The following is a 142,913-nucleotide window of genomic DNA, read 5'->3' as shown; positions in this document are numbered from 1 at the left end:
GTTCTAGTTGAGAATTGTCTCTAATCGAAATCTGGTTATTGTAGCATAGCAGTGCATTTTGGGAGTGCAGATAATACTTGTATATGTATTGTGGATATTGGGTATATGTACATGTACTTTGGTCAGATCTGTTGACGTACAGGTTGTGCTGAAGTACCACTGTAGTAGTCATAGAAGATACTACTATGTTACAGGTTGCATACATAAATTATCTATTACAGTTTTTTTATTATTGTAGGAAAACATGTCTCGTGATGGAATCAATCAGATTGTCAATGAGAAGCTAGATAAGAACAACTTCTATGCCTCGAAGTTTAGAATGACCAATCTCCTTATGGTGGGTAAAGGATTTTGGGACTGCCAAAAGGAGATAATGAGGAACCTCCTGATTTGTCCGAAGAGAATGCCACTCCAATAGACATAAAGGCATTCAAGGATCAGAACTAGGGTTCAAGAAAATTCATGTATTGGCTTTCCATTAGTGTCACAGACACGATGATAGGACACATACATGATGGACAACACTCTAGTAGGTGTGTGGTAGAATTTGGTGTAAATATTCTAGACCCCAACACAAAGGCAAGGAAATTGTAGCTAAAGGAAGAGATACATACTGTGGAAAAGAAAAGCATGTCAATCAATGAGTATGCTTTAAAGATCAAGGGAATTGTTGAATCTCTTCGGTCTATCAATGTATCGGTGGAAGATGATGACTTGGTAAGTGTCTATTTGAATGGGCTTAGCAAAGAGTACAAGCCACTCAAGACTTCCATATTCCCAACTTTCAGGTCTTGGTTTCTATGTAAATTATAGAAGAAAAGTCTTTAGGTGAGGACTTTTCTTCACAAAGCAAGGGAATTGTTGAATCTCTTCGGTCTATCAATGTATCGGTGGAAGATGATGACTTGGTAAGTGTCTATTTGAATGGGCTTAGCAAAGAGTACAAGCCACTCAAGACTTCCATATTCCCAACTTTCAGGTCTTGGTTTCTATGTAAATTATAGAAGAAAAGTCTTTAGGTGAGGACTTTTCTTCACAAAGCAAGAACACATTTGAACATGTCTTTTACTCCAATTTAAGTAGAGGTCGTGGTCGGGGCCAAGGTGGTGGATGAAAAGGAAATTATAATTCTAGACAATAGTCTAATGATTCACAATAGCAATCATACACAGGTGAAAGAGGCTAGTCTAGAGGCAAGACAAGCTAAAGAGGCCAAAGAAATCACGATGCAAATAGCATAGAGTGCTATTATTGTGGAAAACCAGGGCACATGGCAAAGGACTACTATAAAAAGAAGAATTAAATTAAAAGTGGAAAGTTGCAATAAGGCAACTATGTATCATCTAGTACACAGGGAGGTGATGATAGAAGTGAGCAATGTTTTGTGATGCAGCACATGCTCAGTTCCATAACAGGATATGTGTCAAGATCTCAAGATACATGGTATGTGGATTCTAGTACCTCTAACCACATGACCAGTTATGATGAGTGGTTTAGAGACATGTAGAAAATGGAAAAACGAAGTTATGTAGAAACAGGTGATGATATTGTGCATCCTATTGTGCATGTTGGTAAAGTTCCATTGTCTATGCAGGATGCAGGATGAAAAAATGAATTACCAGGTAGATGTACTTCATGTTCTAAGTATTACAAAGATCTTGATTTCTGTTACAAAGATTGTTAAGCAAGGTCTGCAAGTCAGGTTTAATCCTCAAGGATGTTTTGTGGAAGACTTTAAAAATTAGTGTCGTTTGGTTACAAAGGGTAACAAAAATGGTAGGATGTTTACTTTGGATGTGAACATGCTTGAAGTAAAGGCAGCCATGTTTGCACATGGAACATGTGTCATTATTTAGAGATATTGACATATAGCACAAGCGCATTGGTCATGTGAATGTACAACGAAGTCTTTGCAGGCCGAAAATATTATTATAAGTTTGCCAAAGTTTAAGGTTGATGGTATACACAAAATATGTGAAGCATGCCAGCTTGGTAAGCAGGTCAAACATGCTTTCCCACATGAAAAGCATGTGATTTTGCCAATGAGTGATTAATCAGCACTAATCATTATATTTTGGTGCAATTGAGGGTTCAAATTTGCTATTGGGTATCTGATATAAATCCCTATAACTTCAGATTACAATTCAGAGACTGTTTGATACTCCAACCATTCAGTACATATTTGTTACCCTTGGCTTTTTGTAATTTTTGGTGAATTTATGCTGATAAATCTGTTGTAATCATTACCTAAACACCAGATTGAGTTGTAAAAGGGTAGACACTACCCTTGAATCTTGAAATTGGATCAAGAGGTAAGACCCCCTTCACATCATCATGAGCACGGTACAAGAGATAGCCAAATTTAACGGGGAGTAGTTTTATACATGGGGAGCAGTTTTATACATGGGGAGCAGTTTTATACATGGCACAAGAGATAGCCAAATTTAATGGGGAGCAGTTTTATACATGGCAAACAAAAACCATGTATTTGCTCATGAGGAAAAATCTATGGGGGCTAGTTGAGGGAAGAGATGAATGTCCAAAGGTGAGTGGGAAAAATGAGTGGAAGAGCAGGAATGAGAAAGCATTAGGACTCATCGCACTCAGTTTAAATGGTGAAATCATTCATCACATCATAGGGATACAATGGGCAAAAGATGCATGGGATGAACTCAATAAATTATGGCACTCAAGCAAAAATTTCAAAGATAAATATGTTAATGCAATTCTATAAACTTGATATGAAGGAAAGTGAACCTTTAATCACACACTTGAACAAATACAAAAGCATTAAGCAACAACTGGCAGCCATTGGTAAGAAGGTAGAGGATGATGAGGCGCTTCTGAAGAGTGTGGACAAAGGTGAATATGAAAACATTATAGCAACCTTAAATAATGTACCTGAATTGAAGTTGCATGAGATAGAAGGAGCTCTAAAGAGACCAACGTCAAAGAGAAGAAATGGCTGGACTCAACAACTAGAGAGGAAAAAGCATTCTTCCCCCGAGGAGGATTCTCACGAGGATGAGGACGAGGACAAGGAAGAGGCAGAGTAGGAGGAAGGACCTTCACTTGCCACAACTATGGGAAGCCAGGACACATGGCAAGAGACTGCTACAGCAAACCCAGTGGAGAAGGAACGACAACGGCAAACTTCATGGAGACTCCTAAGGAAGTGGAGTCAGATCATCTTTTCTAAGAGAGAGAGATTGAGAGAGAGAGAGAGAGAAAGAAACCCCACAACCCATTGTAACTTGCCCCAACAAAGTAAAACCACCTCTGAGCCACTGATGATGTAGGCCATGTGGTAGATGTATGTGTGAGCACTTTAGTCAAGGTCACGGGCACTTTGTAGTAGCCTTGGACACATAGAGAGAGAGAGTGTCAAGGACTATGAGTTTAGGGACTTGAGGCACTCGTCGCGGGGACTACCAAGTAAGAGGGAAACTTGGTATAGGGTCCAGGTGTGCTAAGATTATTCACTTGATGGGGAGGTGTTGAATAGGGTGTGTGCGGGAACAAGTCCTTAGTAAGTGGCTATAAAAGAGAATCTATAAATGAGTGAGAAGTAGTGAAAAGGTGAGAGGTATCTACTGCGAGAGAATAAAGGGTAGCATGAGAAGATTTAGGATGTGTGGAGATATTCTGGGAAAAGTGAAGAGGTGGAGAGACTCAAGAAAAAGAGGTGGAGTGAATCAAGGAGAGATCAGTGGTATTAGATGCTTGGATGTAAACTCTTTAAATTGAGGCATTGGCCTAATGAGAATTTGCTAGTTTTTGATTATCCATGCCTACATTAAGCTATCAGTTAATTGCTCACTAATCTCATCTTAATCATTATCTAATCTCTTTGTTAATGATGTTGATTCTTGCATTTGATGCACCATAGCTCGTCACATTGCTGAAAATTTAACAAGCTTGGCATTCCATCTGTGGTTACTCCTAGTGTAAGGAGAACGAGGACTATTTTGAGGACATCTGGTAGTGATCTAGATGTACGCAGCTCTACAAGGGTTAGGTACCCTATTGATAGATTGAGGTATGATGGATATATAGCTTATCATTATGCTTACATGGTTAAAGCCAAATAGGAATTGGAGCCGACTTGTTTTGAGAAGGCACTTGGAAATAAGAAATGGGAAGATGCCATGAGTATAGCTTAAAGGAGGCACCCAGAGCATGGTCAAACAAGATCGGAGAGTATCTTGTTACCATTGGATTTTGGATATCCAATGCAAATTTTTTATTTTATGTGAAAAAGACAGATAGAGGGATCATGCTATTAGTCATCTATGCGGATGACCTGATTATCACTAGTGATGGTGATGTTGACATACATGATGTCAGGAGCATTTTGAAGTAAAAGTTTGAGATCAAGGATTTGGGTGAGCTGCAGTATTACTTGGACATAGGGGTGGTGAGATCACCTCATGGCATTTTGTTATTGTAGAGACAATATGGCTTGGACATGTCCAAGTATGGTATGATAGGTTGTAAGCCTATTTCAATGCCATTGGAGTAGAACACAAAGTTTTCCATAGATACAGGTGAGATTTTGGAGGACCCCATTACATACAGGCGCATAGTGGGGGTAGCTATTACTACATGACCATTACTAGGCTAGACGAGAGTTATGCTGTTGGACTTGTGAGTCAGTTTATGCAGGTCCCTAGGAATCCACACTTGGATGCGGCTAGACGAATTCTCAGGTATATAAATTCCATAGTTGATTATGGACTTTTCTATGAGGCTGGTATAGAGATATAGCTACATGGGTACACAAATGCTGAGTGGGCTGGTATTGTTGCTGATAGGAGATCTACCAGTGGTTTTATGTTCACATTTGGGAGTGTTGTTGTGAGTTGGAGCCTAAGAAGGAGCCAACAATTTTCTTGTTAAGTGCAAAGGCAGAGTATGGGGGTGCTGCTATGGCATCTTGTGAGGTAGCTTGGTTTCAGAAGCTACTTAGTGATATGGGTGAGCCCGTGGATAGGGAAGTTGTCATTTATTGTGACAACATGAGTAGCATATAGTTGGCCAGTAACCCAGTATACCATGCTAGAATGAAGTACATTGAGGTGGTGTATGTCAACATAGAGGATCAGGCGGCTGACATCTTCACGAAGGCATTGGGCACAAAGAGGCTCCATAAGTTTAGGAGTTTACTTGGAGTGCAGTTTGTGGAGTTGAGCTTGAGGGGGAGTGTTGAGATATCGAGCTCAACTAGTGCTACGGCAGACATTGATGACCCGCCTGGTGATAGCTTCCACACTTATGTCACTAGCATGGTTGGTGAGATTATGGTTGATATGCCGCCAGAGGATGACAGGCTATGTGCTAAGCCACTTTGGAGTACTAGAGTTATGGCATAGTTATAGCGCTAGCACATATAGTCGGGTTCACACTATAGACCGACCACTTTGTATGTTGTAGGAGAGTTATGGCATAGTTATAGTGCCAGCTCATATAGTCGAGTTCACACTATAGACCAACCACTTTGTATGTCGTAGGAAAGTACTTTCCATTTATGTATATACTCTTATCTTTTAGTTATGTTGTTGTAGAGAAGAGAAGAAGATAGAAGAAAATTCAGCTATCCATCTCTCTTGTGTCTTGCACTCTTTTGTGTGTGTGTGTGTGTGGTTGCTTGTTGCAAGGAACTAAAGCTCTCTCTCTCCCCCACATTCTCTTTTAGAGAAGAGAAGAAGATAGAAGAAAATTCAGCTATCCATCTCTCTTGTGTCTTGCACTCTTTTCTGTGTGTGTGTGTGTGTGTGTGTGTGTGTGGTTGCTTGTTGCAAGGAACTAAAGCTCTCTCTCTCCCCCACATTCTCTTTGGCATAGAGGACCAAGATTAGGAGCATTTAACCACATCACACTTGGAAATTATCCCACATGACCCCATATGCAAAAGGGGTGCCTCCCTCATATAAAAGGGCTCATTTTCAAGAAATGCGAATAAGCTACTCTCAAGTCTTTCTATGAGGACAAGTTGCTGTCTTGTAACCTAACTGAACTTCATTCAAGATTAATTAGTTTAACTAGTTCATCATTGTGTTTGTAATTAGGCTTCATTATTCATAAGATTAAATTAAATTAATCATGAATTAATCAATGTGATTAGGGTACAATGAATTTAATCAATATCAACATCATCATTATAATGGAAGGCATTGATGACCGGTCGATGGCCATCAGACAATAGATCATCATTTTCATCATCATCATAAGCATCATGGTGGGCATTGTTGACCTCTTCACAGTAGTATTCATTAGCCACAACAGAAGACCTAGTGCCACATTGTAGACCAACACAATGGCAAGCATTAAAGTTAGCACATCATTTAATATACAACATTATATAAATATTATTCATTCAAGAACTGTCTGACAGGAGGTAGAGCACATCAACTAGATCCTCTAGCATATATATATATATAAGCATGAAGTCATAAATCATTCATTCATATCATTATTTCATAGAAGCTAGAAATCTAGAAGTCAGTAGAAAGCATGTAGAAGACCATATCTCCTCTATCTTAATCATGTTTATTTAACATATCATTTTTTACCAAGATTAGGGTTTTGGATGAGTATGACAAGGCGTCCATGCATACAACACTTAGTTGTGTTAAGCTGGCTTATATCAGCTCTTTTTATCCAAAGCACTATAAGTTTTCAATGAGATATTGTGTGAATACTTTTTTAATAGTTGTCAAATAAGATTTATTTACAAAAGTGACATATCTTTATGCATACACTATATATGTACACTCGAGCATTGACAATATGGGTGAGATTTCATATTTGTTTTTGTTTATATTAGGTGTGATTAAGTTGATATTGTAAAGTTTTGTGAGTAGATTTACATGGAATCAAGATCAACCTTTTTTTTGTGAAGTTTGAAAAACAACATGGACTTTCCATTGATGTAAATTTTTAATCTTGAATCATAGGTGTTTATGCATGCTTTTATCCCTACATAGTGAGAATATTAAGGTTACAAATTTTTACATTATTCATATACTTGAACACTTTTTTATAAAAATATAATACAAGTGGTAACACTCAAAATAAAGTGTCACTAGAAAATATTTCATGCTCTTTGCAAAAATATTAAATATTAAGATTAGGATTTTTTTGTTTTAAGAAATTTAAAATTGTTAGATTAGTGATTTTATTATTATTTTAATCATGACTAGATCATAAAATAACATGTCTTATTTATTTATGATGTCTCTAGCATGCCTAATGGTGTGCATAGATATCAATAGTATGTAGACAAAAAAGACTCCAAACAATGTCTTCTTCACGATGTTGCTCGGTAGGTAAACCTAAGGCAATAACACTTATCTTTGATTCAATAAAAATACATAGTATATTAATTTATTTCATTTTTTTATTTTTCTTCCATATCTCTAAATTTGTACTCATCCACTAGAAATAAACTATGTATTAGTTTTAAAAAAATTTAGTTTATCTTTGTATTTATATAAAATTCAATCTCATTGATGCTTAAATTTATTTATGTAAGTAAATGTGTTCTCATTTGGATATTTAAGGCTTATATTTTTAAGGATAATTTTTTGTGAATATCATATTTGAAATGATTCTAAAATTTTGACCAATTTAAAGATCATGTTGCTATATGGATTTTCGTTATCACATTATGTAGTATTTTCACGTTTAAATACTATAAACATCTTACATGAATGACATTAGCTCATTTCTTTGAACTCAATAATTATAAGTTTAAATTTTAAGTATGTTATTATGCCTTATGGTTTGGTGAAAATGGCCATCTATATTTCACAAAATTTCACCAACTTTAAAATGGAATGTAAACCTTAGCTTATGCTTAATTAATATTCTCTAGTGAAAGTAATTAGAAAAGTACTAGCTACTCTACAATGAGTTTAATATTATGTATTAAATGCTATATAACATTTTTTACCAATTATTTTAAAGAAGTTCTTGAGTTCTGTGTGTAGATAAAACCCCTAGAGCGAGAAGTCATCACACACATGTTTTTGTTTTCTTTAAGATTACTAGAGAGAACAGATGACTATTTGTTAGAAAGTAATTGATCAAGTGTAATTATAAATGAGGGGGTGTATGCACCTTAGAGGTAGGGGTGTTGCTAAGGTTATGAGAAAACGCACTGGTAAATTGTAAACCTAAAAAGTTTTTCCCACCAAAAGGCATCTACTTCAAGTGGGCATGTGTTGTGCACAAAAGCCTTTGATCAACATTAAGTGAGCCTAAAATTTAAGCAAGGTGAACTTAAAATCAAAGGAGATGATTAATATGTGTAGGTGAGGATCAAGCTAATCCGTGATCAATCTATTCAAATCTCCTCATCTAATAGAATTTGTGCATGTTGGATCAACTCTGTAGCATTATCATTATCTTGTCATCATTAGTGTTTATTATGTTTCTTATATTTAGATTATGCAAAAATTTAATATATACTCTACTACTATCCATATATAATCACTCCTAACTTGCTAATTTCAAGTTGGTATCATAGCCTAACACCATCCCTTAACCATGTATGCATTCTAAGATGCGTAACTAGAAAATGCCATCAAGCATTAATTAATTTGCTAATCTATTTTTTTTCTCTTCCACCCATTCACTCAAATCATTTCAAATGGATTGATTGGAGGGTTCTTACTGAAAATTTGGGCAACCCTTTATGATCCCCCACAAGATCAAGGATATCATGTACATCACCTCACATCAAGTACCTGAAAGCGGTTCACATATAAATAGGGAGGCATTTCCAGATTGTTAAACTCACGAAGTAGTATAAATCATGCTAATTGAAGTTATAGGAGTCTTTAACTACATAGCCCTAAAATCATTCAAGTGTGCTAAGGGTAGATATTAGCCTTAAAATCATTCAAGTGTGCTAAGGGTAGATATTGATTTTATAAGGGTAGATATTAGCCTTGAAATCATTCAAATGTGCTAAGACCCTCTTGATTTTCATAAGTATGGCCACATAATTATTACTAAAGAAGTTCATGTGATTAAGGGCTTCGACACATGGCATCCACACATGGCAAGTACAAATAAAGGATCTAGTCACGAGAGAGAGTTTGTGGGGAATTGTAAATGAGATAGAGGAGTATTTCTTGGAGTCCATAGTTGAGATGAAAAGATATAAGAGTAGAGATAAAAATCTCTATTCACCACTGCAATGGGATTATGTGATACATTCATACACGACATTACAGTAGAAGAAAACTCCAAAGAGGCACAAGATGAATTGGAAACTTTATTTGGGGAGGAAAAGGAAAATAACTCTAAAATCAACCTTAAAATATAATGTTTTGGTTTGGACATAAAAGTAAATGATTCTTTTCTTACACATGCTAATAAAATGAAGAGTAACATGCAACATTTAGCTAGTATTAGCTCCCTCATGGAAGAAGAAGATTACATCACCATCCTATTGAAGAGCACATATTGAAGATCATGCCAGGTTAAGAGTTTGGCCCATTGGTGGGCTAGCTTGAAAAAAAATTTTGAACCAAATTTTAACGACATAGAAGCTACACTCATGGGGTGAAGGAAGAGAACTTGTTAAAGAGTATGCCAAGTGAAGAGTTTGGGCCATTTGTGGCCTTATCGATCCAAAGTTTAAAGGCATAGAAGCTACAATCATGGTGAAGGAAGAATAAAGGATCAAATCTAGAGTTTCACCTACAATAGAAGAACAAGAATTCTTCTTAAAAGGATGATCAAGACTAGGAGAGTAAGAAGAAAGACCAAGATGAAGTGTCATTGTTGTTTGTAAGATGATAGACACATTAGAACATTTTGGAGATCATTTGTAAAGCCTTCTAAGAAATTCACGAATTCCTATTTTCTCTCTCTAGAAAACATGTACAAATATAAAACAACTGAATTTTATGATGTGATTATTCTACTCTTGCATTTATGAATAGCTGCAAGCTTTTCATAAATTCGAATCCTAATATAACCTTATTCTAATATAATTTGTGTCAGCTTGTCATAAAGTAGTTATTTTCGTATCTTATACACCAAGATAGGGCTCTTTAATGAAGCATTTCGCGCTTAGAATTGAAATTCTAATAAACCCCTTGATAGTATAAGCAAGATATTATCACCCTATCTTCACCCTTACACGTAGTCCATGGAGAGCAATAGTGTAAGCAACCATTCTACTAACGTGCTTAACAAAGTAGATAATAACAAAAAATATCATCTCCACATTGATCTTGATAGTGAGTATGAGCCCATTCAAAAGCGCAGAAAACAATCTGCAACACTCTCATCAAATGATAAGGCAAACATGAGAGGGTCTGGTTTGCAGCACATAGATCTTTGGTGTGATGGATCAATCTATCCTATCAACCCTACAACTGCTTCTCATCCTCCATTCTCTAATCCCACAACTCTATTATGTTTTACAGGAGATAAAGTCAATGGATTGCTAGGATATTGTCAATTCATTACTGCCTATGCAAATAGTGAAAGGCAATACTCTCAATACCAAGTAGCTCAACTTCTTCGTTCAACCGAAGAATGCAAGGCACTAAAATTGAGAATGGAGAAAAATGATATTGAACTTGCAAGACTACGAAAACAGTTGAGGCAAAAGGAAACAAGCGTTGGACTACGACAAAGGAAGAGAAAGCTCAAGAACCTGAAGCCTGGATCGGGTGGGCTAAAGAAAAGAATCTAAGCAATAAGGTAAAAGATGTATTTAAAGCTCTGTTTAATTTGTGTTCTTGATGTTAGAACTTATCATTAGGTGGCTTAAAGAAAAGAATCCAAGCAATAAGGTATGACTGTGTTAGAAATTATCATTGACTATGTTCTTAATGTCAGATATTATCATTGTTGTAAACTACAAGGTTGTACTGCATCCTAACAAGGAAAATATTAATCCGAATATGCATCCAGCAAAGCAATTTAAACCTCTGCTTACATCAAGAATGTCAAAGGAAATTTTGCAGGAAAAGAAGTTTAAGGTAATTACAAGAGATATAATCGAACAATTTATCAGTAGTAATGCAATCTCCACAACAGAAATACAGGATGCTATGGACAGTAATGGAGTCAGTCAAAGAGGTTACAATGCTATTCAAAAGTCACTATCTTCATTTCTTGATGCCAAGGGAATCAAAGGGAAACTACTTCCAACTCCTATAGATGTCTGAAGATTTCGGGACAAGCTGAATGTAGAGGTATTGCAACACATCGGTAAACCCTACCACAAGAGTTCAATGGAGAAAGTGGCAGCATTCAATACAATCAATTCAACAATATATTCCTAGATATGGAGCTTTTGCAAAAGAGAATGGTAGGGTTCTATGACATCACTTACGGCGAGGAGATAGGGGTGTGCTTCAATTTTTCATCAAGCTCGATGAATGTGAGATTATCAAAATGAAAAAGGTAGAAAGAGTGACAATAACACTAATGAATAGAGCACTCAATAAATGCATGAAGGATGATAATCCGTAATATTTCAGCGTGCAATCTGAAACAAATATATGGTGCATAGGATCATTTGATGTAAATAATATTGCATTTATCTACAGACTTGTTTTTCTCTTGTTTAGGAAGAAAGTTGACATTATCTATTTATCTGAACAGGTCAAGAAAGAAGACCATGAAACATTATTTTGGGTGTTTCATCATACACCCATTCCTAAATTGATTAGCGACGACAGATGAAGGGAAACAGAATCATTAGTGTCGACAACAAGCGAGACTTCCAAGTTCAGTGGCATCTTGTAGGTGACCTCAAGACACTCAGGTGCTTATTCAATTGCAGCAAGGGAGCTAATGCAAGGTCACCCTGTCTTTATTACATGGATTCTGCAAAAGAGCTATATTCTAAGTGGTGGAGAAGACCACCAAACCAAAATTTGATTGATGAGAACTTTCACCCTGCATTTGAGATTCCTCTCATCAATGTACATATTTGTACCCTTCATGTGATGTGTCGTATCATTGAGAAATTGGTGTTTCTCTACATTGGATTTGCTTGGAAGATAAAGAAGGTGCCAGAGAGAAAAGAAGCCCTTTGCCCATTGGAAAAGGTGTTGTCTAAGATTGGACTACATGGAGGGAATGTTTGTATTCTGAAAGACACTAAGAAGTGAACCAATGAGAAGGATGTACCAATGAAACCATTAATTGGATGTGTTAAAGCAAGAAGATTTCTATCAGAACCCCTCCATAGCCAGAAACACAAAAGCAGTAAGATAGGAAAAGTATATAAATCAAACTACATTAGAAGAATCAAGTACGAGCAATGGAAAAGTCTCCATAATGCAGTTAAAGGTCAAGAGAGTGAATCAAGGCATGCAAAGGCATAGGTTTGGCGATCAATTGATGTTCTTTCCTCCAGAATGTGTGACAAAGTTAACTGGACACAACAAGATAAAAAGAGCTTTCAAGACAACCTGCAAACTTTTATGAAGATAGCTTGGATAGATTCCAAGATAACACACTACATGGTAAGGTTCATGATTATGTTCTTGTAGTTGACATACACATCTGATTCTCTTTTTGTTGATATGCAACATATTCTCTACAACCATATGCCATTTTTTATCCAAAAATATGGAAACTCTAGTACTTGTTGGAAAACTCAAGGGATGGAAAAGTCACACTACATGGTGGCATGAAATGCATATTTCAGGCATACACAACATGGTGGAGGAAGGAGAAAAGCAAACAGCATGCATGAAGTATTCCAATGGTTCTACCACAGAATACTCCAACTACACAAGAAAGAAACCTTAAAGTCATCTAAGATGCTTCAGATACTTAGAGATATAGAAAAGAGAAAATAAAAAAGATCTAAAGCTTTTAAAAACTCAAGTGCTATCCAAGCACAAAACAAATGGAGAGAAAAAAAGATTTATGTAAATCACTGCTAAATTAATAGAATGTAATGATACAAGAACTTTTTTAATACAATCTCAGGATTCTCTGTCCTTGAGTAATTTATTGCAACACGGTGTGCTGGTTGCTTGCATCTAAGTAGAAAATGTTTTCTATACTCATCTAGCTCCTCAGGATTCTCTATACCTAAGGATAAAGCATTAGCAGTGAATGTAAGAAAGTAAGCTCTCCTAGAAGCTCTTAAGCCAGGGTAGTATCCAAAAATATCTACTGTGCTTACTTTCTACAAGAATTATCTTATCGTATGTTTTGGGTATTATTATATCGCCAAGAAAGCGAGAGAGTGTCTTGAACAAGAAATTTGCTAAGACACCCTATTGGCTCATAGAAATATGGTAGATCAAAGTCTTTGCAGTTGATAATCTCTTCAGGTAGTAATATAATGCAGCATATCTACCACGGTAGCTCCGATTGTGCCTCTGTAAAAACTGATCTGGCTCCTCCATAAGGTCTGCAAGAAATTTGAATACCATAGAAATATGAGAGAGAGAGAGAGAGAGAGATTCCAGTAACCTGAGTGCTTTCATCTGCTACAAACGCGTTGTTGATCCTCCAGAGATCAATTGAGCTCTCTTTTGCCGGCATCTTCTTATCCACCCCGCCTCGTGTAGAGTCATCCAGCTTATCAAAACCGTAATCCTCCTGAAACTTTTTGAAAGATTGATCGTCCGGGACTAATCCATCATCTCCCTATACTGCCTTGCCTTATTGAAACACTTCCTTAGACAGTCTTTGCCATCAAAATTCAACTCGAGGGCCTCTTCGTCTCACTAGATTCCTCTGAAACAAATCCCTCCTCTCCATCATAAAAACTAGCTATGGTGTAGATAGAGCGTAGTCTTCACGTATCCTAAATGTATTCTATATGTCACTCAAAAGGAGATACACCTTCCCACCAACTTCGAACTTCGGGAGTACAGGCAGGATCAGCTGGCTATCTTCAACATTTAACTCCTGTAGATCATCTGGCATCTTCAAACCTTGACTCCTGAGAAGAACCGGGTCTAGGTTCTTCGCTTCTTCTGCCTCTTGTTCAAGTTGGACCTCATTAACAACTTCTATGTCTTCGTCATTAGGCCGGTTGGTCTCATCTGCAGGCACATCCTCATCAAGAGTCTCCTCGTAGAACACCTCTTCCCCTAATGAAGGGAGAATAGTGTATAGACAATGAAGGAAACATAGGAATTCGATCGATTCCTCCAGCAGCCTACATTGCCTGGGGTGTACGGAGTCGCTTTGCGGTGAGAAGGAAATTACAGATACCTTTTTTGGAGAAGATTCAGGTACTTGGAACTTGGAGAGCAATCCATTAAATGTACATAAGCTCTCCCACAAATAGGGACTCTCCCATTCCTGAGAGAAGCTTCAAAATCAAACCTCTCCTTTGATAGAAAATCTGCATGCTACTCCAAAATTAACAAAATGTCAAGTGGCCTATTGAAAATATCAGCCAATATATAATACTGCTCACTAGCCCCAGAAGCACAGACAAAATCAAACAATTTTTCATCAAATGACTGAGCTTTCAAAATCCCTATTACAACCTCCTGTTCCTTACGAGTTCCTATAGAGATATCAACATCCCTTTTTATTGACTTCCTTACCACATGATAGGAATCAAGGACAAGTTTGGCATATCCTTATTAGCTTCTACCACATAGAATCTAAGCTGTCTGCACTACTGTCATAATCCCTGTGCTGGCCTTAATTTGTTCCTCGGAATCAGGATCCTCTACTTTAAAGGCACAAATCTTTGGAACAACATTGGAAGACCTGCTTAATTCTGTAGACTCACTATTAAGTACAAGACGTGCAGAACTCTTGCGATGCTCGTAATCAAATATGAAAGACGTTGCTGCAATTGGTTGAGCAGATTCAGGTACTTCACTCTGCACAATAAGAGGAGCGTCACTTGAAGAAACGACTGAACACCTGATGAAAAATTGATCAACCTCTTCTTTGAAATCTTTGATTCCCTTGGTTGCTTATCCAGTAAATCTTTCCGTACTCTAAAGCTATACTCTGCATCCATTTCAGAAGACTTTCTTTTAAATCCCCTTGACCCTACATTATAAGAAACAGATATATGATTAATTTATAAAAATAGATTTCAAAATAGCTATGTGTTGATCTATGTGTGTGCGTGAGAGAGAGAGAGAGAGAGAGAGAGAGAGAGAGAGAGAGAGAGAGAATACAAGTAGCCATTTGACGCGAAGATACAAAAATAAGAGCTTTGAAATCAGAATATCGCATCTTTTGACTATCAAAAGCAGCTTGAATATAGTTTACGTGCACATGCAAAATCTTATAGAGGCGTATCTATGCATATATACAAATTTACAATTACATAGATATACTAATATACAGACACACAAATAGAAAAATATATCTACACATATAAAAACATATAGACATGCGCGCGTGCGCACACACACACACACACACACACACACATATATTTGCAGTATATACTTAAGGATATCTATATATGTATGTGTGTGTGTGTGTTTGTGTGTGTATTTGTGTATGTAGCCATTTGACGGTGATAACAAAAAAGTAAGGGATTTCAAAACTTAATATCTCGTCTTTTGGCCTATCGAAACCGAATTTGTTTTGGGAAGCAAAATGACGAGGTATTTCGTCTTGAAATATCGAGGATTGACCTATTCGCGTCATATGGCTACTGCATGCAGGGATTCCTTGAGATCTAAAAGCATCTAAAGATTTTAAAATAATTTCTCTAAAGAAGGTACATGAAAAAGCGTAATATAGCTACCTACTCTGGAATATATATTTTGATTGATGTCTGTTTCCATTTTGTCGTGCTTTTCCTCCATTCTAACAGCTGAAATAACTGTACTCAAAGCGCAGTTTAAGTCGTTGTTTCTCTCGAAAGCAAGTGACAACTAGATTCTCACAACTGGGGTGTAGAAACTCTAACTGTGTCAAAATCTAGACTTTTTGAGAAACCTTAGAGAAATTTGGGGCAAAAAACTCTCTAGTTCCGTGAGTTTGTGTGAGAATAGTTTATTCGGCCATGCTATTTAAGTTAGAATGTGATATTCAAACGTGTCTGTATGACATTCAATCGCAGCATGACACATGGAGTGCTTTGATATTTGTGTCAAACGGTCAATCTGCATGCAACGAATAAAACAATGACACGTGGCAAAAAGTACTCTCTACATGTGTCGCATTGTTGAAAGCGCACTTTCCCATTATTTAATGTCATTTTATTTCTTTCAATCCGTGAATGAGTGTCTGGTTTTTTGTCTCAAAAGCTGACTTAAGCAGACGACCAACGCTTCAGCTCAGCCTCCAACGCTCTAGCTCACGAACCCCACTCTAGTTGCCTCACGACAATACTCCATCTGCCTTATGACCAACGCTTCAACTCAACGAAATCTCTTACCAGGTACCTATTCCATATCATATTACCATCACAAAAACAGCATTAAATATACCTTTTAAAAACCAGAATGCATCGGAAGTGCATTTGTTTCCTTATTTCTTAAGGGTAACACCTGTTTGATAAGAAACGTGGTGCTTGTTTCTTTAAAATTTTGACAATACAATCATCCCTATACATAAAAATATATGTATGTTTACTATATACATATATGTACAACAACAACTATATCATCATACTTGTAAAGAAATATACTTAAATATATTTTAACATACAACACAATATACCAAAATCTTTATGATAGTCGAAAGGCGCGATATCCCGTTTCCAGTCTTCTTATTTTTCCTTATTCACGTTAAATGGCTACTAGATGCATATATTCTAGCTACTCCAAGCAAATAGTCAAAATTAAAAGATCCTAAATTAATAGCTACTCAAAGTGAATATCGCATTTTTCGGTTATATGCACCATATTTCTATACAATTCTACCTGTGAATATAGTTGTGTATGTGTATATAGAGACACACACCCACACACACACGAGAATTTGGTCATAATAGCCGAAAGATGCGATATCCCATTTGCAAACCTCTTAGATTTTCATATTCGCGTAAAATGGCTATGAAGGCGCAAGCATAGGTATATATATACGCACACACACACACACGCACGCACACACACACACACACATATATATATATACGTATCTATTTATGATAGTCGAAGGCGCGATATCCCATTTCCAATCTTCTTACTTTTTCTTATTCGCATTAAATGGCTACTAGATGCATATATTCTAGCTACTCTAAGCGAATAGTCGAAATTAAAAGATCCTAAATTAGTAGCTACTCAAAGTGAATATCATGTCTTTTGGCTATATGCACCATATTTCTATATGATTCTACGTGCGAATATAGTTGTGTATGTTTATATAGAGACACACACCCACACACACACAAGAATTTGACCATAATAGCCGAAAGACACGATATCCCATTTGCAAACCTCTTAGTTTTTCATATTCGCATCGTTAAATGGCTACGAAGGCGCAAGCATAAGTATATATATGTACATATATATATATATATATATATATATATGTACGTATATATACATATCTATTTATATACATATACATACATACATATATATATACGTATCTATTTATATACATATATATACGTATATATACGTATATATACGTATCTATTTATATACATACATATATATATATATATATTCTTATATACATATATTTTCATGCTTGCACCTTCGTAGCCATTTGATGCGAATATGAAAATCTAAGAGGTTTGCAAACGAGATATCGCGTCTTTAGGCTATCATGACCAATTGCTCATATGCTTGTACCTGCATTTATATAGAAATGTAAAGCGTATATGTGGATGTGTTTGTGTGTGTGTGTGTGTGTGTGTGTGTGTGTGTGTGTTGTGTTTGTGTATAAAGCGTATTTGAGATATATATATATATATGTATATGTATATGTATATGCTTATGGATATGTTTTGAAATGTGCAGTTTTTTATATGGCGAGGACTAAGAGAACTGTGCCTGTAGGCAGGGCAAGGGTCCCGATGTTGGTACAAAAGCTGCTGCTAAACAGAGGAGAAAGGGAAAGCCTATGCATATTTTGAAACAGGCGAGATGTAGTAGATTTTCTCAAAGGGTAACTATTTTAAGGGAGATTAGGAAAGCTGAAGAATGTATTGAGCTCTGTATTCCTAAGGCTCCTTTCCAGAGGTTAGTGAGATCAGTTTATCATCAATGGTCTCTTCAGATGAGGTGGAAGAGAATAGGCTTGCTTTGTCTTCAGGAGGCAGCCGAAGATTTAATTCTAGAATATTTCAATGATATGTGTAAAGTTGCTGCACATGCACACAGAATCACCATCATGATTAAAGATTCGGAGACTCTGAAGAGAGTTAGATGGAGATTCGAGAAGCTTCTGTTTCCTGCCGCGCCGAAATGATTGATTGTAAAATGAGAGATATTCTTATAATACCCCCTGTCAGGAAGCAGAGCGATGACATAAAGATCACAGAGGTTACACATGAAGTTAATAAAAGAGCCAGGGCTGAATAGGAGGCCCTGCAAGTTACAACAGGAAGCACTGAAGCAGGAGAATGCAATGGCCATGGAGAAGCCTACAGAGGTTGAGCTTTCAAGGGACAAGTTGTACCAGGAGGAAATTGCAGAATTAGATGCTGTTAATTTACATGAATTGTTAAAATTTTAGAATGGTATATATGCCTTCGTAGCCCTGGACGATGGGGAGAGACAACTTAGTCTCGACTTGGTGGACTTAAATATACTGAAGCAAGAGAGAGATCAGATATCTGACTCTATTTTGTATGTTTGTCTAAAGTAAGTTCTTCTTCATCTGAGTCTAATGTATTTGTTTGCTTCAAGTTTGATAATTTCTAGTGTTAATGTTTATTTTTTTATTTGGCACTTTGGTAAAGTGTAAGATCCCTACAGAGTCCCAGACTAAAGTTTTTATTCTTAATTCTCAACTGGCTCCTCTGCTAAGGATCAAAAGTAGTCCACCGGATAACATAAGAAGATGGTTTACGTCTACTGCAACTTCAAGGAAGTCAACACGATTTTTTTTCCATATGAATCAAGGTAAATATACATATTTTTTGATATTATTTAAAATTTTGATTGATTTAATGTCTTGTTTTTAACTCTGGTTTTTAATGTTTCAGCAATCATTGGAGCCTTGTCTGTTTGGAGGTAGACAAGAAGATTGTCTGGACTATGAATTCCATACCAGGCACACACCCTGAATTGAGACTGTGAGTCTTGCTCATTTATGTTACTCTAAATTAGCAAGTCCTTCTGCAATTTCTGGTGTGTTATTAAATTTCTATGCCTTGAAAGTCGTATTAAGAGAATGCTTGCAACTATTGGCCCTATTTGCCTTGTTGAAGGCATTTTTGATTCTGCAATCAAGGAAATATTTGTGCCATATCAAATAGATGGTTATTCGTGTGGCTGGAGAACTATTATAAATGCAGAGTACCTACTAGATAGCCCTTCTTCTCCCCAAATGTGTACTTCAGGAGGAAATATGGTGTAGAATGTTCAAAGATGTGGTGGAAGACTCTTTTGTCCTTCAGAAAAGTAGCTGGTTGAGACTTAACTGGAGAAACAAACTATTCTCTTCTGCTCCCCTCAAGATCTCAAAATCCCCTTTTTGTAGCTTTTTAAGTGGCAAATGGAAGGAAGTGTTGAACTTGTCCTATTGGGATGGCTACCCCAGAGGTACTTGAAATTCTTTTCTCAGCCTAGGGATCTAGTGGTCCCATAACTTTAACCCTCCTCTAGCTCTTCTAGATATTGCTCTTGCCAAAGAAACTAAACAATAGCGGACTAAGAAGACTAGCTGAGTATTGGGACTGGTCTCTGGCGGCAGGTTGGAAAGAGTTGGATCAGCTAGTCATCACAAGTCTTTGGCCTACTATCTAGAGAAAAGCATCTGGCTAGACAGATGATTGGCAAAAGCACAGAAAGTATGGGTGTCTACTGCTTTTGATGACTCTTGTTTGATTAAAAGACTAGATGTGGTTCAATGGTTTGTATAAAGCTAGATAAAGGGACAACTAAGGTCCTTTACTTAGAATTGAGAAAAACTGAGCTCAACACTGAATTCTGCAATAGAGCGTGGAAAGTAAACTAGAGAGCAGGAACTTGGAGGAAGAGGTGGAAACTCATTTAGGAGTCAAACATTCCCTTGAAATTTTAGGTCTTTTTATGGAGACTTTGCTTTATGGCCCTTCCCATTGGGTCTAAACTCCTTCAAAGGAGCTTCACTTTAGGCTGCTACCCCAGGTGTGCAGATCAACTCTAGAAGATGGAAGGCATGCTTTCTTGGATCGCCCTACTATATCTGGGACTCTTGGTTTAGAATTGGAAAATAGGTAGCCAAGTCCTTAGGTGTTTAGGGTCGCTAGGGGGATTGGGTTCTAGGTAGGGGGTGGGAATCTGAAGATGTCACTAACTTGGTTTTTAATATTATTAGATATGGCTCCTTATGGGAAATATGGGTATCTTGAAATAGTATTGTGTTTCAGAAAGGGGGGGGGAATACTCGTCTAAATATGTGGTTGAATTGATGTATAAATGTACTCGTTTGTGTTAGTCTATATACTATTCTAGCAAGCTAAATGATGCTAATATTTTTCAGGCAATATACTCTCTGCAAACTAGGATGAGTCGATCTGCTGATCAGCAGACCCTTGTACATACTAGGTTGTCTAATATTTGGGTGCATGCAGGATTGATTAGGATATGATGTGAAGACTAGGCCTCTCAAATTTGGGCCAAAGACCAAAAGATGGTACCAGGTCAAGGAAAAGCACCGTAAGGAAACATTTGTGGCCTTCACTGAGAACCCCCGGGGACCAGACGAGTGGTCAAGGTGTGGACTGGCAAGTATGTGTTGGAAAGGCTGGCCCCTAAAGGATGCACCACTGAAGCTATGATGATTGCATGCATGCAGATGGGTATCACGTGTCTTGGAGCCTATCCTCATTTGTGTGGGAAGATGATTGACAGGATATGTTATGTAAGCTGCGAAATTGCAATGTAAATAAGTTGGAATAGTCTCTAGCTCATAGTCTTTGGCCCATGGTATTTTTGGTACCTTTTGTACAGTTTCTCCATGCTAATATTATAAATATCTTTCTCCCAAAAAAAAAGAAAGAGAAATTGAATAAGTTGTAGATTAAGATGAACCTTATCTTTTCCCCATCCCTGCTTTAAGCCCTAGGTGGGATGGGGTTAATTAAAGTGAATATATTTGCGCCTACCTCTCCTAATTAAACTCAATCTTTGCGCTTGCTACCCCTGTAAGCCCTATGCGTGACAGTGCTCTTAGCCACGAGATTTGTGTAGCTAGATTGATGAGTGAGCATTAGTTAAGTTTTGAAATTTGGTGAGGGCGCCATCATTCATGGTGGGTTGAAAACGTACCTGCTAATACGTACCTTGCCCGCACTATGGAAGTTATGGAAGCACCCTTGCGTTCAGGTCGCCGCGTTCAAATAAGTGCACCAGCGAGTCGCGACTCTACCACTGCAAGTTGCAAAGGCATCCAAAGTTTTCTGAACTCCCAGGGCAGTGGCGGGAAGATAACGCAAGGTGCACGGGACTCACGCCCGTAAAATCCTCCTAGATTTCGCCAGGCGGTCGTGTATGAGAGTGTGTGTGAGTGCGCTGTAGAACAATCCAGAGCTGGGACGTGCACTGCAATGCGCAGTGTACCCCGCATCGGCAGGTACGTGAAGCACGTCGGAAACCGTAAGCTATTATTAAGAGAGTGGAAACCGTAAGGTTATTAAGAGGGTGGTGCTGGGCCACACGTGCCAGCCTCGCCCGACGGAGTTCTTTCCCTTCTTGTATTTTCCGTGACCCGTCCTCCCCCTCCTCAAAACAGCGATTCTCATACAAATAAAACACACGACCGACCTGCTCTTTTTTTAACACTACCTGCAGCCTGCCGCGCTCACACCCTCGCACTTGCACGATCGGCCAAGCCAAAATGACGTCGTCCCGCACCACTATTTCCCGATCAGCTGCAGCCGCCGACATGGCTCCTCCCCTTCATCTGTTGGTTGATGATCCTGCGCCTGCGGAAAACCGACCATCATCGGGGCCGCTGTCCGCCACCCAGGGCCGCGCCACCAACCCCATCAGTCGAATCGCGAAGCCCATCAACCGCCGGCTCACCTTCTCCAAGCGCCGCAACAGACTACGAAAGGAGGATTACGAGCTCTCCGTCCTCTTCGATGCGGAGGTGGACGTCGCCGCCACTGGAACGCTCTTCGAGTTCGCCAGCTCCAGGTAGGGGCCTTCGTCTAAGTTGTCCATTGTATAGTGAATTAAAGCTTTACTGCGTTTTCAAGAGTGAAACAAATATTTGGAATCTCAAGATTAGATGAAATTATAAATAAACGGCTTTCTCCTTTCTCCCTTAGTAAGCCCCAAGGAAAGGTGCTATCTCTTGTTAAAAACGATATGTTCCAGTGACTATGAAAATGTTTGCATAGCGCACATCACGTGTCCCGGCTCAAGGTTCGTGAACTCCTGGAGTTTATCAAGATTTTATTCATCAGTAATCTCACTCAAAATATAATTTGGGCCTTAATTTGCGTCTTGATTTTCAGAAGTATAAGGAGTGGAGAGCTACATATTCAGTTTTTTCAATTAAAAGGGAAGTGCTTTGTTTTGATAGCTTGATATAATTTGAAATGTGATTGTAAGCTTCAATGTGATGAGCTATTCTCATGAAGTCATGCATTCATTAAAACTTTGGTCATTATAAGCAAAACACTTGTACAAGATTATGTAGTATATTGCCAATGAGGTGATAGCTCAACTGGTGAAGGTGTTTGCCTAGGATCAAGAGGTCCTGGGTTCAAAACCCCCCCTTCTGCTTCCTCGGCGGACCTACGGGTGGATAAATAAGGGCCTACGGGCGGCTGTCTATGGGCAGTGAAATCTCGTAACTATGGGACGATCTTGAGCCAAAGGCCACTTGAAAAAGAAAGAAAGAATAGGTAGTATATTATCATTTCTTTGGTCTTGCAACACTAACCTTGACAAAAACACTTCAATACAAATATGTAGCATACTGCAAAGGCACATGAGCTATAAGAACTAGAGTACAAAATGATGTGATGTGTATGAAAAAATTGTATCTCTTCAGAATGGTGATATTATGAGTTGTGATTATAAACTCGTATGATTAAGTTGATCAAAACGTAATTTGTAATGCTCATGACATCATGCATTCATTAAGAATCAAAATCTTGAACATAAAGAATTAAGGGGTTGCTTAAAATCATATATAATATTGACATAAATCTTAAAAGAAGGATGTATTATCATTATCATAGGAAATATTTTGTCCACAATTAATTTGACCTTGAAACATTGACAATAAGTAAACACTTCTATAAGAACATGTAGGACAGTAGATAGGTGTGTGAGCTGCAAGCAAGCAAGAAGAGGGCATAAGAAGAGCTCACAAGTAAACTATTATAAGGAAATGATAGTGTATTGCTTATTGTTAAAAACGAACAACTCACTAGTTCTCACACTAGGCCGACCAAACTTAAAAATGATATGGTCTCTGTTACTAGTCTTAAGCAAACATTTACACAAAGTCCTTAGACTTTCCCTATTTGACATTAAGCACAAGGTAAGGATGCTTTATACGTTTTGACGCCGTCTTACACAAAAGAGAAGTGCACGTTCGAGCAGGTAAGATGGCAAAGCACCTTATGGTATGGAAAATTTTGTGACATGTAGTATATCTTGCAAGAAAATGTTCTTGAGACCATTACTATAATGTTTGCATTTTCTTTATCCTATCAAGGTTATTATCCTATCGTGTGTTCTTTTACTTGAATTTCCTTGCATGTTTTAGATGAAACTTGAAATTGAAGTGATCTCAATGAGAATTCTTACCATATATAGTTTCTATATTCGACCAAAATACTATGTAACATAGTTTTGCATTTCATTGTATGGATCAATAATCATCTTTGTAAATTAAAAAAAGAAGAAAAGTAACCATGAAGACCAGAACCTCGTTTTTTCTACCTACCATAGATCTTTCAAAGAGAATTAAAAAGTACGTATAGATGTTTACTAAGGTAATACTAAGTGAATAAATCGAGAAAATACCGCCATTATCTCACCATTTTTTCACAACAAAAAAAGTGAGATTTCACGGTACACAAAACATGTCTATATTATGGGCTACCACACCTCCAAGAGGGAACTCAATGCATTCACCTTAGGAAAGAGCAATAAAACACAACTATCATAGGGCACTTACCAATGCTTCGAACCTGTGTCCCTTGAGGTCTCCAAGCTCACTTGAGGTCTCCAAGCTCACTTTAGAAGCTTGAATTCTCCAAGCTCCACCTCCCCGCTTTCACCGTAGAGTTGCTCATACCACCACACAAGGCAATCACTCTCTCTCACTCCTCGATACAAGCATGCAACATATAAGTCTTGATTAAGGAGGATGATAATAACAATTAGCATTAAATGAAAACTTAGTAATACTACAGATGATTGAAAATAGAGACCACACATTGCATTGATTTGATGCCTCTTTAAATAGGAAGAGATACATGCATTAGCTTGGCTCTAATGGTACTAACCTTTTTCATAATTATCTCCATGATTATCTCCACTGCTTGCTTGATTAGGAGCCAAGATTATCTCAAATGTAGGCATGTAGCCAAGATTATCTCAAATGTAGGCATGTAGCCAAGAATATCTCCAATGTAAGGCGTGTCTTTTGTTGTACATCTATGATCTTTAACAAGAGTAAAAGGGCCAAGACTAATGCCTCAATAACCTTTGAGATTTGAACTCTACCAAGAGGATGTTCATGTGTGCATGTGATGGAGCATATCCAACATCCTCCTTGATCCATACATGGAACATGAAAACATAATGCAATAGCATAGCTCCTATGAGCATAGCTCTACACAAAAATGCATGAGTCCTAGGTATTTTCTAATCATAGTGCATCCCTCCAAAGCCCCATCATCACTCCATGAAACATAGTGCCTCATGTGCACTATCATGAGTTGGGCATACAGACCCAACACTCCCATCAATCTCCCCTTTGAGGGCTATATGGCCAAGTGAGAGACAATCTGGGAATAGACATATCACATAACCTACATCATCGGTGGTTAGAGGTGATTTTCCATATGGAAAATGGAGAGTAGTACATGGCTTTTAAAAAGCCCATGATGCCTCTTCATCATCATAAGCCTGGCATTTACATGGTTGCATAGTGCAATGTTTTCTTCAAGTGTAGACGTGCTAGCAATGTTTGCTACACCTTTGTTGTAGCATTTTTCTGCAAGATGTCCTAGCTTTCCACATGTTGTGCATTGAAGCTTTGGTTTATCCTTGTGATAACAATTCTTTGCAAGATGGCCAATCCTACCACAATGAGTGCATTGAGGAGGTTTAATATTCTTCTTTTAAGTGAGATATGCTTAATCCATCAACTTCTCTTCAGAGGCTTCCTGTCGTAGTTGTTTCTTTTTATATTCTTCCACCCATAAGAGAGGACTCCACATCTTGAATTTTCAGATCCGGAACATTCAGAAGTGTAGTTACAATATTATAATATTCTTCAGCCATACTGTTTAGCAATAAAGCTATTGCCTTGATATCTTCTAATTGTGTAAGGAGACTTTTCATCTTATTAAGACGATTGGGAAAGGAGTCACCGGTCTTCATAGTGAGCCTAAAGCTTTGTAGCTTCAGATTTATCTTTGAATTCTTTCCACTAGTACCAAGAAGTCTATTAAGAGTTTGCCATGCTATTTTAGCTGACTCTATGTTTGAAATATGATGTAAATATTGATCGCCAACAAGCCCAAGTGCTAGAATAGCAAGTGCCTTAGTGTCAGAGAGTTCCCATTGTGCTTTTCCTTCCCTTATGGTGGGTCTATCATTTTTAGATGTAGTAATTACTTTCCACAAATCTTTCTTTTGAAGGATAAACCTTTGCCTAGTCTGCCAAGTATGAAATTTTTCCTCAATAAATCTTTCTAACTGTGAAGTTTTAGACATGATGGCAAGGTCTTACTTGAGAGACTCTCTTCGAGCAGTGTCTAATGCTGAGGTAGAAAGAGATTAGTTATCCATCACAATTCCATACAAATGTTTGTGGCAAGAAAATCACCTAAACCAATATATTTGTCATAATTAAAATACCATAGTTTTCTATCGAGCCTTGATTTTAATTTTTATAATCACTCTTTTCCTCGTCTTAAGAATTTGTTTAGTTGGCTGATTTACCAAAGCTTTACAGTCAAATGAAATTTGTATGATTTCTTCACATGATCTAGTCATATCATCAATAATTCAAAGAACATTGCAAAAGAGTGTTCAAATACTTGACCTTCAAAGAAAACCACCTTGTATTTTGTTGTCGCATATCCGGTTGAGTTGAGCAGAACTGAAGGAGATCAATTCACCAAGGCATGACTGTGATGAGAAGATGAGTTTGATTTTTAATAGGCCTTATTACTAAGGCTTATAAACCTTATGAAAATTATTTACTTCAAAGCCTTAAGAAAACTGGCCACATGGCTTGGGTATCACTACCAGCAAAGAGCGAAGCTGGCCGTGTGGCTCAGCTCAGGTGTTGGCAGCATTGTTCTTAATCTGCCGGTAGCATCTAGCAGGTCTTTGGCCCATGGCGATGGAGTGGAGCACGGATGTGGCAGCGATGGCAAGCGCTCAGAGAGAGTCGATAGAATTCTAATGAAGGAATGCACAGGCTACTCTAATCGAACTTGGCTCTGATACCAAATCTTGATTAAGGAGGATGATAATAACAATTAGCATTAAATGAAAACATAGTAATACTACAGATGATTGAAAATAGAGACCACACATTGCATTGATTTGATGCCTCTTTAAATAGGCAGAGATACATGCATTAGCTTGGCTCTAATGAGATGATTAGGTACTAATCTTTTTCATAATTATCTCCATGATTATCTCCATTCCTTGTTGGATTAGGAGCCAAGAACATCTCCACTGCTTGCTTGATTAGGAGCCAAGAATATCTCGAATGTAGGCGTGTAGGCAAGAATATCTCCAACGTAAGGCATGTCTTTTGTGGTACATCTATGAGCTTTAACAAGAGTAAAAGGACCAAGACTAATGTCTCAATAACCTTTGAGATTTGAACTCTACCAAGAGGATGTTAATGTGTGCATGTGATGGAGCATATCCAACAAGTATAGAGAAGGCACAAGTGCTAGAGTTCTCTCTGTCAATCTCTCTCTCAAGAGACAAAAGCAAGAGCTCTCAATAGCACGAACGAAAATTGTGTCCATTGATTATGAGAAAATGCCTTGTATACAATTGGTCCTTATTCACACTTCGGCGCCCAAAACATACTTAACTAAGGACTTGGATGGCCAATATCTCATAATGTATAACTTTTATAGTGCCTTTGCATGACACTTATTAATGTCCTCAAATGGAGGAGCATATTTGTTAATCCAAAATGGGATTAACATCTCCCCCTACTTGATATAGCTTCTGTCCTCAGAACCTCTTACCAAGGTCAAAAGGACTGGTCGCCAAAATCGTGATGATAGAAGTTCTGGTACGACTAAAGCTTTTTCAGGGTTCTCATGAATGTAGCGTGTGATATCCAAAACCTAGTGTCGACCATGTCCTCGAATGTGACATGCATATATGCTGGTAGACACCTTAGGCGATGATAATATAACATCATGCCTCTATCATCGGTCCTTGATTCATGTCGAACTCCAGCTGATCAGCACCATATCCATCATATCTTTCTTTGGGTTGATCTCTCAAGACCACGAGCAGTTTTAGGAATCGAACACTAGCCATAATTATCGGGTCCGGGATATGGCGCCATGCCTATATCCAATTCAGTATCTACTTTCTTTTCTCTCCTATATCTGTAAATGTTGCTGGCATGAAGATGGGGAAGTTATAGCAGACATGTGAGTCCCTTTGCTTTGCCTCTTGAAACTCCAATGGTGTCCACCTTCTCTTTAGTGGCATGTACAAGAGATCTACTCTTTGTGCTGGTGGTGCACACATATATTGATGGCTATACTCTCGTATTGTAAGATAATCTTTTCTCCAATCTGGCTGTATTCTGAAATCCTCTAGAATCATCTGTGATAATTGTTGTATAACCCCCTCTTCTGTGGATTGGATTGGCCTTCCTTCACCTGCGGAAGCAGTAACTGATCATAAATATCACAATCCTTATTTTCAATAGATATGCCAAATGTGGATTTGCCATCTTGGTGTTTCGTGCCACGTTGGACCATAAACTGCCATCTCTAGCCAAACGTAGTAGCTCTTCTAATTATGGTCTAGGTGCTCAAAGAGGATACGGTACATAGGGTTGTTTTGTTGGTGTGACATCTGATTATGCTTTGGGTAGGATCCACCGAGTAGGTTCAAATGGTGTTATTTGCATTAATACCTTGAACATGAGCTTTGGTTTGAGTAGCAGATTCCCGGCTCTTATGAATCCTTCGTACTCTGCAGCACACAAGGACTTGAGAATAGATTCATTAGTAAATGGTTCAATTACATCTTGTGGGGGAGTGTGACTTACCCCTTGAGTTGGCCATGGGGGTGGAGATAGTTAAGCTGCTGGTAACTCCTCGAGGGTGAGAGTGCTAGTGGGAAATTCTAAGGGTTGAGAAGGAAGAGTAGAAAAAATACAGTCCGCTTGAGATTTGTCAACAGGCAAAGCATTTGGATATGGATTAAGTAATTGATTGGCAACATTAGAATATACGGGGTAAGTAGGATTAAGTGATAAACTTGATGTTTCTTCTTGACCATGTCTTGAATTTGGGGGTGGGTGGTTGGGTTTGTGAAGCTTCATAAAGTCTTGTAGCTCAGTTATATCCTCTGGATTTATGTTGGAATACTCAATACGTGTTTTATCAAAAGTATAAAGGACGTTGGTTAATATGGCTTTTAGATGTTTGTAGACATTATGATATAGTCTTACTTAGAATACCAGAAGGATGATATAAAGAGGACTCACATAGATTTAAGTGCTAATGAGTATTATATACCTCTAGCCACCCATGGCTTCTGATCCATTGATAGCTTTGGGCTACAACCTCGTAGTTGGCCAGTGTGTCAGGAATATCATCTGGAACAAACAGGTCTAATTATCGACACTATTGTCCAGGATTTCGCAGTTTTGTAGCACCCATCACCAACTACAAAGGTTGAGCACAATGGGGTGCAAGGGATAAAAGTAAATATCTTTAGGATCAGTTAGTACTAAGTCCCTTTGAAAAATTCCCATGATGAGGGTAGGATCATCATCATGTTCTATGTTTTAATGAATAAGTGTTAGTTCTCCTAGGCTTAGGTCATCAGACAGGTGTATATCGTATTGAAGTAAAGAGAGGGTTAGTGTAGACAAAAAGAGAATCATAGTTTGAGAAGGGGCCTGAGGAGTTACTGGCAAATTGACCTATCTCCAAGGCTCACTCAAGGAGTAGTCACATCTCGTCTGTGGGTTCTTGTCGTTGGCTGTGTTCTTGGATGGCTAGTTGGCGTTCCAACTCTTGGATGCGCGAGTCCTTGGTGGTGAGAAGGTTTGAAATAGCTGTTTCTCTCACCATCTTGGCAGCACCTAGCTCTTCAAAGCGCCTTGTTGCTTCTTCTTATGCTCGTCTCATGGTAGCTTCCCTTCCTTAAGCCTCTGTAATCCTTTGAAGTCTTTAGGCAGCCAAATTTTGACTTTCTTGTAGGCATATGCTCACTTATGGTAGCGCTATGTGTGAACAAGGTTAAACCAAGGGCACTTTTTCCCATGTGGTTTTTTCCCTTGGACATCAAGTGTGAAAGGACACTCTAACATATAATATTTTGTACTTCTATACTATATGGATGTGGCACACATGCAAGGGTTGACTTGCATTTTGTGGATACCACAATTTTGGCTCACACACTCTCTATCTCTCTCTCTCTCTCTCTCTCTCTCATTTCTGTGTGTGAGCTATTCTAGCCTCCACCTAACCCTAATGTGCAGGTTTGTGTGTGTGAGTGGTGTCAGAGCTGGGAGCTGGGAGAGCTGGCCCTGAAATTCTGCTGCTGGAAGAAAACTTGTAAATTTTCATCGCTCTGTAGATTTTCGTTGCCGTCCGTCCGACAGTTCTGTCGACGCAGGTTCCGTCCGCCGTCGATTCCAACCGACGGTTCTGCCACCTCTTCCTCCGTCAACCAAAGCCGACGGCACTACTGGGGAGCCCACCACTGCCGCTCAGCCCACCTGGCGGTGCCTCCCTCTCCAGCCGGTGGAGATACTGCAACCAGATCCGTCGTCGCCCACCAGCGACCCTGCTCCGTTGTGTTTCGACCGTCGCTGCTGTCGCCCAGCAGTGACCCCGCTCTGGCTACCCTCGCTGTTTTGTTCTAGCCGCCCTCTCTGTTCCGCTCCGGTCGCCTTCGACATTTCATTATGGCCGTCTGTTGTCTCCCATGCGCACCCGCCAAGGACTCCAGCGCCGTGCCCAGTAATCGGCTCCCGTCCGTTCTGACTTGCCTATGGCCCCCGACTCCAACGTCGTGCTCACCTTGCGCCTATTGCTTCCATGCGTTGTTCGCGCCCAGTGCTCTTCATCGCCTGCACGACACTTGCCCAGCACCCCGCCTCCTCTGACTGGCCCGACACCTACCTCGTCAGCTGTGTGTGCCCTCCTCGACACCTGCAGCTCCGGCACACTCTGCACGCCTCCATCTGGCTGCCACGTACATGCACCCGCCTGCAACTCCAAGTGCTTCTCCTCATTGAGTTCCCAGCTCCGCCGGCTCCCACCATCAGCTCTAATCGCCTGTGTGCTCCCCACCTAACATCATTTACACTCTGCAACTACAAGGTATTTCTAGTACACATTTTTGGTCAAACCCAAATACAAAATTTGCAGCCATTTCAGTGTAGGTCATATGCAAATTTTGTAGACACCTCTGTGCAAGTCAGATTCAAAGGAAAGTTGCAGGTGCAATTAGGGGGGATTCAGATCAGCCAGCCCCAACACAAGAAAATCCTCATGTAGAACATGTGGAACAGCTAGCCATTCAGCCCCCTTCTATGGAAGAAGTGGAAGATCTTGTCAGGGAAAAGCAAACAGCCATAGACACAGCCATGTCAGTGCCAAGATGGTTGCTGAAAACTTTGCAAGAAAGCAAACTTGCGCTCCACTCACAGGTAGAACAAGGGCTAGTTCCAGCCATGCTTTGAATATACATCGTGGGAGTCTGCATTAGCAATGGGTGGTCTCTTTGATTCAGAAGAGTCTTCTTCTTGTGAAGAAGCACATGAGAATGAACATTGTTTGCAAGCTATGCAAGTTGAAATTTCTTCTATCATGAAGAACAATACATGGGATCTTGTGGAATTGCCTAAAGGCAAGCATGTAATTGGAACAAAGTGGGTGTACAAAGTCAAAAGAAAGTCTGATGGTACTATTGACAAGTACAAAGCATTGTGGCTAAAGGCTACTCCGAGAAAAAGGGAATAGATTATGAAGAGACTTTTGCTCCTACTTCCAGAATGACCACAATAAGATCAGTGATTGCATTGGCTGCACATAAAGGATGAATAGTGCATCAGTTGGACATCAAAGCTGCATTCTTAAATGGGGATTTATAGGAGGAAGTATATGTAAATCAGCCCATTGACTTTGTAGTTCCTGGTGAGGAACATAAAGTATGCAGGTAACACAAAGCATTGTATGGGTTAAAGCAAGCTCCAAGAGCGTGGTATGCTATTTTCTTTGTATTTGGAGGTATTTGCAACAGTGGCCACTGGGTGGAGTTATGGCACGTATACTATTTTATTACCCTGGCAATAACCTTGTGCCATTAGCAAGTCCTTTCGAACCCATTGCTTACGAAGGCTTTATGGAGTGTTGTTTTGTTTGGAGTACTACCAACTTACCTATGAAGACCATTTCTATCCCTTGTCTTCTCTTTGAACCTTTCTTTTGATGCCTTATTGACGCCCTTCCTCATCCTTGTAGTTTGAAATTCTTGACATATGATCGTCGGCCAACACATGTTGTGTCCCATTTCTCACCGTAACTGTGAAGTCAAATTTCAATAGTAATAGCAACCAGTGTGTGATTCTTCATGGTGCAAGGCTTGTTCAGCAAATATAATAAGGCCTGATGGTCTAGGAAGAACATGAATTGTTGGCCAATAGGTAATGTCGATACTTCTTGACTGCATAAACCATGGCCAACCCTTGTCGCTCTGTGGTGGTATAATTCGCCTCTGCATCATTCAATTAGCGACTAGCAAAGTAGACTGGGTAGTCTGATTTGAACTCACCACGGTGTGGCAATACGCATCCAATAGTAAAGTTTGATGCATCAATATGCACATGAAATATAAGGTCCCAATTAGGTGGTCTTAGAATTAGCGTGCTAGCCAGTGCTTGCTTCAATCTATCATATGCTTCCTGGCATTCCTTAGTCCATTCAAAGAGAATGAGTAGCTTATATAATGGTCTGGTGATTTTAGGATAGAAGATTATGAAGCGGCAGTCATACCCAACATGTTGATTTCATCTCTTTGTAGTTCCAAGCAAAACAATCCTTAAACTCTTTAAGGAGAGTAACAAGCTTATTCTCTTCAAATGGAGTCAAGTCCTTAGTGATATAAATAGGTTTGGTTTTCTCCCTTAGTTCCACAATATCAACTTCCTTGACTTTATCTAGGCCATCGTATGATGTGGACAACCCATCTTCCTTAACTCTTTTTGCCATCAATTGGACCACCTTTCGTTCGTCTCAATTGTGTAGGTTTTGAAATGTTCTGGTACTCAAAGCAGGCCTGGTTTATCCTCATTCTCACTTTTTGTTTTAGCCATAACTTTCCTGACCTCTCGCTTAGCTTCTGCCAAAGCTCTGCCACCAAAGCTTTGTTTATTTTTTGGTGCCCAGTTTTATAAGCTTAGGCATTTTCGATTCTTGAAGGATGAATTCCTCCTATGTTTCCCTTCAAGTGATATCTTACTCAGTTCCTAACCCCAATTCTTAGAAAACTCATCGTGTACCTTAGTGGCTTCGAGGTATCTTAACCACTTGACATCCGTGGGTTTTCTTCGTAGTAGGGCATTTCATCGAGTGATATATCATTCTTGCTTTCACCATCTTCTAAGGTGTTGGGCACTAGTACGGCCCTGTGATCTAGTCCCTTCTATGCTAGAGGCCTCCTCTTCTGATTCCTCATCAATGGTTTGCCAATTGACCATATTGACAGAGGTAGTGGAAATAGTTCCAGATTCCACATATTGGGTTCCTCAGGGTTGCATCACATCTATGGTAGCTAGCACATGCATCGAGTTTTCACTAAAATCCAGAGGAGGAAGTGATGCATACATTTCCATTTCCTCTTCCTCTTTGTAATTTTCCACCATGAGCTGGCATATTTATACGGATGTGGTTCGTTCGGTTGTTGTGACCGAATCATTACCGAACAATTGCCCTTCCATGGGGTGTGCTTTCCATGTTCTTAGATTTATCTTTAGAATTTGTGAATCCCTACGAACATACACATGGTCTAAAGCCCAATTGTGCACCAATTTGGATTCCCTCATGGTCTCCCCAATATTATGCCACATGAGTCTGGTTGGCATAGAAAGTCCATTACTACAAATGTATTATGGTAGAAAAACATAAAGAGTTTGAGTCTCACATTCTCTAAAACCCAATGGGCCTTGAAGATGTTCTGTCTGCCATTTTAATGGTAAGATATACTCTTTTTTGGATCGGTTTTTTTCCAGTTTTCCAACATCATTTTGTGATGATGCTAACCCCCACCCCATCATCCAAGATAGCGAATGCGTGGTATCCATTATGATGATTGGGATCATAGAATTAGTGTTGTCACTTTTGTAATAACGCCCCAACTGATTAACTAGTATCTAGACGACTCTTGTTGTTCTTTCCCTTGTGTGTTTTAAGGTTCTTTCTTCCAAAGGTAAGAGAACATCCTCTGTAGTGTTGGCTGGCCTTAGTCCGCTTTCTATCCATTCCTTTATGTCTTCCCATAATGTTGGTGAACTACATAGTAGCAGTTGTCCCAATGGCATTTACATGGAAGTAAACAATATGGCCGCGAGGCTGCCTACATCTCTGGGTTCTTTCTTCCAAAGGTAAGAGAACATCCTCTATAGTGTCGGCTGGCCTTAGTTCACTTTCTATCCATTCCTTTATGTCTTCCCATAATGTTGGTGAACTACGTAGCAGTTGTCCCAATGGCATTTACATGGAAGTAAACAATATGGCCACGAGGCTACCTACGTCTCTAGGTTCTCCAGCAATTGAGGGTTCCTTCCATGTGTGCGTCTCGTATCCATCCCTACGGAATGAAGGATGGACTCATCCTATGCGTCTTCCTCAACATTCTTGACATGGTGTTTCCTTGAGATCCCTCTTCCGTCTCTTCTGGAATTGGAGTAGGTAGGTCCAATTCCCTTTTCCTTGTTGGTTTGTTTCTTGGATACATTGTATCCCTGACCCGATTAGCCCTTAACTTGACTTCGTGAAATCGTTGACACTCTTCCACTAGGGCCCTCACTTCTTCTAGCTTCCTTATCTCCTCTCTTCAGCATTTGGGTATTCATCGAATCCCTTAGGGGTTGATGGTCTTTTCCCTTGCGTCTCTTAGTTAGGTTCTTTTGGTTTGATCGCTTGATCCCTCTCTTCTCTTCTTCTCTTCATTGAGTGGATTTGGTGTTGATCGTATCTTCCTCAGATCCATCTTAGATTGTGACCGTGGTGTCACCCTTACCCACTTTTTTCACCCTCCTTCTCCTGCCATCTTTGGAAGTGGTTGCATTTGTTGCGTTCTTCCCTTTGTCCCCCAATTGGGCCTAGGCGCGCATGTCGGGGCATTGAGTGGCGTGATGTTTCCAGGCTCCAAATTAATGGTTCGGACGGTGGCGTGATTAGAAGTGGAAGTCAAACCACTTGCTCGGTATGGAAAATCTTTGATCAATTCCACATTTAGTACAAGTAAGTGTTGGCATGTCATTGGGTGGTGCAGTCAATTGTTAAGGTTGGTGTGTATGAATCACATTCTTGTTTGGACATTCAGCGATTCAATTCAGTCCACTGCAACCAAAACATTGTAGTGGTCCTCTCCTCATGTGTCGTTCTACTTCAATCCTCTTCAGATCTAATTCTACTTCCTTTGAGGTTGGGAAGAATACTTGACCAGTCTTAGCTGTGCTTTCGATGTCTCTTGTCATTCGGGGGGTGCCAGTGTGTTTGACAGCCTCAAATTTGAAGGTTGGATAGGTACTTCTTACCTTGGACCAAGTCTCGTGCTGGTTGACAAACCCATGCCTGTAGATTGCATCTCTTCATCATTTGGCAGTTTGGAGACCAAAAAATCCCAGGGCTATATCAATGATACCGCTGGATCTAGTGGTTTCTCCTCTTCTTGAAACCTAGAGTATCAGAGCCCTTCTTTTATGGATTCTTTAGTATTAGTTTCTATGGTGGCTAGATTTCTTACAACACTCAATACTGAGTGGCATGAACCCACACTCTTTTGATAGGAAGATCCTAGGTGATTTGATGCACTATCGTCAGGAGTGAGGTTGTCTCCCTGATGAGCTTTCCAGACCTCAAGTGCATGTGCCTATGATTTGATAAGCTATTTTGCTGCCCTAATTAAATTTTGATTAGATACTATTGACTTGTTTTTTGAGGCCATGATTGTAGAGAATAGTTCACGGCCTGAAATTTCAAAAAACTGTTCACGTCATGAACGATGTTCAGCACTTTCACGTGTTTAAAGTTTTTTCTTAGGACTCACAAATCCACGTTTCCTTGTTATGATTTTTATTGGTCTCAAGAAATTCCTTTACCTTAATCCGACAATACCATGTTCGTGAGTTAGATTTAATTAAGGTGTGAAATTGCATAAATAGTTTACATCGTGAAGGAAAAATGTTTCACTTCGTGAAATGCAAATGGTTCACGTCATGAAATGAAAATGGTTCACGCCATGAAATGCTCTGAAAAAGTTCACGTCGTGAAATGAAAATGTTTCACGCCGTGAAATGCAATTGATTCATGTCGTGAAACGATTTGAAATAGTTCAGGTCATGAACGTTTTCTGCTAATTCACAATTCTTAATTTTGTATGACCCATGGTGTCAGAGGTGTCAAGATAAGGCTACTTATTTTAGGCAAGGTAATCCCGTGAATTACGACACTAATTGCGACGATCATGCCACGAGGGTTTCACGCTGTGAATTTGTAGAAAATGTTTCATGTCATGAGATGGTCTCCTGCAGTTTCACGTGGGAAATTCTTGTGTTGACTAAGATGAATTTGGGTGCAAAATCCTTATCCAAATGCTTCCAAAATGATTGTGCCACGTATAAGGAATGTAATATGATTTTAAGACACAATCAATGGCTCCTTATTTTTTAAAAGTAAAGAAAAACAAAACATCACCCTACTCGTTCATGTTAATGATTCTAGTGATACAAACATCAAAATTGACTAGAAAAAATAGTGGAGCCTTCTTTCAAGGCCACTCCACCACACAAATACACAACAAAAACAACCAATTTCTCATAATTTTTCACTTCCACTCAAATCTTATCCATTTATTCCATACACAATACACTACCAAAATGCAAAGGTAATGATGAATATTATGTATTGGGAGCTGAAACTCAAAGAGGACAGAAGAAACAAAGGTGTTTCCCCTGCAATGGCGCCAAAAAAATTATGGGCTACCATACCTCCAAGAGGGAGCTCAATACATTCACCTTAGGGAGCAGAGAAATAGAACACAACTATCATAGAGCACTTACCAATGCTTCGAACTTGTGTCCCTTGAGGTCTCCAAGCTCACTTGAGAAGCTCCAATCCTCCAAGCTCCACCTCCATGCTGTCACCGCGTAGAGTCACTCACACCAGCACACAAGGCAATCACTCTCTCTCACTCCTCAATACAAGCATGCAACATACAATTATAGAGAAGGCACAAGTGCTAGAATGCTTTCTCTCAATCTCTTTCTTAAGACAAAAGTAAGGTCTCTCAATAGCACAAAGGGGGATTGTGTCCATTCATTATGAGAAATTACCGTATATACAATTGGTGCTTATTCACATTTTGGGTGCCCAAAACTTACTTAACTGAGGCCTTGGGTGGCCAATATCTCATAATGTACAACTTTTATAGTGCCCAGCATGACACTTATTAATGTTCTCAAATCTCCAAAATGGGACTAACAGTCTAGAATAGTTATGAATTGATTTTGTAGCCTCTGACTACACTTAGAAAACTCGCAACTTACTCAGATGGGTGAATATTCATTATTTATATAACCATGAAAATCTTTGGTTTTTCACAAAAGGAAAACAAAGAGCTCAATTATCAGTAAACATATTATGTAAAGTCATGTGTGAAGATTAAGAATGTATCTAATATCTTGCTCTCTATCATAGCAACTAACCAGACAAAACCTCACCATACTATATATATATAAGGATAGAAATAAGGCCTTTCTCTTACCATTTTGATCTTATTGTGTCAATGCACTTTTTTATGTGTAAAAAAATGGGATCCAAAAGGAAAAAACAAATTTTGAGTATTAGTCTTCATTCCAAAGGAAGAGGTTACTATTTGTAACATGTAAAAGCTTAATAAATAGAATCAATACTGTAATGGATAGAATTCAAGAATCTTTTGTGACAAAGATAACACATAACATAGAGAGATATGTGTAAAACTAGAGAGAGAAGGAGTCTGACACAGTATTAGGTCTCGAAAACCCTCTCTCGGCACCCTCTCTAGGCACCCACAATAAATGGTGTATTTGCTTTATTAGAATTATGTAAATCTATAAAATCTTCTAGTTCTTGATCTTTAACCTTCACCTTGGTTCAAGAGTTTTCCTTGGCTATCATGGCCCTTGCAACCCTTTCTAAATTTGTAAGATGAGAAATGAGATCCTTGCTTATGCTATTTATAGCCATTTGTATGCTGGTCGATTTTCTCTTATAGGTGTCGGCATGTTGAAAAGTCTTCCACCACAACCAAAAATCATGCATTTTCAAGATGCGCTTCACACACCTAGACCTAGCCGCCTCTTGCATTATTGTCCAGGCTACTGCCTACTAGGACTGTGCAATCTTAGCTTACCTTGATGTCTAGCCTACCTAGATGGGGCTAGCCAAGACCTTATGGGCTAGCCAACTTGGCCCCCCTATCCCTTCTAAGCCTGGCCGTCTTGCTTCCTAGGCCTTCGAGGCTTGTCCACCACCGACAACATGTCCTAGCCAATGGTGGCTATTGGTTTTGGCCCTGGGATTCTTGCCCCCTTAGGATGGCATAAGGCCTACTCAGACTCTTAGTTCAAGGATAACAATCCCTTTTTGGGGTAGCCCCTACCCCATATTGTAATGCTCCTTGACCCCCCTATCCCTTCTAAGCCTGGCCACCGTCTTGCTTCCTAGGCCCTCGAGGCTTGTCCACTGATAACATGTCCTAGCCAATGGTGTCTATTGGCTTTGGCCCTAGGCTTCTTGGCCCCTTACGGTGGCCTAAGGCCTACTCAGTCTCTTAGTTCAGGGATAATAATCCCTTTTTGGGGAAGCCCAAAGGGCTACTGTAATGCTCCTTGAATCATAGCTTGAGGACTTGTAAGACTAGAACTTTGATTCTCCACCCAACCACATCCCAAATGGACCCTAGACACATGGTTATATAGGCCTAGGTGATGCATGAACTTTGAAGTTTAGTCCCTTGACCTTTCAATGGCTAGACAAGTCCCTTTCACTATCCAATGGCTCCTTAACTCCCCCTAGAAGGGGCCACCTATTTCTGTGGCCTTTAGGCTTCCCTTATGCACCATCTACATCCCTTTTACATTGAACTTAATGCCTATTAACCATTGCTTTAGGCATTTCCAATTTGAAATCCCCTCAACCTTATTTATATGCAAATCTTTTACATGTAAATAATCTTTTCTTGTCTTACCTTATAGTGTTTCCTATCAGCCTCATAACAGTTGCCCCCTTACATGTAAACAATCTTTTCTTGTCTTACCTTATAGTGTTTCCTATCAGACTCCTAACAGTTGCCCCCTTACATGTAAGTATATGCTCTAAGACCCACGTGTAACACGCGGAAGCTCTTAGAGTCTTCTTTCAGCCCTAAACACTACTGGAAAACATCTGATGCAAAACACAAGAATGTAGAGAGAGTAGAGAGAGAGAGAGATGTGCTGGAAAATTCAATATATTACTATAGTACAAAGATGTACTTGTCTATAGCCCTAGGATGCCTTGAAGAAAAGGTGATAACACCCAAAATTTTGTCCCCCTATGCGACTCCTACTGAACCAATCCCTAGAGGATTGAATGGTTCTAATAATGAGCACATGGCCCCCTTTTATAGACCCTCTAAGGCTTGGCCAACTGGCAAGTTCCACAACCATAAAACACTTCAACGCTGCCCGACTGGGCAATAACTGCCTTAAACGCTGTCCAACTGGTGGTTTTCTTTGATCATTAGTCACCACTGCCGCCTTGTCCTTTGGAGTGCCTACAGCGGACACAACTCTGACATCATCCTTCATGCAGCCGCCGTCAGTCCATTCTAGCAGCCGACAGCCTCTTCCATGCTATGCTTCAAGACCAATACTACCAAACAACCCTCCTTGCTCCAGTTTCTGGTTCTTATCTAGTTCATAGTCTTTATCTGGCTGCCTCTTCTGGATGAGCACTAGATAATTGTCCATGGCATTGATCATACACATGACATCCCATTCTACTAAACTTGATGACGGGATTCCAACCTGTTCTTGGATGATTGTCATCATTCCATTCTATTCCTGGAGTCCCTCTATCATCCATCCATCCCTGGCAACCCTTTTCTTTGAAAGCTCAGCCCGGTCTCCAAACTACTCTGTCTCATAGACTAAGGTCTATGCATTTGGTTCCATCTAGTCCACAATCCATTCCTGCCTTGAATCTGAACACTCTCTTGGTCTTCATTCCTGAGAAATGAGTCTCGCACTCTCACATCACCCTTTGGAGTATAATCCTCCCTTGGGACCGTTGCCCGAGGACCTATCTGGCTCACAGGACTACCATCCCCTCTGGCTTTGTGGAACACCACCAAAAAACCTCCTCGGAGCTCTTCCCATTCTATGTTCCTTGCCTTGGGCTTCGTATCTGTGTACTTTCCTATACCTTAGACCTATACACCATCATATGGGACTGATTTAGTGTTTAGCTTTGCTGAGCCTGATGCTCTGATACCAATGTAACATGCGGAAGCTCTAAGAGTCTTCTTTCAACCCTAAACACTACTGGAAAACATCTGATGCAAAACGTAGATATGTAGAGAGAGTAGAGAGAGAGAGATGTGCTGGAAAATTCAGTATATTACTATAGTACAAAAAGGTACTTGTCTACAGCCTTAGGCTACCTTGAAGAAAAGGTGATAACACCCAAAATGATGTCCCCCTATGGGACTCCTACTGACCCAATCCCTAGAGGATTGAATGGTTCTAATAATGAGCACATGGCCCCCTTTTATAGGCCCTCTCTAAGGCTTGGCCAACTGGCTGATTGCTGGTCGGCCAGTTCCACAACCATAAAACACTTCAGCGCTACCCGACTGGGCAATAACTGCCTTAAACACTATCCGACTGGTGGTCTTCTTCTATCATTAGTCGCCCACTGCCGCCTTGTCCTTTGGAGCGCCTGCCAGCCGCCCGCCCCGACACAACTCTGATGTCATCCTTCATGCAGCCGTCAGTCCATTCTGGCGCCGACAGCCTCTTCCATGCTATGCTCCAAGCACAATACTACCAAACAGCCCTCCTTGCTCCAGTTTCTGGTTCTTATCTGGTTCATAGTCTTTATTTGGCTACCTCTTCTAGATCAGCACCAGAGAATTATCCATGGCATTGATCATGCACATGACACTAGGTGCCTAGTACTTGGCTACAAGTTAAACAACAAGGTAGGACAATGTGCACCTGGCCAAGACCATGTACAAGACTTTTACACTTGACCTTTGATGCTTAGAGTGTAAACCTAGGTGACTTGTCTCTAATTGGGGGCTCACATGGGACCAATTTCCACTTCAGGTCTTGCACCTTCTATATAGATATGTCCATGTGGCATCCAGGTGTGGGATGCACGTGACAAACTTACAAGGCAAGCAGAAGAAAGTGGAAAAAGATTGCCTCCATGTCCCAAAGATACACTTGTGTTCCTCTACGAGGATTAAGTGGTAGTGTACATTGTGCAAAGAGATGTGGATATCCCTGAGGGCATGTTGCCCAAAAAATGTGTATCCAGGTTGCCTCTAAGTTCAGATCCTCCAGTCCAGATGTCTTATGGCCTATTCCAACCACCTTTATAGGGTGATCCTGGGCATATCTTGGCTCGTAAGCCCTCTTCCTGTGCTGCTTACCCAGGCATGCCCTGTGCCCGTCCTCTCATCGGCCTGTTGAAATTGCACATGAATGGGTCGTTCCTCTGGATACCTTTGCCTTGCCCTCTTCATTGTGTCCATAGCCATGCCTAGTGTGAAGGCCTCGGGCTCTGATTGCTCTAGTGTGATGATATCTTCTTCGAAGATGGTCTACTCAAGTTCCCTGGGCCTTCTTTTCCCGCCTCGACTCCATTTCCACCCATAGGGTGGTATGCATGTAGGTTCAGTCTTCGGCACTCCCCTTCCCCTTTTTTCTTGGTGACTTTGTTGGCGACGGGAATTAGTAGGGTCTCTCTTCCAATGACTTGTTGCCTCCTTACTCGGATCCACGAGTCATAAGAGGCCGTTTCTTCCATGCACTGCTCTAGATCCGGGGGAGGGGTTTCTTTCCTATCTTGATGCTTCTGCCTAGGGGCTGCTTTGTCCTTGTCTCTCTGTCTTAGGCGTTTCTAACTAGTTCATGAATTTTGCAATTTCATCCAAGTTAGAAGGTCTCATGGAATGTGCCTACTAAGCTGTCTAGATTAAATTTTGCATACATTTAAGAGGAATCTCCTTCCAGATGCCCATGCTTCTTTGGCCCATTTCTTCTTGGATTCTTTTCTCTGCAGGTGATCTTTTGCTCTTTTTTTTCCTTTTTGCCTAGCTTTGGAAGTCTTCTATCATTTTTTCCTTTGCTCAAATTTCCTCTACATGTACCCTTATCATGGCATCCATTTGATCTTATCTATTCCTAAGGTCAGTGTGGGATGTTGTCAAGGTGACCTTCAGCTCACTGTCATTTCCCCCCCTTTTCCTCTTGTCACCCTTGCAGGCGTAGCTACCTCTACCTTCTTTTTTAGAGCATTTATTATCTTTCCTTCTTATTTTTGCTACTCTTTAAATTCTTGGATGAGTGTCTCTAACTCTTTAATTTGAAATTTGGCACGGCCTTATCGTTTTACTTTTCCTCTAGTTTCTTTGTAGCTACCCATGCGTGTTCTTTCAACTCTTCATCATGGTTCAGGTCCATTGATGAACCTCTCCATAAAAAAATTTCCTTTCTTTTCCTTTCTCACTGTGCGAGGACTAGCTTCTTTTTGTCTCCCCCCTTAAAGATGGTGAACCTCCTTTCCAAAGACCACTAATTCTTACTATAGCTGCTCATTTTTCAATTACAGATCTTTTCCTTTGCTGGTGTCTACCCCACTGTTGCTGGCCTCCTTGCCCAATGCATAGATTAAGCTTAATCTATGTATTGATCTTAATCTATGGATTAAGCTTAATACATGCATTAAGATTAATCTATACATTAAGCTCAATCTATGGATTAAACTCTATTCATGCATAGAGATTAAATGTATGCATCAAGCTTAATGCCTAGTTTAAGCTCTATGCATTAAGCTTAGTGCATGCATTAAGCTCTAATATGCATTAAGCTTAATGCATAGGTTAAGCTCTATGCATGTATTAAGCTCTATGCATAGCGCTTAATGCATAGATTAAGCTGTATGCATAGAGCTTAATGTATGCATTAAGCTAAATGCATAGGTTAAGCTCTATGCATGTATTAAGCTCTATGCATAGCGCTTAATGCATAGATTAAGCTCTATGCATAGAGCTTAATGTATGCATTAAGCTTAATGCATAGAGTAGGCTCTATGCATGCAGTAAGCTTTATGCATAGAGATTAATCTATGCATTAAGCTTAAGCTATTTGCATGCATGGTTAAGCCTAAGCTAACCCTAAACCTCGGCACCGACCAAGGGAAGCAATTAGTAATACAAAGCCCTAAAAGATTAATGCATATATTCAAAACCCTAAAGAATAAAAACAAAAGAGACCTTACCTCTATATTGTCAAGCTAAAAGAGATAATTAGTGCAAGACCTACACAACATAAAAAGGTAAAAGATTGATTAGTAACACATTTAATGAACTCTACCTACCAAACATAAGAGACATACAAAAGAGAGCTTACCTCTATATTATCAAGCTAAAAGAAATTATTAGTGCAAGATCTACATAACATAAAAAGGTAAAAGAGTGATTAGTAATACATTTTTTGAACTCTACCTACCAAACACAAGAGATATACAAAATACCAATACACATTAAGCATAGACACAAAAAGGAGAAGGAGAAGAAGAAAAAGAATGTTAGTATTCTATGCATTAATCCTAATCACATTATGTTTCTTATTATTTCTCATTAGGTTAAGCATAATAGAATCAAACCCTAACCATTAGGTCACACCATAACTTGTAGAGTGATGGATAGGAAAAGAAAGAGATATAGGATAGGGAAGGTGAAGAAGAAGAAGAACCCTAAACAAATACATTAGAATAAAACATAATAGAAAAATACCTTCAATAGCTTACACCATAGACATATAGTGATAAAGAGAAAGAGTCTCATGAAGAGAAAGAGAAAGGGGAATATAAAGAATACAGGTGCATGAGAGGAGAGATAGATTGATGAAGCGGAGGAGGTAGTGCATAAACTTAAGGAAAGGGTTGGAGAGAATTTTTTAGGGGAGAGAAAGATAGGCATCGACGGTGCCATAGGTTTGAAAAGTTAATTTTCTCTACGTTTCTATAAGCGTCGTTAAAAATGATTCCTAAAAATACATTAACAATGCTTTAATGATACTTATGACATTGCCTATAGCAACAATGGAAAATTTCTAGAGAGAAAACTTATACATATATCATTGACACTGCTAGTTTTAGTCCATGTATTCATATTTAGTTTTTTAATTGCATACTTTTTGCCCAATATAGATGTCTTCTACTAGTTCAAGTAGTGATGGGTCACCACCATTTATTGGAGGTCTAGAGTGGTTGCAAAGAAGAATCCCTTGATCATATGCAAGATGCAAGAATGTTTGTGTACGTGAACATCGAGTGACATTCGAGCATATCAGAAAATGGGGATGGTTTGTACCAATACTAGCCAGCTTGATGATGCAAGGCAATTCCTCAGTTAGTATATAAACTTATGAGATGAAATGTAAGCTCATGATTTGCCATATATAATGTTGAGTATCATTTTTAAATATGGTTCATTAGGATGAGGAGGACATGGACATTCATGTACAAGTATTACACAATATGCCTTATTATTTTGTCATTGGGAGAAACTTGAGGAAGGAGTACAAGCGTCATAAGGAGCACTTTGAAAGTTGAGTATGTTTAGTACATTTCGAAGACCTAGGATCTCCTTCACATGAGATAGAGGAACAAGATGTTATGGAGGAGATGATTGCTCACTTTTCTCAAAGCGAGGGTGAGGAAAAGACACCTAACTTTGAAACACATGAAAGAGAGGATGTGTTACACAAGGAGGCTAACCATCACTGTATGAGGGTGCAAAGTACTCAACTTAATGGGCATGCTTGAAATTCTTGAACTTACAAACAATATATGGATGGAGAAAAAATAGTGTGAATAGCCTATTTCGATTATTAAAGAAGATGATCCCAACAAACAACCGAAAGAAAAAGTGATGCTCAAAAAATACTTTCCAAGATTGGTATGGATTACACTCAAATTCATGCATGTTGTAATGATTGTGTACTATTTAGGGGTGCCTTTGCCAATGTCATGCAATGTCCAATTTGTGGAGAGGATCGTTACAAGATGGATTTATAGGGTGCAAAAAATTTACAAAAGGTATTGAGGCACTTTCCTATTTACCTCATATTCAACATATGTTTTGGTGTCAATCCATTGCTGGGTTAATGACATGGCATGTGAACCATCATTCAACCGATGGAATGATGATGACTCCGGTTGACTCACTGGCTTAGGCTCACATGAGGATGGATGGCCAGAGTTCAAAGATGAGTCCCGTAATTTACGGCTTGGATTGGGTGAACCCATTTAGATTTAGGTCTACATCATGGTTCACATGGCCCATTTGTTGAAATATACAAGTGAATGGTGTGTGCGGGAACAAGCCCTTAGCTAGAGATTGTAAAAGGGAGTCAATAATTGAGTGGGTAGTAGTGAAAAGGTGAGAAGAATCTACTAGATGAGAGAATCAAGGGTAGCATTAGTGAATATAGGAGTGTGACAAGATTCTAGGAAAAGGTGCCCCTAGATGTAGGGGAGGTGGCACAAATAAAGGAGAAATCAGTGGTGGGGAGTGGGTGCTTGGCACCTCTTGTGGATGTAAAAGCTATAAATTGAGACATTGGCCTAATGAGAATTTGCTACTTTTTGAGTATCCATGCCTACATTATGCTATTAGATTAATTGTGCACTAATCTTGCTTTAATCACTTTCTAATTGCTTACTAATCATGTTGATTCTTGCATTTGATCCACCATAGCCTATCACATTGCTTAAAATTCAACACTTGGTATCAGAGCCTAGCTTAGCATTGAGCTATTGTTTTAAGCCTAACCACCTTCTTCATTACTAATTAGGTGCTAATAGCCTTATAAGCCATTTTTCACTTTCTGAAGTACCCACACTCAGTGGAGCTTAGATCTCTCCCTCCACACAGCTCCATTGCCTACAAAATTCACACACCCTCTTTCCAACATCTTGGCACCTAGGCGTGGTACCTCAAAAGCTCAAACCGTCGACGAATGCAGCCAGGAAACATCGATTTGCTGGTGTCATGTTTTTGAGAAAATTTACAAAATCGCCATCATGACCTTGAATTGGAACCATTGGAGCTAGCCCAAGGGGCTTTTGGGTGTGCTGAACATGCTGGTGTCCTTAGAATTTTGAAATTCGTTAAGGAGAAGCTATATCAAGCTCTAGATCAAATTTGCAAGTGACTTTCGTAAAACAGAGATTAAGCATTCATTATTTGGTCAAATCTTATGTTTTTGGGCTTGATCCGCTACTACTAGAATAAGTGATATTGATTCCCTTAAAAGGATTTGAGCTCATATGAACTCCAAGGCATCAAGTCTAGCCTCCCCATACACTTTATTTTTTGCACACAAAATAGGAGATTAATCTCACTAATTAGTGAGTGATTAATTAACATTAATCACTCAAATTTGATGCAATTGATGGTTCCAAGTTACCATTGGATATCTGATATAGATCTCTATCACTTTAGATTGCAATTTGAAGTTGGTTTGATGTCCCAACCATCCAGTACAAAACCAACTATCCTTGGCTTTATGAAATTTTTGGTATATCCATGCTTGTAAACTTGTTGTAATCATCATTAAACACCAAATTGGAGTTGTAAAAGGGTAGACGCTACCCTTAAATCTTGAATTGGATCAAGAGGTAAGGAATCCTTCACATTATCATGAGCATTGCACAAGTAGCTAAATTCAACGGGGAACAATTCCATACATGGCAAGCAAAAACCATGTATTTGCTCATGAGGAAGAATCTATAGGGGGTAGTTGAGATTGTAAGCTACAAAGCTTAAGTAGATGAAAATGTGATGAGCTATTTCTCATGATGTCATGCAGTCATTTAAACTTTGTTCTTGCAACACTAACTATAAGAAAAACACTTGTATAAGAATATATAGCATATCATCATTTCTTTGGTCTTGGAGCACTAACCTTGACAAAAACACGTCACTGCAAATATGTAATACATTGGAAAAAGGAACATGAGCTATAAGAACTAGGGTACAAAATGATGTGATGTGCATGTAAAAATTGTATCTCTTCAATAGAATGGTAATATTATAAGTTGTGATTTTAAACTCATAAAATTAAGTTAATCAAAATGTAATGTGTAATACTCATGATGTCATGCATTCATTAAGAATCATAATCTTGGACATAGAATTAAGGGGCTACTGAAAATCATGATATTATTGACGTAAGTCTAAAAAGAAGGATGCATTATCATTATCATAGGAAATATTTTGTCCATAGTTAATTTGACCTTGAAACATTAACAATAAGTAAACACTTCTATAATAATATGTAGGACATTAGACAAAAGTGTGTGAGCTATAGAAATCAACATGGAAAATCTTATCTTATCTTGCAAGAAAATGTTCTTGAGACCATTATTGCATGGTCAAAATAATATTTACATTTTCTTTACACTATCAAGATTATTATCCTATTTTTACTTATTTTTCCTTGCATGTTTTAGATGAAATTTGAAATTGAAGTCATCTCAATGAGAATTCTTACCTAATGTAGTTTCTATATTTGACCAAAATACTATGTAACATAGTTTTGTAATTCATTGTAAAGATCAATAATCATATTTGTAGATATAAAAAAAAGATTAATAACCATGAAGATCAAAACCTCATTATTGAGCATTGAAAAGTACGTATGGATGTTTATTGAGGTGAGCCTAAGTGAATAAATCAGAAATATAATGTCATTATCTTTGCATTTACTCACAAAAATGGAAGTGGGGAAATTTCATTGCACACAAAAAGAAATTCAATAGTTATGAATTGAATTTGTAGCCTTTGTCTACACTTAGAAAACTCACAGCATTCTCCGATGGGTGAATATTCATTATTTATATTACCATAAACTACATCTTACAAGGCAAGGAAAAGAAAGTAGAAAAAGACTACCTACATGTCCCAAAGATGACACACTTGAGTGTTTACATGGAGCAAGTGTGGTAGACTACAGCGTGCAAACTTCAAAGGGATGTGGACATCCTTGAGGGCAAATTGCATTTTTATTATCATTACAATAATTCATGTTGTTCTCATTACTCTAATATTATCCCCTATCCTTAGCCCCTCCTTAAATTCTTTATCTATATTTGTAGAAATATAGCACACATAAGAGTCCTAAAATAATACTCTATATAATGCAAACAAAAGAAGTAGTACAAACTAAACTCAAGTACAAGATGTAATCTGAGCTTTACGACCTATTATACACTCATCATCTACATATAAATGCTATGTGAAGTCCAACATTGAGAGAAAAGAAGATGAATATGATGGTTTAGCTATGGGTCCATGTATTTATATGCACCAATGCTCCTAGTTAGCCAAAAGTAGTTCTCTTGGCCACATGTACCTGATTTCCACTTCCCCACTACCACAAGGTAGTGCCACATGTTATGTGGAGTGTCAGTCTTTTCATGTGAGTTGCTATCCGATGTATGAGTGTGTCATGCATAGGTGTCACATTCTCTCGTACATGCATTATAGATGTCCTTAGCTCCTTGGCCTTTTGATAAGCTCTCAACAATGGGAAAGATCTTGTGAACTCTTCCTCATAAAACCTAAGTGACTATTAGATTAGGTAGCCCTTTAAAACTTGAGGAGATGCTAGAGCTATGTTTGACTAGAACCCCACTTGTACTAGTGTAAAACAACATTCTTCGGTAGTATGACCTCATGTAAGCCTTTGTCATCCACCAACTCAAGTTTATCCTCATTCAATAGAGTGCTACGTGATACTCTACAAAGTTTCTTGAATGAAAGACTAGATGCATCCTCCAATGGCTTGGTAGTTCTAGCTTAAAAACTACATCACTGAGCTTCTTAATAAAATCGTAGTCAATGGGTCGTTCCTCTTTGGAGCTAGTTTGGAAGCAACTTTCCTACGATGTCTAAGCCTTTGATTCATGGTCTTCAAAAAAATACAATCTCTTTTTTGAGAGTGCTATCCTGATGATGTTTGTCACCATCTTCAATTTTCTTTGTCTGTGCCTTCCATATTTCTTCTTGAACTTGTCACAATAGCTAGTCCAAACCTTGAACAACCTGGTCTACACCATAATTCCTTGTGGGAGTTTTCAGAGCTCGGGTCGTCAAGTTAATAATTAGACAACCATATGCAACCTCAAAGGGAGACTTCTTTGTCTATGCATGCACTTAATCAAATGTCTTTTAAAGTATTTGTCTAAGTTGTGTTAAATTGGCTTATATCAACTCACAACCTCAAAGGGAGACTTCTTTGTCTATGTATGCACTTAATGGAATGTCTTTTAAAGTATTTGTCTACGTTGTGTTAAATTGGCTTATATCAACTCTTTTTATCCAAAGAAATATAATTTTTCATTGAGGTACCATGTAAATGCTTTTTGATGGTTATCAAATAAGATTTGTTTACAAAAGTGCCATATCTTTTAAGATTTGTTTACAAAAGTGCCATATCTTTTTGTATACACTATACATACACTTGCGCATTGATGACATGGGTGAAATTTCATACTTGTTTTTGTTTGTATTATGTGATGATTAGGTTGATATTATGAAGCTTTGTCAGTAGATTCACATGGAATCTAGATCAACCTTGGTTTTTTGTGAAGTTTAGAAAACAACATGGACTTTCCATTTATGTAAAATTTTCTATCTTGAATCATAGGTCTTTATGCATGCTTTTACCCCTACATAGTAAGAATATTAAGGTTGCAAATTTCTACATTATTCATATACTTGAACACTTTTTTAAAAAAATATAGTACAAGTCTTAGCACTCAAAATCAAGTACCATTAGAAAAGATTTCATGCTCTTTTCAAAACTATTAAATATTTAAATTAGGATTTTCCTTTGTTTTAAGAAATCTAAAGTTGTTAGATTAGTTAAATTATTCTTTTTAAATCACGACTAGATCATAACATAATGATTTATTTCTTTATAATATCTTCAGCGTGCCGAATGGTGTGGAGAGATATCGAGAGCATGCAGACAAAAAACACTCCAAAGAGTGTCTTCTTCAGGATGTCGAGGTAGGTAAAACTAAGATGATAACACTTATATTTCCAATAAAAATACATAATAATTTGTCTCATCTATTTTTTAATTTTTCCTCTATATCTTTAAATTTGTATTCATCCATTAGAAATAAAATGTGTATTAGTTTTGTAAATTTTTTAGTTTTTTTTCTATCTTTGTATTTATATAAATTTTAATCATTGATGCTTAAATTTATTTATATGAGTGCATGTGTTCTCATTTGGATATTGAAGGCTTATAATTTTTAAGAAATATTTAACTGTGTATTCTATCTAAAATGATTCTAAAATTGTGAACAATTTAAAACTCATCTTGCTATATGGATTTTAGTTATCATATTACGTAATATTTCCATGTCTCAATACTATAAACATCCTATATGAATAACATTAATATTTCCATGTCAGAATACTATAAACATCTTACATGAATAACATTAACTCATTTCTTTGATCTCAATAATTCCAAGTTTGAATTTGAAGTATGTTATTATGCCTTTTGGTTTGGTGAAAATGTCCATATACATTTCACAAAATTTTCCCAACTTTGAAATGGAACCTTAGCTTATGCTTGGTTGATATTTTGTAGTAAAAACAACTAGAAAAGTACTAGCTACTCTACCAACGAGTTTAATATTATGTACAAAATGCTGTATAAATTTTTCAACCAATAAGTTTTAAGTTCTTGAGTTATGTGTGTATATTAAAGATAAAAACCCTAGAGCTAGAAGTCTTTGCACACTTGTTTTGTTTTCTTTAAGATAGTCAATAGACACTAGAGGAGATATGACTATTTTGTTAGAAAGTAAGTGATCAAGGGTATTTTGAAATGAGGGGGTGTATGCACCTTAGAGATAGAAGTCTTGCTAAGGTTATGAGAAAATACACTAGTAAATTATAAACCTAGGAAGGTGTTCCCCTTAGGCATGATAAGACTCCTAGCATGGACGTTGAGTTGAAGTAGACATGATAAGACTAAAGAGAAGGAAAAGGATATTATTACTTCCTAGAAAGGAAGTTAGGACTCATATATGCCCTTTTAAAAGGGCGTAATGAGAGCATGAGTCTCACCCATACTTGTAACCCTTTTTCCACCTAATAGTGTGAAGACTCAAGTCAAAGTCAAAATTGTAGCCAAGATTCAAAGTGAGGTGGACCACTTTATAAAATGAGTAAGAGTGTAGACCCAATACATGTATGCTAATAGGAATTCAATAGTTAAGGGGTAGTGTTAGAAAATAAGTGATGAAGGAGAGGATACACCTTAGAGATAGAAGTGTTGCTAAGTTTATGTGAGAAATCAAACTAGTAAATGTTAGGAAGCAATGTAAACCTAGAAAGGTATTCAACATGGATGGTAGATTCCTAGGATGAAGACACCTACTTCAAGTGGGCATGCACATGATGTGCATTTAATCAACAAGAAGATCAGGGGGAGGTATACCTAGAATCAAGAGAGATGATAAGGGCATGTGTACATGAGGATTGTGTTTGTGTTAGATCAACTCTCTAGCATGTCATTATCTTTTCATTAGTGTTAATTAAATTTTCATGATTATGTTCAAGTATTGAAACTTGTCCACTACTATCGACCCTATTACTCCAAAATTTCTAATTATAATTTGTTGGTATGAGAGCCTACCACTATCCCTTAAATATCTATGCACTCTACGACGTGTCTAACTAGTACATGTCATTAAGTATTAATGACTTTGTTGATCTAAAAATTTCCTCTTTTACCCATTCACTCTAGTAATCTCAACTTAAGTGATTGGAGGGCTTCTCTTGAAGATTTTAGGAACCCCCATAATCCCACAACATCAAGGAGATCATCTACATCAGATAACATCAGATAACATCAAGGAGATCATCTACATCAGATAACATCAAGCATCCAGAGCAGAACAAACATGAATCGGGAGAGATTTTTAGATCTATGTTGATTAGAGATGAGATCAATGACGACTAGTATAAGACACTTTTTATGATGCAATTGAAGATATAAGAATATTTAGCTATCATTGATCCATGATCACGTCAACTCTTATAGCTTGATTTGCTCTCTAACCTATTCAAATCTTCAATGTACTCTTTGTTTTATAGCAAACCTTTACCTACAAATAGAGTGTACAATTAATGCATAAAGAAGTGTTAATATTAATCTTTAAGGGTTTAAATATCTGATTAGGCCATTGATAATCTTCTATTTTGTATCATATTACACTCCAATTTCATTTGGGCACATATATCACTAATTTAAAACATGTTTTTTTGGGGGGGGAGGGGGGGCAATTTTTTTTTGGGGGGGCAGGGGGCATTTTTGCTTAAAATAATGCAAAAGTTTATTTGTTTTCAACTCTAAGACTTGGATTGTTGGAAGCCTTTAAACTTAGATTTTATCTCTTCTTGTTTTTGTCACCAAGGGAGGTAAAATCTTGGAAAACTGGATTGGTAAGCTTTGAATAATAGAGGACACCAAGCTTTTAATATCAAGTGCTTTTCTAACAAAAGAATAGTAAAGCGTTTTTAGATTTAAAGCTTAATTAAGATTTACCAAAAGCTTTATAAGAAAGCGTATGGCAGTAGCGCGTAGCGCTTACATAGACAATGGAGATGGCATGCCATTCGCATGAGGTGATGTAATGCTGCCAGTAGGTGATCACCAGGTGGATGAGGGGAAAATTAATTAATTGGCGGCGACGAGACTTTCAGTAGGCAACCGGTGCATTTTTTTTATTTTTATTTTATTTTTTAAAGTAAATTTTTTTATTTTTTTAAAAAATGTAGAACCCCACGTAGCATAGGAGGGTGAATTTTGTGATTCATCTCTTCTTCTTCTTCTTCTTCTTCTTCTTCTTTTTTGAAAAATCAATAAAAAGTTATTATGGCCCTCGATTATGGAAATTGACTCTAGAATCCAAGACTAGGAGGAGGTTGGAGCCCTTGCCCTACTAGTAAATCACATCCATATGGCTTGATTATTAAGGAATTAAGAATTGAAGAAAGTGGTTTTGTAAAAAAAAGAGGCGATTTTTGGGTTTTGTAGAAGTTGTTCTTAAAACGTTGGTATGGCACCCTAGTTCTTGATCTTGATCTTAATCTAACGGCTCATAAGATTCCCATAAACCATCCAAGCTTTTTTGCCTAGAGGTTTTATAGCCTTCTTCGCTTTATCCTTAATGATGTCCAGATGGTTTTATAGCCTTCTTCGCTTTATCCTTAATGATGTCCAGATGTTTTTATAGCCTTCTTCTCTTTATCCTTTGGATCTTTGATGATGTCCTCTCTTTCTCCAAGTACTTGTACCCTTGTTGTAGCTTTTTGAAGGCCTTTCCTCTTTCGATATATTCCTCCTTGATTTTTTAAAGCTTTAGATATTATAAAAATTTAACCTTTGGCCTTCCTTGCACCAAATAAATTGCGTAAACCTCGATTTTTTTTTAAACTTTTTCTTCAAAAGTCTTTCTCCTTAAGTGGTCACCAAATCTTTGATACCACTATCATGACCTCTAAGACACTTAGAGAAGGAGACTCTAATTTCTCAACACAAAAATTACAGTAGAACATATATTTGCATAAACCTTAATAAACCAAATTAAACAAACAAAGAAAAACATGGAGAATGGAGTCGCCGTCAACACAAGAGTGGATTGAATCCCCCCCTCATTAGAGTGTGATCCTTGTAACGAGTCTCCGGCCATATTTATATATATTAGGAAAAGTGCTTACTTCCCAAAAAGATAATTCTAAAAACAGAGCACAAGCAAGTACTTTTCTTTCTTTATATGTATTAGAAAAAGCACTTACTTTCCAAAAAGATAATTTCAAAAGCGGAGCACAAGCAAGAGCTTTTCTTTATTTACATGTATTAGAAAAAGTGCTTAATTTTCAAAACGATAATTCCAAAAATAAAGCACAAGTAAGTGCTTTTAAGTTTATGAGTGTGCAAGCTCTACAAAAAGATAGTAAGCATTAATATAAAGTATTGGGCCTACCAAAAGTAAGTATTAATATAAAGTATTGGGCCTACCAAAAGTATAAAATACTATTTGGTATGTACAAAGGTATAAGACCTTAGCCTTACCAAAATATAGATGCCTAAATATGAAACCATAAAAGGTGTTCACATGTCTTCCAAAATATCTCATAGTGGTCCAACACATGTTTCACTCACGATTAACACATAATCCACCACTCATTCTTCGCCTACATCCAAAATAGTAATAGTCAGTGCACACATCTGATTAAACACATTAATCATGACCATATCAGACTAGTGCACATATCTTGATTAAGCACATTAATTTTGGCAGACAGCATAATAACTCACACAGCTTGATTAAACACATTAATCTTTGTAGATGATATAAAAGGGAGCATGCAAGAATACAATATCCCAAAATAAAATAATGGGCATCCCCAAAGAGGTTATGACTAACATATGCACATACATTCCTTGAAATTTTCATGAAATCAACCATTACTCCTTATATTTACTGATGTAAAGCTACCAAGTAGGTTGGGGGATGTGCTTGCTTTCCTTTACTAGGTGCGTAATGAGCCACGCCTGCCAGCTAGCCTTCTTACGCAAGCATGCACTTAGAGTGCGATAATATTAATAAAGGAGACTTGATATATGAGCTTCTCACAAGTATTAAAGAACTGAGAGAGAATCTTGCATATATTGATGAAGACAGTTGATTGGTGAAGGGTTTATCAAATTCACACCAAGATTTTTCATCCACAAATCTTCTTATGATAAAGGGTAACCCAAATTCCCCTATGTTTGATGAGTTGGCTGCAGTATTGTTGTAAGAAGATAAATATCGATAAAAGAAAATTAGTATAGGAGTGCATGTAAAAAGGTAAAGGTAAAGGTAAAGCCTTCTCTCAAGGTGGTTATAAGCTAAAGTAGGAATCAACCTAGTCTTCTGGCAAGGATGGCCCGGGTGATAATCCTAAGAAGAAAGGAAAATTCAACTATTGTCAAAATCCAACTTGTTATATTAATTAATGTAGAAAAAAAGGTTTGAGATGGAGAAGAAGAAAGAGTCAAGCATGACTATAGCTAGTTCATTAGCACCAAGTGCTAAAAATAGGGAATTAGATTCACATGATGATTGGGCATTGCATAATAGTTGATATTAGAGTAAGTGCTCTTGGATCTTACCTTCTCAAGATTCTCTTTTGATACCTTCTCAAGATTCTCTTTTGATTGTCTTAGATCGAGCTATCCTTTGAGTAGGTGCTTTTGGCTCTCACCTTTCTCATTTTCTCTCATTATCACCTTCTTCTAAAGACGCTCTTCTAATTGTCTTAGATTGAGCTATCATTTGAGGTGGAGAAGGTATACCATATAAGTTAATAAATTTATTGGTTGATAAAGTACCATGATTTTTAAAACTTTCAAGCCGTTTTTTGTCAGATTTCATGACCTGTTTGCATGCTATAATGTTTCAACAAACATCCTAGGGGAGTGTCGTTTGAATTGTCTTTATTCAATTTTAGGTTTCAAGTAGTGTAACGACATAAATTTTTTGTTCCAACATGGTGTGCATATTCCATAAGTATAAAAAGGTTGTCTCATCATCACTTCTTTGTCATCATCGACATTACATGTTCGATCTCATTTTAACTTCTTTGGTATCATTGTCATCATTGTCATCTACTTTTGCATCCTTGCTAGTGACATTTCTACAATACATTGTGTCATTTTCATACAATTTGCATGTCTCTTCACTATCATTGTCATCATTGTTATCTACTTTTGCATCATTGTCATCATTGTTATCTACTTTTGCATCCTTGCTAGTGACATTTCTACAATACATTGTGTCATTTTCATACAATTTGCATGTCTGTTCACTATCAATTCATTAAATGGGCATTGCCAATACTTGTAGGTTGGGATATTTGCATTTTGTGTTATAGATTCATTAATTGCAAAATAAAATGGTTTGAACCATGTATTTAGGATGCTTTCCATCATTAGGAATAAGATTAAGGGAACTAACTACCCATTGTATTGGTTGCCAAAGGGCTTTATAATGTTTTTATTAGCATTGATCTTACCAACATAGGAAAATACAGGAACTTTTGATAGTGGCCACAACAATGAGTTGAGGAACAAAGGTCTTTGCTATAAATGTGGTGAGAAGTGGCATAAAGAACACTTCAAGTCATGCTAGACTAAGGATGAAACTATCAACATGGTTGTCTCAATTGTGAATGAACTTTATGCATTTAATATTAGATTAAGTATTGTACAAGAAATAGCCCACTTATGAGGGTGCTAGAGAAAGGGTGCTACACATTGTGGAATACCTCATCAAATAGAAGGGTTTACCTAGTGAAGAAACATCATGGAATCCTGCCATAGTTTTAGAAGGTCATGTGAGAAAATTTTGGATGCATTTGGTGAGGTAAATGTAGGGGAACAACATTGATTCAACTTGCTAGAAATTCCTAAAAATCATTGTTAGAGAGATTCATACCACTTGAGAATGAAGATACTTGCATTGCTAAGATAGCAAACTTGATGTACTTTCTTGGAGAGTAAGTTTTGGATTGTTTTCAGGGAAAATGATGAAGGTTATAGCTATTAGAGATCATTTACAACCATGCTTGAAAAGTATAATGATGCTCTCACAATTGGATTAAATATGACATTCATTCATGCACATTTGGATGATTGGTACCCAAGCACTTATGATTGGAGATCCTACCCATGTGGATTATCTAATCGATGCAAGGTTTCATAGATGAAACCTGTAGGTGGGGATGGTTTATAAGAAAGTTCTTATGGACCATCTATAATAGTAGGGTCAAGGCCATGGGCCTGGGGGAGTTGCCCAAGTATGGGCCCAAGTATGGGGTGCATCAATATGTGGTAGTATATAAAGGTAGGAAGTATAAATACTTGGGCCCAAGTATGGGGTGCATCAATATGTGGTAGTATATAAAGGTAGGAAGTATAAATACCAAATATGGGATCTAACCAAGGATATAATCATTTTACTAATCAAATGAAGCTTTCAATATTTCTTTGCTATGGTGTTTCTCTCCTACACGAGAGAGAGAGTGTGGACTCCTCTTAGGTCTAAACCATGTGAACTTTGGTTAGATTTTGTAAAAAAATTTTGCTTCCTTTCTCAATGAAGTTCTCTTGTCTTTATGAGTTACTCATAGTGCTTAGTCGCATTCATTATGGCTAGTCTCATTATTCTTATTGTTGCTAATCAACACTTTGTGTGAGTTACTCTATGTGAGTGTTAATCTACCCTTATTTCTTAATTTGTTTGTCCACCATTAAGAAACCCTCTTGTTTTTAACATGTAGTAGATCATTAAGAACTATGTTTACATATCTAAAGTCACACAATATATTTTTTTCCTTTCTTATTTAAATAACTTTTTTATCTTCATTTATTTGTAATGGTTGTTAAAATAGTATTGGAGGTGCAAGGCTCTTACAACAAGGGAGAAAATAGACCACTTAAAGAATCTACAAAGGTACTCTTAGTACATCTGAAAGTTTACTCAATAGTGCTAAAGCTTTGGATATACATTGCGTATAATTTTGCATGTGACACTTTTCTTAAAATCATGTGACACCTCCTCTAAAAAATTTTACAGCTACATGTTGGGTGAGAATCTCATGCCCTTGAATCTTCGTGAGATTGAAGATATTGAAAATAGAATGGTTATTGCACTTAACAAGATAAGAGAAAGAATGGTAAGTGTTGTTTACATTTTATTACAAGTTTTATCTTTGAATGGTACGTGAAAATATTATTCAATATGGTAAAAATATCATTATTTTCTTAACGTTAAATTTTTTCTATGTTTAATGATGTAGGTGCAACTATTACAAGATGAAGCTCAAGAACTTTGTGAAAGGGTAAGATTTATAAATAATAATGAGATGACGAATATCATTTTTAATCTCTGATATGTTTTGGGTAAGATTTATAAATAATAATGAGATGACGAATATCATTTTCAGTCTCTGATATGTTTTATTTAATATTTAAATTTTTTTTTGTTTAAATAAAATTATAAATTTAGCAAATAGAATTTTCATGAATAAATCTATAATAGAAACAAGTTAGTATTAATTGTATACTATTATAATAGACATAATAAGAGCCACCATATTTACAACAAAATAACAGGCATAATAAGAGTCTACAAAATATAACAACATTAAAGTTTTAAGGCCTATATTTGTAATAAAGTGAAATGGTCTCATATAATGAATAATGGACCCAAGGTCAATGGATCATGTCCATGGACAACGCTTATGATAGTGTGAAAGGGGTGGTCATGTATATATGTCAAATAGGCTATATTTGGGGTACCTTTTATTGATAACCAACATAATATAAGTCAATTGCTCTCTTCTCTCTCTAAACCTAGGCTAATCATCCTAATCTAAGATAATTAGGTTAATCCAAGGCTAATCTAGAAGCTCTTTTCTTTCATTGGTATAAGAGCTTAGTTTTTCATCCACTTGCTTCTTGGTTTCAAGGAAATTTGAGAAATGCTTGGATTTTTTTTATTTTCTTGATCAAGAAGAGGGACATGGTGATCTTGATTGGGTGAATTTAATCTTCTTGATTCATTTTCTAAGCTTTTAGGGCCGTGCATTTGCTAAGGACTAAATTTTGAGAAAATCGCTCCTAATTTCAAATCCCAGGACCAAAATTGGGAAAGAGTTTGCTCATCAAGATTAATGCTAATCCAAAGATGTTTTTTCCCTTTCCTCTTATTTCTTGCTTGATTTTTGAGTGATACAAGGCTTAAATCTCTAGTTAACAGCTTGCCATATCTTAGGGCTTTGACTTGGGAGGTAATAAGCTTCACAATGAGACTAGCTTTGGTAACCTTTGTTGAGGATCTCTACCCGTGAGGGTGCTCGATAGAAGGTTATTTATCAATTTGGGGCTTTCATAATAGGAACCTTGATTGCATGCAATTGGATAATTACTCATGCTATTCACTTGTATGGAGAGCTATATCATGCCAATTAAGACAATCATATGTCTTCAATTGAAGCATAAGGAGAACACTAAGCAATATTTGGGTAATTTTCATCCATTTTCGTCATTTCTTGGTAATTGAAGGTTTATATGGATCAATCTATGGCATTGAGGTCCTTATATGCACTACTACATGTCATTGGAAAGTTTTCGATGCCATTCATAGCCATTTCCATGCTATGATATGTCACATGAATGTATGAATCATGGTATGGTTTCATATGAGCTTATGGGATGAATATGTATACCATTGATCATGTTTGATGCAAGTGATATAAGGAATGCCATATGCTCTTGTGAGAAGAGGCACATGTTTTGAGAATTGTGGAGGGCAAGTGATTGAAGTTGTATATGGGAAGACATGCTTTTGAATCTCCCCTTTGCAATCATCATCATCACCATTAAAATCTTGTATTGATTGACTGGCATGCATCTATACGTTCCATTTGTAAGTGATCTACACTCTCATCAATTTCTAGGCTTTCATTTGATTCTTGCATAACTAGAAAGCAAGATATGTGGTGAGGGTACCTTGGCAATTAGGGAAAGAGGCCAATGATAGTGTGCCTTGAACTCACCATGCCATGAGTGCCATGGTAAAGTGGTAAAGTGAGGGATTAGGTACAATGGTAGTGAAGACTTGGCACAAGCCCTTGCTCTTGGATTTAAAAATTGAGTAAGGGGATTGGAAGAGCTTGCTCAGGAGATTGGCAATCTTCAAAGAACTACATCGACCTCCAAGTGCTCTCAGTGAATGTATTTTGATGGGCAAAGATTTGGCAAGCAGTGGATATAGTATTGCAAGTGAAATTTAAAGTTTACATTGAGATTTCATTGCAAATACAAAGGAGGCATTTGTCAATTTTTTTGCAAAAGCACATATACAAGGAACTTGGGGTTGGATTTGGATGCACAAAGATGCAAATTTATGTGGTGCATGGTTTTAAATGGGTCCAAGACATTGCCAATGCAAAGGGGAAGTGTGGATAGCAATTGGTGACAATCTTGAAAGTTTTCTACTACGTTGCTAAAACCTAATTTAGTCCAGGAGGGTTGGGGCTAGTGGTTTACATAGCTTTATTCTACTCTCTAAGGGCTCCATTTGGATCTCTCAATTTCTCCATTATGACTTCGCCCAGCAAGACTCCCTGCCGCAAGGCAAAACTGGTGCCTAGTCAAAAACAATGAATGAAGTTTGAGATTTGCGCGTATGGGGGCATTGTACATTTCATTAGCTCCCTGACAAACCAAAGGGTTCTCGATTTCGACAACATTGACTTGATGAAACGGTAGTAGTTTTGTGACCCGTGAAAGGGGTCAAACAGAGGAATGTTGCCATTCAAATTTGGTCAAGGCATTGACATAGATGTGTAGGGCTAGCTTAAAGCATTTCATCAAGCTAAAGACTTTCAAAATCACCTTCCATTTGATGAAGATTTGGCCACATTTGTGTTAATGTTGACTTCTCCAAAAAATCAAAACAAAGAATAGTACAAGTTGACCAAGTCAGAGGCAACTACATAAGTGGATAGAGCATTGAAATACCCCTCTATAGATCCAAGGAACATTCAATTTGGATTTTGGGAACCCTTTCAGCAATTAAGATGATGCCAAAGGCCAAACCCAAAAAAGGGAACTACAAGGAAGCTCTTAAGTATGAAGTGGGCACATAGGAAGGATCAAGTGGTCAACCAAAAAGAGCCTTACTTAAAGGTGCAAGGGGAAATACCATCAACCTCTAAAGGAGTTGGGGAATACCCAAATGCCAAAGAGGAGATAAGAAAGCTCGAAGATGCCATGGTCTTATTAGAAGAATGTCAACGGCTTCATGAAGCCAAGTTAAGGGCTAACCAGGTCAAGGATACAATGTATCCAAGAAACAAGTCAACAAGGGAAAGAGAATTGGACGTACCTACTCCAATTCCAGAAGAGATGGAAGAGGGATCTCAAGGCAGCATAATGTCAAGAATGTTTGAGGAAGATGCACAGGGTGAGTCCATCCATTCATTCCCTAGGGATGGATACAAGACACGTACATGCAAGGAACCCTCAATTACTAGAGAACCCAGAGACATAGGAAGCCTCATGGCTTTACTGTCCACATTTGTGCAAATGCCATTGAGACAATTGCTACGCAGTTCACCAACATTATGGGAAGACATAAAGGAATGGATAGAAGGTGGAATAAGGCTATCCCACACTACAGAGGATGTTCTATCACGTCTGGTAGAAAGAACCCTAAAACACACAAGGGAAAGAATAACCAGAGTCATCAAGATACCAGTTAATCAATTGGGAAGTTATTACAAAAGTGACAACACTAATGCTAAATTGGGGAAAACCTGATCTAAAAAGAGAACATATAATCGTTAAAATGGCTGACGGAACATTCTGAAGACCCATTGGGCTTTTGGAGAATGTGAAACTTAAACTTTTTACGTTTTGCTACCATCATACATTTGTAGTAATGGACTTTCTGTGCCAACTAGACTCATATGAGACCCTTCATGAGGGAATCCAAATTGGTGCACGATTGGGCATTAGATCATGTGTATGTGCATAGGGATTTGCAAATTTTAAAGATAGATCTAAGAATGTGGAGAGCACACCCATGGAAGGGTAACTATTCGGTAATGATTTGGTCAGAATTGACGGACCACATCCGTACAAATATGCCAACCCACTGTGGAAAATTCCAAAGAGGAAAAGGAAACGGAAATGTGTGCATCACTTCCTCCTCTGGATTTCAGTGAAAATTGGATGCATGTGCTACTACCATAGATGTGATGCAGCCCCAATAGGTGGAATCTTGAACTATTCCCACTACCTCTGTCTATATGGTCAATTGGCAAACCATTGATGAAGAAATAGAAAAGGATGTCTCTATCATAGAAGGGACTAGATCACAAGGCTGTACTAGCACCCAACGCCTCCAAAAGATGGCAAAAGCAGAAATGATATATTGCTTGACCAAATTCCCTATTATGAAGGAAACCCATGGATGCCTAGTGGCTAAGATACCTCCAAGCCACTAAGGTACACAGTGAGTTTTCTAAGGATTGGGGTGAGGAATTGAGTAAGATATCCCTTGAAGGGAAACATACGGAGAAAGCCATCCTTCAAGAACCAAAAACACCTAAGCTTATAAAACTGGGCATAAAAAACAAAACAGATCTTTGGCAGAAGCCGAGCGAGAGGCCAGGAAAGTCATGGCTAAAACAAAAAGTGAAAATGAGGATAAACCAGACTTGCTTTTAGTACCAGACCATTTCAAAACCTACACTGTTGAGAAACGAAAAGTGGTCTGCGACTGATGATAAAAAGGGTTAAGGAAGATTGGATATCCACATCCGCCCTGCTAAAGTCAAGGAAGTTGATATTGCAGGACCACGAGAGGAAACCAAACCTGTTTATATTACTAAGGACTTGACTACAGTTGAAGAAAATGAGCTCGCTACTCTCCTTAAGGAATTTAAGGATTGTTTCGCCTGGAGTACCACTTGCAACATATGATCCCAATCATGGAAGGATCAAGACCAACCAGGCACAAACCATACCATATGAATCCTAAATATGCGGCAATTGTCAAGGAGGAAATCGATAGCTGTAGATTTCATCTATGAGATACAACATACAGATTGGTTGTTTTACTAATTGTAATAGTGCCAAAAAAGAATAAGAAACTTAGGGGATGTGTCGATCTTAAAAAGGTCAACATAGCTACTAGGAGGGACCATTATCGATTGCCCTATATGCAACATGTTTTGGAGAGAGTTGCTGGTGAAAAAGCTTAAGCTTATTGGACAAATTATTAGGCTACCATTAGGTGTCTATAGCACCAAAAGACCAGCATAAGACAACTTTCAATACAACTTGAGGGACGTTTGCATACAAAGTAATGCCTTTTGGTCTCACCAATGCCCCAAGAACATTTCAACGATCGATGTGCACAGCCTTCAAAGACTACTTGCAGAAGTGGTTGGAGGTATTCATTGATCTGTGTGCACACTCTCGATGGGTAGACCATCTAGCTTACTTAAGAAAGGTGTTTGAGCAATGTTGATTATATCGTATATCCCTAAACCCTTTAAAGTGCCAGTTTTGGGTCAAACATGGTGTGATATTGGGACACATTATCTCAAAGAACAGTATATCCATGAATGACAGCAAGGTCAAGTTGATCTTGGAACTGGCACCACCCACTAATTACAAAGTTGTGTAATGGTTTATGGGCCACGTTGGGTATTACGGCCGCTTCATAATCTTCTATGCTAAAATTGCCAGGCCATTGTACAAGCTACTAAGTTTCTTTGAATGGACTAAGGAATTCCAAGAAGCATATGATCTATTGAAGGAGGTATTATCTAGAGCGCCAATTCTAAGACCCTCCAATTGGGACCTCATATTTCATGTGCATATCGATGCATCAAACTTTGCTATTGGATGTGTAGCACAAATGTTAATCCCATTTTGGATTAGCAAGTATGCTCCTCCAATTGAGAACATTAATAAGTGTCATGAAACAACACTATAAAAGTTTTACATTATGAGATATTGGCCACCCAAGGCCTAGTTAAGTACATTTTGGGTGCCCAAGTGTGAATAAGGGCCAAATGTTTATAAGGCATTTTCTCATAATCAAAAGACACAATCCCTCTTTGTGCTATAGAGAGATCTTCTTTGTGTCTTGAGAGAGATTTAGAGAGAGAGCATTCTAGCATTGTGCCTCTTCTATGCTTGTACGATTCATGCTTTGTCTGGGAGAGTGAGATAGAGCGATTTCCTTATGGGGGACGGTGTGAGCGACTCTACGGTGATAGTGTGGAGGTGGAGCCTGGAGGTTTCGAGCTTAAGAAGTGAGCTTGGAGGCCTCAAGAGACTCAAGTTTGAAGCATTGGTAAGTGCCCTACGACGGTTGTGATCTATTGCTCATTCTTTAGGTGAATGCATTGAGTTCCCTCTTAGAGGTGTGGTATGCTATAACATTTTTGGCACCGTCGGGGAAACACCTTTTTTTCTTCCTTCCTCTTGGATTTTTAGCTCCCATTGCATAAGATTCATGATTTCCTTTGCATTCTGGTAGTGCATTGTGTAGGAAACGAATGGATAAGAAATGTGTGGGGAGTAAAAAATCGTGTGAAATTGGTCGTGTTTCTTGTGTATATGTGTGGTGGAGTGGTCTTAGAATAGAGCTTCACTGTTGTTTCTAGTTAATTTTTACATTTGCATCATTGAAAGCATCAACCATGAATAAGCAGGTTGGTGTTGTATTTTTCTTCTTTTCTAAAAATCCACAAAAATATAAAAACTAAGGAGCCATTGACTATGCCTTGAACTTGTATTCCACTCCTTAGATGTGGCACACTCATTTTGGGAACTATTGGATAAGTATTTTGCACCCAAAATCATAATAGTTGATGCGGGAAGTTTCCACGTGAAACTACCGAAAAATGTTCATGTTGTGAATCATTTTCTGCAATTTCATGCTGCAAACTGCTCCGACATCAGCGTCGTGATTAACACCGCAAATCATAGGATCACCTTGCCAAAAATAGGTAACCTTATCTTGACACCTCTCACGCCACAAGGTCTGATAAAATCAAGAATCGTGAAGGTGCAAAAAATTGTTCACGACATGAACTATTTCAGAACTCTTCATGGTGTGAACCATTTTAGAAAACTCACGGTGTCAGCACGGCATGAACCCATTATTTTTCAGGATGTGAAACCTTATATTTTCCCGATGTGAACTTTTTCCTACAAACTCACGGTTTAGTCCAATCCAACCCATGAGTTTGGTATTGTCAGGTTAAGGCTACGAAAGTCTAGAAAGGAGTGGAACCTACAAGAAGGACGAGGAATTCAGACCCCAAAAGAAAAACAAATTTGAACACGTGAAAGTGCAAAAATTCATTCACGATGTGAACTGTTCTCTACAATCTCACGGCCTAAAAAACAGATCAACAAAATATAATAAAAACTTAAATTGGGTCATCGAAGTAGCTTATCAAATCATACATACATGCACTTAAGATTTGGAAAGCCCCATCAAAGATGATCTTACACCTGATGATAGTGCATCGAATCACTAGGATCTTCCTATCAAAAAAGTGTGGCTTTAGGTCACTCAATAGAACTCACTTGAGTGTCTTAAAGGAACCTGACCACCGTTGAAACTAGTAGTGAAGAGTCCATGGAAGAAGGGCTAAGGTACTTTGGGTTTGGGGAAGAGAAGAAACCACCCTCCCCAACCAAATCCAGTGGTATCATTGATATTGTCAGGGGATTTTTGGTCTCCAAACCAGTCATGTGACAAAGAAGTGCAATATGTGGGCATGGGTCTGTCAACCAGTGCTAGACTTGGTCTAAGACAAGAAGTGCCCATCCAAACGTCAAATTCAAGGCTGTTGAACACCGGCACTCCCCGAATGAGACGAGACATGGAAAGTGCAACCAGGACGGGTCGGGTATTCTTCCCTGCCCCTAACATCTGAGCATGGGCATAACCATCTTTACCCCCGCAGGGATTGGTGTGGTGCTCTGTGTGCAGATTGAATCACACTACCACTAAATGTCCACAATTAAGAGAAAGGCCATTAGTCTATTATGCACACTATGTAAAATTAGGGAATCATGACACTTCAATGTGCAGGTATCCAAGGTTCCAAACTATTGCACAGCTGCCAACACCTAGAGCTCCATTGGCTTTACCACCACCACATGCATAGATCACTGCTACTACAAGACAACCCTACTCTTCCTATTTACCTAGGGGGATGTTCCGGGTACAAGAAACTTCACCTCTACCACCACCTGTTAGGCTAAAATCAATCAAGTATTGATTGAAGAGCCATAAGAAGATGTTGATATGGTACATGAAGTAGAACTTAGCGGAGAGTGCTATGAGGAAATTACGGAGGTCATGCCTAAATTCTATGTCCTATAGAATAGCATGCCGGTACATGTCTTTTGAACCATGGTAGAGTGGAAGTGTAAGGGCATGAACTTGAACATGAGGAGAGGACCACTACAATGTTTTGGCTGAGGAGAGCTACATCAAATTGATGACACTACTACATATTAGCCTAATACCGGGGCTTGTACCGGCGCTATTTAACGGGGTCTAAAAAAGCCTCATCATCGGTATAAGCGCCGGTATAAGCGCCGGAACTGTAGCGTCGGTATAAGTGTCGGGTGTTAATACCGGCGCATATAACGGCGCCTATACCGACGCTCACCGGGGGTAATACCGACGCCTAAACCGGCATCTATACCGGTTTACATACCGACGAATAAACCGGCGTCTATACCGGATTATATACCGAGGCGTAAACCGGCATCTATACCAATGTATATACCGACTCTGGTACCGGGGCATATACCGACGCTGTAGCAGAAAATTTTTTTTGGGCAGAATAGTGCTGCCTGGCTGTTGCCTAGCTGCCTACAATGAGCAGGATCAACAACAGCAAACAGACAGCACCATTCTGTCTACAATAGAGCACAAAAACAACCGTGCTCGTTTGCATATTTTCCTGATCGACAAACAAGAAATTAAATTAAACATTAATACTCAAGAATGTTTTGATCATATTTCATTAGTTTGAAGGTCATCTTACATCATGGTAATGCCTCCCAATTGACGGTCTCTCCTTCTTCTTCAAGCATCTCAAACAAGGCCACAAACCTTTTGTAAGCTCCTCCTCCTCCTCTGTTATAGGTAAACTAGCACGTTTGGCTTCTAAAATTGTAGCTTCTAGCCATCTACCTGTGGGAAAGTCCGGAAGAGCTTGCATACCTTCTGGATATGGGAGATTTCTTGTAGTGCGATTCCTTCTGAAACTTAAACGATCTTGTACTCGCTGTCGCTTGAGAGCTTCATATGTCTCAATCCACTTCTCCATTACATGAGAGTTCAAGATGCAAAATTTGTTGATTTTTTCTCTCAAAGTGTTATCCATCTTTCTCTTAATGCCTTGGCCTTGAGGTTCCTCACCAATGACTCGCCTGTTGGACTCTTGAGACCATAGTCGAGGTATCTCTGGATCTGAGGCATCCAACATTTCTTCCATTGGACCTTCTTCCATTTCCTGACCTTCTTCCATTCCCTCGGGTGCTGTTAATTGAGCTCCATCTGTCACTCCCTCCTGCGATATCCTCATCCTTTGTTGGGGACGAGAATTCACAGGCGCAATGTTATCAAGATGCGGCTGCACACTTGCTTGGTTGTACGATTGAAACCGTAAATTTTGCAAGCGTTCCATTGGAAATATGCCAGCGTCATGAACATGCTCGTTGCAAATCCTTCGTTTTCGAAAGATTTGGTACTTACATCGCATGCATGGACACGCTATTCTCTCTTCAAGATTGAGAGGCTCCATCTAGCAGGATAACATGTATATGCAGCTCATTAAACACAAATCAGCTTATCTCCTCTCCATACAAAATTAAATAGAATTTGAACAAGGATGGAGAGAGAAGCTATCTCTATTCATAAATAGCTGTTTATAAAGGCCTTATGCAATAATCTAAATGCATATTATAAGTATAAGCTTGCATAATAAGGCTGCAAGACTTATGCATAAGCTCTATGCATAAGCCTTATGCATAAGTCTTATGCATAAGCTCTATGCATAAGCCATATGCATAAGTCTTATGCACACGCTCTATGCATAAGTCTTATGCATAAGCCATATGCACACGCTCTATGCACAAGTCTTATGCATAAGCCATAAGCTCGGACCTAATCCCAAAAACCCTAGGACTGAATTACGGTTTTGTAAATTCCGCCAGAGTCTCCTTTGTAATTGGAACCAAATCTCAAATGAAAATGCAACTTCTTAAAACTTGTACGCAATACTCTTTGTATCCCACAATGTCATGAAAGATCATATGCATTTGCAATATCCACACAATATGACGGAAAAGGGGCCCCATTGCCAAAATGCATCCACAAAGTCGATGGTGAGGATTGTTGAGGACGCGCGTTGAAGCTTGCCGATCTCCCGGCCAAGCTCTTCTCACCCCTTCACCGAGTTTTCCTCCAAGGTGAAGGTTGAGGCCATTTCTTCACACCGGTGTACCTAATCCCCCTTCGTACCGCTTTACCAAGCAATCACGGCACAAAGAGTTCAAGCCATTCTCCCCTTGGCCTCTCCAACCAATGCCAAGGTACCCTCACACATTACTAGATTCTATAGAAACTTGAAGTGGTTGCAATGGTGAGTGTAGGTACAAAATGATGTGGATAATATCAAATGATAGAACAAGTTTGTTGGCTTACAAGTATTGAGCATGACTCATGCCCTTTAACAATTTAGAACTCAGCAATAAAGCATGGACTCATGCCTCAATCCATCATCCAAAAGCTCCAACACAAACCAACAATTCACAATGCCCTCACCATGGCATTTGCATAAGCATTTGTTAACCACAATCAAGGCATTTGCAATTGCATTTCAACAATCCCTTTCACATAAGCCTTATGCACATGCTCTATGCAATTACGCTCTATGCATAAGCCTTATGCACACGCTCTATGCATAAGCCTTATGCATAAGCTCTATGCATAAGCCATATGTATAAGTCTTATGCGTACGCTCTATGCATAAGCCATATGCATAAGTCATATGCATAAGTCTTATGCATACGCTCTATGCATAAGTCTTATGCATACGCTCTATGCAAGACTTATGCATAAGCTCTATGCTATATGCCTTATGCACTATGCTAACCCTTAATCCCTTTCACATAAGCCTTATGCACACGCTCTATGCAATTACGCTCTATGCATAAGCCTTATGCACACGCTCTATGCATAAGCCTTATGCATAAGCTCTATGCATAAGCCATATGCATAAGTCTACCTGCGTACGCTCTATGCATAAGCCATATGCATAAGTCATATGCATAAGTCTTATGCATACGCTCTATGCATAAGTCTTATGCATACGCTCTATGCAAGACTTATGCATAAGCTCTATGCATAAGCTCTATGCTATATGCCTTATGCACTATTATGCTAACCCTTAATCCCTTTCACATAAGCCTTATGCACACGCTCTATGCAATTACGCTCTATGCATAAGCCTTATGCACACGCTCTATGCATAAGCCTTATGCATAAGCTCTATGCATAAGCCATATGCATAAGTCTTATGCGTACGCTCTATGCATAAGCCATATGTATAAGTCTTATGCGTAAGTCATATGCATAAGTCTTATGCATACGCTCTATGCATAAGTCTCTTGCATACGCTCTATGCAAGACTTATGCATAAGCTCTATGCATAAGCTCTATGCTATATGCCTTATGCACTATGCTAACCCTTAATCCCATCACCCAATGGTGTAATAAACATGATCTTGTTTTACGTACATGGATAATAGAGATTGCAAGCTTATTATAGGTTTTATGCATAGATATTAAATTAATCCTATGTGTAAGCTTACAAGAACCCAAAACTAACCCTAAACCATAAAACAGGGATGCAAAAATTCATAGAAAATAGCATAAACAAGAAAAATCGAAAGAGGATCTACCTCTTTTTTGCAAAGCTGAAGGAGAGGATTGGTGAAAGATTGGTGAGGTGAAAGAGCTGCAAAAAAAAATATTAAACAAACTAATTAGTAAATTAAACACAAGAAAAAGAACTAATACAAAACCCTAAAATCACTAAGCATGCATTAGGAGATCTATGCATACATAGAGAGCTCTAGATCTCAACATGCATAGAGAGCCAAAAAAACACAAAACCCTAAACGTCCTAATTCTTAAATTAAAAACTAAAAGCAATTGCAATAACATGTTAGGAGAAGGAGAAGAGGAGAAAAGAAGAAAGAAGGAGAAAAGAGGAGAGAGAAAAAAAGAGGAGAGAGAGAGAAAGAGAAGAGGGAGAGAAAGCACCTTCTTCGCCTATATACTTGCGCTTCTTCTGCGAAAAAACCAGAAAATAGGCTCTCGGCTGTGAAAAACTTACGAGCGCCGGTATATGCTACGGAATATGCATCGGAATATACGTCGGTATACGCTACGGAATATGCGTCGGTATAGGCGTCGGAATAAGCGTCGGTATAGGCGTCGGTATACGCGACGGGACACGAAAATTTAAAAAAACACCGCCATGCTTGTCTCCTCCAACATGACGACGGACATACCGACGTTCGACATTTGCGTCGATATTTTGGCGTCGGTATGTCCTCAAGCTCTTGTAGTGTGAGTGTCCAAACAAGAATATGGTTCATACTCAACAACCCCAACAAGTGACTGCTTTGCCAATGACATGCCAGTACTCACTTGTACTAAATGTGGTATTGATCGTTTGATCAAGGATTTTCATGGATACATTGTATCCGTGACCCGGTAGCCCTTAGCGTGGCTTCATAAAGCCATTGACATTCTTCTACTAAGGCCTTAGCATCTTGGAGCTTTCTTATCTCCTCATCCGCATATTGGGGTACTCACTGTCTCCTTTCGGAGTTGAGGGTCGCTCGCTTTGATCCTCTAGATCCAGCTCTTTGTGGTTGATTCTTTAATCCCCTTCTCTCGAATAGGTGGATTCAGTGTTGATCGTATCTTCTTCGAATCCATCTTGGATTGTGACCCTTATGTCACCCTTGCCCACTTTTTTCACTCTTCTCTTGTGGCCAGTTTTGGAAATGGTCGTATCTAATCAGTTCTTCCCCTTGTCTCTCCCAATTGGGCTTGGGTGCGGGGCTTGGGTGCGTTTCACGACATTGAGTGGTGTGATATTTCTAGGTTGCACACTAATGGTTCAGATGGTGGCATGATTATTAGTGGAAGTTGAACCACTTGCGCGATATGAGAAATGGTCAGCCATCATACAAAGGAGGTTATGGCAAAATTTTCCAGAATTTTGTAAAAAATAAAGTTTATTTTTATGTTATTCCAAAAGAGTAATTCCCACCATTTCTGCATCTAAAAGAAATATTCTAATTACTCCATGTACATATTCACCTATGAATATGCATGGATATCACCGATATTAATTATTAAATTTGATTCTATGCATATAAATATGCATAAAAGAATTTTCTTTATTATAAAAGTGTTATTCTTATTAAATTTGATTTCTATGCATAGAAAGATGCATAATGGAATTTTTTTTATAAAAGTGTTATTCTTATTAAATTTGATTTCTATGCATAGAAAGATGCATAAAAAAAAAAAATTTATTACAAAAGTGTTATTCTTATTAAAATTGATTTCTATGCATAGAAAGATGCATAAAAGGATTTATATATATATAATAGTGTTCTTCCCATTGAAGTTGATTTTTATGCATAAATAGATGCATAAAGAATTTTTATATCAAAATTAGAATTCTCTTAAATTCTATGGGTATGCATAAAAGATGATTATTTTATTATAAAAGTGTTACTTTTATCATATTTAAAATTCATGCATAGGGGTATGCATAAAAGAAGATTATTTTATTATAAAAGTGTTACTTTTATCATATTTGAAATTCATGCATAGGGGTATGCATAAAAGATGACTATTTTATTATAAAAGTGTTACTTTTATCATATTTGAAATTCATGCATAGGGGTATGCATAAAAGATGATTATTTTATTATAAAAGTGTTACTTTTATCATATTTAAAATTCATGCATAGGGGTATGCATAAAAGATGATTATTTTATTATAAAAGTGTTACTTTTATCATATTTGAAATTCATGCATAGAGATATGCATAAAGATGATTATTTTATTGTAAAAGTGTTACTTTTATCATATTTGAAATTCATGCATAGAGGTATGTATAAAAGATGATTATTTTATTGTAAAAATGTTACTTTTATCATATTTGGATTTCATGCATAGAGGTATGCATAAGAAAGATATTTTTATACTAAAAGTGTGATTTTCATCCTAAATGGATTATATGCATATATTAGATGCATAAGAGAAATTCTTTTATTCTAAAAGTGTAATTCCTACTAAATTGAATTTACGCATAGGAAGATGCATAAAAGATTGATTCAAAAGTGTCATTCTCATTTAAAATGAATTTATGCATAGCAAAATGCATAAAAGATTGATTTTTATTTCGAAAGTGTTATTCTCTTTAAAATGGAATTTATGCATAAATAGATGCGTAAAGAAATCTTATATCAAATATAAGAGTTCTCTTGTATTCTATAAATAGATATTGAGATGTGATAAGATGTGATAAGATGCGTATGGGAAGTGATAGGATGTGATAAGAGGTGTATGAGATGTGATAAGATGTGATAAGATGCGTATGGGAAGTGATAGGATGTGATAAGAGGCATTTCTCCACCATCCTTGATCTATTAAGAGATGAAACAAAGGTTCTCCTCATCAAATTCTTGAGTGAGATCATCCCATTTCTCCACATCCTTGATCTATTAAGGGATGAAACAAAGGTTCTCCTCATCACATTCTTGAGTGAGATCATCCCATTTCTCCACCATCCTTGATCTATTAAGGGATGAAACAAAGGTTCTCCTCGTCACATTCTTGAAATCTTCCCAAGTGGTGACATGAGCATTCAAGTGCTACTGCCATGCATGGACATAACCTTCTAGATGCAAAGTAGAAAACAAGAACTTGGACCGATCACTATGAGGGATAATTTCAAAGTAAAGCTCCATCTTGTCAATCCATTCTTCAAACTCCTCATTGGTTAATCCTTCACCCTTGAACTTAGTAAAAGTCAACTTGTCCTTAAATCGCTTATCACCACCTCAACGATGAACATGCGGTCTATGCTCAAATGGTCTAACATGATTGCCCCCGAACCCATTGAAGTGACGAGGTCTACTATGATTAGGTTCCATCCCATTAAAATGATGACCGATATCCTCAAAGTGATGACCACTCATGTGTGAAGGATGATGACCCATCTCATGAAAGTGATGACCACTCATGAAAGTGATGACCATCTCATGAAAGTGATGACCACTCATGTGTGGATGATTCCGATTTCCATTCACTCTTGATTCATCCAAAACTAGGCCTTTTCTTTTGTCCACATTTCTCCCTTGCATTGATGAAACCCCATTCATAGGACCATGCATAGTCATATCAGGCATACTTGTTCCACCTTGATGCATCATTGGCGGAGGCAGCTTGTCCTTTCTAAGAATAGAACCATAATTCCCATCAATATGGTGCATACTAGCTTGAGGATTATGCAATGCATTTACATGTGAAGGTTCCACAAAATACCCATAAGCTTGTGGCCTCATTGGTGGAAAAGTATTTGGTGCATATGGATGCAACATAAGTCCACCACCATAAGATTTTTTGCCTTTATCCACATCTTTCCTCAAGCTTGTGATCCCATTATGCAACTTCTTGCTTGTACACTCAAACCTCTCCCACCATGAACTAAAATCTTTCATCCATCCTTTCAATCATAGTTTCCATGACATACATCATGTTGTTCATGTTCATCTCCTTGCCTTCTTAAGATATTTGTGGAACATTAGCCTCTTTATGCACCGCTTCATTGATATTTCCACTAATTTATTCTTGCATTTCTCCTTGAGAATCCTAACTTGCTTCTTGTCTTATGGAAGTGCCATGATTCCCTAATTTAACACAGTGTGCACAATAGAGTAGTGGCCTTGCTCTTAACTGTGGACATTTGGTAGTACTGTGATTCAATCTGCACATGGAGTACCACACCAATTCTCTATGGGGGTAAAGATGGGTATGCCCATGCCTAGATGTTTCTTTGCCCTCCTTTACCTTCAATTTATCTAGTATTGCATTACTAAGCTCTTCCAGAGTCATGTTTCCAACTTTCTTGCTCTGAGTTCCAATCTCTTGGTTTTGTCATTGTTGGTTTGGAGACCGAAAAATCCCGGACTATATCAATGATACCGCTCGATTTGGTTAGAGAGGGTGGTTTCTTCTCTTCCCCAAACCTAGAGTATCGCAACCCTTCTTCCATGGATTCTTCACTACTAGTTTCAATATTGGTCAAATTCCTTAAGACACTCAATTGAGTGCTTTACTGAGTGGCTTAAACCCACACTTTTTTGATAGGAATATCCTGGGTGATTCGATGCACCATCGTCACATGAGTGAGGTAAACTCCGACGAGCTTTCCAGACCTCAAGTGCATGTATATATGATTTGATAAGCTATTTTGCTGTCCCATTTAAATTTTTGTTAGATTCTCTCGACTTGTTTCTGAGGCCGTGAGATTGCAGAGAACCGTTCACGGCATGAAGTGTCAAAAAATAGTTTAGGTCGTGAACGCTTTTTTGCACTTTCATGTGTTTAAATGTTTTTGCTTTTGGACTTAGAATTCCATGTTACCTTGTTATGATTTTCAATTTTCTTACCCTTAATCTGACTATACCAAGTTCGTGAGTTTGATTTGATCAAGGCATGAAATTACAAAAAAAGTTCACACCGTGAAGAGATAAGGTTTCACATCATGAAAATCAATTAGTTCACATCGTGAACTAAAAATAATTCATAATGTGAAGGATTCTAAAATGGTTCACGTCGTGAACAAAAAATGGTTCACGACGCCATGAAGTCATCTAAAATAGTTCACATCGTGATGATTTTCTGCACGTTCATGATTTTTAAGTTTGTTAAACCTCGTGGTGTGAGAGGTGTCAGGATAAGGATCCCTATTTTTGGCAAGGTAATCGTATGAATTGCGGCATTAATCGTGGCGTTGATGCCTAGAGCAGTTCACGGCATGAAGTTATACGAAACGCTTCACATCATGAACGATTTTCTTGCAGTTTCACGTGGGAACTTCTCGCGTCGACTAAGGTGATTTTGGGTGAAAAATACTTATCCAACTGTTTCTAAAATGATTTTGCCACGCCTAAGGAGTATAATACACATTTAAGGCACAGTCAATGGCTCCTTATTTTTTTAATTTTTGAAAAGAAGAAAAAACAAAACACCAATGTGCTTGTAAGATTCCTCCCCAGCCTCTCAAAATGTCCAGCATATTCCCTTGTAATCAATTCCCTTTTCTGAAATATAAGAGATCTTGTCTCTGCCTGTTTTGGCATAGAAAGAGAAAATATTCTAGAGAGAGAATATTCAGATTATGAATATTTTTAGATAGAAAAATAACTCATCTTATTAAAAGAAGTTTCCTTGAAACAGAAATTCAAAAAGAACTTTTCAATGTGCAATTAGAATTAATTGAAAATGGATGAAGGACCTTAGCCTAAGGGTCTAGATTTTCAGAAATTTTTGGATTATGGTCAAATTAAGGTTCCTATGGGCCAATAGCATCAATCCATGTGTAGGGAGGAGATAAATCCTATTTGTAAAAGAAGATACCCAAAAATGAGTAAATGCTCACATAAGATGAAGAGTTGAATATGTACAAGGTTTATTAGTAAAAAACTATGAGTAATATCAAAAAAATGAGATAAATTGAGTACCCAAAAATGAGTAAATGCTCACATAAGATGAAGAGTTGAATATGTACAAGGTTTATTAGTAAAAAACTATGAGTAATATCAAAAAAATGAGATAAATTGAGTATCCAAAAATGAGAAAATGCTCACATAAGATGAAGAGTTGAAAATGTACAAGGTTTATTAGTAAAAAACTATGAGCAATATTAAAAATATGAGATATTTTGGGTATAATCATTCCATTTTGACACATATGTAAGGAAAGGAAATTCTTTAAAGGAGGTGCATATTTCACATGCTTGAATGAGTTTTAAACTCTAAAATAATGTGATATTTTTATCTCTCCTCTCTCTTGAACCAAACCAAATCAAAATGGAACCAAACCGAATCAAAAAGTAACCAAACTAGGTCCAAATCTAGTCCAAATTCAACCAAATTTAATTTGGAAAATTCTAGAATTCGGTTAGCTTTGGTTAGAGCTTCCCTCTCATATAAATAGAGCATGAGTCCTTTGAAAAAAGGAGAAGAATTTTACTATGCTAGAGTTATGCTAAAATAATACTAGTTTCTACTATTCTCTAAAATTCTCTCCAAATTGAAGAAATTGGAGCTTCCCTCTTTCTTCAATTCCCATTGGTGGCTCCATCAACATACTTAACCAATTGATTGGTTTGGGGCCTCTACCGTGAACAAAGAATCAAGCAATTTGTAAGGTAAATGGTGAATTTTGATCTTTTCTATAATTTCTCAAGGTTTCTCTCTTCTCAACCCCTCTCAAGCTTGAGAAGCTTAATTGGAATGGTTTTTGAATGCTATTGAAGTTAATTGATGAATGGTAGTGAAGAGTTACATAATTTGATGAATGCTATTGAAGTTAATTGATTAGTGATAGTTAAGAGTTACATAAATTTCCATTTATGTTTAATTCAAATGGTTTTTATGTAATTTCTCTCTCTCACTCAAGAAATGGTCATACTCATGACCCATTCTCAATCCAAATGAAGCTTTTCAAAAAAAGTTTTTTCTTAATCCAAGATTAATCTATACTTAAGGTCAAATTAATGGCTTTTTTCTATACTTTTAGTTTATGTATTTCATGAATATTGATGATTCAATCCATTATGGATTAATGATCCAATTAGGGATCATTCTAATTATTTTCTTAATGATAAGCTTTATCCCTTAGAAAAATTGAGATTTATCAGTCATAGCAGTGGAGCTATGGCAAAATTTTTATAAAAATTACGCATAAAATAATTTCATTCAAATCATGAAAAGAGGATTTCCTACCATATTCTAGGAATTATCATCCTAGATTAATTGAAAGATATTCATTGTAAGCCTAGAGAAATTAATTTTTATATTATGCATCATTGATTTTCATGCATAGAGGTATGCATAAAAGATTATTATTTTAACATAAAAGTGTTACTTTTATCATAATTAGATTTCATGCATAGAGGTATGCATAAAAGATTATTATTTTAATATAAAAGTGTTACTTTTATCATATTTGAAATTCATGCATAGAGGTATGCATAAAAGATGATTATTTTATTATAAAAGTGTTACTTTTATCATATTTGAATTTCATGCATAGAGGTATGCATAAAAGATGATTATTTTATTATAAAAGTGTGACTTTTATCATAATCGAATTTCATGCATAGAGGTATGCATAAGAGATGAATATTTTATTATAAAAGTGTTACTTTTAGCATAATTGAATTTCATGCATAGAGGTATGCATAAGAGATGAATATTTTATTATAAAAGTGTTACTTTTAGTATAATTGAATTTCATGCATAGAGGTATGCATAAAAGATGATTATTTTATTATAAAAGTGTTACTTTTAGCATAATTGAATTTCATGCATAGAGGTATGCATAAAAGATATGGGAAGTGATAAGATGTGATAAGATGCATATAAGATGAGTTAGGATGTGATAAGATGAGTTAAGAAGTGATAGGATGTGTATGGGATGAGTTAAGAAGTGATAGGATGTGTATGGGATGAGGTAAGAAGTGTATGTGATGGGATAAGATGTATATAGGTTGTGATAGGGTGAGAATATGGATGTGAATGTGGATGGGTATGTATGGATGTATGCATGTAGATGTGAATGTGAATGTGGATGTATGGATGTGAGTGAGGATGTGGATGTAGATGCATAGATGTAGAGGTGGATGTATGCATGTAGATGTAGATGTATGGATGTGAATATGAATGTGGATGTGGATGTATGCACGGAAATGTGGATGTATGCATGTAGATGTAGATGTATGGATGTGAATGTGAATGTGGATGTGGAGGTATGCATGGAGATGTGGATGTATGCATGTAGATGTAGATGTATGGATGTGAATGTGAATGTGGATGTGGATGTATGTATGGCGATGTGGATGTATGCATGTAGATGTAGATGTATAGATGTGGATGTGAATGTGGAGGTGGATGTATGCATGTAGATGTAGATGTATAGATGTGGATGTGAATGTGGAGGTGGATGTATGCATGTAGATATAGATGTATGGATGTGAATGTAAATGTGGATGTGGATGTATGCATGGAGATGTGGATGTATGCATGTAGATGTAAATGTATGAATGAGAATGTGGATGTATGCATGTAGATATGAATGTACGCATATAGATGTGGATGTATGGATGTGAATGTGCATGTAGATGTGGATGTATGGATGAGGATGCATGAATGTGCATGTAGATGTGGATGTGAAAATAGATGCATCGATGTAGATGTAAATGTATGAATGAGAATGTGGATGTATGCATGTAGATGTGAATGTACGCATATAGATGTGGATGTATGGATGTGAATGTGCATGTAGATGTTGATGTATGGATGAGGATGCATGAATGTGCATGTAGATGTGGATGTGAAAATAGATGCATCGATGTAGATGTGGATGTATGGATGTGAATGTGGATGTGGATGTGGATATATGTATGGATGCGAATATATGATATGTGATGTGAAGGAATCTGAAGTGATGAGATGGAAAATGATGTGATGGGATGAGTACACATATAAATGGAATGTGGAATAAGTAATGTGGATTGATGAGGGATAATGTGGAAAAATGAGAGTTAATATAGAAACTGTATTTGTAAACTGTTTGTAAATGCTGAAAAACCGACGGATTAGTCTCTTGTCGGATATCCCTGGGCGAGGCCCTGAATGTGGGACCCCTGTCCCACGCGAGAAGTGCTACTTCCGCTGCTAGTACCCCGAATCTGTTGCTCGGTGGGAACAAGGGGATCTCACAGTTGGTATCAGAGCAATTTGGCCTAATAAAGATCAACTGAGAAGATCAAATATGTCAAAAATTTATCAAGAAACACAAAAACGTTGTAATTGTGTGATATAAATCATACAATTTGATATTCAAACTGAAATTTGTAATTTGGTAATTGGGTCTTCAGATGGAAGTACCGCAATTATATAGAATCCCTGACTTGCTTGAGGCCTAAACATGATGGTATTCACCTTATAATTCCAAGGGCCGTGACTACCAGTATATACCGAGAGTATAACTGCAGCTCTTTACTGACAGTTTATACGAGTAAATCTAAGACTTGAAATTATAAGCGTTAATGCTATCCAGATGATGATTTTGAATGTGGTTGATATGATTTTTAATTCTGTTTAAGAATTGATGAATTGATTTGGATTCTGATTGAAAAATGATGATTTCTAAAATTTAGTTGAAATATAATAACCTGAGCGAAACCACAATGAGGATGAATAGGACGAGTCCCTGTGATGATACTCATAACTAGAATGATGATAATGATTTCAGTAAATCACTATGAGATTAGTGGATTGTGCTGTCAAATTGCTACTGTTAACACTTGTCACGGTCGATCAAATTAAGGGATGGCAATATGAGAACTTACTTGACTGAAATTCCCGTGGAGGAATGTTCAGAAGGAAATTTTTTCGGTCTAATGGACCATTATCATGTTAACGATATGAATGATATGATCTGAATGAATTGTTATTTAATGATGAGTTCTATATAAGGGATATTTATCCCAGTATTCTGTTGGGTTGACCAGAATATAAGGAACCCCATAATAAAATTGGATCTTAAGAAAAAGAGTTGTCCTCTCCCTTGCGAGATGAGGACATCTTGCACTTTTTTAAGTGGGGTAGAATTTAAGATTCCTCAGCCTTCGAGGTATACAGGAGTAAGAATCTCCCTTTTTGATCTTATAATTATTCCCTCTCTAAAATAAAAGAAAGATTCTGTTTAAAAAAGGAAGACCCTTTCCCTAGAATACTTCTCAGGAGTCACGCCTGTTTTAAGGATTCAGAGCAATGAGTTCAGAAGTGAAAATCGGTGTTTTGGATATACCAAGGTTTTGGTTTTCATTCGAGTACGGCCCAAAAGAAGTTCTTTATCTCTTAGGGAGTATAAGAAGTTATCCCCCAGATATTGTGAGCCTTATATCTGAATTCAATGAAAGTAGGTGACTTAGCCTACAAGCTTCTTTTACCTCCTCATCTCAAAGTTCTTAATGTATTTCATAGAAATATGTGCCAAACCCAAATCATGGAAAGACGATAAAACTTCAGTGGCAAGATACCGTTGGCTTCTAAGTTACGCTAGCTCCTTCCTTTATATAAGTCGTAACATTTACCTGTCGCTCACAGTAATCTTACTTCCATCGATCTCCCTTCTTCTTAATCTCCTTCATGGCTTGGCAACAGGAATTAGTTTTATCCATGATGATTTCTCACCTTCAAGATGCAAGCGAGTCTGTGAAGAAAGATTTTATAGAACAGTATGAGCGCTCACTTTTTCCTCACTTGGGAACTTCTGTAGCTCAGACCAAATGGCGGACCTATCAAGACATAACTAGGGTAACACCCTGGGGTCAGCAGCACTTTCGTAACAATGTCCGCTTGGCCATGGTTATTGAAGCTTTGGCTTTGGGTCCCCGATGCTACTGCGTCATGAGCTCAAGGCATCTTGGGTTTTCTGAGCGAGTCTTCTTACTAGCATGTTTTCTTCCTCATCAAAAGATATGCCTTTACCCCGTTTTTGGCTTGCCTCTCAGAGGTCCTTTTGTTAGATCACCTCATACCACTGAGATAGGTGCGGCAATAACCAACAGAATTATTCCCATAGATGAGTTACCTTATACGTGCGCAGCTTGTGAGTGCTGCTTTTGTGATCATATGATGGACGGGCTTATGGAAGTGTAAAGAGTTCTTCTATCTTTATTGTATATGTTTCAAGAATGAATAAAGTTTAAATCTTGTTCTTATCTCGAATCTTACTCTCTTGAGACTTTTTTTGTGGTTAATCTTAATTAATTTTTCTCTAAGTCTCATATTCGTGCATCTTGCGAAATTATCCCAAGTTTGCGAGATGAGGACATCTCGCGTTTTTCAAGTGGGAGTGAATGTAAGATTCCTCCCCAGCCTCTCAAAATGTCCAGCATATTCCCCTGTAATCAATTCCCTTTTTTGAAATATAAGAGATCTTGTCTCTGCCTATTTTGGCATAGAGAGAGAAAATATTCTAGAGAGAGAATATTCAGATTATGAATATTTTTAGATAGAAAAATAACTCATCTTATTAAAATAAGTTTCCCTGAAACAGAAATTCAAAAAGAACTTTCCAATGTGCAATTAGAATTAATTGAAAATGGATGAAGGACCTTAGCCTAAGGGTCTAGATTTTCAGAAATTTTTGGATTATGGTCAAATTAAGGTTCCTATGGGCCAATAGCATCAATCCATGTGTAGGGAGGAGATAAATCCTATTTGTAAAAGAAGATACCCAAAAATGAGTAAATGCTCAATGTACATGTAGATGTGGATGTATAATAAGGATGCATGAATGTGCATGTAGATGTGGATGTGAAAATAGATGCATCGATGTAGATGTGGATGTATGGATGTGAATGTGGATGTGGATGTGGATATATGTATGGATGTGAATATATGATATGTGATGTGAAGGAATCTTAAGTGATGAGATGGAAAATGATGTGATGGGATGAGTACACATATAAATGGAATGTGGAATAAGTAATGTGGATTGATGAGGGATAATGTGGAAAAATGAGAGTTAATATAGAAATTGTATTTGTAAACTGTTTGTAAATGCTGTTTGTAAATGGCTGTTTTATGTCAAGAATGCTGGGGAAGCATTTTGACCGTCTTGTGATTAAGGTCGTGGAGACCTAACTGATAAAGTTGCAAGTGCTGACGGAGAGTCAATGGAGGACGTCTCACGTAGCAAAGTCGGCCGAGGTCTTGACAAGCCTCGGTTCGATTAAAATGGTGAGCTTCCGGTACGGTGGATGAGGGACCAAGGAAGCGGCCTATGAGTGAAGCGCTAGGTCACCTGCGAAGGATCCTAGAGGGTGCTGACCATACGGTGCTCGGGCTCTGGGTCGCCTAGGATACCCACGCGTGCGTCGAGGAAGATATTGGAACAAGGAGTAAGAGTTGTTTTGTGAAACCGGGCATGGATCTGGTTGATTGACCTTGCTGGTCTTCAATGGATGAGTCCATGGCTCTTTATATGGATCTGTTGGTTGATCTTGCTGATCTTCAACGAGAGTCCATCTGGATTTTTATAAGTCATTATATTGCCGAGTATTATGGGCTAGGAACTATTAAAAAGGCCCCTGAGTGGACAGGTGGTGAGCGTTCTAGTTGCCAATGATGCCATAGATACTCTGATGAAGGAATGATGGGAAATTATGAATCAAACGGATAAATTGGAAGATTGTGATCAGTGGTACTATGGTTTCATTAAAGGATTGTTTTTGATGCTAAGAAAAAGGCAATTTCATATTGGGTGTGTAAGTGGTGTGGCTAGTTTTATATTTGCATGAACTTCTGGCTAGGGAGCCTTGGAACTCTTTTCCTTGGTACCCGGGACAAAACCTAACCAAATTTCAAATTGGATCCCATCACTACAGTGGTTGGGCGGTTGGCTAACCTATGGGATCGGATGGGGTAGGCTGGACTGATGGATCCGTAAATCGAGACTCAATTTCTGTTACGATAGATAAAGTAAATCCCAGATAGTAATTGTTCTATGGATAGGAATCAACGGCTATGCCTCTTAAAGGGGAAAAAAGCGTTGATCCCAATGATCCAAGTGCAAGTTTCTTCCTTGATCTGACCGAGTATCTTTATAGGTACAATTGATGGATCAGCTTGATTAGTAATGGTCTTGACTACGTTAGAGTAAAGAGTTATCCTGGTGGAATCGCCCGTACTTTCCGGGTGAAGAAAGTTTTTCGGGTTTGGTTTTGGAAAAACCGACGGATTAGTCTCTTGTCCGGATATCCCTGGGCGAGGCCACGAATGTGGGACCCCTGTCCCACGCGAGAAGTGCTACTTCCGCTCTGCTAGTACCCCGAATCTGTTGCTCGGTGGGAACAGGGGGATCTCACAGTATCATTAATCCATAATGGATTGAATCATCAATATTCATGAAATACATAAACTAAAAGTATAGAAAAAAGCCATTAATTCACGTTGATGATTCAAGTGATGCAAACATCAAATTTAACTAGAAAAAACAGTGCAGCTCTCTTCCATGACCACTCCACCACACAAATACACAATAAACACAATCAATTTTTCACTTCCACACAAATCTTATCCATTCATTTCCTACACAATGCACTACCAAAATGTAAAGGCAATCATGAATCTTATGTAATGGGAATTGAAACTCCAAGAGGAAGAAAGAAACAAAGGTGTTTCCCCGACAGCGGCGCCGAAAATGTTATAGGCTACCACACCTCCAAGAGGGAACCCAATGCATTCACCTAAAGGACGAGCAATAGAATACAACTGTCATAGGGCACTTACCAATGCTTGAACTTGAGTCCCTTGAGGCCTCCAAGCTCACTTGTTAAGCTCCAAACCTCAAAGCTCCACCTCCACTCTATCACCGTAGAGTCGCTTGCACCATCGCATAAGGCAATCACTCTCTCTCACTCTCCCACACAAGCAGGAAACATACAAGAATAGAAGAGGCACAAGTGCTAGAATACTCTCTCTCAATACACAAAGAAGAGCTCTCAATAGCACAAAGGGGGTTGTCTCTATTAATTATGAGAAAATGCCTTATATACATTTGGCCATTATTCACACTTGGGCACCCAAAACTTAACTAAGGACTGGTCTGGCCAATATCTCATAATGTACAACTTTTATAGTGCCTTTTCATGTCACTTATTAATGTCCTCAATTGAAGGAGAATACTTTTGTTAATCCAAAATGGGATTAACATTTAATCTTCCACCCATGGAGCGAGAGTCCTCATCAAATCAGGAGGGGAGAAGCTAGTGGAAGGAAGCTCTCTCTCTATTTTCTCAATAAGTTCGCGTCCGCAGGTGTTTGTGCAGGGGGGCCTTCGCCCTTCTTTTAGTTTTGGGGTACTACTTTACCTCTACAATTTTCTCCACATTTTTTGTAGTCTTGGGATGCTGCTTGACTCCAATATAGAAAGTAAAGCCTTGTGGGTGTGCTCATCACAAACTGTGACTGATACCTCTAGGTTCAGTAGAGGTATTTTTCTTGGCATGAAGGGATGTTTGGGAATCTTGTCCAAGCGCCACCTTATAGTACCCCAAAGTATGTGCATTAACCCGCTTGACTAACAATCTATGTGCATTAAACGCTTGGGGGGTTCACCTAAAAATATGTAAGTGTAACACACATGAGTCAATCAGGAGGGGTATATTAATTAAAAAAAGTTACAGAACTACATTTACATGAAGGGTTTTTTAAACCAATTTGGAAAAAAACCATAATTTTATAAAGAAAAAGGGGTCATTTTATTTATAAAAGTATGTAAGTGTAAGGGATTTTTAAAATACCAAAAATAGATAGAACACATGAACTACAAGGCTATCCTGGGACAAATAGATGTCTCTGCCCGGCAGAGAATGGAGTCAAAGTTTCTTGCATGCACAAGCTTTGGAAATTTTCATCGATGAACAAGGCTTAGCTTTGGGTGATATACCTTGACCCGATGTGCACTTCACTTTCTTTTTCGGAGTTACCTGATTTGTTGAATAGTTGTGTGCCTTTTTCCTTGACATTCTTTATATGACTTTTTCCAAAGTAGAGTTATCCTATGCATCTTGCCTCACTAATTTCATTCAAAGGTTCTACGAGATCGCACCCATTGACACTCACAGGATCTAACACAATCTTATTTATGTATGTAGAAAGAAGCCTCTAGCTTCTTTGACTAATCATCTAAAGCACATTGACTATCTGAGATATTCGAAGGTTCTACTAGATTGCACACGATGACACTCGCACGATCCAACATTGACTATCTGAGATATTCGAAGGTTCTACTAGATTGCACACGATGACACTCGCACGATCCAACATAGTCTTATTTGAGTATGTAGAAGACTCCATGTTCTTTGACTCACAATCCAAAGCACGTTGACTATCTCCATTAGAGTAAATATTGGCCTTTTTCTCCAATACTACTCAAAATTCCCTACTAACAACAAGGGAATGCTTGTCTTCACCTCCCTTTTTGACTCTACATTTGGCTAGTATAGTGCTACTGAGCTCGATTTCTTGAAGAAAAAGATGTGGATTTTTTTTTTTTGGATCAGGTACCCCTTGAGGCCTCTGCAGAATAGAGAGAAGAAACATAGATTACCTATGCTCACTACCATAATATATGCTAACTTGCATATAGTTATCATTGTTTTACATGTTAATTAGAACACCCATATGCGTACAAGCATAGTTCTATGCTAAAAATAATAATAACTATACTAGAACACTCATATGCTAACAAGCGTACTCATATTATAATTAGCATAGATAGTTGTATGCTAACAAAAAAATGACTATACTAGTTAGCATATTCTATGTTAACTATATATGCTAACTAGCATAGAATATACTAGTTAGCATATTCTATGTTAACTATATATGCTAACTAGCATAGAATATGCTTACTAGTATAGTTACCATAGTTTGCTATGATAATTAGGATAGCCATATGCTAACAAGCATACTCAGATGCTAATTAGCATAGTTATATGCTAATAAAAAACTTATTAGATACTAATTAACACAGGCTAATTGTGTGCTAACTAGCATAGTATATGCTTATTAGCATATAGTTAGCATAGTCTTCTATGCTAAGCATATAGCTAAAATAGCTATATGCTAACCACAAGAGTCATATGCTAACTAAAATAGCATAGATATGCTAACTAGAAGACTCATATGCTAATTAGCATTGTTGTAAATTCCAAGTCTTATCTACTAGCTAAAATAGCTTATGCTAACCAGAAGGGTCATATGCTAATTAGCATAGTTGTATGCTAAGTAAAAGCTATGCACACCTCTTAACATAAATTAAGCTAGGTATATGGTAAGAAGGATTGTCATATGCTAATTAACACTGTTGTATGTTAATTAGTATATGATAAAAAAGGATTATTAATTAATAGCTTAACGATGGTAAAAAACATATAACCAGCATAGCATATGTTGATTAGCAAGTAACTAACATAAACAATGCTAATTAACATAGTAATAACATATAGTTGATGCATTATGCTAGCCACTCATTATAGCAAGTTTGCTAAATAGCCAAGGATATATGTACTACTAAACATAAACCATGAGCTAATGTCACTCAAAAAAGTACAAGGGTGTAACCTGATATCCAAATGACATTTATAACAGCACTTTGTGGAATCACATAATCACAGTTTTCTTCTCTACATTGTGCACCTTCTGAGGTGTAAATAGTTGCAAAACACATGGAATGGTATACATGGTTGCACGATAGTGAGACCAGTGTGAGAGTTTTATTAGCATCCAAAAATACACCACAACAAGTCTGCACATTAACCTGGGAGAGTAAGATTTTCCATGCTCTTACTTCCGTAGGATGGCGCATTAGGAAAGAGGAAAGCCCTGCTGTTTGCCTAAACTTTGTTTAGCATGTCGTGAATGAGGACACGCTGCCCTACTAGAGTCTTCTCGACTTTATGATGCACCTCCAACTTAGTTTGCAAAACATATCTATGTGAGAAATGTACCAGTGTGAATCTATAGAAAAACAAATCATGTACAACAAAAAATAGAAGACAATTTACCTCTATCATAGAGATGTTCCCAGTTCATTTGAACCCCCTCCAATCATCTCCAAAGTTCTTGGTTGTGTTGATATTTTCACTACAAGGTTGGATTTGTCAATCAAATCTTTGAGGCAAGGATGCCATCGTCTCTTTTGCAACTTGAATCTCCAATCTCAATGCTGACAGGAAAGTACCTACTCTCTCTACAGTCATCTACTTTAGCTTTGCATCCTCCTCGTAGACTGCTTTTGACAAAAGTGGCACATTTTATTTCGTTCGAGGTAAAATTTTGAGCATCCATGGTTGTAAAATAGTTTTTAGATCATGTTTTCAAGTTGCATGGAGTGTCCTAACAAATTGTTAGTGTGATTAGGATGTGAAGATTATGAGTTCATTTTGAGGACATTGTTTGAGATCATGGGGACTATTTTGACACCTAGCACCGCCTATCACCCAGAAACCGACAAACTGCGAGGTTGAACAAGTGTGTGGAAACTTACTTGAGACACTATTTCCATGATATTCAAGGTGTTTGGGATGAGCGGTTGTTGCTTTCTGAGTTTTCTCATACTATAAGTATGCATCATGAGAGCTTTGGCATGTCACCTTTTGAGGCACTCTATGGGTACAAAGTGAATATGCCAATGATGGTTAAAAAGCAAGAGGGGGTGAATCATAATGCAAAAGAGGAGATGGAAAAGTTGGATGCACTCTTGCAACAATGAAAAGCTAATATGAAGCAAGCTCAAGAAAGAGTGAAACATTATGCTAATGCTCATCGGGGAGGCCATTGGATTTCATCAAGTGTGATTAGGTATTCTTGAGGATTCCCAAAACAAGATATGGTTCTCTCAAGGACAACACAAATACCAAGTTAGCTCATCGCTACTATGGGCCATACAATGTGGTGAGGCGTGTTGGTGAAATTGCTTATCAATTGGCACTTCCATTAACCTCAAAGATTCATGATGTGTTCCATGTGTCATACTCAAATATTACCTTGGAAGATGAATCACCTCTAGTGAATAAGGAGGGGATGATTGAGTATAGGTCGGAAGCAATTTTTGGTACAAGAGAAAGTTTTTCGCAGCTGTACATTAGTGGAGTACTTGGTCAAATGGTTAGGGCTACCTAAGAAAGAAGCTTCTTGGAAATCCTCCTGTACATTGGAAGTATTTTAAGGGTTATTGGATGCATTTTGGAACTCCAAGGAGGGTCAAGATTAGTTAATTAACTTGCTAGAAATTCACGTAAATTCACCGTGAACATCCCTACACCCTTGGAAATTGGATGCATAATAATAGGAAGCTACTCAAGGTTTTCAGCCATTATGGAGGTAGATGTCATGGCTTGTTTTGAGGGTTTATTGACTATTTTATATCCATATACATGCAATTTTGGCTTCCCATATATTATGTGAGCATGAGCTTCATATTTGACATGTGTCCATTAACATATACTCCATCCATGTGGATTGTGGTTGTACATATCAATGGTTTCGAGGATGAAACCTTTTGGGTGGGGATGGTTTGTAACAAAGTGAAATTGTCTTATATGAATAATGGGCCCAAGGACAATGGACCATTCCCATGGACAACACTTATGATAGTGTGAAAAGGGTGGTCATGTATATATGTCAAATAGGCCATATTTGAGGTACCTTTTGATATCCAACAATATAATACAAGCCAATTTCTCTCTTCTAAACCTAGGCTAATCATCCTAATCTAGGTAAATTCAAGTCTAATTAGGTTAATCCAAGGCTAATCTAGAAGCTCCTTTCTTTCAATATTCTTCTAACTTGAATATTGCGCATGCACTTGACCCATCATGTGTAACATATGCCATTGAGGGAATGAAATGGGTTAAAAGATGATGTTTTTAGGGACTATAAATTTATCATGAGTGAAATAAATAGTATCTAAAAATATTATATACAAAATTTCCAAAACAACCTTAGGTCCAACTATGTTACATTCTTAGAAATAGACATCTTAGTAAGATGTCTCTTTTTAGTGAGAGACTTCTTATTTGTACATATAGCCATTAAGATGAATTGTGTTGCATATTCTTTTTAGATGTCTCTTTTTAGTGAGAGACTTCTTATTTGTACATATAGCCATAAAGATGAATTGTGTTACATATTCTTTTTTCATGTGGCATGAGTGTCAAAAATATAAAATATAAAAAACTTATATTAAGTTGTATCCATCTCAATTTCTTTTAGGGGGAATATGTAAGAAGATCCATGTTATCTAGATTTATAGACTTTCCTTATAGACCTATTTTCGAAGCCATATTTTTCACCAAGCATCATTCAAGTAAATTTTTTTCTAAAAGACTAGTATGTGGCCAATTAGGTGATAGCCCAAGTTGTGAAGGTATATGCCTAAGACTAGGTGGTCCTTAGTTCAAACCTGATAATGTTTTCCTCAATGACATCGCCTACACGTGAATAAAAGGTGCCTACTGTGGGTGGTGAAAAATGGCAACTATGAGGGGATCTTGGACTTAAAGCTAGTTTTTTAAAAAACCAATATATTGTTAATAATTATTAAAAAAACATCCTTGATTTTTGATTACAATCATTTTAAGAATAATTCATGCAAGAGTTTAGCTTCTAGATGCTCTAAGGTTCTTGGTTCTTAGGCTTAGTTTGATTTTACAACATGTTTAGGAATGACTTACTCTATATTGTAGCATATAGGGGCCCTAATATTCTATTGTTGGAAAACAACTTTGAGTATTTATATCATGTTTTAAGCTAAGGACTAGCATGCCCTTAGAATGCCACCCATAGACATGAGCATAGAAACACTTGTCATTAGCTTATCTCTCGTAGTTCTTAGAGTAGTTTGATACCCACCTAAGGCATTACCTTGCAAAGTGGCTAGGATCATGACAACAACCAATTACTACCTTATGAGGAGTTAGCATACTATAAGACTGATGTGCCATAGCATACCCACTAAAAACTCTATATGCACCATAATTTTTTGAGTAGGAATTACCATACCCTCACTAGTTGTTGTCTCAAATAAGTTTGTGTATTTCATTTCTATTTTGCTTTATCTACGTGAGAAAATGGTACCTATAATACTTTTAATGTTCCCAATACCAAACTATTGTGGCAAGATAGTGAGCGCACTACTAGGCATGCATTAGAGGTATGAAGTGGATGAGATTTTAGGGAAGTGCATGGGATTCTAAGAATTCCCCATAATGAACATGATTTGAATGTGTGACTTCCTTGACTGACATGAGTGGGTGAGTCAATGTGGTTGATTGTGAGAGCTTCCACATCATGTGGAATTTGTTGAAGATCTTGAAATTAAGTAAAGATGTGGATTTTGTTAAAAATCTTGAAAGTAATTTGTGTAGTGTATTGCATTTTTGTTTTTGAATTTTTGATTGTAGGAAGCCCTTCTTCAAGAAGAAAACAATCTTCTCAAACTAGAGGTAAGAAGTTATGATTCACTGTTTGACAAAGTTGTGTGATGAAGAAACTTAGGTGATCTTATGAAGGTTCTATTGACATATGTAGCTTTCCAAGGCTATTTCTATAAGGGACAATGTTTCCTTATTGGGTGTGAGCACTCATACCATCCAAGAGTGTTCAAGTGACAACTTATCCTCCACCCACTCTATAGAAATAGTAGTTGCTAAATCAACCCAAGAATCTCCAAAATCAATCCAAGAAGATGATGTGACTTCTCTGTATCTTGGGTACGTATGTCTTCTACTTGTATTTTGAAGACTTCAATTAATAAAATCTAATATAGTAATGAACCATGTTTCTAAACATCTCCATTATTTCCATGCTCACAAGTCGAAAAAGCTAATGAACCATGTTTCTAACATCTCACCATTATTTCCATGGTCCTAGGTCGGAGTTGTTTCCATCCAATGTGGAGTAATACGACATGCTATCCTTCTTATAGATGTAATGCCATCCAAGCTACACAAAGCGTCCAAAATGTGTAGGTATGGACTTGAATATTCTTCTTGAAGGATATTCTTCTAGTATGTGACTACTCTTATTAAAGCTTTATTAACTACATCTATTTGATGTGATGGATTATTTTGGTGATTCCATGTTCCCACATATTAATGATTAAGATAAAATATAGCTACTTTTCCTACATATTAATTAGCGAGTAAGATAAAATATAGCTACTTTTTTTCTAACCTCTTCTTTATCATACCTTATGCAAGGACATTGAGAGACTTCTAGGAAAGCCTTAATCAAATGATATTGTTAATAATAGAGGGATTCAAGGGTAGAGACTAAATATTGCATCGTTGTTTTGTCAATAATAAAGGGATTCAAGAGTAGACACTAGATATTTCATCTTTGTTTTGTTTGCATAAATTTGGAATTTTATTTGCATGAGTCTTAATTGATATAAATGGATTAAGTTACATATTCTTGTTTGTCAGTCACATATTTTTATCACCTATATATACTAGATCTTTGTAATGCTACTTGCCTCTGATTCCATCATTACACACAATACTAAAGCAAGTTGAGTAGTGGTGGTTTCATGTAGCTATTATTTATGGCATGTATTTTGTTTGGCCTTGATGGTGTGTGGAGTCCAAAGTATATTGAAGTTAAATCACTTCCTTATAAAGATAAAAACTTATTTAACCATGGGAGACATGCATCTACATAATGACAATTAGGATGTTATGCAATCCACATGATTGTGGAAAAATGAAAATTGCACACAAGTGACAAGAAAGTAGATGTTACATTCATATCATGGTTGAGTGTAGGACCTAAGTAAGAGCAACCTATATGGACTTTGCAAAACAGTACATTAGGTGGAATACAAGTCTTAAAAAACAACCTAGAAGAGTTAACATCCGTAATAATTCTCTCTTCTTTGGGTATTTTGTCATGAGCCTTTTGTTCACATGAGGTGTTTATAATATTTTAAAGCTTGCAAGCACATATAAAAAAATAGGGTCCATAGTAAAATTTTATTCTTATCCAAGTAGTGAAATAAAAGATTTAAAAAATCTTAATTTTATAAATATAGGAAGAAAGTTATTAGAGATTATGTATATGGTGGACTATTGTATAATCTTTCTCTCTCTCTCTCTCTCTCTCTCTCTATATATATATATATATATATATATATATATGTATGTATGTATGTATGTATGTATGTGTGTGTGTGTGTGTGTGTTGATAGCCATTTTTTCGGCTATCCACATTACCACAAGGAGCTACCTCGGCCAAGGAAAATCACATAAACTCATTATCATAAATACCTTTTCACTGTAAATAGGCGTGTGTGCGTTAGGGACTTTACCCATATCTTCTATATATTTTTAATATTATTAAAAAAAAGTTTTTGCTAGCTACTCATCAAGAATAAATAAAATTATTACGGCCCATTTTGTGTAAATATTTCATTTCATATAAGGGCCTAAATATGGGGTCTCTATTTTCTCTAGTTATGTAAATACTTCATTAGGTGTGTGTATTACAAAATCTAAATATATTTTTATTTATTTATTACTATTATTATTATTCTTCATAATACTTTTGGACCATCATTGTACATATGCTTCAACTTCACCATGCATCAGTAAATCCTATGTCCTCACATTTCTACCCACACCATGTAGAAAGCCTACTACCCAAATCACTTTTTTCCTTAGACTATTTCATCTTTTATTCTCTCACTTACCCTAAAATAATGAGGGTCTCCCTCCTTTTTGACTTCCATAGTTTAGTATTTCTGTATATATTTTTAACTATTAAATATTTTATATATTTTTATTAAATACTTTTTTATATATCAATTATTTTTGTATATTTTATTCACAATTAGATCTCTTTGTTTATTTTATTTTCCTATCATAATAACCATATTGTCATGATATGTTGACTAGTAGCTTGTTTTTTCTTATTATGTAAATCCTTTATAAAATGGAAAAAATCTCCTCCATGCAAGTGTCCACATACACTTGAGTCTCTAAGGTCAGGGTATGATGTATTGGGGGGCTCACTCTTGGATCTATCAAGAAATTCCACCAATGGGGACCCACACAAAGATTTTAAAAATTCAGAAAATACATGATTCTGCTGAGTTTTTTGCGCCCACCTCCACTCCGAATTTGGACTGGTCATCAAAAGACAAAAGTTAGCTTGGGAGCTCAAGAATATGCTCAATTGTTTTGAGAATTTTTGGAGCTAATGGTGGTGAGATATGAATTTTTTATTGGACCCCAGTCTGCCCACTTTTTGGCAAGGTACACCTAGTCTCTTCTCACCTCCCTTACACATTCATCACCTACACACTTACTCATTCCTTTCTCACTCCATCAAACCTGCAAACTTCATGTCCTCTCTCACTCTCTCCACCTTTGCCCTCTCCTTCCATCTCCATTTGCTCTCATATCTACTCTACACCCATACTTCATCTCCATTTCTTTCCCTACTACTCGCATATTACTAAATTATTTTCCCAATCTCAAAAAATACATAAAAATTCAGCATGAATGTATCATATTAACCTCTGCAAATATTGGGTTTCCATCTACAAAAACCCCCATGTTCTTCAGCTCAATCAACTTTTGTGGCGTCAAATGCAAGAAGGAGATCGACGGTTAACTTAAAGATCTACACATGGGAGAATCCAAGCTTCTTCGAGCTTTCAACCACACAAAGGATTCTTCCAAATCTTTACTCTTCTTACTCAACCTCTCAGCCCTTCTCACCCATTTTTATATTGTACTACTAACCTTTTATAGTGATTACTAACTACTAACCACTAACATATGTAAATAAGCACCCACTCTACTACTTTTTGAGTAGGCATTACTACAAGTTATTTACTCAAACCTCTACATCACACTCTCCTCTCATCCTCAATAATTCTCTCCCGTCCTCAAGCTTATAGTGTCTCTCTAAGTTCTTTTCCAAGTTTGGTGTGCATATATTTGTGTTATGCTAGTCTCGTCCACACACAATACCATATGTTATGAGTGTTTGTTGAGGGTGTGTGTGTTTTTTGATTCATGTATATGGTTAGCTTGTATTTATTGGCTACAAGGAAAGATCTTTGGTGTCCTAGTTCACACACATAACTAGGTGGTGCCCCTTTCTTGTTGAGTGTGTCGTTTTGGGGTTCTTGTGTTTGTGTTGCGTTGTGCCTCAAGCCCATTGAGCAACACGAGAGCCTTGAGGAGTGGTTAGAGGCCGCTCTTCTTGTTGCCCGCCCTCCCCGAACTGCCTCAATTTGGGTGCCCCCACTGAGGACGAGAAGTTTTTGAATGGGTATTTAAGGTACATCGATCTCTTTAACACATAAATTTCCTTGTGTGCTTGTTGGGTATCATGTTTTAAGAAGGAAAGTTGGTACTTTGGTGTGATCTTTCATGAATAATCCACCTCCTCCTAATCCTCTTGGGATTCAATTCAACTAGTTTCATTAGGTGCACTCCATTAGAGTGAATGTTTGCATTGATAGAAAAATTTTCTACCAACAACGCATGGTTCTTCTTTTTGGTCCAGAAAGACTAAGAGAGGTTTTAGCATCACCTAATCCTGTCATACTTCCTTATAGATTACACCATTTCCTTTGATGTGCATATTTTCATCTTGTTTTAGCTTAGTTTTATGAATCAAGAAGACTTATATGGTAGGTTAATTTCTTATGCTGGGCAAGAAATACACATAGTTGTTGGTAGTAAGTTGCAATTTCAGCGTGTCATTCGTCGTATATTTGGACCTAGGCAAGTAGCAGCCATTAATGCCTCAGTTAATCCATTTATTTTGCCTCAGTTAATCCATTTATTAATGCCTCAGTTAATCCATTTTTTTTGCCTTTGATTCGTTACAATATAAGCTTTGACGTCTACATTTTTATTCTACTTTGAAAAAAAAAAGAGTGAGAGAGAAAGAGAGTGAAGGAAAACCTTTGTGCAATCCTATTTGTGCTTCTTCTTCTTAAGCATGGATACCACTAGGCAAATGAGTGGCTACCCCTTATTCTTTGGAGAGCCCGGTGAGGATGCCGAGTTGTTCTTATCAAACTTTAGAATGGCACTTCACATAAAGAGAGTGGTAGGAGACCAAGAATGCTTAGACATGTTTGAGTTGGTCCTACGAAGAGATGCTTCCACTTGGTTTCAATCTCTACCTGCACCCGCATGAGTAGATTACAAGGGGGTCATACAACTTTTTAGAGACAATTACTTCACTCCTTTGAACACACAAAAGCTATGGCAAGAAATAGTTGCTCATAAGCAAAAGGACCTAGAGGACTACTTGAGTTATAAGCTAGAATTCTTACGTCTTTGGACTCTGGTTGCGTAGTCTTCCTAACCCTAGAGATGGTGCAGAATTCTTGAAGAAGGAGAGATTTATTGCACGGATGTACCCATCACTAAAATTGCAAGTAGAGTCAGGAGAGCCCACAACATTTGATGTTACTGAGGCTAGGGCTACCAAGAAACTCCGAAAGATGAGGTGTATGCTTGGGGGGGGGCTTTATCTTTGATGACTCAAAGCCTAGGGAAGAGGTAGAGTCTTGCACTCGTAGAGAATTACCTGAGGTCACAATCGAGGTGATAGAAAAGTTAAATGAGTCTTTAAATAACTTGTCTATCCACTTTGCACAAGCTGTGGAACAGAAGGGCCAAGCTAAAAGGGTTGAAGAACGAGAGCAACGACCTAGGCGACTCTTGCAATGTTGGAATTGCGGAGAGTCAGGGCATGGGATGTATGGTTGTCCTTGCCCTCGTGGGGAGCCAGGGAAGCCTAACATGAATTATCCAGTGATGAATGCAGGTGAAGGCACTAGTCAACAACAACCGATGTTTTTGCAGAGGCCTAATGCAACAAGACCACCTCCACGAGGAGTGGAAGGAATTGCGCCCTTGTCGGACCCAAATGTACATGTGGTAGAGGTAACAAAGGCTAAGGAGGTAGATATTGAAGCAAATGGTGTCAAATGAGAGGGCGTGGAAAAGAGAAGGAAAAGGAGGTGTGGCATCACAAAGTGACCATGGACGAGGAAAGAAAGTGAAGGAAGACAAGGAAGTCAAGAGGAGACGACATCGTATAAACCTCCAAGATTTCCCCCTTGGACATGGTATGGCTCCATACAACCTTTTGGAAGACATGAGAGGTAAGGGTCCTGATATCTTGTGGTCTCAATTTCTAGCCTTATGTCCACAAGTTAGGAGAGAATTAACAAAGTCCGTGAGCACTAGGAGAAAAACAAAAGAGAATGTGCCTGTTGTAAAAATTTCACAAGCCGAGATGGATGAGGACATTACACCTATATTAGATTGCTACATCAAGGGAAGGCTAGTTAAGAAGGGTCTAGTAGATGGGGGTGCACAAATTTGCATCATGACAGAGGACCTTATGCAAAGACTAGGCATGCATATTCATGAAACACCTGAAATTAAGGTGAAAATGGCAAACAATAGCAAAGCAAAGTGTCTTGGGATTTGTAAGAATGTTTCTGTGGAAGTTTTTGGCATTAAGAAGGTTGTTGATTTTTATGTTATGTCTACCAAGGGAAGTGGTTATCCATTTATCCTAGGTGACCATGGCTAATGAGAATGCCAGCTTTGCAGGATTGGGAAAATGGAAAGTTCGAAAATTGTACATCTTAGTGGCCATAGACTACATGACTAGGTGGGTGGAGGCTCAAAGTGTGGCAAGGGTGAATGGAAAGACTGTAAGCAAATTTGTTTACACTCATATATGTTGCAGATTTGGAACCCCCTTGGAGATTGTTTCTAACAATGGTCCAAGTTTTAGAAAAGGTTTGCTCACCGAAGTTTGTGAAGAGCTTCATATTTCACATCATCATAGCACACCCTACTATCCCCAATCAAATGGGTTAGTAGAGAAGGCTAATGGTGTCATTGCAGGAATCATAAGGAAGATGGTGGAGAACAAGATGAAGCTTTGGGATGAGTTCCTTGATGGAGCACTATGGGCATACCGGACTACCTACCGAGAAGCAACAGGGTTTACGCCCTTTCACTTGGTTTATGGTCAAGAAGCATTGCAACCTATTGAGCTCAACATTCCAACAATGTGGCTACATGGAAAAGGTGGACTAGGAGATCAAGATGCATGGGTAGATCAACTTCTCACTTTAGTTGAGCTAGAGTGGAAAAGAGAAGCTGCATACGAGTGTTATAGAAGAAAAGCCATGCAAGCAGCAGAGAAGTTCAATGCAACTTTGAAAGACAAGGGCATCAAAGAAGGAGATCTTGTGCTAAGGTATGACAATCGACTTGATAATCGGTTTGATGCCAAGTTTGAAACTAGATGGCAGGGACCATACATTGTCAAGAAGGTTTTCAACTCTAGCTATTATCAACTCATGGATTTGGATGGCAAAGAACATTCTAAGAAGGTTAATGGCTACAGACTCAAGCCATACTTGAGTCGCATTCTACCGACAGACTTACAGAAGCAACCACAAAAGGGACATAAAGGGGCATGTAAGTTATGTGTTTTGAGTAATGGATGTGGTGCAAAACACAAGGAACAGAAGAAAGATGGACAAGAGAACCACATTACACCACTTGCTTTAGAAGGCCTACATTATGATGGTACATGAATATACCATCATCTAGGGGGAGGGCTAAATAATAGCCATCATCTAGGGGGAGGGCTAAATGATAGCCATTTTTTCGGCTATCCACATTACCACAAGGAGCTACCTCGGCCAAGGAAAATCACATAAACTCTTTGTCATAAATACCTTTTCACTGCAAATAGGCGTGTGTGCGTTAGGGACTTTACCCATATCTTCTATATATTAAAAAAAAAAGTTTTTGCTAGCTACTCATCAAAAATAAATAAAATTATTACGGTCCATTTTGTGTAAATATTTCATTTCATATAAGGGCCTAAATATGGGGGTCTCTATTTTCTCTAGTTATGTAAATACTTCATTAGGTGTGTGTATTACAAAACCTAAATATATTTTTATTTATTTATTACTATTATTATTATTCTTCATAATACTTTTGGACCATCATTGTACATATGCTTCAACTTCACCATGCATAAGTAAATCCTATGTCCTCATATTTCTACCCACACCATGTAGAAAGCCTAATAACTTTTTCCCTTAGACTATTTCATCTTTTATTCTCTCATCTACCCTAAAATAATGAGGGTCTCCCTCTTTTTTGACTTCCATAATTTAGTATTTTTGTATATATTTTTTATTATTAAATATTTTATATATTTTTATTAAATACTTTTTCATATATCAATTATTTTTGTATATTTTATTCACAATTAGATTTCTTTGTTTATTTTATTTTCGTATCATAATAACCATATTGTCATGATATGTTGACTAGTAGCTTGTTTTTTCTTATTATGTAAATCCTTTATAAAATGGAAAAAATCTCCTCCATGCAAGTGTCCACATACACTTGAGTCTCTAAGGTCAGGGTATGATGTATTGGGGGGCTCACTCTTGGAGCTATCAAGAAATTCCACCAATGGGGACCCACACAAAGATTTTAAAAATTCAAAAAATACATGATTCTGCTGAATTTTTTGCGCCCGCCTCCACTCCGAATTTGGACTGGTCATCAAAAGACAAAAGTTAGCTCCGGAGCTCAGAAATATGCTCAATTGTTTTGAGAATTTTTGGAGCTAATGGCGGTGAGATATGAATTTTTTATTGGACCCCAGTCTGCCCACTTTTTGGCAAGGTACACCTAGTCTCTTCTCACCTCCCTTACACATTCATCACCTACACACTTACTCATTCCTTTCTCACTCCATCAAACCTGCAAACTTCATGTCCTCTCTCACTCTCTCCACCTTTGCCCTCTCCTTCCATCTCCATTTGCTCTCATATCTACTCTACACCCATACTTCATCTCCATTTCTTTCCCTACTACTCCCATATTACTAAATTATTTTCCCAATCTCAAAAAATACATAAAAATTTAACATGAATGTATCATATTAACCTCTGCAAATATGGGGTTTTCATCTACAAAGACCCCCATGTTCTTCAGCTCAATCAACTTTTGTGGCGTCAAATGCAAGAAGGAGATCGACGGTTAACTTAAAGATCTACACATGGGAGAATCCAAGCTTCTTCGAGCTTTCAACCACACAAAGGATTCTTCCAAATCTTTACTCTTCTTACTCAACCTCTCAGCCCTTCTCACCCATTTGTACATTGTACTACTAACCTTTTATAGTGATTACTAACTACTAACCACTAACATATGTAAATAAGCACCCACTCTACTACTTTTTGAGTAGGCATTACTACAAGTTATTTGCTCAAACCTCTACATCACACTCTCCTCTCATCCTCAATAATTCTCTCACCTTGAGCCTACATCCATGTGACTCAAGGGATAAGAAGAGGCCTACTCTCTTTTCAAAAAAAAAATCCATAATCTATGATTTTCCCTAATAAAATTGATTAGGCTTAATCCTAATTGGGGCTTCTCAAACCTATAAATAGAGCCCCCTCCATTCCTTGTAAAATAGGGGAGATTACACACATTGTACACCACTCCCAACTCTAGTGTGTAAGGAGATAGTGAACTTTTGAGCTCTCCCTATACATCAATACATTGCATTGAGAAGCTTGAAGCTAGTCATGTCATTGTGAGGGCTTGAGTGATGCCATACTCCCTATCATAATTGTATCTTGCCTTTGTTCATAAATAAGATTAGTAGTTTGGGTGCAATTGTGTACAAAATCTTGGACTCCTACATCTCCAAATTTGATTTAGCAAGGTGGTCCGATGTTTGATTTAAGGTGAATTCGATCCTTGTATTTTGTGTGGTGTGATTTTATGCTTGGCGGCTTGAGGGCCTGTTTTTGATTTGTTGCCTTTCATTCCATGGTAAGAGGGTTGTATGGTGAGAGGGCTCCCGTAACCTTAAGACCATGTGTATACCGACAACAAAATCAAGCTTATAGTGTCTCTCTAAGTTCTTTTCCATGTTTGGTGTGCATATATTTGTGTTATGCTAGTCTCCTCCACACATAATACCATATGTTATGAGTGTTTGTTGAGGGTGTGTGTGTTTTTTGATTGATGTATATGGTTAGCTTGTATTGATTGGCTACAAGGAAAGATCTTTGGTGTCCTAGTTCACACACATAACTAGGTGGTGCTCCTTTCTTATTGAGTGTGTGGTTTTGGGGTTCTTGTGTTTGTGTTGCATTGTGCCCCAAGCCCATTGAGCAACACGGGATCCTTGAGGAGTGCTTAGAGGCCGCTCTTCTTGTTGCCCACCCCGGACTTTTGGTGCCCCCACTAAGAACGAGCAGTTTTTGAATGGGTATTTAAGGTACATCGATCTCTTTAACACATAAATTTCCTTGTGTGCTTGTTGGGTATCATATTTTAAGAAGGAAAGTTGGTACTTTGGTGTGATCTTTCATGAATAATCCACATCCTCCTAATCCTCTTGGGATTCAATTCAACTAGTTTCATTGGGTGCACTCCATTAGAGTGAATGTTTGCATTGATAGAAAAATTTTCTACCAACAACGCATGGTTCTTCTTTTTGGTCCAGAAAGACTAAGAGAGGTTTTAGCATCACCGAATCCTGTCATACTTCCCATTGTAGATTACACCATTTCCTTTGATGTGCATATTTTCATCTTGTTTTAGCTTAGTTTTATGAATCAAGAAGACTTATATGGTAGGTTAATTTCTTATGCTAGGCAAGAAATACACATAGTTGTTGGTAGTAAGTTACAATTTCAGCGTGTCATTCGTCGTATATTTGGACCTAAGCAAGTAGCAGCCATTAATGCCTCAGTTAATCCATTTATTTTGCCTTTGATTCGTTACGACATAAGCTTTGACGTCTACATTTTTATTCTACTTTTGAAAAAAAAAAAAAAGAGTGAGAGAGAAAGAGAGTGAAGGAAAACCTTTGTGCAATCCTATTTGTGCTTCTTCTTCTTAAGCATGGATACCACTAGGCAAATGAGTGGCTACCCCTTATTCTTTGGAGAGCCCGGTGAGGATGCCGAGTTGTTCTTATCAAACTTTAGAATGGCACTTCACATAAAGAGAGTGGTAGGAGACCAAGAATGCTTAGACATGTTTGAGTTGGTCCTACGAAGAGATGCTTCCACTTGGTTTCAATCTCTACCTGCACCCGCACGAGTAGATTACAAGGGGGTCATACAACTTTTTAGAGACAATTACTTCACTCCTTTGAACACACAAAAGCTATGGCAAGAAATAGTTGCTCATAAGCAAAAGGACCTAGAGGACTACTTGAGTTATAAGCAAGAATTCTTACGTCTTTGGACTCTTTGGTTGCTTAGTCTTCCTAACCCTGGAGATGGTGCAGAATTCTTGAAGAAGGAGAGATTTATTGCACGGATGTACCCATCACTAAAATTGCAAGTAGAGTCAGGAGAGCCCACAACATTTGATGTTGCTGAGGCTAGGGCTACCAAGAAACTCCGAAAGATGAGGTGTATGCTTGGGGGGGGCTTTATCTTTGATGACTCAAAGCCTAGGGAAGAGGTAGAGTCTTGCACTCGTAGAGAATTACCTGAGGTCACAATCGAGGTGATAGAAAAGTTGAATGAGTCTTTAAATAACTTGTCTATCCACTTTGCACAAGCTGTGGAACAAAAGGGCCAAGCTAAAAGGGTTGAAGAACGAGAGCAACGACCTAGGCGACTCTTGCAATTTTGGAATTGCGGAGAGTCAGGGCATGGGATGTATAGTTATCCTTGGCCTCGTGGGGAGCCAGGGAAGCCTAACATGAGTTATCCAGTGATGAATGCAGGTGAAGGCACTAATCAACAACAACCGATGATTTTGCAGAGGCCTAATGCAACAAGACCACCTCCACGAGGAGTGGAAGGAATGCCACCCTTGCCGGACCCAAATGTACATGTGGTAGAGGTAACGAAGGCCAAGGAGGTAGATATTGAAGCAAATGGTGTCAAACAAGGGCATGGAAAAGAGAAGGAAAAGGAGGGTGTGGCATCACAAAGTGACCATGGACGAGGAAAGAAAGTGAAGGAAAACAAGGAAGTCAAGAGGAGACGACGTCGTATAAACCTCAAAGATTTCCCCCTTGGACATGGTATGGCTCCATACAACCTTTTGGAAGACATGAGCGGTAAGGGTCCTGATATCCCATGGCCTCAATTTCTAGCCTTATGTCCACAAGTTAGGAGAGAATTAACAAAGTCCGTGAGCACTAGGAGAAAAACAAAAGAGAATGTGCCTGTTGTAAAAATTTCACAAGCCGAGATGGATGAGGACATTACACCTATATTAGATTGCTACATCAAGGGAAGGCTAGTTAAGAAGGGTCTAGTAGATGGGGGTGCACAAATTTGCATCATGACAGAGGACCTTATGCAAAGACTAGGCATGCATATTCATGAAACACCTGAAATTAAGGTGAAAATGGCAAACAATAGCAAAGCAAAGTGTCTTGGGATTTGTAAGAATGTTTCTGTGGAAGTTTTTGGCATTAAGAAGGTTGTTGATTTTTATGTTATGTCTACCAAGGGAAGTGGTTATCCATTTATCCTAGGTGACCATGGCTAATGAGAATGCCAGCTTTGCAGGATTGGGAAAATGGAAAGTTCAAAAATTGTACATCTTAGTGGCCATAAACTACATGACTAGGTGGGTGGAGGCTCAAAGTGTGGCAAGAGTGAATGGAAAGACTGTAGGCAAATTTGTTTACACTCATATATGTTGCAGATTTGGAACCCCCTTGGAGATTGTTTCTAACAATGGTCCAGGTTTTAGAAAAGGTTTGCTCACCGAAGTTTGTGAAGAGCTTCATATTTCACATCATCATAGCACACCCTACTATCCCCAATCAAATGGGTTAGTAGAGAGAGCTAATGGTGTCATTGCAGGAATCATAAGGAAGATGGTGGAGAACAAGATGAAGCTTTGGGATGAGTTCCTTGATGGAGCACTATGGGCATACCGGACTACCTACTGAGAAGCAACGGGGTTTACGCCCTTTCACTTGGTTTATGGTCAAGAAGCATTGCAACCTATTGAGCTCAACATTCCAACAATGCGGCTACATGGAAAAGGTGGACTAGGAGATCAAGATGCATGGGTAGATCAACTTCTCACTTTAGTTGAGCTAGAGTGGAAAAGAGAAGCTGCATACGAGTGTTATAGAAGAAAAGCCATGCAAGCAGCAGAGAAGTTCAATGCAACTTTGAAAGACAAGGGCATCAAAGAAGGAGATCTTGTGCTAAGGTATGACAATCGACTTGATAATCGGTTTGATGCCAAGTTTGAAACTAGATGGCAGGGACCATACATTGTCAAAAAGGTTTTCAACTTTAGCTATTATCAGCTCATGGATTTGGATGGCAAAGAACATTCTAAGAAGGTTAATGGCTAAAGACTCAAGCCATACTTGAGTCGCATTCTACCGACAGACTTACAGAAGCAACCACAAAAGGGACATAAAGGGGCATGTAAGTTATGTGGTTTGAGTGATGGATGTGGTGCAAAACACAAGGAACAGAAGAAAGATGGACAAGAGAACCACATTACACCACTTGCTTTAGAAGGCCTACATTATGATGGTACATGAATATACCATCATCTAGGGGGAGGGCTAAATGATAGCCATTTTTTCGGCTATCCACATTACCACAAGGAGCTACCTCGACCAAGGAAAATCACATAAACTCTTTGTCATAAATACCTTTTCACTGCCAATAGGCATGTGTGAGTTAGGGACTTTACCCATATCTTCTATATATTTAAAAAAAAAGTTTTTGCTAGCTACTCATCAAAAATAAATAAAATTATTACGGTCCATTTTGTGTAAATATTTCATTTCATATAAGGGCCTTAATATGGGGGTCGCTATTTTCTCTAGTTATGTAAATACTTCATTAGGTGTGTGTATTACAAAACCTAAATATTTTATTTATTTTTATTACTATTATTATTCTTCTTCATAATACTTTTGGACCATCATTGTACATATGCTTCAACTTCACCATGCATAAGTAAATCCTATGTCCTCACATTTCTACTTACACCATGTAGAAAGCCTACTACCCAAATCACTTTTTCCCTTAGACTATTTCATCTTTTATTCTCTCATCTACCCTAAAATAATGAGGGTCTCCCTCCTTTTTGACTTCCATAGTTTAGTATTTTTGTATATATTTTTTATTATTAAATATTTTATATATTTTTATTAAATACTTTTTCATATATCAATTATTTTTGTATATTTTATTCACAATTATATCTCTTTGTTTATTCTATTTTCCTATCATAATAACCATATTGTCATGAGATGTTGACTAATAGCTTGTTTTTTCTTATTATGTAAATCCTTTATAAAATGGAAAAAATCTCCTCCATGCAAGTGTCCACATACACTTGAGTCTCTAAGGTCAGGGTATGATGTATTGGGGGGCTAACTCTTGGAGCTATCAAGAAATTCCACCAATGGGGACCCACACAAAGATTTTAAAAATTCAAAAAATACATGATTCTGCTGAATTTTCTGCGCCTGCCTCCACTCCAAATTTGGACTGGTCATCAAAAGACAAAAGTTAGCTCGGGAGCTCAGAAATATGCTCAATTGTTTTGAGAATTTTTGGAGCTAATGGCGGTGAGATATGAAGTTTTTTTTTGGACCCCAGTCTGCCCACTTTTTGGCAAGGTACACCTAGTCTCTTCTCACCTCCCTTACACATTCATCACCTACACACTTACTCATTCCTTTCTCACTCCATCAAACCTGCAAACTTCATGTCCTCTCTCACTCTCTCCAACTTTGCCCTCTCCTTTCATCTCCATTTGCTCTCATATCTACTCTACACCCATACTTCATCTCCATTTCTTTCCCTACTACTCCCATATTACTAAATTATTTTCCCAATCTCAAAAAATACATAAAAATTCAGCATGAATGTATCATATTAACCTCTGCAAATATGGGGTTTCCATCTACAAAAACCCCCATGTTCTTCAACTCAATCAACTTTTGTGGCGTCAAATGTAAGAAGGAGATCGACGGTTAACTTAAAGATCTACACATGGGAGAATCCAAGCTTCTTCGAGCTTTCAACCACACAAAGGATTCTTCCAAATCTATACTCTTCTTACTCAACCTCTCAGCCCTTCTCACCCATTTGTACATTGTACTACTAACCTTTTATAATGATTACTAACTACTAACCACTAACATATGTAAATAAGCACCCACTCTACTACTTTTTGAGTAGGCATTACTACAAGTTATTTGCTCAAACCTCTACATCACACTCTCCTCTCATCCTCAATAATTCTCTCACCTTGAGCCCACATCCATGTGACTCAAGGGATAAGAAGAGGCCTACTCTCTTTTCAAAAAAAAAATCCATAATCTATGATTTTTCCTAATAAAATTGATTAGGCTTAATCCTAATTGGGGCTTCTCAAACCTATAAATAGAGCCCCCTCCATTCCTTGTAAAATAGGGGAGATTACACACATTGTACACCACTCCCAACTCTAGTGTGTAAGGAGATAGTGAACTTTTGAGCTCTCCCTATACATCAATACATTGCATAGAGAAGCTTGAAGCTTGAAGCTAGTCATGTCATTGTGAGGGCTTGAGTGATGCCATACTCCCTATCATAATTGTATCTTGCCTTTGTGCATAAATAAGATTAGTAGTTTGGGTGCAATTGTGTACAAAATCTTGGACTCCTACATCTCCAAAGTTGATTTAGCAAGGCGGTCGGATGTTTGATTTAAGGTGAATTCGATCCTTGTATTTTGTGTGGTGTGATTTTATGCTTGGCGGATTGAGGGCCTGTTTTTGATTTGTTGCCTTTCATTCCATGGTAAGAGGGTTGTATGGTGAGAGGGCTCCCGTAACCTTAAGACCATGTGTATACCGACAACAAAATCAAGCTTATAGTGTCTCTCTAAGTTCTTTTCCAAGTTTGGTGTGCATATATTTGTGTTATGCTAGTCTCCTCCACACATAATACCATATGTTATGAGTGTTTGTTGAGGGTGTGTGTGTTTTTTGATTGATGTATATGGTTAGCTTATATTGATTGGCTACAAGGAAAGATCTTTGGTGTCCTAGTTCACACACATAACTAGGTGGCGCTCCTTTCTTGTTGAGTGTGTGGTTTTGGGGTTCTTGTGTTTGTGTTGCGTTGTGCCCCAAGCCCATTGAGCAACACGGGAGCCTTGAGGAGTGCTTAGAGGCCTCTCTTCTTGTTGCCCGCCCCGGACTGCCTCATTGTGTGTGTGCAAAAGATAATATTCACTTTTTATTATATTTTGAGAACAAGGCTGTGCACTGATTTACAATACTTTCTCGGAGATTGTTTATCGTGAGGACAAACTCGGGAATCTGTTTGGCAAGATCTAAGGAAACTGATGTTTTTTTGCTGAAAACTAGGCACGAGGAAAGCCCATAGGTGTTGTGCCTTCAAAGACATCGTCAATCAACTGGTGCTCCTATTGCATGAAATCAATTGGTTACACATCTTCTTCATATGGACAAGGATCCTTCATATGATAATATTGTCACTATTTTGTCTAACAAGGATGGCATTGATTTTTAAACTGTTTGCATTTCTCTCGTTGAATATTCTCAATGATATGAATGTCATACAGAGAGTTTTGACATTGTTTTGAATACATAAGAAGCTGTAGATTCCGAAACGGCTTGTATTGCTCGTAATAAGTGTTCCTTTTCGTGTTTCACTCATGGTGGTCGCTCTTATCAAGGTGGCAATTCTTCTTGATTTTCCTATCCCAATAAACATTTATCCTATTGTGATAAGAATGCTCATACTGTCTGTGATTGTTGGGCGTGATTGTTGGGCACGTCAATATGATGAGGAACATGGCATTACCACCAACAACCTCATTCGAATCCCTCCAAAAATCATACTCCTTGTGGTGACTATTGTGGTCGTACAGATCATCCATCTCATCGTTGTTTCAAAAGGCGATATGATCAAGATTGCAATCAACAATAAGTCATGAAAAATGACAATGAGTCATGAGTTGTCGTTTGCAAAACAAGCTATCTTGATTTTTCACTAGTCCTAAATATTGATCAATTTTACACTCTTTTAGAGACATTGAAGAGAAATGCATTTAGAAATTTTACAAAATAAGCATAGTTTTAAACTTCTTTTTAAAAATGTACATATTGCTAATTTAAAGGTAATTTTTTTTTTCACTTTTCATGTCAAATAACAAAATGAAAAAAACAAAGTCAATAGAAGATCTAATATTCTTTAAAACTACTAATAATTCACGCATGTCTATGTAATATATAATGTATTCTTTACTTAGAATTACAAAAATGTACTTTTTTTCTCCAAAAATTTAAATAACTTCATCCCAATCATTGCACCTCATCTAATCATTGAATTAGAGAATATGGAGTCCATGGCCATAGAAGAGGCTTATTGAAAGAAACAATTTCTCTAGATTCAAATAGAAAACTAACGATCCAAATAGTCAAATTTTAGATGGTAGTGAGTGATATAATTTTTCAATTTACTTTGTTTTGATCTAACAATTCAATTTAGAGTTATCATCTTTCAAAAAACACAGTTTTAGTTTATAACAGTTAAATTTTGAGGCATGAAAATGACATCTGTCGTTTTGAAAAATTGATGAAAATTTGGATTCCAAAATTCACTTTGTTGACAAAATAGATTCTAGAATCCAAAATTTTGGACACAGTGACGTTTCTATTGTGAGAGTGAAATTTTCATCCAAAAAAATATATTTTGCTTCATAATGCACAAAAAAATCACCTTTATTGGATGAAAAAAATTACATCGACCAAAAAAAATTTGTCAAAAAATTCGTCAATGGAAAAACTTTCATCAAAAAATTCATCGATGGAAAAAAATCCATCAAAAATTTCATTGACGAAAAAAAATTCCATAAAAAATTCCATTGCAAAAAAATTTGGAATATACCAGATGGAATCCAAATTTCCATTGAATGGATTGAAATTTTGAATGATAGAAATGAAATTCCGTTGACAAAATTTTCTCCGTTGTTGCGACAGAATTTTTTGACGGGAATTTTTTCCATTGATGGAGTTTTTTGACAGAAATTTTTTTCATCGATGGAATTTTTGACGGACTAAAATTTTCATCTAATAAAAGTGAAATTTTTGTTCATTATGGACCAAAATTTCTTTTTTTTTTAAAACAAAAATTTCGATGTCAGAATAGAAACGTTAGTCTTAACGGAAATTTGGATTCTAGAATCCACTTTGTCAGCAAAGTGAAATCTAAATTTCCATTAGTTTTTTAAAACGACAACTATTATCATTTTCATGGCTCAAAATCTAACCGTTATAAATTGAAAACTATTTTTACAAAGACTATAACTCTAATCGAACTATTAAATCAAAATAAAATAAGCTGATAAATTATAGTACTCACTACCATCTAAAATTTTACCGTTTGGATCATTGGATTTCTATCTAAATCTAGAGACATCTTTTCTTTCGATAAACCTCTTCTATGGCCATGGACTCCATAAACCTACATATCTTAATATCAAAATATGCTTAAATTCAACTATTGGATCAACTTTGTATATAAAGAAAATTTATTTTCTTTAACAATGCACTAACCCCATGTAAGAGTTTTATCAAATTATATTGGGTCTAAAAGTAATGTCAATTTTATCACCTATCAGTTTGTTGATAACACGGGACGCTACATACAACATGCTACATACAACACGAAGTGTAGAAATGTGTATTGGTACAAACTTATCCGTGCTCAGGGAAAAGTATGATCTAGAGATGCTTAAACAAAGCAAAAAAGGAAAGAAAAGTGAAGTTTGTCAATGTGTGAACATGCTTAATTTGCATGATATAGAAATTGTTGTGTAAGGATTTGAGTTAAAAAACTTCTTGACACTTGCACCAGAGAGTAATTGATATTTTAAGCAAAAGGTCCAATGACTCTCGTAGTTGATGGGAAGAGTTTCTTCTCTTTTGTAATTCTTTTTTTAATTGGATGTTTTTGGGTTTAGAGTAAAATGTAAGTAATGTTTTATGCATTTGTTTCACAAAAGTAGTGTTTTTTTTAAATGTTTGACATGAAAGTGTATCTTTAATCTCCATAAATTTAAAACAAAGATATATTTTTGGGTTTTTTTCCAAAAATTGAGTTGAGTTATATTTGCATGATTTTGTTGTTGTTTTTCATTACTTGATGTTAATCGCACATATGCTACTCACAACATACAAGTAGTGATGAACATAATCATTAAGAGGTAAATTGTGTTCATCACATAATATTTCTTCTAGAAGAGTACTTTTTGCTATGGATGCTTCTCTTTTTATTGTTGATTCTAGTTCCATTGGTAATATGACTTTGCCAATCTCAATGGCTTCATAATTATCATGCTCTTTTTGTTATGGATGGTTCTCTTTTTTTATTGTTGATTCTAGTTCTACTAGTAATATGACTGCCAATCTCAATGACTTCATAATTATCATGCTCTTCCAATTAAGAAATTGGTGTATCTTTGCTGATATGACACTACTTGTCAAGTCATGGGTATTGTTGATCTATATCTTGGCACTGAAAGATCCCTCCCCCCTCCACGCAACGAATTTGGGGGTGCTAGCAGTGGAAGTAGCACTTCTTGCATGCGTAAGGCAAAGCCTCTCACTCAGGGCCTCGCCCACCACCACGAATATCCGGACAAGAGACTAATCCCTTAGTTCTCCCAAAACCGAGCCCGAAAAAACTTCCCTCGCCTAGAAAGCAAGGGCGATTCCTCCAGGATATTTTTATTCTAACGTAGTCAACAGCCTTAATTAACCAAGCTGATCTGACTGAACCCGTAAGTCACATGGTCAGATCAAGGAAAAGACTTACACTTGGATCATAGAGACCAATGATTTTTTCCTCATTGTCGAGAGGCATAGCCATTGATTCTTTTTCGTAGAACAAGGACTAGCCAGGATTTACTTCATATATCGTACCATAACACAATTGAGTCTCATTTTAGGGATCCATCAATCTAGCCTAACCCCATCCAATCCCATGGGTTAGCCAACCGCCCAACCACTGTAGTGATGGGATCCATTTAGGAATTTGGTTAGGTTTTGTCCCGGGTACCAGGGAAAAGAGTTCCCAGGGCCCCTAGCTGGATCTTCATGCAAAATTCAAGCTAGTCACACCACTTACACCACTACCACTATCCTTGCTCCAATCGGTTGCAAAACCGTTGGATAGGAGAGCAGGCTTTGGGACTAATTTTCTTTTTTTTTTAAAACAAAAATTTCGATGTCACAATAGAAACGTTAGTCTCAACGGAATTTTGGATTCTAGAATCCACTTTGTCAGCAAAGTGAAATCTAAATTTTCATTAGTTTTTTAAAACGACAACTATTATCATTTTCATGGCTCAAAATCTAACCGTTATAAATTGAAAACTATTTTTACAAAGACTATAACTCTAATCGAACTATTAAATCAAAATAAAATAAGCTGATAAATTATAGTACTCACTACCATCTAAAATTTTACCGTTTGGATCATTGGATTTCTATCTAAATCTAGAGACATCTTTTCTTTCGATAAACCTCTTCTATGGCCATGGACTCCATAAACCTACATATCTTAATATCAAAATATGCTTAAATTCAACTATTGGATCAACTTTGTATATAAAGAAAATTTATTTTCTTTAACAATGCACTAACCCCATGTAAGAGTTTTATCAAATTATATTGGGTCTAAAAGTAATGTCAATTTTATCACCTATCAGTTTGTTGATAACACGGGACGCTACATACAACATGCTACATACAACACGAAGTGTAGAAATGTGTATTGGTACAAACTTATCCGTGCTCAGGGAAAAGTATGATCTAGAGATGCTTAAACAAAGCAAAAAAGGAAAGAAAAGTGAAGTTTGTCAATGTGTGAACATGCTTAATTTGCATGATATAGAAATTGTTGTGTAAGGATTTGAGTTAAAAAACTTCTTGACACTTGCACCAGAGAGTAATTGATATTTTAAGCAAAAGGTCCAATGACTCTCGTAGTTGATGGGAAGAGTTTCTTCTCTTTTGTAATTCTTTTTTTAATTGGATGTTTTTGGGTTTAGAGTAAAATGTAAGTAATGTTTTATGCATTTGTTTCACAAAAGTAGTGTTTTTTTTAAATGTTTGACATGAAAGTGTATCTTTAATCTCCATAAATTTAAAACAAAGATATATTTTTGGGTTTTTTCCCAAAAATTGAGTTGAGTTATATTTGCATGATTTTGTTGTTGTTTTTCATTACTTGATGTTAATCGCACATATGCTACTCACAACATACAAGTAGTGATGAACATAATCATTAAGAGGTAAATTGTGTTCATCACATAATATTTCTTCTAGAAGAGTACTTTTTGCTATGGATGCTTCTCTTTTTATTGTTGATTCTAGTTCCATTGGTAATATGACTTTGCCAATCTCAATGGCTTCATAATTATCATGCTCTTTTTGTTATGGATGGTTCTCTTTTTTTATTGTTGATTCTAGTTCTACTAGTAATATGACTGCCAATCTCAATGACTTCATAATTATCATGCTCTTCCAATTAAGAAATTGGTGTATCTTTGCTGATATGACACTACTTGTCAAGTCATGGGTATTGTTGATCTATATCTTGGCACTGAAAGATCCCTCCCCCCTCCACGCAATGAATTTGGGGATGCTAGCAGTGGAAGTAGCACTTCTTGCATGCGTAAGGCAAAGCCTCTCACTCAGGGCCTCGCCCACCACCACGGATATCCGGACAAGAGACTAATCCCTCAGTTCTCCCAAAACCGAGCCCGAAAAAACTTCCCTCGCCTAGAAAGCAAGGGCGATTCCTCCAGGATATTTTTATTCTAACGTAGTCAACAGCCTTAATTAACCAAGCTGATCTGACTGAACCCGTAAGTCACATGGTCAGATCAAGGAAAAGACTTACACTTGGATCATAGAGACCAATGATTTTTTCCTCATTGTCGAGAGGCATAGCCATTGATTCTTTTTCGTAGAACAAGGACTAGCCAGGATTTACTTCATATATCGTACCATAACACAATTGAGTCTCATTTTAGGGATCCATCAATCTAGCCTAACCCCATCCAATCCCATGGGTTAGCCAACCGCCCAACCACTGTAGTGATGGGATCCATTTAGGAATTTGGTTAGGTTTTGTCCCGGGTACCAGGGAAAAGAGTTCCCAGGGCCCCTAGCTGGATCTTCATGCAAACTTCAAGCTAGTCACACCACTTACACACCCAATATGAAATTGCCTGTTTCACAGATTCAGATGTCTTTCAAACAATCTTTTAATGAAACCATAGAATCGCTGATCATAATCCCCCAAAAAAACTGGTTAAATTCTAATTTCCATTCATTCCTTCATCGGTGTACCTATGGCATCATTGGCAACTAGAACGCTCACCACCTGTCCACTCAGGGGCCTTTTCAATAGTTCCTAGCTCATAGTACCCGAAAATATATTCACTTATAAAAATCCAGATGGACTTTCCATTAAAGATCAACAAGATCAACTAACAGATCCATATAAAAGAGCCATCGACTCATCCATTGAGGACCAGGAAGGTCAATCAACCAGATCCATGTTGAAAAATCGGTAGAGGGAGAGGAGGCAACCTAATGTATATTGCAAACCCTAACCATAGAGGGAAGCCATCTCCCTTCTCACACAATGCATAAAGCCATAATCCATAATACACACAACACACTATGAGTTGTGTCCACACACATCTAACCCTAGCTAATGTCCACACACTATGACCAGCTGGACGCGGTCATTTATGTCTCACACATGTTGCTACCTAACATGTCAGCACATAGCATAAGTGGCACACACTAACATCGAGCTTGAATCTCAATAGCCCCTCTCAAGCTCATGATGTACTGCCAATAGATGAAGATGTAGATGAGCTTGGGCTATCAAAGCTCTCAACACTCCCCCTCAAGCTCATCCCACGTACTCCCAAGATAGTACGGAAGTACTCAAACTTCTCCCTGAAGAAGCTGTGAAGAAAAGTTGTGAAGCTTGCCATTGATGCTATGAAGCTTGGAGCACACAGATTTCTATCAGATCTGAGAGCTTGGCCTACCGGGTAAGGTATTCTAAACATCCTTGAGCAGATTGCAGGTGATTCAGGTAAAAACAAAGCAAATTAGGGTTGCCCAAAGCAAAAGAAAATTTTGGTTTTTGGAAGCTTTCCATTGAAGCTTGGAAGCGGTGATGTATGGTGAAAATAGATGCAAATCTGGTAGACACATGTATGGTGAAAATAGATGCAAATCTGGTAAAGACACATGTATATGACAAGGATGAATGTATTGGCAACTCATGTACAAGCCCTACACTGATTTTGGAGCAATTTTGACATGAAAGACTTGGGTGAATTGAGATACTTTCTTGGAATTGCAGTGATCAAAGACCATGCAGGTACATGGTTAGTGCAACGCCAATATGCATTGGATATGTTGGCAAAATATGGCATGACAGGGTGTAAGCCAATGAGTAAGCAGAATGTGAGGTTGCGGGCTGATTTTGGTGAGGAGTTGGATGATCCATCTATGTACAGAAAGATGGTTGGTAGTCTCATTTACATGACTATCACATGCCTGAATTTGAGTTATGCTATGGGGCTAGTAAGCCAATTCATGCAGAGCCCCAAAAAACCTCATTTGGATGCAGTGAGACGCATTATGCGATATGTAAAGACCACTGCACATTATGGTCTTCTTTATGAGAGTGGTAAAGGCTTGGATATACATGGCTACACAGATGCTGATTGGGCAGGTAGCTCATATGACAGGAGGTCTACTAGTGGTTATGCCTTTACACTTAGAAGTGCCGTGGTGAGTTGGAGTAGCAAGAAGCAACCTACAATTGCTTTATCTAGTACAGAGGCTGAATACAGGGGTGCAGCCATTGCTACTTGTGAAGGAATATGGTTAAAGAGTCTCTTGGCAGATTTGGGTGAGCCTATTGATGGCAAAGTTGTCATTCATTGTGACAACATGAGCAGTATACAGTTGGCGAAGAATCCAGTGTTTCATGCGCGGACCAACAAACACATAGAGGTCCATTATCACTTTGTCAGAGAGAAGGTGCTGGATGGTACAGTCGATCACAACAGTATGTGAAGACTGAAGAGCAGGTGGCTGACATCTTTACAAAGCCACTTAGCAGGGAAAAGTTTAGATGGCTTCCCTCTATGGTTAGGATTTGCAATATACATTAGGGTTTGCTCCTGTGTGTGTGCCTCCTCTCCCTCTACCTAGTTTTCAACATGGTATTAGAGCCTGATGCTCTCTATTAGGGTTTATGAGTGAGTGAGAGTAGAGGGAGAGGAGGCGCACACACAGGAGCAAACCCTAATGTATATTGCAAACCCTAACCATAGAGGGAAGCCATCTCCCTTCTCACACAATGCATAAAGCCATAATCCATAATACACACAACACACTATGAGTTGTGTCCACACACATCTAACCCTAGCTAATGTCCACACAATATGACCAGCTGGACGCGATCATTTATGTCTCACACATGCTGCTCCCTAACATGTCAGCACATAGCATAAGTGGCACACACTGACATCGAGCTTGAATCTCAACAATCCATGCCCAAATTCAGAAAACAACTCTAACACCTTGTTCCATTTTTCTCCCTCGATGCACGTGTGGGTATCTTCAGGAACCCAGAGCCCGAGCACAGTATGGTTAGCACCCTCTAGGATCGTTCGTAGGTCACCTAGCGCTTCACTCATAGGCTGCTTCCTTGGTCCCTCATCCACCGTAACAAAAGCTCACCATTTAAATCGAACCGAGGCTGGTCAAGACCTCGGCCGACCTTGCTATACGTGAGACGTCCTCTGTTGACTCTCCATCAGCTATTGCAACTTTAACACTTTGGTCTCCACGACCTCATTCACAAGATGGTCAAAATGCTTTCCCAGCATTCTTGACATAAAACAGTCATTTAAAAACAGGTCATAAATACAGTTTCTAACAAACTCTCATCTTTTCACATCGTTTCACATCATTTCTTGTTATTCCACATTTTTCTAAATCAATTCACTTTGCTTAATCCACATCCAATCATATGTATTCCCATCGTCCTTCATCCATTCTCATCCAATCACATTGTATTACATCCCATCACATCTATCCTCATCATATCTCATCCATTCTCATCTACCTATTCCGCATCACATCATATCACATCCATTCACATCACATCTCATCCATTCACATCACATCTCATCTATTCACAACTACCCCGATCCGCATCACATTGATCACATCACATCCATTCACATCACATCTCATTCATTCACATTTATCTCGATTCACATCACATCTCATTCATTCACATCTATCCCAATTCACATCACATCCATTCACATCACATCCCATCCATTCACATCACATCCACATCACATCTTACCCATTCACATCTATCCCAATTCACATCATATCACATCACATTCACATCTATTTACATCACATCACATTCACAACCATTCACATCTCATCACATCTATTCACATCCATCACATTCATTGCATTCCCATCCCATCACATACATTACATCACATCCATATCCATCCATATCTCATCACATCCATACACATTCCATCTCATTCATCCACATCCATCCAATCATCCACATACACGTTCATCCACATCCATCCATACATTCACATTCACATCCACATATATTCACATCACATCTCATTTCATCCACATTTCATCACATTCACATCCACATCCACATTCATTTACATCACATCACATCCTTTCACATCCACATCCACATCCACATCCATTTACATTCTTTCACATCCACATCCAGTTACATCTTATCACATCCACATCCACATCCATTTACATCACATCACATCCTTTCACATCCACATCCATTTACATCTTATCACATCCACATCCACATCCATTTACATCACATTACATCCTTTCACACATCCTCACTTCTCATTCTCATCTCTTCATGTGTTAGATTCCTCCCTCCAGTTTTTGAGGTGTGCAGACCTCCCCTTCTAATCTTATAATTATTCCCCTCTCTGAAATAAAAGAAAGATCCTGCTTTACCCTTTTTTGGTCCGGAGAGAGAGAGAGAGAAAATGTCTAGAGGGAGGTAATTCAAAATTGAGATATTTTTGGATATAAAACTCCTCCTAGTGTCTAAAATGGTTTCCCCTGAAACAAAAATTCAAAAAGAACTTTCCAATGTGCAATTGGAATTAATTGAAAATAGGTATAAAGGACCTTAGCCTAAGGGTCCATATTTTCAAAAAAAATTAGATTATGGCCCAATTAAGGTTCCTATGGACCAATAAGATTAATCCAGATGTAGGGAGGAGATAAATTGAAGAATAAAAGAAAAATCCCCAAAAATGTGTAAATGCTCACATAAGATGAAGAGTTGGCTGAGTACAAGGTTTATTATTAAGCGATATTTAGAGGAAATGATGCATTTTTGATACCTCAGTGTGGGGATCTCCCCTCATGAAGGAGGCGCCTATTTCACATGTGTGGAGTAGTTTTAAACTAAAAAATAATGAGATATTTTCATCTCTCCTCTCTCATGTTTCAACTAGATCCAAAAAGTAAGCTGAACTGACCCAAAAATGGTCAAAACTTGACCAAACTAATCCGAAAAATTCTAGAATCAATTTTCTTGGTTAGAGACTCACTTTTTCCTATAAATAGAAGCCTCCCCCTTTGTAAAATATTAATGGTGTTTATGCACTGTTACTCTGCTCCTGGCTTGAGTCATTTACATTGAATTTTTTAATAATTCAATTATTTTTGGCCTAATCCTCTCCAAAGTGAATTGGTGGCCACTCTTGCTTCAAACAAGAGTAGAACCCTCAATCCCTCAAGCCAAAGGAGAGCTTACAAGCTCTATGTAAGTTAATTTTCTTACTTGTTTAATTTTAAATCTATAGTTTTCTTGATTTTTATGTTTTGCAGTAAATTCAACTAAATTCAAATGTTATGCCTTGATGAAAAGGCCACCCCCTTCTCTTCTTTACATTCCAGCCTTTCTTAATCCTAGAAAGATTAACTAAAGGATTAATTAAACTCTTCTTATTGTTTACTCTCTTGAATTTAGAAAATTGTGTAGATTAGAGTTTTATGAATCTAATTTGGGTTAATTTAAGTCAATTGAAAAATGATAAAAATGAGAAATGGTTAGCCATACAAAGGCGATTATGGCAAAATTTTCCAAAATTTTGTGGAAAAGAAAGTTTGTTTTTATGTTATTCCAAAAGAGTAATTTCCAACATTTTTGTATCTAAAAGAAATATTCTGATTACTGTGTATGTGAAGAATGGATGTGAATGAGTATGTGAAAGAATGGATGTGAATGTGTATGTGAAAGAATGGATGTGAATGTGTATGTGAAGAATGGATGTGAATGTGTATGTGAAGAATGGATGTGGATGTATGTGAAAGAATGGATATAGATGTGTATGTGAAAGAATATGATGTGATGTGACATGAATATATGTGGATGTGAAGTGATAGATATGAATGTATGGATAGATGTGAGTAGTCATACATGAGAACAATTGAATGGATGTGGATATATGAGATGAGATGTGTATGAGATATGATGTGTATGAATGAGATATGATGTGGATAGATGTGTATGAATGAGATATGATGTGGATAGAAGTGATGTGATATAATGCGGATAGAATGTATGTGATGGAATATAATGTGGATAGAATGTATGTGATGGGATGGTTATGAGAATGTATGTGGTGGATATGAACGAATGAATGTGATGGAATATAATGCGGATAGAATGTATGTGATGGGATGGTTATGAGAATGTATGTGGTGAATATGAACGAATGAATGTGATGGATATGAATGAATGTGATGTGATGTAAATGGAGATAGATGTGATGTGTGATGTGAATGAATATGATGTGATGAGATGTGGATATGGGTAGATGCGAGTGGATGAGATCTGATTTGGATAAATGAGAAAAGATGTGATGAGATGGAAAATGATGTGATGAGAATGGGAGTACATATGAAATAAATGAGGATTGATGTGGAACAATATGGAAAGACGAGAGTTTGTTTTATAGAAATTGTATTTATGACCTGTTTTATGTTAAAAATGCTGGGGAAGCATTTTGATCGTCTTGTGAATGAGGTCGTGGAGACCTATCTGTTAAAGTTGCAACAGTTGACGGAGAGTCAACAGAGGACGTCTCGCGTAGCAAGGTCGGCTGACAGCCTCAATCCGATTTAAATGGTGAGCTTTTCCGGTACGATGGATGAGGAACCAAGGAAGCGGCCTATGAGTGAACCGCTAGGTGACCTACGAAGGATCCTAGAGGGTGCTGACCATACGGTGCTTGGCAGGCTTTGGGTCACCAAAGATACCCACAGGTGCATCGTGGAAGATATTGGAACAAGGAGTAAGAGTTGTTTTCTGAATTCGCGCATGGATCTGGTTGATTGACCTTGTTGGTCCTCAATGGATGAGCCCATGGCTCTCTTATATTGACCTTGTTGGTCCTCAATGGATGAGCCCATGTTCAACGGAAATTCTATTTTGATTTTTATAAGTGAATATATTGCTGGATACTATGAGCTAGGAACTATTGAAAAGGCCCCTGAGTGGATAGGTGGTGAGCGTTCTGGTTGCCAATGATGCCATAGGTACTCCAATGAAGGAAAAAATAGAAATTAGGATTCAACCGGATATTTTGGAGAATTATGATCAGTGATGCTATAGTTTTATTAAATGATTGTTTTAAAGACAGCTGAATCTGTGAGAAAGGCAATTTCATATTGGGTGTGTAAGTGGTGTGATTAGTTTTAAGTTTGCATGAATATCCAACTAGGGGACTTGGGAACTCTTTTCCCTGGTACTCGGGACAAAACCTAATCAAATTCTTAAATGGATCCCATCACTATAGTGGTTGGGCGATTGGCTGTAACCCACGGAACTAGATGGGGATAGGCTGGACTGATGGATCCTTAAAATGAGACTCAATTTTGTTATGGTACAATAGATGAAGTAAATCCCGGCAGATAAAAATTTGTTCTATGGAAAAGAATCAACGGCTGTGCCTCTCAATGAGGAAAAAAGCTTTGGTCTCTATGATCCAAGTGCAAGTCTTTTCCTTGATCTGACTATGATACTTACGGGTTCGGTCAGATCAGTTCAGTTAGTTAAGGCTCTTGACTACGTTAGAGAAAAACATATCCTGGAGGAATCGCCCGTGCTTTCACAGGGCGAGGGAAGTTTTTTCGGGTTCGAAGAACCGAGGGATTAGTCTCTTTTCTGGATATCTGTGGGCGAGGCCCCGAGTGAGGGACCCTTCCCCGTGCAAGAAATGCTACTTTCGCTGCTAGCACCCCTGAATTCGTTGCGCGGAGGGGACAGGGATCTTTCATCATTCACATCCACATTCATTTATATCACATCCTTTCACATATCCTCACATCTCATTCTCATGTCTTCATTCACATTCATTTGTATCACATCCTTTCACATATCCTCACATCTCATTCTCATCTCTTCATTCACATCCACATCCATTTCAGATTTAGTAACATTTTCTATTTTTGATACTGATGGGACTTTTCTAATATTTTTGCCAATTGCTTGGCCTAGGTAAAGGTTCTTTTTCTCAACGGATATTTTCATATTCTTTCTCAAATATCTCAAGTGAAATATATTCAATATTCTTCTTTTTGATAAAAGATTCATGGGATTTACAAAATCAATTCTACCCATATTTCCCAATAATGCTCAAAATTTCACTTTTGATAAATACTCATAATTTAAATTATGTTAGAAATTCCTCTTTTTCTATTTAATTTCTTGGATCTCAATTATCATGGAAATTTCTCTTTTTGCATTTAATTGATTAATTCTAAATGTCATGATGAGAATTCCTCTTTTATCATAAAATAAATTTATCTAAAATTTCTCTTTTCTTTAATAAAAATATCCATTATTAAAATATACCAAGAATTTTACTTTTTCCATTTAAATGATTGAATTCTAGATGTCATGGGCGTTCCTCTTTTATCATTTAAATTTTCTCATGCATAAATTTATCTAAAATTCCTCTTTGAATTTTAATAAAAATATCCATTAATCCAATTATGCCATGAATTCCACTTTTACCATTTAAATGATTGAATTCGAAATGTTATGGGAATTCCTCTTTTATCATTTAAATAAAAATGCTAAAATTTTCTCTTTTCTTAATTATTTAATTATGCATAAACCTTCAAAATTACTTTACCATCATATTGATGAAAAACATTCTTTTAGCCTAGGATATTCAATCCTAGAATATGGTAGAAAGTCCTCTTTTCACATTATGCAGTTATGTATTAATTTCTTAAAAAATTTACCATAGCTCTGCTGTTATTACTGATAATTTTCAATATTTTCTAAAAGAATAAGACTTAGTAATACAATTATGATAGTATAACTATCTTTTACACTTAAATCCAATTTATGGATTTAAATCATAATATTACTATAATTGTATTAGCATAAAAGTATAAAAAACCATTTTCTTAACCTCTGGCTTCACAAGCCTAGAGTCTGATTTGTGAATTGAGAATTTATCAATGAGAAGCATCATTTGAATAGAGAATTGGTCATAGGAATGACCATTCTTTTGGGGAGAGAGAGATATACATAAAAAACATCCTAAATTAAGCATAAAGATAAACTTTTCTTAATTATTCATTACAACTCTTAAGAAAAGCTTGATTTGTATTATAAACACTTAATTAGAAACTTCTCAAGCTTGAGAGGGGCTGAGAAGTGAAAACATTGAGAATAGTAGAGAAAAACCATGAAATTACTTCTTACCTCTTGATTTTACTTGCTTCTCTATCTTAGAAGAAGCCCCCAACCAATCAATTGGTTAGTGTGTTGAGAGGAAAGCTCCAAGGATGGTTGAAGAGAGAGAGAGAGAGAAGCTCCACTCTCTCCAAAAGTAGAGGATTTTTAAGTGATAATAGAAAATATGAGTATGTTAATGTAATACTTGCATGGTATAGCTCAAAGATGAGAATACAAAAGAATGAGGGTCTATTTATAGGTGAGGGAGGCCACTAACTGAGTCCAACTAAGTTCTAGAACTTTCCAGCTTCACTTTGGTTGAATTTGGACAAGATTTGGATCAGTTTGGCTCCCTTTTTGATTTGGTTTGATCTAGGAGAGAGGAGAGATAAAAATATCACAATTTTTTGGTTTGGTTTGATCTAGGAGAGAGGAGAGATAAAAATATCACAATTTTTTTGAATTAAAAACTCATCCGCATCTGTGAAATAGGTGCCTACCTCAAAGTCTCCCCCCTCCTTACCAAGGTGTTAAAAGTGTATCATTATTCCAAAATATCTCATCTTTTTAGTAATATCTCATAGTTTTTAACTAATAAACCTTGTACTTAGTCAACTCTTCATCTTATGTGAGCATTTACTCATTTTTGGTTATTTTCTTTTATTCTTTGGATTTATCTCATCCAAACACTTGGACTAACCCTATTGGTCCATAGGAATCTTAATTGGACCATAATCCAGAAATTTTTGAAAATCTTGACCCTTAGGCTAAGGTCCTTTATACATATTTTCAATTAATTCCAAATGCACATTGGAAAGTTCTTTTTGAATTTTTGTTTCAGGGGAAACCATTTTAGACACTAGGAGGATTTTTATATCCAAAATATCTCAATTTTGGATTACCTCTAGACATTTTCTCTCTCCAAGCCAAAACAGGGTAAAACAAGATCTTTCTTTTATTTCAGAGAGGGGAATAATTACAAGAATAGATTGGGAGGTTCTTACACCTTTACACCTCAAAAGCTGGAGGAAGGAATCTTACAGGCACCCTTTCCTCTACCAGAATATTGTGAGGAGTTTTGCATGTTCTAGATTTTCTAAGGAATCTTTTTTATATTGCCCGACTTGTTGATCTTGGTCTTTTTGTTTGTTTTGATCATACAAAATGTCGAATTAAGAAGGATGGACATACTATCACAGTAGCTCCTTTTTGACATGGCAATGTGTTTTAGCTCTCTTTGAATGATGATGTTGCAAATGTTGTTATTTGCTCCAGGAGATCTTGATTGCAAGTTATGGCATCATCGATTTGTCCATTCCAATTTTGCAAAGCTTCTTGATATTCATTGTTGTGATCTTGTCAGAGGTATGGATCTTAAAGCTTGTCCTCATATGGGTATCTGTGAGTATTGTGCTCTTGGCAGGCATCATCGACAACCTTTTCATATCTCTACCTCTACACATTCACATGCCCTTTTAAATCTCATTCATATGGATATTTGTGGACCTTTTCCTCCCTCCAAATCTCACTATTGTTATTTCATTACCTTCATTGATGATTTCTCTCATTTTACATATGTTTTTCTTTTGAGGCATAAGTCTGAAGCCTTATCCATATTCAAGCAATCTCATAAAGTACTTGAACTTCATACTAGTCGCTCTATCAAGACTCTCCGTAGTGACAACGGTGGAGAATATATTTCAAATCTCTTCGATGACTATTGTATTAAATAAGGAATTCATCACCATGAGTTCACTGTTCCATATTTTTCTCGATAAAATGGCATTGCAGAGCATAAGAATCAAACTATTATTAATGCTATAAGATGTATGCTTATTCATTCTGGATTATCCAAGAGCTTTTGGGCTGAAGCAGTTCATAAAGTAGTCTTTGTTCAAAATAATCTTTCCACAACTGCACCTGTTGGTAAGATTTCCATTACAATTTGGATAGGGAAAACTCCTTTTGTATCATATTTTTGTACCTTTGGATGTATTGATTATATTCACGTGCCAAAAGAAACACGAAAAAAGTTGGATCCTCCTAGTTTGAAAGTTATATTTATTGGGTATTCTGATAATTCTAAAGGATATAATTTTTATGATCCTACTTCTGAAAAACTCATCATCAGTCATGATGCTCTATTTGATGAATGTTCGATGGGAGGTACAAGGTCTCGGGGGGTGCACTACTATAAAACCCTTGGTATCACGTGTTTTCAAGAGGTATTTAAAAAACCCCTTAACTAAAAAATTTTCCCCAATAAAACAACCCCTCTTTACTTATGAACTAATGAGCTGAATTAAAAAACCCCTCCTGTTATTGTAATTCTGTTAATTTTTCTCAATGTATCTAATTAAAAAACTCCTCCTGATGAACTCACGTGGTACACTAACATTTTTTTAGGTGAACCCCCCGAGTACATGGTCTAGTAAGGATTCTAATGATACATAATCCTTACTCATTGCTTTTCCTTTTCTGTTTGATAATCATTGTATCTCTCAAGATGTTGTGCATCCTTCTTCTCCTATGAAGGATTCTGAAGACCCTACAAAGGATTCTAGTGATAATCTTGATATATACATTGATCTTGCCATTGATATTGAACATGGTTCAAATCATTTCTATGATGATAGTTTTGATGATGCTATGAATGCTCATGAAGATCCAAAAACTTATATAGAAGCTATCTCTTCTCCACAAAAGGATCACTGGCAAGAGGCTATGCAAGCCAAATATGATTCTTTGATTTTCAAAGGTACATGGGCTCTTACTGATTTGCCTCCTGATCGTGTTCCTATCAAGTGCAAATGGGTATATAAAACCAAGACAAAGGATGATGGATCTTTTGATAAGTTCAAAGCTCGTTTGGTTTCAAAAGGATACTCACAAGTTGTAAGTGTTGATTATCATGATACATTTTCCCCTGTTGTTTGCATAACTAGCATACATGTCCTTTTGGCATTTGCTACTCATTTTGATTTGGAGATTCATCAGATGGATGTGAAAACTCCTTTTCTTAATGGTGATCTCAAAGAAGAGATTTATATGGAACAACGAGAAGGATTTTCAATTCCTGGCAAAAGGAACATCTTGTGTGTTATCTTCAACGCACTCTTTATGGTTTAAAGCAGGCATCACGTTCTTAGTATATAAAAATTGATCTCTTCCTCACATCAAAAGGGTTTATCTCTTGTATCTCTGATCCTAATATATATGTCAAGCGCGAAGGTATTCTATTTGTTATTCTTGCTCTATACATCGATGATACCATACTTGTTTCCAATAATCTTGACTTTGTGCAACTCATAAAGAAGATTTTTTTGTCATTGGATTTTGAGATGGTGGATGTACCCAGATATTTGTCAATGGTGAGGCTTTGGTGCGAGTGCCCTCCAGTGCATGAGTATGGATATGTGCGCATGGAGCAGCTGCTACATTAATTGAGCCAAAAGAATAGTAAGCTATAAGCTTAACAATTATATAATGGCTATAAGATCATTGGGAAAGTATTAATGCGTGAGATGGCTTAATCTGTGATATGGCTTAACTAATGAAAGTGCAGGTTCTTAGGCCGTGATATTGTAAATTCGTGAAAGGGGTTAACCCATGAGAAGCTTAACTTATGAAAGTGGAGGGTCTTAAGCTGTGAGACTCTTAACCCATAAAAAACCTGAACTCATGAGATTATAGGGTTTGACATGTGAGATTGCAAGTTTTGACCCATGAGATTGCAGGGTTTGACCCCGTGAAATTGTTGGTTTTGACCCGTGAGATTGTAGGGTTTGACCCATGAGATTGTAGGGTTTTGACCCACGAGATTGCAGGTTTTGACCCATGAGATTGCAGGTTTTAACTCGTGAGATTCCACGGTTTTGAATTATGAGATTATAGGTTTTGACCCATGATATTGCAAGGTTTGACCCTGTGAAATTGCAAGTTTTGACCCGCGAGATTGCAAGGTTCTGACCCTCTAAGATTACAGGTTTTGACTTGTGAGATTGTAGGGTTTGACCCCATTGGTTTTTGATTTGGAATGATTCTATGGGTCAACTAGGGCATGACATATGAGCAATAGGTTCTTGTGCACTCATGCTTCACATCCAGAGGGGTGACAAGAGCATTGTGAGTTTGTCTGTGATGTGCTCATAAGTCTCTGTTAGCTAAGGCTTGGACTATGATGAAACATTTAGTCCAGTTCATGAAAGACTTGGTGAATTGAGATATTTTCTTGGAATTGAAGTGATCAAAGACGATGCAAGTACATGGTTAGTGCAATGCCAATATGCATTGGATATGTTGACAAAATATGGGATGACAGGGTGCATTGGATATGTTGACAAAATATGGGATGACAGGGTGTAAGCCAATGAGTACACCTTTGGAGCAAAATGTGAAGTTGCGGGCTGATTTTGGTGAAGAGTTGGATGATCCATCTATGTATAGAAAGATGGTTGGAAGCCTTATTTACATAACTATCACATGCCTGGATCTCAGTTATGCTATGGGGCTAGTAAGCCAATTTATGCAAAGCCCCAAAAAACCTCATTTGGATGCAGTGAGATGCATTATGCGATATGTAAAGACCACTGCACATTATGGTCTTCTCTATGAGCATGGTAAAGACTTGGATGTACATGGCTACACAGACGCAGATTGGGCAGGTAGCTCCTATGACAGGAGGTCTACTAGTGGTTATGCCTTTACACTTGAAAGTGCTGTGGTGAGTTAGAGTAGCAAGAAGCAACCTACTGTTGCTTTATCTAGTACAGAGGCTGAATACAAGGGTGCAGCCATTGCTACATGTGAAGGAGTATGGTTAAAAAGTCTCTTGGCTGATTTGGGTGAGCCTATTGATGGCAAGGTTGTCATTCATTGTGACAACATGAGCAGCATACAGTTGGCCAAGAATCCAGTTTTTCATACGCGGACCAAACACATAGAGGTCCACTATCACTTTGTCAGAGAGAAAGTGCTGGATGGTTTAGTGGATTTACAGTATGTGAAAACTGAGCAGGTGGCCGACATCTTTACAAAGCCACTTAGCAGGGAGAAGTTTGAGTACTTCCGGTGTATGGCGAAAGAGGGAAGAAAAGAAGAAATCTCAAGCTCAAGCTCAAGCTCAAGGCTCAAACTTGAGTTTGAGCCTTGTCTATTACACAAGCAAGTAAGTAGGAATAGAGAGGGAAGCTAGGATGATCCCAGAGAACAAGTGGGGTGTGGGTGAAGAAGGGTATATAAACAAAAGTGAAACTAACTATAATCAAAAGACCTAGGACCTGGGCCTGGGCCTGGGATCGGGATCGGGATCGGGAGAAGAAACCAAAACCGAAACCTTCTTTCTACCTCCTTACGCTCCCGAGTCTCGCCCCACAGGTTGCCCGCTCCATCCATCTCCCTCCTCGCCCACGTGGCGACGACTGCTCGCCCACGGTTGCTACTACCGCCCGGTCCCTCCTCGCTGCATGGCTGCCCGCCCCGTCTATCTCCCTCCTCACCGCACTCCCATCTCGTCTCTCTCCTCGCTTCTGCTGCCGCTCATCTCTCTCCGCTGTTACCTGCCCCGTCCGTCTCCCTCCTCGGCCCCCACGGCTGCTGCCTCCTCACCGTCCCGTCTCTCTCGCCTACTGCCTCCTTGCCGTCCCGTCTCTCTCGGCTACTGCCTCCTTGCCATCCCGTCTCTCTCAACTGCTGCCTGCCCGGTCTGTATCCCTCCTCGCCGTGCTCCCGTCTTTCTCGGCTGCTGCCTGCCTCGTCCGTCTCCCTCCTTGCCCTGTTCTCGTCTCCCTCCTCGTCGCATGGCTGCTGCCTCCTCACCGTCCCGTCTCTCTCGGCTGCTGCCTCCTCACTGTCCCGTCTCTCTCAGCTGCTCCCTGCCCCGTCTGTCTCCCTCCTTGCCCTGTTCCCGTCTCTCTCGGCTGCTGCTTGCCTCGTCCGTCTCCCTCCTTGCCTTGTTCCTGTCTCCCTCCTCGCCGCGCATGGCTGCTGTCGCCCGTCTCTCTCATTGCGACGCTCCCTCCTGAAGCAAAGCTCGCCCGACCGCACCCCGCCCCTCTCGTTCATTTGAAATTCAAATTCCCCCCTTCCCCTCATTTGAAATTCAAATTCCCCCCTTCCCCCCAACTTTGAAATTCAAATTCCCCCCTTCCCCCCCAACCGTGCACCGCCAGTCGCCCGCAAACTAAACCAAATGACCTGCAAACCCTAAACACGATTCTGCACCCAAAGTGTACAGTGCTCGTCATCGTAATCGCCATCGCGCATGCGATTCTGCACCCAGAGCGATTCTATGTGGTGAGCGTACAATGCTCGTCATCGTAATCGCCATCGCGCACGCCATCGTATGCAATAATCATCTCTGTTTCCTGTCTCTGAAGTACTCGCTCAGCCCTGCATCCTCCTGCGTTTCAAACAGTTTCTTTTCCTCTTGCAATCGACACGTCTGCATTGGTCGACCTCTGTTTCCTGCAAAACCATCACGTCCACACCCCATCGGAGACTTTAAGCATCCATCACATCTGTGCAACATCGGAGACTTTCCTGCGCCCATCTGCATTTCGTGTGTTCCCTCATCTAATTGAATACTTTACACAACAAGTAAGTCCTTCTTTATTTGATTACAGTAATCAATATAAACGCTTACTTGATTGCACGCTAAGTGTGCCATTTGTCAATCGTTGCTCGTCGTAGATTGTTTGCACTTCTTGTTGCTCTCTTTTGTATCTTCACATATGTCGAGAACCTGTAAAATTGATCTTTGTGCACATTATATAATCTAAATGACAAGGGTTTCCTATATAAACATGGTATATGTGTAACATATCTGAGTGCACAACTTGGATATAGACACCACCTTAAGTTCGAGCCTCCCCTACATAGAACTTATGTGTTAATGGTCAACCTAGATTGAGTCTTTGTTCTCCATGTTAGTGTACCCCGGCCTTAAGGCTCGAACTTGAGTTTAAGCCTTTGCTCTCCATGCTAGTGCACCTCGGCCTTAAGGCTCGAACTTGAGCTTGAGCCTTTGCTCCTTTGCTCTCCATGTAGTGCACCCCGGTCTTAAGGCTCGAACTTGAGTTTGAGCCTTTGCTCTCCATGCTAGTGCACCCCAGTCTTAAGGCTCGAACTTGAGTTTGAGCCTTTGCTCTCCATGCTAGTGCACCCCATCCTTAATGCTCAAACTTCAGATTGAGCCTTCGTTCTCCATGCTAATGCGTACCTGCCTTAAGGCTCGAGCTTGAGTTCGAGCCTTTGCTCTCCATGCTAGTGCACCCCGGTCTTAAGGGGCTCGAACTTGAGTTTGAGCCTTTGCTCTCCATGCTAGTGCACCCCGGCCTTAAGTCTCAAACTTCAAATTGAGCCTTTTCTCTCCATGCTAGTGTACCCCGGTTCTAAGGCTCAAACTTGAGTTTGAGCCTTGTGTACCCCGGCCTTAAGGCTCGAACTTCAGATTGAGCCTTCGTTCTCCATGCTAGTGTACCCCGGCCTTAAGGCTCGAACTTGAGTTTGAGCCTTTGCTCTCCATGCTAGTGCACCCTGGTCTTAAGGCTCGAACTTGAGTTTGAGCCTTTGCTCTCCATGCTAGTGCACCCCGGCTTTAAGGCTCGAACTTTAGATCGAGCCTTCGTTCTCCATGCTAGTGTACCCCGGGCCTTAAGGCTCAAACTTGAGTTTGAGCCTTTTCTCTGCATGCTAGTGCACCCTAGCCTTAAGGCTGGATCTTCAGATCGAGCCTTCGTTCTCCATGCTAGTGTACCCCAGCCTTAAGGCTCAAACTTGAGTTTGAGCCTTTGCTCTCCATGCTAGTGCACCCCGGTCTTAAGGCTCGATCTTCAGATTGAGCCTTCGTTCTCCATGCTAGTGTACCCCGGCCGCCTTAAGGCTCGAACTTGAGTTTGAGCCTTTTCTCTCCATGCTAGTAACCCTTCCGGTGTTAAGGCTCGACCTTCAGATTGAGCCTTTGTTCTCCATGCTAGTGTACATCCGGCCTTAAGGCTCGAACTTGAGTTGGAGCCTTTGCTCTCGATGCTAGTGTACACCGGCCTTAAGGCTCAAACTTCAGATTGAGCCTTTGTTCTCCATGCTAGTGTACTCCGGCCTCAAGGCTCGAACTTGAGTTTGAGCCTTTGCTCTCCATGCTAGTGTACCCCTAGCATCTGAGTGCACAACTTGGATATAGACCCCACCTTAAGATCGAACCTCCCCTACATGGAACTTATGTGTTAAGGCTCATTCTCCATGCTTAACTCTTTACATGGAACTTGGCCTTAAGGCTCCAACTTGAGTTCCAGACTTTCCTATCTATGCTAGCGTATCCCTAGCATATGAGTGCGAAACTTGGATCTAGGCTCCAGCTTAAGTTCGAGCCTCTCCTACATAAAACTTGGCCTTAAGGCTCGATTGAGCCTTGTCTCTATATGCTGGTGTACCCCTGTCATATGAGTGCACAACTTGGATCTAGGCTCTAGCTTAAGTTCGGGTTTCCCCTATATGGAACTTGGCCTTAAGGCTCCAATATACTAGTGTACCCCTAGCATATGAGTGCACAACTTGGATCTAGACTCTAGCTTAAGATCAAGCCTCCCATACATGGAACTTCGCCTTAAGGCTCAAACTTGAGTTTGAGCCTTGCCTCTCTATGCTAGCGTACCCCTAGCATATGAGTGCACAACTTGGATCTAGGCTCCAGCTTAAGTCGAGCTTAACATAGGTCTTGTTCAAAGTGTGGATTTGTTGAAATAATAATTAGTCTTCTGATTAATACATTGGCTTTTTTGGATTCACTTTTAACATTTTTCTATTAAAGTGAATATTTCTATTCTAATTATCCTTTATTTCATGCCAACGTCTGGTACAAATGATGATGCACACTTACTATTAAGAAATTACTCCATATCCTAGTGTAGCAGTGAGGCTCAAAATTAAGTTTGAGCCTAATACAAATGATGATGCACACTTACTATTAAGAAATTACACTTACTCCATATTCTAGTGTAGCGGTGAGGCTCAAACTTAACTTTGAGCCGTATCTCCAGTTATGTCCAACCTTGGGGATGTCTTCCAACACAAGGCACAATCTCAAGTTGAGCGATCTTTGCCCTTGTAAGTGAGGCTCAAACTCAAGTTTGACCCTTATGTGATAGTCTTGGCAGGTAATATGGCTCCAATCATTGGTGACTCATGTACCTAGAAGCAAAAGAGTTCCACCACCCCCAGATACAATAAGGAAACAAAGAAGAGTATTGATACTTGAACTCAATGGTGTTTTACTTAAGACCATTGAGATGCAACATGGTGATGTATGTCCAGACTGGGCTAAACATATGCATCTTGTGGAAGAGAATACAAGTGTTTGGCATTTGATTCGCAAAGATGCATTCACTTTCCTTGATTTTTGTATGCAACGGTTTGAGGTATGGATTTGGAGTACTAATAGACTACAAGGGACTCGACACATTCTTGAGTTGTGCTTTCCTTGGCACCATCAAAAGTTTAAGGTCGTAGCAGGGCAGGCTGCATGTCAAAAGACGGATCTTCTAATTGGATATCGATTTGTATACCACAAAAACTTGGATGTAGCATGGAGAATTTTTCATGACCTGGATGGAAATAACACCCTAATTTTTTATGATACCCTCTACAATGTAATGTGGAATATGCCCAGAACCTACTTGATTTTCCAAAGATGTGGAATCAAAATATAGAGGAGCTTTAAAGTTTTTTGGAGACAACAATCAGCGCATGGTTACTTGGTTGGATTCATGCAAAGAAAAAACGGGAGTATACTTGCAACACTTTAGTAAATGAAGCAGCTTATGATAGAGAAACTTTGTATGTATTGGAGAAATACATGAGAAAATGCTATGTTTGAGATACAATTTGTACTCAATTATTATCTTGACAAAGTGTCTACGAAGGGTTTTTGTCTTCGGATGAATTGCAAACTTGAATGTAACAATCTCATTGAAATTTGATTACTTCTGGTGTTTCTAAACACCACACTCTTTGGAGATCCCTCAATTCTAAGGTTCCTTTTTCAAGTGTTCTTTGGCATTATTATTCCATGTTTTTACTTCAATGTCCCTCAAATTTGAGCATATATATCATGATTTATAATCTTGATATAGTGTCTAAGATGGGTTTTTATTTGTGGATCAATCATAAACTTAGCACATTGTTACTGTCATTGAGATTTACTTTTTGTTTTGTTGTTTCTAACACCACACCCTTTAGAGATCTCTCATTTCTAAGGTTCCTTTTTAAGTTATATTTAGAATTCTTTATGCAAATTAAATAAAGCCCATGTTTTTACTTCAATGTCTCAAAGTGGAGATAGTATTTAACATTATCTTCTTCATATGAAAGGTGTTGTATAATCTCAATTAAGTTTAGTGTCATGTTTTCCTTGTCCTTCCAATATTGTTGCATTGACGTATGTATCTATACAACTACAAACAAATATGCCAAATAGTTGTGTCAAGATATAATCTAATGGCACAAAGAGTGCACCAACAAATAGATGTTAGCTCAAACTACACAAAAATACCGAGTTTCCAACCAATCCTATAAGAAATGGGATTCGAATAATTCCCAAAATTCCTAAATTTGTCTTTTAGGTACAAAGTCAATGTATACACCCTGACTGATTCCATAAAATGCTAATATCTTTTCCATATAATTCATATGAGATTCCCACTTTGGACCTTAGATCTTCAAATAATATAGAGATTAACTTGATTTTTAAATAAAATTTTAAGCTATTTGTCTATTTTCTTTAAATATTTCAAGGTCTTTAAAGTGTTATAATATAGGCCACTTTTGTACCCATAATAACTACCACTTAAAATTTTAAATCTTGTAGATAAAAAAAAGTGGTAGTAGATAGTGAGAAATTAGTAGAATGTGGTGGCTCGTTAAAATTGCAAATCCAATGGTTGGATTTTTAATGATCTCTTTTCCAAAATTCTTCCAGGCTATCAAAAGGCCTCCAAATATTATTAATCTAATTAGTATAATTATATTTTCATGTAAATAATCTAAAACCTATAGGGACTAGTGTACTTGTAATGGTGCATCTATGAAAACAAAATTGGATCACTCTAAGTATGGAAAGATCATTTTTAATCATTTTATCAATTTTTGATTAATTTTAATTATATATACTAATTTTAATTAATCTAAGTTATATTGGGTTAATTTGAGTGCATGTTTATTTTCTATTAGTTTCTTGATCTCATTTAGAGTACCTTGCCCCCCAAATTTTCTTGATCTCATTTAGAGTACCTTGCCCCCCAAATTTTCTCTCCAAGCATTGTCCCACTCTAGCATAAACTGGACAAAATTGGACACCCTAATCTTGCAACAACCCAGCACCTGGTTTGCAGTGGTAGTGAAACAAGACGAGTTTCACTACCTATGACCATATCGCAAAGGCCTTTAGCAACCAGTACATGCCTCATCATATAGGACCAGAATGGATATTTAGTCCCATCAAGTTTGTCCTTAGCAGAGACAACATGTTGAATACATCACTACTACAAGCCATGACTGTCTACCAAATGCAAAAATTTTCAACACATTGCAAGTACTCAGTATTCACTAAATGCAACCCCGCATGGCTGCCAACTAACTGAATCACCTACAAAGTGTATGAACACATTGCAAGTACTCAGTATTCACTAAAGTGCAACCCCGCATGGCTCCCAACTAACTAAATCACCTACAAAGAGTAGAGAATAGAGTGTTACTGGTGGCGAAAGTATGATGGTCAATGTTGTTAAAGACATTATAGATGCTGCTATTACACAGTGAATGAAAAATAACAAAGAGTAGAGAATAGAGTGTTACTGGTGTGGCGAAAGTATGATGGTCGATGTTGTTAAAGACATTATAGATGCTGCTATTACACACACCAAATCTTTGCCATTGCATAGCCCAAACGCCAAAAAACAAGGAGAACCAATCCAAAATAATACCTCTCCATAACATTTACAGAAACCTTGCGGTGCCCAAAATGCGCCCGAAACGTGCCATGGACCCGAAAAAGTTTGTATACTTCATATATAACACACTCCAGTATACAAAACACTGTAATATATACCTTCTTCTCCTAAGAGGGTATCTCAATCAGAGACATAAACCCTGGGTCGTGTGAGGAGGAGGGAGGCAAACTATTAGATCAAGTGTCAAGGAAGCTAGGTCTGATACCAATTGTTGGAATTAGGGTTAGGGTTGCAAGAATGCACACACAGAAGATAGAGAAGCTTGAGAGCACACAAACTCACTAGATTAAAATGAACAAATGTGTGCCAGATACAAAAAATAAGCACACACCCCAAAATGAGTAGATAAGAGGGTGTACATACGCACAGGAGAAAAAACCTCCTAGTGAGGGGAAAAGTGCCCCGACAGTCCTAAGTGTGTTTACACACATCAGTACCATATAATGCTACAGACATGAGTATCTAGATTATTTTTTTTCCTTGCCTTTGAACTTTGAATACTTCAGGGACACTCGATGAGCCATTCTGACAGGTGGCAAAGCAACAACACCAAGGCCCAACAGAACCAAAGAAGGGGCAGCAGTGCCGAGACCCGCGAGGGGGGAGGAGACCATAGACTATCAAGTTTCATCCACAAACAAGATCTTCCAAGTGGTCCAGATCACTTCCAGATTCTTTGTTGGTGGAATTCTCCTCCCAGGCATCTCCCGGATCTAAATTATACCAGTTTGGCATTGTCCACGAGATTATCGTCAGCCATAGCGCGAGAAGGCAAAGTCTATCCTAATGAGCGGTGTAACGTTGCATTCGATCAGTCATGCAGGCCATAGTGATTAGGAATCATACCCTTACTTGTCTTGCAGAGAGTTTCCAAATCGTCCAATTCTTGTTTAGTATTCGGATCAAAGAGCACATGCATGCCACTCAATAAAGGGAAGAACTAACGAAATCCATCAAACCACATGGCATGGGGAATACAATGTAAAAACTGATGGCAGTAATAACCCGACCATTTGAAAAATGAATGGTTTTAAATTCAATGCGATAAATAATACCCCAATGACTAGCTAATTGGATGGTGGTGTGAATTCAATGGTGAACTCAGTGATCAACGTATGGGAGTGCATAGGCGTCTATGACCATAATCCAAACAAAAACGCAAACAGAACCCAACAATGCCACATTATGATGGTTGATTTTGATATTGTGAGTATCACAAACGCTAGACACAATTATCCACTTCACTCTGGGAGAGGAAAACACTCAACCCAGTGAAAATACATGCATGAAAAAGAACATACAAACAAACAATCAGAACCAAGAGACTAAAACATAAATCATATATAGTAGGATCACCAAAGTGTTGGTGGAAAAGTCAATGAATGAAGTTACACATATTAAAGACATGCCTATAGACGTGCAAATAGATGCTCGAGGAGAAATTTTAAAAAACATACAGACGCATGCATAGATGCATTTATAGATGCAATTATAGAGGCGTTTGTAGACGCGCAAATAGACACTTCTTGAACAGACAGACGCGTATATAGACGCGTTTATAGAAGCGCTACAAAATTTTTTTAAATTTTGTATGCTTGAATAGAATGCTGTGTATGTTGTGTATGCTATGTAGTTACAAGAATCCCATTTCCACATTGTGTAATTCAATTCTTACAGCCAACCGCATTTTAATTAGCACTCTTGCAAGCACGTCTATAGCTGACATTAATTACAATTCCAAATAAAACATTACAACTCCAAAACGTTTAGTTACAAAGGCATTAATTGATAGCTCAAAGTGCTTGTATGTACATATAGCATGAAGCTAAGCCATTTCCTGTGGCTTCAAGTACCAAAAATAAGAGGAGTGTATATATAAGAGGCACGAAGCCAAGCCAGTGGCTAAGTACAAAAAAGAGTAGCTAGCACTACTCCTCGCTCCCTTCTGCGCTCCCTTCTGTGCTCCCTTCTCCGCCTCCTTCTTCCTCGTCTTCTTCCTCATCTTCTTGTGCAGGGTCCTGTAAATAAGGGACAACATATATCAATGTATGAAAAATTAAATCTTTATTTATAATATTGACATTATTTAATTACTTTCAAATACCTCGGGGGACTCTCCAGTAGCCCAGATATACTGCTCCTCAGTAATCAACCCGTCATTTATAGAAGTGCCTCCATGTATCTCCTCTGCAATATATCTCCTCTGCAATGGTGGCGGTGGTAGGCTGTCTCGACAGGAGTAGGGTTCCTGCCCACGATATCAAGCTACAAGATGACACAATTTGTGGAGGGGTTAGTACAAAGAAACAACCTCCTAATAAACTACATAAACAATATAATTTGAGATCGATACTTACAAACTGGGCCTCCCATGATTCAACACCACTTGCTCCAAAATGCACGCTTCCATATTGCTCCATTTGGATCCTTCGTGCCTCCACATGCTTTAGACTGAGTTCCTCCTTCGCTGACTTTATTGCTTTCTTCCACTCACGGTTGTGAGCGGTGTGGGGCGGGCCCCTTGGTGGTTCACCTCCCTGGAGCCTGGCAAGCTCCGCTAGTGCATGCCTCTTAACAAAGATCTTTTATTGCTAAGTATCGAAATAATCTTTGACTTGGCCCATTTATCTGTGAACTGAACATTGTGGGGGTTAGGATACCTAGAGCGATTAGCAGCGAGGGTCTCATCAGTCAACCTCTTTGGTTGATCTTTGTAGTAGTGAATAAAGCAATCTCTGTAATTGTTAGCAATTACAGAGCGCATGAAGGCCATGATGTCCTTCCCCCGTGCATCCATCAAGATGCCTCCTATCTGAGTGATGTCATAGTAGATCGTACCATCACCCGGAGGCACGTCTAAATCATCTGAATCCATATTCTCGTCCCCACCACCACCCCTCCCAAAGCACTGTGCCATGCATCCCCCACCGCTCTCCCTGCTACTACGCCTGCTACTGTGTAGTGTCGAGCTAGTACGCTGGCCACCTGTAGCTGGAGAACCAAGTCTCGACTGCACGGGAGTACGCTGATAGCTTTGCGAGGTAGAAGGGCCTCCTGATGTGGCATGGGGGAAGGGGCATAGGACGGCATGGGGGAAGGGCCTCGGCTATGTAGCCGGCTGGGCTATGTTGACTCCACTGGGTAATCTCAAAAGGTGTGGGGTTGGGGTGGTTTGGAGTCTATAGTGCCGACTCTTGGGGGGTGTTTAGAGTACCCGTCATGTAGCCGTATAACTCCCCAGGATTGGGAGGGTGCCCCAAAAGGTTATATAGGTCCCGAAAGATGGTCTCTCGAAGATCAGGTGAGCCTGAAGAGCTTCCTGGCCACATGATGAACTGGAAAAAAGAAAAAAAGAAGATTACTGATGAGTTGAGAAGATGAACTGAGAAGAGAAAAAGAGAGAAAAAGAGAGAAGGAAAGAGAGTAGAAAAGGCATGCATAGCGGGGATAAAAGAGAGGAGAAAGGAGAGGAAAAGAGAGGAGAAAAAGAGGGGATAAAAGAGAGAAAAAGAGAGGATAAAAAAAGAGAGAAAAAGAGAGGAGATAAGAGAGAAAAAGAGAGACGAAAAGAGAAGGAAAGAGAGGATAAAAGAGAGAAGGAAAAAGAGAGGAGAATATAGAGTGCAATCCATTTTTTCAATCATGCTTTCCCTTTCCATCATTCATGCAATCCCCTTCTTCAATCATGCAATCCCTTTCAATCATTCATGCAATCCCTTTCTTCATTCATACAATCACTTATTTCCACGAAAGGAGAGGAAAAGAGAGGAGAAAAAGTGGGATAAAAGAGAGGAGAAAGGAGAGGAAAAGAGAGGAGAAAAAAAGATAGAAAAAGAGAGGAGAGGGAAAAAAAGATAGAAAAAACACAGCGTCTATCTTCGCATATAACAGCACATCTATAGACGCGGCTATTTGTTTCCAACACAGAGTAGACACGTCTATAGATGCACTCTTAGACGTGCTTTTAGACGCGCTCTCAGATCCGTCTATAGATGCGCTCTGACAGACATACTATTCTAAAAACTCGAAAAGGACATGTGCCCGACGCGCCCAACACAAAAGCACAACAGCTGTACCAAAAACATTCGTTTCAAAGAGAGCAAAGGACGAATCCAAAGAGAGCAACTTTCAAAGAAGATCAACCCTAAAGAGACTTACCTTGGATAGAGGTATGGAACCTTCCTGTCCTTCTTCAAAGCTTCTTCTCTTTCTTCTCTTCCTTGTTCACCCTCTTCTCTTGTGTGCTTGGAGATGATTGTGTAAGCATGGAGATAAGTGTGGGTGCTTGAAGATAAGTGTGGATGCTAGGATGTGGATCTGTTAATAGCAAAGCAAGCCCGTTAAAAGTATGTGAAGAAAAGCAAGCGCGCTAAAAGTAGGTTTGAAAATGAAAATTGCGTCTATAGGCGCCTCTAATGTCACGTCTAATATCGCGTCTAAAATTTTGTCTCTTCTGTGTAGTGCACGTGTATACACGCGTCTAAATGAGCATTTAATTACACGTTTACAGCACGGTTTAGGCGCGCCTATAGATATGCACCACACAGAATAGACGCGGTTTTAGACGCAGTATTAGATGCGCCACAGAGTTTTTAGATTAAATATTTGATACAAGAGCAATTTTTTTGTAGGATGTCTTCATCTTCAAGAAGTAGGATGTCTTCATCTTCAACAAGTAGCTCCAGTGAGGATGTCTTCATCTTCAACTAGTAGCTCCAGTGAGGATGAATCCCTCCATATCCACCATCGCGAAATGTGGTTGGAGCAAAAAATCAAATGTACGTGTGATCGATGTCGAGAAAACATGTATCGTGCATGCAGGATTACACTCAATCACATCTCAAAGTATGGAGAATGGGATGCGACCGTAAACCTGGTAAGTGTTAAAGAGTTAAGGTTGATTGAGATACCTATGGGTGTTCATATCTTTGAGTTATGATCCCATTTTAATTTGATACAGGACACAGAGCAACACCCGCATATGTTGCAAAGCGTCGGCGATATGAGGTGGGATCTTTAGGAGGGACCGTTAACGGATGCATGGAGTGATGGTGATAGTAGTAGCCCTCCGCCATTACCTCATGAAGCCGTGGAGGAGGAGGTGTTTGATGATATGGTGCGGGATTTATATGTCCATCAATTCAAAGGGAGGGATGATAGCATGGAGCAGGACGATCTTTTTACCGCCGCAGCATCGATTCCACTGTTTGAGGGGTGCATATTCTCTGTTCTACATACCTCCCTTGAGTTACTAAACTTGCAAACCATCTATGGATGGAGCAATGCAAGTTTGAATGCATTACTCAAGTAAGCTTTAAAGTCTATTTTGCAAACATGGTGAATTATGCTAGTGGGTCAATTACTCGAATGCTTTTCCTCATTTATGGTCTTCACGTGCAGGCTATTGTATAAAATGCTTCCAAGAGATAATAAATTACCGACCTCAAGAGATATGGCAAGGCAACATGTGACCTCTCTTGGAGGATTAGATTACAAGCGCATCCATGCATGCGTCAACGATTGCGTTTTGTTTCGTGGACTACATAAGGATGCAAGAGAGTGTCCTACTTGTGGAGAGGCAAGATATAGAGCAGATCTCAAAACTTTGGACATGCCTCGTAAGGTTTTGCGACATTTTCCCATAATCCCTCGCATCCAACATATGTTCAAGTGCAAATCCATTGCAGAGCTCATGTCATGGCATTCCTCCCATCCATCCCGATGGCAAGTGGAGAACTCCCGCAGACACTCTTGCGTGCAAGCATATTGAAGACACATGGCCAAGCTTCAAGGAAGAACCTAGGAGCTTGAGACTTGGATTGGGTATGGACGGTGTGAACCCATTTGGTCTCAAAAGCACCTCTTACAGTGTATGGTCCCAGTGATATTGGTGAATTATAATCTTCCACCCTCTATGGCGATTAAGAAAGGACATGTTATGTTATCCCTTCTAATTCCAAGGAAACATAAAGTCAAAAATCCTGATGTTTATTTGGAGCCTTTGATTGACAAGCTAGAGATACTTTGGAGAGGTATCGAGGTGCATGATGTGAGCAGGCCTCCCTCGTCACACGAGACTTCAACTGCAAAGCAATCTGGATGTGGACGATGCATGACTTCCCAAGCTATGGCGAGTGTTCAGGTAAGCATTGCACTTCTAATTATGAGTAGGCAAAGGATGTGGCACCCTAAACCCACCTTGAACTCTTAATTGCGTCTATTATTCAGGTCTCACTACATCGGGTTACCATGCATGTCCTGTTTGTGGTCCTTCGCTTGTTGTCTCACGGGCAGACGCATTGAATAAGGTCATCTATGAGAATCACCATCGATTTCTCCCACCTGATCATCCTAGATATGTTGCCCCTTGGAATGAAGTCCTCCCACAATCACTCACAGCGGAGATTGGATGAGAATTTGGGACGGTTCCACGACTCCTTTGGCATGAGCCGGTAAGGGTTTGTAACTATTGTGTGCTATATTGGCTGGAAATAAAGATTGCCCGCTAACACTAGCTTTTGTTTAGATACTCCATCTTTTATCGTTTACCATATTGGTCCCACCTCAAGATCAATCACCTAGCATAAGGGAGGATCTACGTACCACAGGGAGGATGCGTGAAGCTTGGCCACAAGAGAAACCAAATGGGCGTGTTTTTTTTACCTCGTGCACTATGGAGGTTATCAAAGCTAGAAGAGATGGTGGCGGTGAAGCGTGCTATTACTACAATTCGTACTACCACTGGGATGCATGAGGTGTTTGAAGGGGGCCTTTACAAAGAGCAAGAAAAGAGGTGTAGAGAAATTATATGGCTTGAAATCTTCTGATTGGCACAAGATGCTCCAAGTAAGTATTTTATGTGCATAATATGGTCATCAACATACATGTCCTGAGTGCATAGCCACCCACAACACCTTATGGCTATAGATGCCATGTGTTTGTGGCTATAGGTGGCATCGACATTGAGTTATCTTTGGAATCATGTGTGCGTAGCCACACACGGTAGCAAAAGTATTATAGTAGTCAACACAAGTTGTTTGCAAAATGGTTGCCATTGTTTTTTGGGGATTGGAAAATTTGGTAGTTGTATGTACACACAGACGTTAGGTTCTGTTAGAATTTTGGTCTTGTTCAATGTTGGTTTTGATTTTAAAGCTGAGAAAATGTGCTCCTTGGTTTAATTTATGGCTCCTCTTAACCATACTTGTTTAGAGACGATTCTCTAGCAAGTTTATCTTTCTTGACTAGTTGGTTAAGGCATTGTTGACCCCACTAAAACTTGCTTCGTATATCTGTTTACAAAATTCATTATAGTCTGGTTTAGAACAAAGTGGCCTATCATTCTTGTCCTCGGTTAATAAGAAAGCGTCTTTGAGTACATTAGCAATAGTGGCATTGTGTCATTTAGCAACTATAGTGTTTCACTATTTGACAGCCAGAGTGTTCTTCTCTTGGTCCGTAGAGACACAAGCCCTCATGTGTAGTGTAGGATGCATGCCCTTGTGCATGGTTTCCCTTGTCAAGAGAATGCCATTTCTCCATTTGTACATGCTTTGGAGATTCTTGACGGAACTCAAGGTATACCCATCATGGTTGTGTGTATGCAAAATGTGAATGCAGTTTTCAATTTTTGAGTATATATGGATGCACATGCTTGTAGATACATGTTTGCACATCACTTTGTGGGTAGTCATAGTGGTACTAAACATATGCACAAGCTCGGATTCAATTCATGGCTATTTCTACCATAAACTTGGTGCCTGTAATGGTTTTGTGCTTGTTAGATATCTTATCCTTAGACAAAAAATAAGCATCTTTGGAGTATGGCAACTACAATGTTTTGTTATTTGAGAGTCATAGTGTTGTGTTATGTTATGTAACAACCGGAGTGTTGTGAACTTGGTCCATAGACATGCAAGAACTTGTTTGTGTGGTCCATAGATAGTCACGCCCTCTTGTGTGGCTTCTCACACGCTAAACAATTTATGTTTCGAAAGAAACATGAAATATGTTCAAAATTTGAACATGGACCCAATGTGGAACAAATCTTTTGTTGCAAAGATGTCTGGCTCAAGTACATTTAAAGATTCATGGTGATTTTAAATTCGGGGGTTTGTAGAAATCTCGAGCTTAAAATCAGTAGACTTTGTGTAAGTAAAACCCTACTATGAAGGATTCTTTTTTGTTTTTCACTACGTTTAAGTTTGAGTACGTAGTCTAGTTATGTAGAATATGGGTACATTTCATCTGTTGATGATAAAGTGGGTGAATATATGCCATGGTATGCCATATTAATGTTGAGATTCAAGCTCGATGTCAGTGTGAGCCAGCTATGCTATGTGCTGGCAGATTAGGTAGGAACATGTGTGAGACATAAATGACCGCGTGTCCAGCTGGTCATAGTGTGTGGACATTAGCTAGGGTTAGATGAGTGTGGACACAACTCATAGTGTTGTGTGTATTATGGATTATGGCATTATGCTTTGTGTGAGAGTGGAGATGGCTTCCCTCTATGGTTAGGGTTTGCAATATACATTAGGGTTTGCTCCTGTGTGTGTGTCTCCTCCCCCTCTACCGTTCTTTCAACAATTAATAGCTATGATTTTCCTCATTTTTGCCTTGTAACACTGTAAAATTTTAAATACAAGTGGTTGGGGTCACAAATAGCTCAATATTTAATGAATTAGTTCTACATGTATACTTCGTTAGCAAATGTTGTAGAATTGTGGGGTGATTTTGAATCTCCTCAATAGTGAACACATGATGTAACACAAGTTGTTCATTATACTTTATCTGGTGATGTTTTGCATCACTCTTGGGTTTTAAGGATTTGGAATCACTTAATTATAAGTATGAATATTTAATTTTTGTGTCATAATAGTTAGTGTAATCATCAGTATGGCAGGTCAAATGCTTTATGCAAACTCTTGTTATCTTGGTGGTATGGGACACCAAGGTAAATACTAGTAATGGACTTTCTTAGATTTCAATTTTGTGGTGTGTAGTCACTACATAGATTATGTCTGCATAATCTTTGTTATTTGATTGATGATTGGTGGTTGTCTACTATGTCAAGTAAGATGCTAATCTAGAGTGATCAGATGGGTATCTTGACATGGATATTAGAGTTTTAAGGTTGAACATGATGGTTCAAATAAAACTCCAAGGGTTTGGAGCTGATCCGAAGAGATTAGAGGTAAACCACAATAGATTTGGTGATAATCTAGAGTGATTACACTATGAAGATCTTGATCTTGATGCTAACATGGAGTGCTCAGTAGTTATCTTGATCATGCTAACATGGAGTTATCTTGATTATTTGTTATACTTACACATGAAATTACTGTACATGCGCACACTTTCTAGCAATCATCGCCTCCCTCAATATAAAGGTGTGATGATCTAGAGAGATTAGTCGAAACTTCTATGAGAAGAAGAATGAGAAATTTAATGGAGTGATATGAATCTCTCAGGTTATGTACTGAGATGGAGTGATCAAGGGTGGACCCTTCATGCCCACTTGACCTTGTGTCAAATGGGAGTGATAAAACTTATCGAGGGGAAAAGTGAGTGTGTATTTGAACTGATATTGGGTGTTGACTTCCAATTTCTTGCTGATCTTCAACGGAGAGTCCATTTGGATTTTTATAAGTGAATATATTTTCGGGTACTATGAGCTAGGAATTGTTGAAAAGGCCCCTGAGTGAATAGGTGGTGAGCGTTCTGGTTGCCAATGATGCCATAGGTATACCGATGAAGGAATGATTGGAAATTAGAATTCAACCGGATATTTTGGAGGAGTATGATCAGTGATACTATGGTTTCATTAAAAGATTGTTTTAAAGATAGCTGAATCTGTGAAATAGGTAATTTCATATTGGGTATGTAAGTGGTGAGACTATCTTGAAGTTTGCATGAAGTGCCGGCTAGGGGGCCTGGGAACTCGTTTCCCTGGTACCCAGGGCAAAACATAACCAAATTCCTAAATGGATCCTATCAATATAGTGGTTGGGCAGTAACCTAACCCATGGGACTGAATGGGGTTAGGCTCGATTGATGGATCCCTAAAATGAGAGTCAATTTTGTTATCGTACGATAGATGAAGTAAATCCCGGATAGTCTTGTTCTATGGAAAAGAATCAACGGCTATGCCTCTCGATGAGGAAAAAAGTGTTGGTCTCTATGATCCAAGTGCAAGTTTCTTCCTTGATTTGACCATGTGACTTACAGGTTTGATCGGATCAATTTCGTTAGTTAAGGCTCTTGACTACGTTAGAATAAAAATATCCTGGAGAAATCGCCCATGCTTTTTGGGCGAGGGAAGTTT

The 142,913-nt window shown here is 38.2% G+C and overlaps 1 protein-coding gene across 2 annotated transcripts; it reads left to right on the top strand.

Moving 5' to 3' along the window:
* Nucleotides 1–21,768: 21,768 nt before the first annotated feature.
* LOC147626618 (MADS-box transcription factor 23-like) lies at nt 21,769–90,639 on the top strand. 2 transcript variants are annotated; one of them, XM_086816964.1, is made up of 8 exons: nt 21,769–22,229; nt 50,024–50,081; nt 57,537–57,598; nt 57,722–57,821; nt 57,945–57,986; nt 90,076–90,117; nt 90,203–90,384; nt 90,545–90,639. In XM_086816964.1, the coding sequence occupies exons 1-8, from the start codon at nt 21,928–21,930 to the stop codon at nt 90,573–90,575; spliced, it is 819 nt and encodes a 272-aa protein (XP_086673090.1). In that variant the 5' UTR covers nt 21,769–21,927; the 3' UTR covers nt 90,576–90,639. The 2 variants fall into 2 exon arrangements, with proteins under 2 accessions (XP_086673090.1, XP_086673089.1); XM_086816963.1 differs by having other exon boundaries at nt 50,003–50,081.
* Nucleotides 90,640–142,913: the final 52,274 nt, after the last annotated feature.

Source organism: Cibotium barometz, chromosome 22 (assembly GCF_041138505.1).
Source record: "Cibotium barometz isolate CiBa-2024 chromosome 22, ASM4113850v1, whole genome shotgun sequence".
Lineage (NCBI taxonomy): Eukaryota > Viridiplantae > Streptophyta > Polypodiopsida > Cyatheales > Cibotiaceae > Cibotium > Cibotium barometz.
Note: the sequence above shows the minus strand (reverse complement) of the source record. Positions and strands in the feature narration are given on the sequence as shown.

What these genes read in the sequence shown, in the direction of transcription:
- LOC147626618 (XM_086816963.1), top strand. Translation starts at nt 21,928, where the DNA reads ATGACGTCGTCCCGCACCACTATTTCCCGATCAGCTGCAGCCGCCGAC. An exon ending in GTCTTCTTCAGGATGTCGAG is followed by an intron (nt 50,082 to 57,536) that starts GTAGGTAAAACT and finishes TTGTTAAAATAG; the next exon opens with TATTGGAGGTGCAAGGCTCT. An exon ending in ACAATCTTCTCAAACTAGAG is followed by an intron (nt 90,118 to 90,202) that starts GTAAGAAGTTAT and finishes TGACATATGTAG; the next exon opens with CTTTCCAAGGCTATTTCTAT.